We start from the raw sequence: 121,896 nt of genomic DNA on the forward strand, positions 1-121,896 counted from the left end.
TCAGTGAGTCAGTGGCAGAAGCAGGAATAGAACCCAGGTGTCCGGGCTGCTAGGTCAGTGCCCCTCCCTGTTAGCACACCCGGCAAGTTGGGCTAGCGGGCAGGGTGCCAGTGCTCAGGACTTCTGGGTTCTAGTCCCCACTCTGCCAGTGGCCGTGGGTGAGCCCCTTCCCCTCGCTTCGCTTCTGCTTCCTGTCCCTTTAGACTGCGAGTTCCCCCGGGGGCAGGAAGTGGCTCTCGCTGGGCATCTGGGTGCTCCTGGGAGAGGAGAAGGGGGCCCAGTTTGCGGCGCAGCAAAGCTGGGGGCGGGGAGCGAGGGCAGCGGATCGGCCCTGGCGTGGATAACAACAGAGCGCCGTCAGCCTCGCTGCCCCGGGGCAACTACACAGGCCGGTCTGCTGGGCTCAGCAAAGCCCCCTGGGGGGAGGTGGGACCGGGAGAACTAGACCAGTTTCCATCCACACCTTGGTGTAGACCGAACAAAACCTTTCCCCTACAGCCGAGGCCAACCACACCCCGCACGGCAGGGGTGGGCCGGTGCGGAGAGCACTAGCTGGGCTCTTAAGACAGCCAGGTTCAATTCCCGGCTCTACCACAGACTCCTGCGTGCCCTTGCCCATGTCCCTTAGCCTCTCCATGCCTCGTGATAGAACGGGGATGCTAGTCCTGCCTGCCGCAGGGTGGGATTGGGGGGCACTCGGGGGCCCAGACGATACCTGGGATGGAGCAGTGAAGCCCCCCAAGAAGTGAATTCCTCCCCCTTCAGCTCAGACACGACTTGAAACCTGCCAGCCCCTAGGAGCTGCAGCGAGGATTGCCCCAAGGTCCGAGCTGAGAGCAGGGCCCCACCGTGCCGGGCACTGCACAGAGACATGGTCAGAGAAAAGTCCCTGGCCTGGGGACCTCACAATCCAGATGGACAACGAGAGGGAAGGGAAGTCCCTCAGGGGCAGAGCTGGGACGGGGTCTCCTGAGTTCTCGGGCAATGTCCCACCTCCTAGGCCACACTGCCTCTGAATGCTACCGGAGCCACGGCTCAGCAGGGGCCACGCACCCACTGAGGGCCCGTCATGCCCATGTAGCCCTGGCATGGTCTTTAGCGCCAGCGCCTCAGATTCCGCCCTGGGGACCGAGAGCTGTGCTGGGTCTGCCCGCTCACACACCACCCCCGGCAAGAGAGGCCCTAGGGCTGTTCTGGGGTCTAGCCATCAGGAGGGTGGGGGGACACAGGCCCCCAGAGCACGGTCCCCCCGTCCCAAGAGCTGCTTTTCCCTATCACCCTGCTTCCAGACCCATTGCACCCCAGCAGCAGTTTGGCTTGGGCCCTGTGGAACCCATCAGACCCGCGACTCGGCCATGCTCCATAACGCTGGGCACTAGCACAGGTCCATGGGGATCTCCCGTCCCAGGTGCTGACTGTGCAGCTGCTCGGACCCTCCCAGCAACAGCAGGGCTCGAACTCACACCCTTCTGCTCCAACCGCCACCTGAGTGAAGGAAGAATCCCCCTCTGCTGTTAACAATATAGGGGCTATGACACATAGCGGACGCACTGTGATTTCCGCCAGTAGAGGGCAATGGCGGGCATGCATGCAGGCTCATGCGCACACATACCACTCATAGCCACGCCTCCTTCTGTCTACTTTCCCTAGTATATCTGCACCTCTGCTAAGAAATAAAGCTGATTGTTTGGCCCGCTTGAGTCACCTGGCCAAACTCCCCTTGGGTGAGTCCATTCTGCCTCCCTAAATTTCCCTTGTTATTTCCATCAGATACAGGAGTTTCCTTCACGCCTGGTCCTAAATCCTCCTGCAGCGTTAAATGGCTGCCGTGCCCCACCCCAGAGGTGGCTGCATCTCCGGGCCTGGTGCGATGCTGGCCTGCCAAGCCCATTGGGATCCCAGGGGTGTTCCACATGAGGGTGAGCTAGGCTCGTGCTCAGATGCTGGGGCACAGAAGGAGCAGGAGGTTGGGTAGGATTAAGCACTGTTTCAGCTGAATGGCTGCTTGGGCCTCCAGTCGGGGGAGGGGGCTGTGAGTGGGGTAGGGGGCGGGGTTGTAGGTAATTGTCCCCAGTAATAACCCTGCCCCCCAGTAATAACAATGCTTTGTTCCTCCTACAGCCCTCAGCTCCGGCAGGGAGCTTCCCAAGTGGCCTCTTTGGCCTCCCGGCTGGGTACAGGCTATCAGCCCCATTTTACAGAAGGGGGGAAACTGAGGCACACAGAGGAATCAGGCGACTGACCCAAGATCACCCGGTAGGTCGTTGGCAGAGCTGGGGACAGAAGCCAGGTGCCCGGAGTCCGGATCGTCCAGCTCTAACCTCTCCCAGAGCTGGGAACAGAACCAGGGAATCCTGGAGTCTGAGCCCCCCCTGCTCCAACCCACTAGCCCCCCACTCCCCTCCCAGGGCCGGCGACAGAACCCAGGAGTCCTGGTCCCCAGACCCGCTGCTCTAACCCACTCAACCTTTTGGGGCTCAGGACCCATTTGTAAATGTTGATGGCCTGTCGCGACCCAGTACATAGGCTGGGGGTGGAGACCTGCCGGGCTCTCACCCCACAGCGGAGGCTCCTGCGCTATGGGGCTGGCTGGGCTTGGCTCTCCAGCCCCCCTGACTGGACCAAATTGGGGGAGAGTGGAGTTGTGACCTGGGTCATGGAGGCACAAATGTAGTCTTGGCCCCCGGGCGCCAGAGACCCTTGGTACAGCACGACCCTCAGAGCCTCCTGCACCCCCTGCCTGTTGCGAAGGGACGGCCCGGCGCGCCCCCGCATGCCGGCGCCCGGAGGCCTGGCTTTCCATCAGTACGCCACGGTCCAGGAGCTGCCACACGTCCCTTTGAAACGTTCTGGGGACCCACCTTTGGGTCCTGACCCATGGGTTGAGAAACCCTGCACTAGACCCCACTCCCCTCTGGGGACAGAACCCAGGAGTCCTGGGTTCTAGGCTCCCCTGCTCTAACTACTAGGCCAAACTCCCTCCCAGAGCCTGGGATGGAACCCAGGTGTCCCACTTCCCCCTGTCCTAAACAGGTCCCCGCCCTCTTCCTAGCACACTTTGCCTTTTCTAAAGACCCGCACCGTGAGAAAGGCAGCGGGGTTTGAGGGATCATCTGTGTCCCAGCCCCTCTGCCGAATGCCCCTAGACTGACACCAAATGTCACCCTGCTGACCCCACACAACCCCTGCTCCTTGGGGTTTGTTTTGGGGGGGGGGGCCCTACGGATCCTCCCGCAGAAGGGGACTCCGCAGAGTCTCTGGGACGCTGCTCAGCCCAGCCTCTGACTCCCTTAGGCCAGCACCTCGGACCCTGCCCTGGGATCTGAGAGTCGTGCTGGGTATTTCCTGCCCCAGAGAGAAAGATTCTGCAGCGGGGACTTGGCTCCGGGGTCTGACGCCGATGTGGGAGCCGGGCTGGACCCCAGCTCACTTGCCCGCATGGGCCAGAGCTCATGGGACAGACGATTTCTCCAAAGGGATTCCGGCCAGCAAAGGGAGCAGGCGAGGCTGGGGACAGGGCCCGGGAGCGGCCCGGAGCCCGTGGAGACACACAGCCCTTTCGGAGCAAGAACAGCCCTTGGGAGCCAAGGAGAGAGGCCAGAGCAAATGGGAGAGCTGCCGCTTGGAACTAGCGGTTTTTCTCTCCCCCACAGCCCCAGCCCCACCCGGTCCCCCCAGAACATCGTCCACGGACAGCAAAGTGACTTTGCAAACTAACGGATTGAGCCTTATGCCCTCCCTCGGGAGCCAGTGTACAGAGGGGGAAACTGAGGCACGCAGGGCCCTGGCTCAAAGTCATGCACGGAGTTAGGGGCAGAACCAGAACCTGAGTGTCCTGCCTCCTAGCCTAACCTCTCGGATTACACTCCCTTCCAGAGCTGGGGAGAGAACCCAGGCGTCCTGACACCCTCCCCTCACTGAGAAGGGAACCCAGGATCCTGCTGCCCAGGCCTGTGCTCTAACCACTAGACCAACTCGCTGCCAGAGCCGGGGAGAGAACCCAGGCACCCGGGAAATGTCACTCAGGCCTGCCCAGGGGCTCTGGAGTCTGCCCCCACCTCAGCGCCAGCCCCTGGCCGCGAAGGGAGCCCAAGCCGCTCTCCAGCCCCTTGCCGCACGGCAGCTCCGAGCCCCGGCCTCAACAGCCGGGCGCCCTCTTTGCAAAAGCCACCCCGCAGCCGGGCTCTCGCTGCGTCATGCCGACGGACCGGCCGAGGAATGGCTGCCACGGAGCCGGGGGGCGCCCCTCCTGGCCCAAGGGGCGCCCCGCTCTGCAGACAGGCTGTGGGGGCAGCATTACCGGGGGCTTGCCCTGAGCTCTTGAGTAGCAGGGGCATCCGGAGCCGAGAAATGAGCATCTAAATCCCCTAATCAGCCTGGCCGGCTCAGCTGGCTCTCCAAGGCAACCCGCTCAGCCCCCAGACAGACACACTCGACAGCTGGATCGTGCCCTGCCTCCCCCGCCCCCCACAAGCACCCAGACACCGCCCCTTGGCAGACGAGCGCCGCCCCCCCAGCCATGCCCTGGATGCGAGACCCACCCTCATAGTCTTGGCCTGTCGCCCGGGCAGAGCCTCACCCGGTCTGTGCCTTTACATGCCCCTCATCTCCCGGGGGGGCAGATCCCCAGCTGGTTCCTGTCTGGGTTCTGGGGGGCAGCGCCCACGGGCACCGGCTGGAAACAGGCCCCGAGGTTGGGACAGGTTCCTAGGCAGGCACCTCGCTCGGGGCACGACGGCCACGCACGCACCGGAGAGCGGATGGGCAGACAAGGCAGAGATGCACGTACAGCACCTAGCGCCATGGGGAGCCCAGCCAGACCTGGGCCTCCGGCTGCTACCGTAGCACATGTGATAGCAGCTAGAAAGAAACGCCCCAAAAGAGAGGGGTGTAGAGGGACGGACGGACAGACAGACAGACCCCCTTCTCACCCTGGACATTGGGAGGTTAATGGGGCCCGAGGGAGCTGTGAGGGTACAGGGAAGATGGTCCGTTCCCTGGGGGCTGAGGGTGGGGGGAGCAGTGTCAGGGGAAAAGGCCCAGCTACACAGCCCTCCCCCACCCCCCGCTGCTTCTGGGCCAGTGCAGCGAGAGCCACCCCCCGCCTCCCTCACAGGGGCCCCCCCTCCACTCCCAGCCCCCTGCGTCAGGTGGAGTCACCCGGAGCTCCAGGGGTCGGAGTAGGACTGGGGCAGGAAGGAGGCCCTCCCCGAATCCCCCCCCCCTCAACAGCCTGTGTCCCCCTGTGGAGTCTGCACCCCGACCCAAACAGCTCAGCTCTGGGACTCGGCCACAAGCCCCATGGCATGCCCTGCCACCCCATCGCGTGCCCCCATGAGGGCCTGGGGAATTGGCCGAGGGAAAGCTGCACAAGGAGGGACCCTCCTCAAATGCACCCAGCGAATTTCCCCCTCTCCCGCAAGGCAGGATGGCTGGAAAATGCCTCTTCCTCCCCCCCCGGCAGCCCCTGCATCCCTGCCCCCCAGCTCTGATCTAGCAGACAGGGGGTCAAATGAAGAACTAACTCCACGGTCTAAGGACCCCCCCCCACACACACACACACACTTCACCAGCCACCGCCTGCCCCATCCCACAGCACTGACTGTCTCTGAACTCGCCGCCCCCCGCTGGGGGCACAAAACCTGCTCAGACCCCCCCGGCACTCCCCATCAGCTCTGCACGTAGCTCCCGGAGCAGTAGATGGGGGGGGGGGAAATAGAGGGGGCAGGGCTGGCACAAGGAGCTCCGGGAGCTCCCCAATCAAGGCGAGGAGTCAGCACCCCCCCCCAAAAAAAAAGGACCAGCGATGGGGGGAGACCAGCTTTGAGATTTAGCACGGAGCCTGCCTGAGCCGGTCCGGGGTGACGAGGGTGTGTCTTGATCCCATCCCCGGACACACACTCCAATGCACACCCCCAGCCCGTGGACACCCCTTCACTTCATCCCCCCTCCTGCCCACCCCACCAAAGCCCTTCCAAGGCGTCTCCGAGGCCCCCCAAAGAGCCCCCGCGCCCCGGCAGGGACAGGGCCACCACAAATCACAGCTCCCGGCCTCCCCGTCCCGTCCCCCCCCCCCCCTCCCGGCCACCAACCCCGCCGCGTGAACCAGCCTCACCTGGGAGCCAGGGGTGGGGGCGGGCGGGGGTCACACCTGGAGCGGAGGAAACTTTCCAAGTCCCGTCTGGCTGCGTCCGTCCGTCCCCGGGTGCGTGCGGGTCCGTCTCTCCCTTCACCTCGGTTGTGTGTGTGTGTGTGTGTGTGGTTTTTTTTCCGAACGTTCACTAAGAAATCATTATACTCGGCTATTCATAACCCCGGCCGGTCACGTGACACAGCCCTGAAAACATACAGCACATTTTTTCAGAAACCACAGAATGACTTCAGGCAAAGACACGGAAAATATTTTCACTGCGCTCCCCGCTCCTCCTCCTCCCGCCGCCGCGCTCTCCTGCCAGCGGCACCGCTCCCCGGCAGGCCAGCCCCTCGCCCGCCCCGGGCCCTGCCACCGAGCCCCGAGTTCAGGACGCGCGGCAGCGGAGCCAGCCGGGACGGGATGGGGGAGCTGCTTGTGCACACGCTCGCTCAGACCCGCACCGGGGTCAGTGTGATGCACAAACACACCCGAACAAATATCACACACACTCCCCAGATTCAGTGAGACACACCCCAGATCTAATCTCTCACACACACACTAGATCTAATGACTGATGCACATACACACAGGCACACAAAATCCAGTATCACACACACACACCCCAACAGATCCATTAATCACACACTCACATAGATCCATTACTCACACACACACACACACACACACACACACACAATCCAATATGACTGACACACACACACACACACCCCAACAGATCTAATCTAGCACACTCACCTAGATCCATTACTCACACACACACACACACACACACACACACAATCCAATATGACTGACACACACACACACACACCCCAACAGATCTAATCTCGCACACTCACCTAGATCCATTACTCACACACACACACACACACACACACACAAAATCCAATATGACTGACACACACACACACACACACCCCAACAGATCTAATCTAGCACACTCACCTAGATCCATTACTCACACACACACACACGATCCAACATGACTGACACACACACCCCAAATCTAATCTCTCTATCACACACACCCACGCACCAGCTCTACTATGACTGATGTGCGCGCGCACAACGCAGATCTAATATCGCACACTCACACCCCAGATCTGACTGACACACACAGGCAGCGACACCAGATTTAACAGGACTAACACACACACACACACACACACACACACACACACACACACACACACACACACACAGGCAACCCCCTGGATCTAATGTGAGCGGGGAATCATTCACACTCTGCCTAACACTGGGTTCCCAAGCGGGCTCGTCCGCGGTGCCCCTTTCTCTCAAAGGGAGGCACCAGCCTCCTCTCTGCCCACGGGCTCGCTGATGGGACGCTTGGCTTCTCGGACCCATCCGCTGTTTGCGTGCCAGCCGCGAGACGCGCCGGCCGCAGAAGAATGGCAAAGTGGGGGCGGGGAGTCGGGCCGTCATGGCTAGCGCCAGCCGCCCAGCCACCCCTCGTGCCCAGCGTCGATGGTGCAAACCGCCAGCTTGCTACCCACAGACGGTGGGGACTGAAGAGCCACGACTCACGCCAAGCCCTGGCCTCCCACCGGCCAACGCCAGCCGCTGGCCACGCGAACTACACGGCTCCAGCCGGGGCGGAGGACGCCGCCGGGAAGCCGTTCTGTCGGGACGCAGGGCTCACGGCGCAGGCTGTGAATTTCACACTTCCCTGGTCGAAGCTAAGCCACCCCAGAGCTGGCAGTGCCCGTGTCGGCCCCCAACCCGCCCTGCCCCACGCCTCAGAGCAGGAGAGCGCAGCGCCGTCTCTCCCAGCCCTCGGCGGCCCTGGAACTAGACGGACGCCCTCCGAACTCAGCCGCCACTGGGCAGAGTCCAGCTGGTCCCTGTTACCGTTTACTCAGGGTGCATGGCTGAGCCCAGACCCCATGTACACACGACCCTGCACCGGAGCGGTTAAACCAGATTAGTTTAAACCTCCACCCGCTCCACCCCCCTCCAAGGATGCTCTGATTCCAGTTTAAATCTGGCATATTTCACTTTCGTTTTCCCTGCTGGAGCGGAACCCCTGCTAGCCTGATTTGAGCTGGAGCAAGTGCGTCCACTTGGCTCCTCGCTCTGGATTAACTGAGGCTGTCGAACACCCGCCTCTACTTCCAGCGCGCTCACCCTGCATGCAGCCAGGCCCCGCTCCGGGCAGCAACCCAGGCGGGTGGCCTGGTCCTGCTGCCCCGGATTAGGCGCTGAGTGAATCTGACTCCACCGCCAAAGAGTTTTCCAGGACAAGGCCCCCACCACCCAGCGCTCCCCTGCATCAGCCTCCTCCCCCACCCCCAGATCCTGGCACAGAACCCAGGAGTCCTGGTTTCCACCCCTCCTCCTCCGCCCAGCACTAACCGCTCATCACCCTCCCGCCACGAACCCAGGAGCCCTGACGGCCAGACTCCTGGTTCTGATCACTTTCTCCACAGCACCTTATGGGGGTATTGGCTCGGCCCTGAGTGCGAGGGGAGCGCGCCCCCGCCTGAGTCATCCCCCTTGCAGCACAGCGCCCCCTAGTGTAGCACCGGGGCATTGGGGCCAGCCCTGAGTGCGAGGGGAGAGCGCTGCCTACCCGCTCCCTGCAGTTCAGGGCCCCCCCGAGTGCTGCGATGGCGTTGGAGGGGAGAGCGCCCCCTACTGGTAACCACAATCACGGGTCCCACATGATGCCCAGGGGTGGCAGCCCAGGGCCTGTCCTCTCCCTTCCCGCTGGGCTGGCAGCGGGTAGCAAGCAACAGCCTGAAGACGGGTGCCCCTGGAGCGCCCAGGGCCGACCACCCCTCCCTGTGTGCCTGTGGGTGCTGGGTACCACGTGTGGGCACCCCGGCCATGCCACACCCCTTCCAGGGCACGGGTGCCAGGGGAGACAGCCTGCCCCACGGCAGCCTAATGACACACAGCTGTACCGGCTTCTCTTTGAACTTGCTGCCTGTGGGGGCGCCCGACTCCCCTAGGGCGCCCTTTGGAAATGGCTTGTTTGGCATTTGGACTGAGGGGGTGGGCTCCTGTCTTGGCCCCTTTTCCCTCCCCAGAACGAAGGGCCGGGGACAATGCAAAGCAAAGACTAAAGGAGGGAGCGAGGGGAAAGGGGGGTCACGGAGAAGGACGGACGGACGGACAGAGAGAGAAAGGCCGAGGCAAAGAAGAGGAGACAGAGATAAAACCAAGCGGTGAGGGAGAGCTGGGCACAGCGGGGGAGGGGTCCATGCCCGCGGCCCTGGCCCTGCAGAAGCCCCTTGCCCCCGTGGAGAGAAGCGGGCACCGGGCATTGCCGGCTGCGGTTGCTATTGGTCTAGCTGAGCGGGTTCCCGCGGGGCGGCCCCACACGGGGCTTGCTCCAGGCCTCCGTCCCTAGCCCGCCGGGACTCCCCCACGGGCAGCCTCCGAGCCGGGAATGGAACCCAGGAGTCCTGCTGCCCCCTCTGCTCAGCGGACCCAGCCCCACTGCTGGGGGTCACTCCCTGCTACTACGAGGGCTGCAGATGCCTTAGGGGGCAGCCCCAATACCCTGTCACTGACTGGCATCAGCTCTTGTGCCGATCCTGCTCCCCTGCCTGCATCCCTTTGAACCCCCCCCAGGCAGACTCAAGGCCAGGGCAGCCCCCCATAATTAACCCCCACCCCCTCCACCAGAGTCACTCCTCCTCAGCCAGCTCCTCGGGGAGATATCCCCTCCAGGGTGGGGGGCTAACGGCCTTCCCTGGGGCGTGCCACCCCCCAGTCCCCGCCATTCTCCTGCTAGCCACGCCGGGGGCAGGGATCGAACCCCTGCCCTCTGGAGCAGACATCGCCAGAGTCCCAGCAGCGATAACAGCCCCACGGAGGAGGCGTGATCCCCCCCCGAGCAGCACGAGGTGGGGGATGGCGCTGGGATCTCCCGTAGTTCAGAGGCACAGCCAGGGCAGGGTCTCAGGGGATGTGGCAGCCGTGTCGTCCCCCCCCCCCCATTGCCTGACCCTGTTGGGTGCCGCGCCCCGGCTGGAGCCGGCAAGACCCGAGCGACTGGCAGATTCATCTGCCCCCCCCCCCCCCACTGGAGAAGTGAAGATCGAAGACAGGCGGACGGGGGACCTGCCCGGCACGGGGAGGGGGGGACGAAGGCAGGAGAAAGCCAGCACCAGGCAGACAGGGTGGGGGGATCTGGGCCAGGTATGGCAGAGCCTGGGTAGGCATCGAACCCCCCCAGCCCCACACTTCGGGGTGGGTGCAGGGGGCCCATTACGCCATCGCTGCCCTTGCCGGGTTCTCACGCCCGCCGCCGGAGCACTGAGGCTGGACGGCCCCGCAGGCTGCTCCAGGCTGGCACCGCCTGCAGGGGAGATGCCCGTAGCCCCCCCTCAATTAGCTCCTGGCCGACTTTGCACCCAGGCCTGGTGGTGACCAGGGGGGCGACAGGGCCCTCGGTGCGCTGGCATGGGGGGGGCCCGGCTCTGCGGGAGGAGGTCTCAGGACCCTGGGGCCCATTGTGGGCAGCGTCCCCCCGCCCCAGCGAAGGGTTAAAGCGGAGCTGCCCCCCCCACCCCCCCGGGGGCCCCTGTGCGTCAGGGAAGGGCCTGACAATGGGCCCCCACATGAGCCCACGCTCAGATCGGCCGGGCCCCCCAGGGCAGGCGCCACGGCAACAAAAGGGGCTTTGACGCAGTAAATCAGCCGCCTGGCAGCAAGGCGCCCAGCCTGCCACCCGGCCACGCGCCCTCCCCGAACCCCACGGCCCTCCAGGCCTTCTGCCATGGGGCTGGGGGCCAGCTGCACATGCATTAGGCCTAGGTGTGGGCTGATGGCTAGCGCAGGAGGCACTGGGAGCTAGGACTCCTGGGTTCTATTCCTGCCTGGCCAGGGAGGGGAGCTGCTTGGGCCCCTCTCATTTCTGCAGCTGCCACCTTCCCCAGTTCCCACTGGCAGCAGAAGGTGCCACGAAAGGTCCCGGCTGGAGCCAGGCGGTTCTGGACCCATTTGCAGGGCGGCACGACGTCTCAGGCACAGCAGCTGTGCCCTGTTCGGCTCGGCCCTGCCCTGCGATGCAGCCAGCTCTGGGGAGGAGGGTGGCGGTGGCGGCACACAGCAACAGCAGTTCAGGATGGCAACATGCAGCTTCTCCGGAGAGGAAGGGGCCACGATCACAGCTTGACGTGGGGAAGCTCCTCAGGGACCAGCATCCAGGGTTTGTGTCTCATCTGAAAGGCAGCCCTCCCCCACCCCCACACAACCTGGGGGGACCAGCCCCCCTGCTCCAGCACTGACTGGGGGGGGGGACCAGACCCCCCCCCACATCCTGGCCCCTAGCCCCACGCTAGCTCCTGCTGCCCGCCTCCATCGCCTTGTATGGCCGGGCCCAGCCCCACTCAGCACAGGGCCCGTGTGGGGCTGGCTCTGGGGCAGGCGCCGCCTGAGGAGGCAAAGGAAACCTCCGCCCTCGGAAGAGACACATGTTTTCAGTTAAAACCAGCAAGGCAAAGCCGCGGGGCCGGGGAGCGGGGATGGGTCTCCGCCAGGAGCTGCATTTAACCCAATTTATGGAGTTCTGGGCTGGGAAACGCGCTCCCGAATTTACCCTCCCCCCCTCACGACATGGCGGCGGGCTGGTGGGGCTGGGGGGGGGGGGGGAAATCTCTTCACAGGCTCCCCATGAGGAGAAATCAGTTCATTGCCGGGCAGTGAGCAGAGAAATTTCCTGCAGTTCCCGGGGCCGGCCAGCCGGCGGGCACAGCTGCAGTCAATGCCCAGTGGGGAGGGAGGGGCAGTTAGAGACCAGAAACACCCCCTCCCCCCCCACACCTCCCTCCCCCACCTCCAACATCCTGGGGGGGTGAGAAGGGGCTGGGCAAGGACCCTGTTTCCAGAGCACGTGCACAGAGAACGTGAGAAGGGCAGGGATCTCCAGCCACCCATAACCAGGATCTAATCTCGATCTACCGACCCTCCCTCCAACCGGGACAGGGCATGTGTCTCCCACTGCTACCCCTCTGCAGTGGGTCTGACCCCCACCTACTTCAGGCCCGATGCCACACCGATTACCATGCCAGCTAGATAACAAGAGAGCTCTCGATAAAAGCAATGACTGGATCCTTCCAGATGCCCACTCACTCAGCACTCTCCCGCCCACGGGAACCTGCACCCCATTGCCCTCTGCTTGCTACGAATCCTAACCCGAGGAGGCAGCCTGGGGGAGCAGCAGCAGGGGGGCTGCGGGGAGGCGGCACGCAGGGGGCAGCGGGTTCTCGGCCTGGTCATCGAAAGGATGGTGTCAAAAGTTGTTTAGAAAAAATAATCAACTGGGGAGACCAACAGTTCGTCCCTGCCCCGCCCGGAGCAGTCTCGACACCGCCAGCGGCATCAATCTGGAGTAACTCCCGTGGAACTAGGAGAGGGGAAAGCCCTGGGGCTGGTTTCTGCTCCCACCAGCGTAAATCAGGAATAACTCCAGTCCAGAGCACCAGCAGGGAAATCAGAGGAGTGTCGTCCCCCCCCCCCCCACCACCACCCTCCTGACTTCCCTTCCAACGCTGCGGGGTCAGACCAGAATTGGGCCCCCGCCCCATGGAGGAGCGGGTCCTTGTCTCCCTCTCTCCGCTCCCTGGCATTGGCGCTGGGAGAGGCCCTAATTGCAAACAGGTTTAACTGGCATGCAATAACCCGGCCCAGCCCAGGGAGTGGCCGCCAGTCTGCGGAGAAACACATGCCATGGGGTGAGGGGGCAGATGAGCCCAGAGTCGGGGGTGCCCGCCTGGGGACCCCGGGATACTTGTGCCAGGGGGGTTGGTACCAAGCCACCTTCTGGTGCAAAAACCTGGGGATGCATTTCCCAAGTGTGTGTGTGTGTGTGTGTGTGTGTGGGGGGGGGGGGGGGGGGGGGCAGGTTTGCACATGTAAAACCCGGGGCTGGATTGCTCATGGCCACGGTAAAACCCGGAGCTGGGTTCCCCCCTGGAAGGAAGGAGGTTGCAGCAGGCGTGCGCCTGCCGCTTCGGCCTGGCTGGGCGGCTGCTGGCTCCGCGCTCCGGCTGAATCATAACTGCCTGCGCTCGCTGCGTCCCCATTCATTGCGAAACCAGCCCCGGCCCTCGTGTGTGACTGGCAGCGCCGGCGTGGGAGGCTGGGTGGGGAAGAGCAAGCGGGAGTGGCAGAGCCGGGTGCCCTGAGGGGCTGCAGGGCGGGTTTGGGGGGCACCAGCAGAGCCCAGGGCTGGGACAGCGGGTTGAGAGCGAGGTGTTGAGGGGGGATCCGCCCTAACAGCGCCGGCTGATCGCTCAGCACGCCTCGCTCAGCACGGCCAACGGGCCGTCGCGAAGCACTGAGAGCAGCGTAGCTAGTAACAAATAAAACCCGCCCCTCCACTGGCGGGAATCACAGGGGGGTTTGCTCCCGCGCTCCCCCCCGCACGCAGAACAAACTGTTCCTTTTTTCCCCAAAGAAACCTGTACATTAGAAATATATATTCCCCCCCCCCCCCCACCATTGCAGGGAAGCACCAAACCATGTGACCCCAGTCAGGGCCCCCACATGGGGGGGAAGGAAAGGGTACACTTTACCGGGGCCTGGCCCAGGCTGCAACCCCCATGGGTATGTGGGTGGGAGGGGGCCCGTGTTACAAGTTCGTACTGGGCCTGACAAAAGGATGCCTGGGCCCTGCCCGCGGTGGCTGGTCAGACCTGGGGAGGCGGCAGCACAAACGAATGGACAAAAATAAAGATTTTGGTCAATTTGGAGTGTGTGTGGGGGGGGGAAGAGAATCAAAAAGGGTCAGATCTGGGCAAAAATATTTCTCCCGGCGGGTCAGTCGCTGGGAGCGCTTGGCCCCGGGGACAGTCCAGGGCTGCCTGTAGCCGTGACCCCCCCACCCCCCGTGTTCTCCTGGATCAGTGGGGGACATGGCCACCCCCCAGTCTCACATCCACCTCCAGCCCCGAAAAACCCATACGATCCTCCACCTTATGGACGCGCCGTGACCTCGCCACCCTTGTGCCGGCCCAGCCCCTCTCGGGGGAGCCCCTCTCCGGCCCAGGGACAAGGCCCGTGCTTCTGGGTTCCCCCCCTTTCGTCGCTGGGGAGGGGAAGTGGGGGCGGGGGTTTAAAAAAAAAAAAAAAAGTTTGAAACAAGCCCAAACTCCCCTAGCGCCGAGAACAAACGCGTCCCCTCCCAGCCACGCCCCGTGCAGCTGCTGGCACGGTCACGGCCAGATGCAATTTCAAAGGCCGGGCTCGGACCTCCCAGCAAGTGACTGTCAGACCCTGAATGCTGCATCCATGATTAATGATGGGGGGGGGGGGGGATTCTTCCCCTGGCTATTCCCCCTCCCACGGAAACAGTGGCATTCACCTGCCCCCCGCCCCCATCTTTCGGCCCCCGCAGTCGCTGATCCCAGCTTGCCCACGGGCGGGAGAGGAATGCCAGCCGGGCGCGGCCTGTGGGATGGCCCCCAGCTCACCGGGCTGGGGGGGGGACTTTCAGTCTAGGGGGGGCCTGCCCTGGGGTGGTGGCGGGCTAGGCCGAGCCAGGCTCCTGCAGCTAGGATGGCATTGCAGGCCCTGGTGCGGGCTGGGACAGGCCCCCCGCTGTACGAAGCCTCCCTCAAGCAATCGGGGCTGCAGCACCGGGGCCCCGGCCCACGCGGGAATGTGGCTCTGCGCCCCCCTGCGGCCCGGGATGAGCAGCCCCCGCGTGGGCAGAAGAGACTGTGCAGCCGGGACCATCAGCCTAGAGACGTCCTCTCCGCAGCCCCGTTGCTGGCCGGGGGGGGAGCAGCTGCTGGGCGTCCCATAGCACCGGTGGTGCCCCGCAGGCATGGCCAGCCCCCAGCACACCTTGGGGAGGGTCCGAACACCCCCAGGGGCATTTTTGTTCCCCCACGTCCTGAGACGAATTTGGCCCCAGCTCCTAGGGGTGGCCTGGCGCGTCCCAGGGAGCAGAGGGAGCGTGGGCTAATGGTCAGAGCAGGGGGGCTGCAGGGAGTCAGGACGCCCAGCTACCGTCTAGCTTGGCTGTGCATCCCAGGCAAGTCCCCATCCCCTGCCCAAACGCCGTGCCTCAGTTTCCCTCCCATGTGCCATGGGGATAATAGAGGGGGGGTGAGGAACAGGACAGTGGGATGGGGGAGGGCAGTAAAGGCGGGAGCAACCCGCTAAGTCAGCCGTAAGCTGCGCAGGGAGATGGGGCGGCACAGAATATTGACAGGCAGCGTGAGTGTAAAGAGACGGCGCGGTCCGGCCAGGCCTCTAAGGGCAGGAGGGAGGGAGGAGCTCTGTGTGTGTGTGTGTGTGTGTCACTGTGGGATGGGCTGTGTTGTGTGTGCGCACGCACGTGTCAGGGGCTGTGTTGTGTGTGCACACACGTGTCACTGTGGGATGGGCTGTGGTGTGTGTGGGGGGGCTGTGTCGTGTTTGCGTGGGGGGGGCTGTGTCCAGGGGGTGCTGTGGGGGGAATCAGGTGCTCTGCAGGTCAGCACAGACTGGTGCGCTCGCGGTGGGGCAGGGGGAGGGCCGCGTGCGCCGTGGTGGCAGCTCTGGGGCACGGCGAGGGACAGCTGGTCAGGACCCCACCGCCGGGCTCTCCCCCGGCTGACAATCGCTGGCAGGGCCCGGGGGCAGGCAGGTGACCTCACCCCACAGAACCAGGAACCCCAGCCCCGGACCCTGCCGGCCACCGCCTCTTGACTCAGGCTGCCCCCCAGCACCCAGAGGTGCCCCTTTCCGGTCCCCTCCCCCACTGGGGATTGGTACCAACAACCCCCCCTCTGCCCCCCACTGACAGGACAACACACACAGCTTCTCCCCTGGGGCACCCGGCCCATCCCAGCCTTCCCTAGTGCCCTGCTGGGCCGGGGGGGGCAGCCAGACGTGGGGCGGGGGGGGGGGGGTGAGAAATCCCCTTTCTCCAGGCTTGCCCCCCCCGGCTGCTCATTACCATCACAGCTCATCACACGAGTGAGGGGGACACCCCCCTCCCGGCTGGGGGGGGGGGGGGGAGAAAGCAGATAGCAAGTGTGAAAAATCAGGACGGGGGGGGGGGGGGGTGGAGTGTCATCAGCACCTCTAAGAAAAAGCCCCGACTAGCGGGACTGTCCCTAGAAAAATCAGGGCTGCTGGTCACCCTGCTTCCGCCCTACCGCTCCTTGACTCAGTTTCCCTCCCGCTGGCTCGGTTCCTTTCTCTCTGCTCCGGGAGCTGCACCCCCTTCGGTCTTTCCAGCCACCCCATCCAGCTCGACCCTTTTCCATCCCCTCCAGCGCTCTCTTTTCTCATGCTTCCCCCATTTCTGCAAGGCGGTTTCTGGAGGGGACGGGGGGGGGGGGAGGGAATGTGTCATAGCGCGAAAGCCCGCGGCCCTTTCTCGCTATTACCAACACCCCGCAAGTTCTGTCTCAGGAGGCCCCGGCCCCGTCATTACCGTAGCGGGCTGGGCTCCAGGCGGGTGGCAGATTGGCATGTGGCAGGAGGAAGTGGTGAGTCCGAGGGCCTGGGAACCAACCCGAGTCTGTTACGCCCGCAAGCAAGAAATGACACAGCCTGGAGGCAATTTGTTCCGGGGGGGGGGGTTCTCTCCAAGACTTGTTTGTGGCACAGCTCAGCTCAGGCCCCCCTTTATGCAAGGTACCACTCAGAGGCTCAGGCTGCCCCCCCCCGGACCCTTGCACTGCTTCTGGGGCCAGCTTGAATCCAGACCCGTTGGCTGTAGGGGTGCCAGGCCGGGGGGGGGAAGCCTTTCCCACTGAACCCCCTTTTTGCAGGCTGTCTCTGCAGGGAGGTGAGAATCCAGGGGGGGTCACAGGGCCCCATCTCCCAGGGGGAGTCAGTGTTGGTGCATTAGGCCACAGAGTGGGGGAGCCCTTGCCAAGGAGGTGGGACCACAAGACTGGCAAAGCAGCCCTGAATCCCCTGCATGGATGGGCAAACTTGCCCCACTGCCAGACCCCAGGGCCAGCTCCTGCTCCCTCGGGCCAGATTCGCCATCGCGCCGCACCCCACGCCTCTTTCACAACCTGGCCTTTCCCGCTGGCGCAAATGGCAACATATGTCTGGAGGTGATGGAGAAGTGGGCCTACCCGAACAGGACCAGGTCAGGGCCCCTGCTCTGTGTGGCATGCCTGAGCTAAAGAGGGGAAATCTCCACGTGCTAATAGCAATATAGGGCTCCTGACACACAGACGGGTGGTTCCGATTCCATCCACCAGTCAGCAAGGAGCAAGTCCGGGTGCGCGTGCGCAGGCTCGTTGCAAGGTTCCGGGCACCATAATGGAACTCGACACTCGAAAAACACGCAGGAAGTATAGGTGTCACAAACCCCCTGCAACATTTCACCCTCAAGCAGACCACAAGGTGGGGGCCAGGGAACGGGATTTCACACGCAGCGGCTCTTCGATCCAGATCCCCCCCTCCCCCCCAATGGATCAGTTCACCCAGGCCCGCCCCAATTAAAACAAAACAAAAAAAACCCACATCGGACCCGGCAGCCACGTGACCCGGTGACTCAGACCAGCCACCGTTGTGCTTTGCTCTGAAAGCGAAGTGCTGCGGGCGAGTCCTGTCCCCGCCTCGTTACTCTATTCTGGGCATCGGCCGCCCCTCCCGTTCGGTGCCCCAGCGGACGCCCCCCTTCACTGGCTCTCCTCCACACCACAGCCCCGGTGCCACCCGTCAGCCCCCGGGGCAAACGTTGCACCGTCCCCCACCTCTTTCTACCCCCACTGGAGCTTCTGGTGTTGGCTGGAAAGGAAGGCGACACAGGAGTTCTTGGGGAACCGGTGCGCCCAGGCCATGCATCCGGCCACTCCCCGGGAGCCCTGGGGGGAGGGGGGGGATATGATGATCTCAGACAGGACCAGTAAAGGGGCAGAGGCTGGTGCTGCCCCTACTCTGTGGGCCCTGGGCCTCCTGGTCAGGACTCAACCATGAGCCACGGCACAGAGGCGACCACCCAGGCCACGGCACGGCCCAGCCGCCTGGGTGGACAAAGCCGGACCCTGCCACGTGGGAGGAGAGTGGAGCGGCAGTCCCTCCTCCCAGAGGAGACACCCCAGTATCTCTGCCCGGGGTGCAAGGCCATGCCCCTGTCCCGGGAAGGAGCAGGTGCCAACAACATGGAATCCATGGGAATTATGGAAGGGAAAGGCAGGCATCCCCCCAGTCCACCAGAATCTGGGCCTAGGGGTAGGAGGCCGCTCCATAGACACCCTTAACGAGGCCCTGCCGCCAGCCCCAGTTACAGGACCTTGGAGCGACAGACGAGCCGAGCTGCAGAGTTCTCAGCCAGGTTTTGAACCCCGTCCCTCAGGCGCCGGGTTCCAGTTTGGGGCTGGTGAGTCCAACTGAAACAGGGAATGAGCCACCGGGCTGAGCTGGGTCCCAGCCGATGAGATGGCACCAGAAGCCAGCGAAGCACGCCAGCTGCTAGCGCTGCACGGCACGGGCTTGCCGAGGTCCCCCCATCCCCAAGGAGTGAGTGAAGGGTGGCATGGGGGGGGGGGGGGGAGGCTTCTCTCACTAGAGAGGCTCAAAGCAGCCCTGGTGTCTCTGTATAAGCCGCCCACCCAGCCCACCAAAACCACAATCTAGCAGGGTTCTCCCCCTCTGCCGACAGCAGGGCGGGTCTCCCATGCTCCCTCCCGCGCAGGAGGAGTTCCCCTTTCTGCAGCCAAAGGCGGCCCGGAGCGGCCCTGCTGCATCGGCATGGCGGCGCCATTCCTGGCCCAGCCGCCCTCGCCCAGCCCAGCCTCTGCCCCAACCCGCTTCCACTCTGGCGAGATATGGGAGGGAAACAGAGGCATGGGCCGGGCGCCCGACTGGCTCGAGGTCACCCACGGAGCCTGCGCTGGGAACTGAACCCAGCTTGCTCAGCTCCTGGGTTCACACTTCGCCACAGCCTTCCCCTCCCTGCCAACGCCTGGGGAAAAGGTGCACCCGGCCCCATTTCTGCTGCCCCTTCACCCAAGGGAGACCAGATGGGCCCAGCGCAGCTCAACCCTCGCATGGACAGAGGGTTTCCAGGGTTAGAGCAGGGGCCGCTGGGAGCCGAGACTCCTGGGACCTAGGCTGACATTCCCAGTGCGACCTTGGGCCGGTCTTGCCTGGCAGCTGGAGCAGGTGAGGGGATGAAGTCAGGACTCCTGGGTCCTTGACACGTGGAGGCTGCTCCCGAGGGGCAGGAGCTGCAGAGGGGAAGGTTCTCGCACCCGCTTTGCCGAGACAGGCAACCGGGTCCATGTGGCTGGCTCCTAAATGGAGCCTTTGACCTGGACCCTGAGAGGAAGGGGGGGGGGGGGCGCATGTGAGGCTATCAGCAGCCCCCTTGAGAGGCAGCATGGCCTAGTGGATGGGGCCTGGGCACCAGGATGCCTGGGTTCTCTTCCCAGTTCAACTCAGCAGGGCATTACTGAAACAGGGCCCATCATGCCTATTGGCGTCAATTTCATTGTGCCATTGGTTCATTTCCTAAAGGGGGGGCTTAGTCCTTGTTTGCCCCTCCCTCCCCAGCCCTGGGTCAGCAATTGAAGCTGTAGCTGGCCTCCTCGGTCACCCCTCCCAACTCAGCTCACAGCACAGATCCAGACCCCCCCGGGGGGGGGGCTGGCATGCCTGGCCAGAAGCAGTGGGCGGGTGGAGTGGGGATCCGGGCATGGTAAATATTTTCCCCCCTCCCCCTCCATAATGGACAGAGCGCTTGGCACTCCAGGCTGAGCAGGGGTCCTGCATGCCAGCCGCCCCCCCCCTTCCCCCCAGCCCAGCAACAGGAAGCAGCTGGGTGGCTGCTCAGAGCGCACACCTGGGGGTGGGGGGGTAGCCGGGCGTGGGTTCCCCCACATGCACCCTGGCTGTGCTTTGTAGTACAGATCGGGGGGGGCGGGGGGAAGGAAGGGGGGCCCCAGCTGCAACAAATAAAAGCAGCTGGGAAGCCAGCGGGAGGATTGTGCAAGACGCAAACCACACGCCCCCGCCCCACCGCGCGGATGTCGCAAGGGACGGGCGTGGTCCCTGGGTCCCAGCACAGAAGGACGAGCCCAGGAGCCCCAAGTTCTGCCCTCAACTCACAGTGCGGCCTCAGGGCAGTCACTTCTTCCTCCTGTGCCTCAGTTTCCTCCTCTGACACTCCGGCTCCGTGGAGGGTGGGGACTGAACGCTAACGAACCCGGGAGGGTAGGTGCTAGCAGCAGGTGCTTCGGGCGGCTGCGGTGTGGGTCCCTCTGCCGGAGGGCCTCAGAACATCTCCGCTACATGCACTAGACCCTACACTGCTAAGAACAAAGGAGGAGTCTCCGTCAGCTCATGGGGCAGGGGCAGGAGGGCTTTAGTTTTAGACCGGCTGCTGTCATGACATGGCTGCATGGAGAGCCACCAAGCTCCCAGCCGGCTGCAGGGCTGACACAGTATTTGAGGGAGCAGCTGGGCTGGGTGAGGGATCCCTGTATCAACTACCCCTGCACCTCACCCCAGAGGTGGCTGCATCTCAGCACCAGACAAGGGATCCCTGTACCACCATCCTCCCGGCCCACCCCAGAGGTGGCTGCATCTCAGCCAGGCGGGGAGACGACCCTTCTGCGGAGAATCTGTGCAGTGGGGTTGCTATGGAAACACAAATTGCCAGGGACGGTGGCGTGGAGAGGGGAGAAACGGAGTGCTCCGGAGAGGGGCCGGGGAGCGAGACCGGCCGCCCAAAGGCCAGGCCTTTTAACCAGCCATCCATCTCCATCAGGGCCGGGATCTCCCTCCTTTAATGGGGCATCATAAATCCTGGGGCTGTCACAGGCACACGGCCACCCCCCACGGAAAGACAAACACAGCCACCACCTTTAACCCTTGACACTCCATCTCACCCAATGAGCCGAGGCTCGCCCCGCACGGGGGCTGGTGGCCAAGAACGCCCTGGTGCACCCAGAGCCTGCGGGAAGGGGGATCCTGGACAAACTGGGGGGGGCCTTGGATGGGCTGAGAAGGGGGTGGCGCACAGGGAACGGCCAGCCTGGATCGGCCCAGTGGGCCCATCTAGCCCGGTATCCTGCCTGGAGGATCTCACAGGAGGCAGTGATGAGACAACTCCCCCCGGGAACTTTGCCCCTAACTCCCCTAGTCAGAACTTGGCACCATCCACCACACCCATTGAGAGCAACGAACTGCTTCCCCCCCCCCCCCACACACACACCCACCCCAGCCTCATGTGACCCTGCTAAGGCCAGGTGGCTGGCTGGGACTGGAGGGCTCCCCGTGCTTGCCCCACTAGGCCGCGCTGCCTCAGCTAGGGGACCCAGAGCTCCCTGGCCTGGGGCGTGATTCCTGATTAGCCACGGCCCAGCAGCTGACCCTAGCGCGCTGGCCCGTAGTCGGGCAAGGAAGGGCAGATGCACCGGTGGTGAAAGCGTGGGCCTCTGCCGCTGACTCCGTGCCCTGCTGCGTGCCTCAGTTTCCCTCACCATCTGTACGGTGGGGGAGGCATAGGTACCTGCCTCCTAGGAAAGCAATGAGACATCCCCCTTTTCCCCAAGACAAAGGGCTAGAGTGCGAGTTCTGACGCTCATGCCCGGGAGCGTGGCTCCTGGTGGGCTAGGCTGGGCTCGTGAACCCACACGCTAGTGCCCTGGCACCTGGGCCACGCTGGAGGATCCTAAGCACAACGGGACCCCGAGACCCCACCCCACAGGCAGTCCCTGCAGTGCCCCCCGCTTCCACGGGTGCAGACCCCAGGCCAGGACTCAGGGAGGTGCTGTACAAAGACAGCTAACAGCCCAGCCCGGGAGCTAGGGAGGACAGAGGGCACCACACCAGCGTCCCCCCACCGCCCCCACAGCCAGCAGCTCCAGCACACCCCGCTTGCACCTGCTCCCTGCAACTAGGGGGTGCTATAGCCAGGGCCAGTTTGGGGTCCCTGCAACCGGACGGGACCCCCACCCGACACATTGCGCAAGGGCTCTTCGTCGTGATGCCGGCCTGTGCGTCAATGCGCCTCACATGCAGCCGGGAGATTCCCCTTCAGCCCCACAGCCGCCGGCCCCACAGGCCCGTTAACCCTTTCCCAGCCTGCTAGGAGGGGAGAAACCCAGCCACTCAAGGGGAGATGGGGATAAGCAGGAGGCGGAGATCGAACAACCCCTCACCCGCTATTCTGGCGCCCAGAATTAGCCCCCCTTGGGTCTGTCCTCAGGCTGCACCGGCTCGAGAGCACCAGCATGCAGAAGCCACGCAGCAAACAACCTACTATAGCTACCGGCTGGTGGAGCTGCTCTAACAGGCTCAGGATGTGCGTGGAAAGCGAGGGGAGGGGAGCCAAGGAGGAGAAAGACCCAGATATGAGGCTAAAGTAGCCACCGGTCCAACGTGCTGTGGAAAACCCAGCCTGTGTCTGTTCACCCACCCTGTCTCCCCACCGCCGCATGGGCCAATCCAGCGTCCCTATTACCCACACAAGGCGACCACCCAGCACTAGGACACACACACCCCAGTGCCAACAGCAGCATCGCCATCCGAGCACCAGTCCGGGGCCGCTCAGCCTTTGCCCGGAAAGTGCCCCCAGCGACTCTCAGAGCCGCTCCGCTTTCGTTGGGAAAGGAAAAAGCTGTTTCTAGCCCCCCCGTCTGCAGAGAACTAGAGAAACTGCGACCCAAATGCACCTGAACGGCTCCCAGACCAGAACCCAACCCTGATTGTATTGCGTTAAAAGCCCTGTGACTTCCAGCCGGCCACGGCTGCCCATGCTATTACAGTAGGACCCACCCAAATCCCCAGCTTACCTCACTGTAGAGGAGCCTGCCAGGATACAAGGCCTCCAAATGCTGCACAACCCCCAGCCCCTTAGGAGCAGGTGAGGCCGGTTTATATAGAGGGAGGCGGAGCTAGGGGACTCCAGGCCCCGCCCACTCCTGGAGAGCCGATATAAAATGACCAGCTCCCCTCACCTCCCTGGACGTGGGGGTGGGTAAGGTGGAGGCATGGGCGTGGGGCTGCTCTGGGTGGGTGCTCGGGGCGTGTTACCAGCAAGAAAAGGCTCTTCGTGAAGGGTTTGGGTAGTGAAGGAGACAGATGATGCTGGGCAGGAGAATGGGGGAAGAAGGGCAATAAAGGGGTGGCTGTGGGGTGTGATGGGTCACACACACACACACACACACTCTCTCTCTCTCCCCCCCCCTCCCTCCCTCCCTTGTCTGCCTCCCCCCCAACCCCCCGAGCCTGTTCAGTCTCCGGCCGTTATTGCAGCCTGGCCGGCGCTCAGGTTAGCCCACGGATGCCGGGTCAGAGACTTTAGGGCCAGCCAGGACCATCACGGCCATCCCGTCTGTCCTTCCAGGCAGGGCAGGCCCCCGAGCGCTGCGTTAGCACCTGTGCAACCTCTGGGGCCGGGAGGTTTCCTGGGGGGGGCCCTGATGCCTGGTAACGCCTCCTTAAAGTGCTGCTGGGTGAATGTCTGGTGCAGCCCCCCCAGCCAGCTCTGCATGGGGGTGCCACCGGCCCCCTGCTGTCGTACAGCACCCGTGCCTCCCTCCTCCCACAGCGTCGGCGGGGAGGGATTGATCGCCCGGCTGCTGGCCACGCTGTGCGAGGCAGGAAGCCTTCCCAGGTAATGGGTAATAGGATTACCTGGCAGCTCCTGGGGGAGGCACCTGCCTATTTATATCCATTAGCCCCCCCGTTCAGCCAGCGTTCGGGTCGCCCTGGGGTCACGGGCCCAAACCTAACCCAATCACTGCTGCTTTTCAGAAGGGAACAGGGCTGGAGGGGGGCAGCCACTCTCTGTATTAATACCCCCCCACACACACGCACCGGAGGCAAAAAGGGGGGGGGGGAAGGAATCTCAGTCCCTGCCTGATTCAGGCAGGAGGGGATTGTGTCTAGGGCTTTGTAAGTCGTGGCCTGGCCCCTCATGTTGGTGGCTTCCTTTCCCCCCCCTCCTCCCGGCAAGCTGACAGGTAGGGTGGGTTGTGGAAGGACAAAGGGGATCGGGGTGTGTTGTGCTGGCAAGATGGGGAGGGTTGTGGGGACCGGCCTGCTGGTGCCTGAGAATCAGAGCGGCTCTGCTATGTGTCCTATCCCCCCTACTGCTGAGCACTAAGGGGGATTCTCCTGTACTTGGGCAGCTGGGCTCAGGTGGCAGTTGGAGTTTGAATCCCCACCAGGGTCCTGAGCGCCCCCTGCGGATGCCCCTGAACTGGGCACGAGCTGCAGCAGGGCGGGGGGCAGACACTCTGGGGTTTGGATCAGGTGTTTGGCCTGTTACAAACAGCCGGGCCCCTTTGCCAAATGGATTCCAAACACCTCCCCACGCAGCGCCCCCCCCCAGGCGGAGCAGGGATGGCACTGGGCGGGGGGGGGAGGGGGCAGAGAAAGGGGTCAGTGTGGGGGGGGGGTTTAGCCCCAGTGGCCCTACTGGAGTTACTCTGGATTTACCAGGGTGAGCGAGAGAGGAATTGGAGAAGCTGCTCATCTGGCCAGCAACCCGGCAGTGTCGGTCGTGTCCCCCCCCCCCCATCCTCCCCTGAGCTGGCACGAGCCCCCCCCCCATCGGTAACTGGCTGGGCCCCCTTCCCAGAAGCCAGCCGCAGCTCAGAAGAGCTCCCCTCCGACTTCCTTCATTTCTCCCAATTGAATTGATTTCAGGCGCGCGTGAAGTCATTGGGCCGCCTCCTGATTTCATTAGCCGGCCCCATGGCCCGCGGGGCGGCTGGGGCTGTCGGCTGGATGGAGATCTATAGGGCAATATCGGGCGCAGGAACGATCCAGGCCGGTTCCCAGCAGACACATTACAGACAGGACAATCGCCTCGCGGCCTCCGCGCGCCTGACGGATTAGCGTATAAATCCTCCGACAGGCCGCTCTGTGTGTGTGTGTGTGTGTGTGTGTGTGTGTGTGTGTGTGTGTGTGTGTGTGTGTGTGGGGTGGGGGTGGGGGGGTTCCTCTGGGGCAGGGAAGGAGGCATGAAGCAACTGGGTCTGGAGTGCCCAGGCCTGGCCGCCAAGCGGGGTTGCTGGTTCAGCTGCAAACGCGTCACGCAGGGCCTGATCCTGTCCCCGGGGGGAGCCGACGACCCCACGGCCTCAATGCCCAACCCCACCATGCTGCCTGAATCGACCGTGCCCTCCCCCCCACTTCTGTGCGTGGGGAGATGACAAGTTAGACAGCAGGTAGGAGGGGAAACTGAGGCCCGTGCCCTACTCACAAGACAACGCTGCCTCTGCCTAGTCCCCCTTTATCTGGGTACGGCCCATGTCCTGTCAGTGCCCTCAAGTCCCTCAGGCCCGGAAGAGGTGGCATCTCTGTGGGTGAGGGCAGGCACGGGAGCACCCCCAGAGCCGGGCAGCCGGGCTGGGCACACCTGGGCGGTGCAGGGAGGGGCCGGCAGGCGGGAAAAACCAAGCAGAGGGAGCGTGGTCCAGGAGGGGCTCGCTGTCAGGACTCCTGGGTTTCATTTGCGGACCCAGGAGGCGGTGGGGTGGGGTGGGTAGGGCAGGGAGTCAGGACTCCTGGCTTCTCTTCCCAGCGTAGGGGGAGAAGTGGGGTCTAGTGGTTAGGGCAGGTCCTGGCACTAGGACCCCTGTGTCCGCTGGGTCGTGTGGTCTTAGCTAAATTGGGGCCTGGCTGCCAGGGCGTCTGGGTCCCATCCCCGGCTCAGCGGGGCCACGATCCAGGAGGCCCTGGAGGCTGAGGGCTGACTCACCCCAAGAAAGGAAGAAGCTGGGTCCACTTTCCTCCAAACAAATCCCTGGATCCCACGGCTTAGATCTGGCCGGGTCCGTCTGTCTGTCCCATCCTCCCTAGCCTTGGAGAGGCGAAGTGCCCCCCGGGAAGCCCCGTCCCCACCCTCACTGGGCCGCTCCCCCCACCCCCCCTTGGGGCCATCTCTCTCCCTGGCCTCGGTTCCCCAGCGCCAGCCCTTCAAGCTGGGGCAGGGCATGGTCTGGAGTGGTCAGATGCCATGTCGTGGGAGGGGGAGATGGCATGACTTCGTTCCTGAGCCGCAGTGCTCTGGGGCCAGCCTGGGGAACTGTGGGTGCCTCAGGCCCACCTTCAAAGAGGAGGCTCCCCCCTTTTCCCATAGGAGCTCTCTGCGCAGTCTGGAGCATTATCCCTGATTGGCATCTGGGGAAACCGAGGCACGCACGCAGTGTGTCAACGAAGGAGCTGGGGACAGAACTCAGGCGTCCTGGCTCCCAACTCCCCCCGCCCCCCGCTCTAAGCACTAGACCCCACTCCCCTCCCAAAGCTGGGGATAGAACCCAGATGTCCTGACTCTTGCCCTGCCGCCTTTCCCCAGTGTGGACACAGGGTCACACTTTTCATTGGGGTTTAGCTGGCCGCGACCTAGCCTGGGCAGGAGTCGAGAACCCTGGGCTTGGGCAAAGTGGTGGATGGGCAGGGGGTTGGATGTGCTGGACAAACCGCCTGCGCCAGCGGCTGCTGCTCCATGCCCCACACGGGTCTGACTCCAATCTCCCTGGCTGTCACCCCCAGAAGGGATCCCCCTCAAAGAGGAACTAGAACAGCCCAGTTCACACTTCCTGGTTTTTAACTGTGGTGGCTCCGAGATTGGGACCCCGTCGCGCCGGGCGCGGCACAGGATGAAACCAGGGCCCTGTTGCGCTAGGCGCTGTACGTATGTAACCCACACTGGTCCCCGGTTAAGGGAGGAGAGTCCACCCAGCTATCGGTGCTCCTGCTTTCAGCGTTATCTGGCTCCGGTTCAATCCCCCGGCTGGTCATCACCACAAGAGCCAGCCATGCCCTGAAGAACTCAGTCTGGGGACAGCCAGGGTGGGAGGGGAAACTGAGGTGGAGGGAAGGGAAGTGACTTGCTGAAGGTCACCCGCCAGGCCAGTGTCAGAGCCAGGAAAAGAACCCAGGTGTCCGGAGCGCCAGCCCCAGGGCCATTTCCCACCTGGGGGGGCCTTATCTAGACTCCATTCTATTCCCCCAGCAGGGGACCGGCCTGTTCCAGACCCCAGCTCGCCTTCTCCCCATGAAGTGGGCCGTCCCAGAGAACTGCCCCCCAACACGGGGGTGAGAAAACCCCCTAGCAGCCCCTTGCACCTGTCCACTTCACTCACAGCCCGTCGAGATACAGGCTGGGAGAGCAGGGGGCTGCGGTCGGGATGGAGGGGCACCGGCAGAGCTGTGGCTCTGGATGATGGGGGGTGAAGGGGGAGCCCAGGGCTGAGATAGCAGGAGGGGGCTGTGGGGCGGGGAGGCGGGGCCCGGTTTCCTGCGGAGCATGAGGGAGCCCCCGCTCCCTGCCCCATCGCCATCCAGCCCTGCCAGACGCTGAGCCGTCCCCAGCTCCGCAACACATCTGCAATCGGTTTAGAGTGAAAAAAGCATCTATGCAGAGCTGACACCCCGGCTCCCCCCCTCCTTTCCACTTCGCCCCCCCCCGGCTCCCATCCACAGCGAGGGGCTTCCAAACAGTTAAGTAAACAGAGTCCTCCGGCTCCGGGGAAGCCGGGTCCGTGTCCCGCGGCCTGGTTCTCCGTGGCAGTGCCTGGCTGGGGGGGGGGGGGGGAGCAACCCAAGCACGTTCCCTGCGCGGGGGCTTTCTCCCGGCTTGCCAAGCGCCCGGGGCTTTGATTCATGCCAGGCACGCTCGGCCCAGGCCCCACACGGACACCGGGCCCCAGGCGGGGCAGTGACGATCATAACGTCCCCTCTGGAAAATAAACCCAGCCTGCAGGCCACGGCCGGGCCCCAGCCCGGAAACGGGGGGCGGACCGGACGCCGGGACGCTAGCCCCAGCTCTGGGCCCAGCCCCCCCGTGCTCCCACCCCCAGGCACAGGGATTCCCACTTCTCGGACCCTCCCATGGCAGCCAGAGCCTCTCCCCTGAGCGCCCAGTTGCTGGGGGAGCGCTGGGCTCCTTTGGTTGGTGCCCTGGGCTGAGCCCGGGCAGGGACCTCTGGGCTCTGCCCATCCACGCGCATTCGCCTAGGTCCCAGCCGGCCCCTTCCTCCCAGGGGATGTGGTTTGTGGGGTGCAGGAGGGGCGTTCTCCAGGGAGCTCACACCAGCTCTCCACACTCCAGCCCTGGGCTGCCAGCATCAGAGGCGGAGAGGGGCATTCGATCCCTGCTTCGGCTGCTTGCGGGGGTTGTACTGAAGGGGAAGGATCCCTCGTTGCTAGGGAACAGGCTGAGACCTGCCAGCTCATCCCAGGTCCCGCGATGGGAACTTCCAGCCGCTGCCACCGGGGGGCGCCCTGGAGCTCAGAGGCTCCCTTACTCTGCCCCTGTTTGCCCCACGACTGGTCAGCGAGCCCAGGGGCCGGGAGCCAGGATCAGGCCCGGGCAGCTGCAGACCCCAGAGACCTGCTCCTCCCCAGCCCTGGCGCAGCGCCCCCCAGCTGGGTGCAAGGCAGGAGAGAGGGAGGGTGCAAGCGGCCACGGAGGGCTGTAGGAGGAGTGGCTGCTGCCGCCCCAGGCCCTGCTTGCCCAGGAGGGGGCTGGGGTCTCTCTGGGTTGGGAACAAACAGCCCCGTTAACACCGGCCCTTTGCTGGGAATGAATCAATATTTTTTCTGCTCCCCCATCGCCAGGCCTGGAGCCCAGCCCAGCTGCCTCTGGGCTGAAATCACCACTTCAGAGCCCGCTGGCTGGGGGGGGCTTTCCATGAAATGAAACCCAGGCCGGGTTTGTGCTGCCATGAGCTCACCCCAGCTCACGGCGACCGGCCTGGCGGCTAATTACAGCAAACCAGGCAGGGGAGGGGCCCGCGGCATGTTTGGGCCACATGTGATGGGGGGGGGAGCGAGAGAGAACATGTGTGGGGGGGGACCTGGCAGGGTAAGAGCCTGCAGAGGGGAGTCTGAACTCACACTGGAGTCAATCCGGAGTCACTCCACTGAGCTGGGTGGATGTGTGTGTGTGTGTGTGTGTTTATGTGTGTGTGTGAAAGGAGCGTGTGTGTGTGAGAGAGAGAAGGAGCATGTGTGTGTGTGTTTGTGTCTATGTGCAAGAGGGGAGGAGTGTGTGTGTCTGTGTGTGTATGAGGGAGAGGAGTGTGCGAGAGAGAAGGCGCATGTGTGTCTGTCGGTGTGTGTTAGTGTATGTCCATGAGAGAGGAGAGTGTGTGTGTGTGTATGTGTATGTGTGTGAGAGAAGGAATGTGTGTCTGTACACGTGTGTGTCTGTGCGTGTGTGTATCTGTGTGGGAGGCAGTATGAAGGTTCGGGGGGTGGGCTGAGGCAGTTGTGGGGTGCCCAGGCGTGGCTGGGAGCGAGGGGGGATGGGGCTGGCTGTATCCGCAGACCCATGTGCAGGAGAGTGCGGGGGGGGGGGGCAGTGGGGGCGAGGGGCACATGGCGGTGCGCAGTGCGTGTGCACCAGTGGCCATGCATGGCCAGGTGCGTTAGAGGGCTGCATTTCGGGGCAGGCCAGCTGAGTCCCCCACCCGCCCAGCTCCCCTATCGCAGTCTCCCCCAGGTGGCCGGCCCAAGAGCCCCCCCACCCCACGTCCTGGGGCAGGGCAGGCCCTGGGCAGGCGGGGGTTAATGCTCACATCCCAGCACTGGCACCCTCCCTGGGACTTTCCATTCCAATTAACTTCTCCTTTAAAGAAGCTCCCGGAGGGCCAGAGATCTCCTGCCTAGGGACCCTTCCCCCACTCCCAGCCCAGCTGGGGGGCCAGGAGGGGGGGGGTTACAAGTCAGACTGGTGCCTCCACCATGGGATGTGCGGGGAGTCTGCCACCGAGACCCGGGCCCCTGAGGAGTCAGATCTGTGCATTGACCAGGCATTGGCAGGGGAATCCCCATAAGCCGTTAGCAGTGTGGAGACTAGGACATGCAGACGCGCTGTTCTCACTCAGCCCAGCAGAAGGCAGTGGTGCACGCGCCCACACGGAAGCCCAGCAGGGCATGTGCACGGGCTCGTGAACGCACGTGAGCCCGCACAAATGCACGCGCACAGGCAGCCACACACACTGACCGACCGTGTGCGTGCAGCGACGCGTGCGACGGCACACACGTGCACGCTCACAAAGGCAAACGCACCCACACGCAGGGGAGGCAACTCACCTTTCGGACGAGGTGGTTGGAAGCAGCCCCAGCCCAGCGCTGGTGCACTATTGACACAGGGCAATGCCGGCAGGCGGCCCCCAGGGGTGCAGTGAAGATGGGGGGGGGGGGGTCAGTCTGCACCGTGCAAGGAAATGTCTGGCTTCTTTTTAGAGCAAGAGGCTCCTGGATGCCCAGGGTGACCCCGCTCTGCCCAGCCAGTCCCGGGACACAGAGGGGCTCGGCATTCATGAATCTGCATTCTGGTCCCACATGGGAGGGGGTTAAATCCCACCCCTCACCGCTCTCCTGGTGCCCCTCAATCCCGACCTACAGCCCCTGCTACCCCACCCCTGGGTCAGCCCCCCCCCCTCAGGATTTGAGGTTTCATGACCTGGGCAAACATCCTATGGCCACCCCCTGCCTCAGTGCCCCCCCTCCCCCAGTGACACACGCAGGGGAGTTTTGGATGAAGGTGGCATTTATAAACCAATCTGGGCTGAGATCAGCCCCAGATCCCCCCCCACCGGAGCACGTAGGAGACGCTGTGATGGTCACTGCTGCTTTAGATCCCCCCATGGGAATAGTCCTTCTGCAGAGAGCCCCCTGCTCCAAATGCCCAGGGTGGCGGGGGGCACGTGCCAGGGTGAAACCGCCCCCCATGATTCTGCCCCCCAGCTGTCTCTGTGCCAGACCCTGCCGGCATGCACCAACCCCGTCACGCAGACACAGACACGGGGTGAAGCAGGACTGGAACCCGGCCCCTCCGGCTCCGGAGACACCCGCCCCAGCCCCATCACTGGGGCAGCTTCGCTCCCACTGAAAGCTGGCATGCTGTAGGGGGCGTGGCTGTGAGTCTATCTGGTCAGGGCAGGATCAGAGAGGAACGGGGAGAACCTGATTCCGCGGGGCTGGTTTGGGGAGGGGGTGGAGGCGCCAGACCCACCAACCCGCCCCGTCGGGCCCGGCTCTTGGATCCAGTTTGTTGCACGGTGATGGTGGGCAGCGCCCCTTTGCCGTGGGATGCAAACCCCCCCTGCTCTAACCCACTAGACCCCAGAGCTGGGCACAGAACCCAGGCGTCCTGACACCCAGCCCCCCCCATGCTCTAACCACTAGACCCCACACCCCCACACAGAGCAGGGAATAGAACCCAGGCGTCCTGACTCTCAGCCCCCCCTGCCAACCAAAGGCTCCCTCTTTCGAGCACCAGGGGCACAGCTGAGGATTGGGGTCGGGTGGCTGGGGGCCCCCCCCAAATCCAGCACTGATGGGGAAAGCACCCCCGCCTCCCGCCCCTCCCTCCGGAGACCGCCGCGCCCCAGACAGCAGCGCTCGGCTACCGACTCGGGAGCCGGCTACAATCCTGGTCTTGTGCTGCTCCCTTGGCCCGGGCCCAAGCCAAACACCAGGGCTGATTTGTTGCCGTCCGTGGCGGAGGGGGGCGGAAAGGGGCGCACAGATCTGAGGAGTCGCGGCCGCCGCTCTGGGGCAGCGCGGGAACAAGGGGGGCTTTGAGGGGAGAGGTGGTTCTCCCCCCTCCCCCCCACCCCCGGCTGTTTCCTGGCAATCTCTCCCCGTCTGGAGATTGTGGGGGGGGGGGTTCAGTAGTACCCCCTGCAGGGTGCGACGCTGGCACTGCCCAGGCTGGCGGAGGAGGCGGCGGCTGAGGCTGGTCTCCTGGTGCCCGCCGGGACGCCCTGTCTTGGTGTCCTGACCACATGCCAGCTTGTGCCCCTCCAGACCCTCAAGGAGGGGTTTGCTCCCCCCCACTACTCACTACTGGCCCCTGGTGGTGAGTTGTGGCTCTATAGATGCCCCACGTTAATCCCCCAGAGACACCCCCAGTTCTCCTGCCCCAAAGCCGGGATGCAGCTGCAGGGGCACGGGCACCTCTACGCGACGGGCGCTCCGATGGCATCGCCACGACGCCATCGCCTCCACCTGCATGGCCGGCTCCGTCGCTGCCATGAATCCTCCTCCCCGAGGGGCGGCCGCTCGGTCGACAGGAGAGTTTTTCAGCCACGTCTAGGCCGGGGGCTGAGGCCGGCCTCCCGCCGGCGCTCGGACGGGGCCATTTCTCACAGCCCTGAGCACCGGAGCTGAGCCGATCACGTCTGCCCGTGTAGACGAGGCCTGCGAACGTCCGTCTCCAAGGGCCCTTCCCGGGCAGCCCCCGCCGAAGTTCCAGATCCCTCCCGTCCGGCTCTTTTAGCCCTAACACAGCCCAGCGGGCCGGCAGCTCCCCTCGCTGGCCGGCCTGCAGCACTCAGGGGCGGACTGGCGCTTGCCACCATAAAGCGAGTGAATCTGGGGAGCGTCTCTGCCCCACCACCACGGCCCATGAGGATGCAAAAGGCTTCTCCTGCCGGAGGGGTCCCACTAGCCACCCCTCACCCGCACAGTTTGCCTCCAGCGTGGGGCGATTAGCAGCTCCTGTCTCCCTGCTCCCACCCCACTCCCAGCTCTGTTGTTCCCCCACTTGCTTCTGTGCAGCAGACTCCCAGCCCAGAGTGTTACTGACTAGGGGGGGGCTGGGGCGTGGGGGCAGTGGCGTGGAGCCCGGGGGAAGCATTGGAAAGGAAAGGAGGCCAGGACTCCTGGGTTCTCTGCCCAGCTCCGGCGACAGCGATCCGAACTCTGGAGCAGGAAGATTGGGAGCCAGGGCTCGGTGGTTCTCTTGCCGCCTGCGTGTGGTCTAGTGTAAGTCAGGACGCCCAGGTTTCAATTCCTGGCTCTGGGAGGCAGGATGGCCCAGTGGTTTGAGCAGGGTGTGGGTTCTGTCCCTGGCCCGGGGCAGGAGTGGGGTCGAGGGGTTAGAGCAGGTGGGCTGGAGTCAGTACTCCGGGGTTCTATTCCTCACTCCAAGAAGGGCATGCAGGATGCCTCTGCGCCCCAGGACCTTGGGCGAGTCCCTTTCCCGCTTGGTGCCTCAGTTTCCCCATCTGTACCACCCATGCCCAAAGTGGAGGAAGGGGCTACAGAAGAGCCCAAGGTTCCCCCGGAGCCCCAAGTCCCAGCGACTGCACCTCACTGCCAGGCAGCCCCACACCTGCGCAGGTGAGCAGAGAGGGGCTGCGTGGCTGGAGCAGCCCCCAGGGTGCGTCCCAGAGAAACAGGAGGCCGTGGGTTCCAGCCCCACCTTCCCCACTGAAGGGCGTGAAATCCCAGTTCCTTATGGAGACGTGGGGCAGCCTCTAGTGGAGCGTAGAGTAAACAGCAGCGCTCCCAGCTACCATCCCGAGCGAGCTCCCAGCTCTAGGATTGGGCTGTTGATGCAGCTCTAACACAGGATCAGGGCTCAGGCTCGGAGAGGTAGCGTCCTCTAGTGGGCAGGGCAATGGACCAGTAGTCAGGACACCTGGGTTCCACCCCCAGATCTAGACAGGAGTGTGGCTTAGCACGGGGACAGGGGATCAGGACTCCTGGATCCTGCTGACACCCTGTTTGACCATCGGCAAGTCACAGCCCGTGCCTCTGCCTCGGTTTCCCCGCTTGCAAAATGGGGAAAATAAAAAAGGCCAAATGGGGCAAATGGTCAGGGATGCACGGAGGGCGGTGGGGGCGTGCCAGCGAGAGGGAGATGTCTGCACCCTGTGAAGCCCCTTGAGCCCCAGGTTTCCTGTGGGACGGGCTCTGAGAGTCAGTGCTACCCCTCCGTGGCAGCAGGCCAATATCTCTGCAGGCTTGGTGCACGGGGACGCTGTGAGCGCCTGGCGTGCGGGGATCAGAGATTTCCTGTCTCTAGGCCTCAGCAGTGGCAGCCGCAGACCAGCAAAGCTTCCGACGGCTTAAAATACCCTCGCCAACAACAGCGCTTTCTGCCTCTCGCCCGCCCGATGCAGCGGCAGCCGGGGCCTGGCTCTGGGCGGAGGCAGGGGAAGGGGCTCGAGCAGCAGCCCCCCCGTTATCCTCGCTTGGCGGGGATCCCCCTCCCACTGGGGACAGAAGGGAGCGCCCCACATTGCTCAGTAGCAACCCCTCCAGCCAAGGCTGGGTGGCACTGACCCATCCCCAAGGGGTCCCGACGAGGCTGACAAGGAGGGAATGACAACGGGTGGGATGAGCGGGGGGTTCCCAGGGGTCTTTCTGGGATGCAGAGAAACCCCCAAGCATGGGGGACGGGGACTGTAGATAACCACCCCACTCCAGAACCAGGGAGAGCCCCCGCCACAGCCCTCTGTCGCTTCTGGTCTCTGTGGGTCAAAGCCCCAATCTGCTCCAGACAGCCCCACACCAGGGCAAAGCCCCCTGGCCTTCCTGCCAAGGGCTGGTACCAGCAGGATGGGCCTGGGGTGCGGGCGTAGGAGAGAAAGCTGGTAAGGGAGGCAAAGAGAAGGAAAGTGTGGCAGATGGAAGGGGGATATGCATGGGGCTAGATAGATAGATACATAGATAGATCTCTATGGGGATGGATGGATGGATGGATGGAGGGGTCTGTATGGGGGTGGTGGATGGATGGATGGATAGCGCACACCCCCATGAGCCCTTGCTCAGTCCGTCTCTCCTTGACCTCATCACCGGGGGGTGTTCAGCCATGGGTAACCTGTGGGGTGTCTCCAGGCCTGGCGCTGGCTCTAACGGGGCGGGCGAGGGAGGAGGGCAGTGGCAGCACACCTCCCTTCTGTGCTGGGCTGCTCTGCCCGGGGGCGGTGGGATTTGGAGTGGGCCATGCCCCACGTGCTCACAGCACAGCCTGGGGGGCAGTGGAGAGCCAGGCCGTGATGGGTAGCCAGGGGACGCCACTGAGGGCGCGGGCACAAGGAGGACCCTATGGTTTGCCAGCTGCCAGCCGGCACAGCCCGCTGTCAGCGGGTGGGGTCTCTCTAGGCGCCAGCCCAAAGATGACGCCATGTTTCGTATCGCCCTCCCCACAGGGGGCAGAGACCCACGGGCTCTGGGCACCAGCTCAGGGAGACACAGAGGGAGCTGGCACCCATTAGGGCAAGAACCCGCCCTGCCCATCTCCCCGCCGGGCCCTGAGGTGTGGTCTCTGCCCGTCTGTCCCCTGTGAGCGCACCCACGTCTCTACGTCTGCTGCCGTGTGTCTGTGTCCCCCCGTGTGTCTGTGCCTCACGCTGCCACTGCGCACGTCTGTGTGTGGCTCTGCATGTGTCTCTGTGTGCACATCTGTGTGTCTGTGTGTGTGTCTACAGCTGCCTGTCTCTGTGTGTGTATCTCTGGGTATCTGCATGTTTCTGTGTGTGTTCGCGTGTCTGTGTGTGCGTCTGCATGTCTGTGCGCGCGCGCGTCTATTTCTGCGCGTCTGTGTATCTCTGCATGTGTGTGTCTCTGAATGTGTGCACATCTGTGTGCATCTCTGTGTCCACGTGTGTCTGTGTGTATCTGCGTGTGTGTCTATATCTGCCTGTCTCTGTGTGTATCTGCGTGTGTGTCTCTGTGTGTCTGCATGTTTCTGTGTGTCTCTCAGTGTCTGTGTGTGTCCCTGCATCTCTGCACGTCTGTGTGTGTCCACGTGTCTGTGTGTGTGTCTATATCTGCCTGTCTCTGTGTGTGTCTGCGTGTGTGTGTCTCTGTGTGTCTGCATGTTTCTGTGTGTCTCTCAGTGTCTGTGTGTGTCCCTGCAGCTCTGCACGTCTGTGTGTGTCCACGTGTCTGTGTGTGTGTCTACATCTGCCTGTCTCTGTGTGTCTCTGCGTGTGTGTGTCTCTGTGGGTCTGCATGTTTCTGTGTGTCTCTCAGTGTCTGTGTGTGTCCACGTGTCTGTGTCTGTGTCTGTGTCCACGTGTCTGTGTGTGTCCACGTGTCTGTCTACATCTGCCTGTCTCTGTGTGTCTCTGCGTGTGAGTCTCTGCGTGTGTGTGTCTCTGTGTGTGTATCTCTGTGTGTCTGTGTCTGCCTGTCTCTGTGTGTGTGTCTATATTTTCGATGTGCCCCTAGTTGCCACAGCAACCCTTTGGCGAGTGACAAGCCCGGCACTGATGTAATTCACCAGGGATGCTGCAGCCTGCGGCCGCGGTGCCAAGAAGCTACTCGATCCCTGCAACGCTTCCTCCCCCAGCACCCCCCAGAGAGCGTGCCCCACGCCAGGGCAGCCATTGCCAGGCTGGGGGAGGGGGGCCTCAGGGCTCTGCCCAGCTCCATCACCTCCCCCTGCCACTCTGCCGGCAGAGACAGCGGGGGGTTGGCACTGGGACCAGAGCCCTTGGACTGGGCCTGTGGGGCTGGCTGAGGCTGCTGGCTCTAGCAGAGAGAGGGGCCAGGGCCAAGTGTGGCCCATTTCTCCCATAAGCCACGTCATCTTCCTCCCCAGGTCACGCAGCCTGGCACCCTCACACCCGGCCACGGTCCCCATTTTACTGGCAGGGAAACTGAGGCACAAAGAAGGGAATGGACACAGAGCTGGGAATAGAACCCAGGAGTCCTGACTCCCAGCCCTAACCACTAGACCCCGCACCCCTCCCAGAGCCAGGAACAGAACCCAGGAGTCCTGACTCCCAGCCCTTCCCTGCGCTAACCACTAGACCCCACTCTCTCAGCATAGACATTTCCCAGAAACGAGGGCCCGTTCCTTGCAGTTGTCTCCTGTACTGCCCAAGACACCCCCCCCCCGCAGCGCCAACTCTCGACTTTTCCAGAGCCCGCCGGTATTCCCCACACCCCGGCGCTGTACCTGCTGCTCCCTGCTGCATCACTCGGTTTCTCAGCCAGGCATTGGCAAGTGCATTCAATGAGCGTATGAAGGGTTAGGGCGTTAGGTGAGATTCCTGCCATGCCATCATACAAAGGCCAGGGGCGCCCCGTGACACAGAAAGGCAGGGGCGCCTGATTCTCATGGACAGTAGGGCTCATCTGCATCACCCAACCTGTAGCTAGGGGCATCGACGCGGGGTAAATATCTGATGAAGGCCCCTTCGCGCTGCTAGAATGGTTCAAAGGGGCCTCAGTGCGACTCTGAACCAGGCCCAGGGCGCGCCGAATGGGCGCTGCATCTCAAACGCAGTGTTAACCTGTGGAACTCACTGCCACAGGGGTATGAGCCACGCAAATGGCTCTGCTAAATTAGACCACGGCGCCTCTCGCTAACAGGGATTCTCCAGGGGCGTCAGAGCAGGTGGTTGTGGGTTCTGGCCCGCCTGGTGCCAGCTGGGAAGTCTCTGTCTGGAGCCCTTTCCTTTGATGGCGCTATGGCTCTTGTGCTTTAGCAATGAGCGGCTAAAGGTCCAACCTCCAGCCGGCCCTGCCTGGCCTGGTAGGGAAGGGTTGGCAGCAGAGGAGTGGCAGCCAAGATCTGTCCCGCCCCTTCCCTAAACACAAACCATGCCAGGCCGGCGGCTCGACTGCTGGGGGGGGGGTTGATGCCGTGGGGCGGGTCAGAACTCCTGCCCCACTGAGGGCAGCTCATGCGCTACCAGCTCCTACCGTGAGCAAATCACCCCACATATAGCCCCACAGCTGTCCAGAGCCGGTTGGAAAGGGAGGGAGTGTCCCCTGCCGGCAATTCCAGGCGGGAGCAGATTGCCCATCTCGTAATATTACGGAGGGTGAAGGGGACCATATCGATCCTTCACCCCACCCTACCGGGAGCCGAGACCCCCCGCCCCGCTCTTTCCATTTAAACCATAGGGCATGAATAAATAACTCCTCCCCCCCATTGCCTGGATTTAGGGTGCCCAGTTGGACACCCCAGGGCCTGCTATTTGCAAAACCCTTGCATGCCCCCAGCTGGAGCCAGTGGAACTGCAGGGCCTTGGGGCTTGCTAACCTGGGCAGGTGGGGTAGCCAGAACCAGCGGCTGCTTCTTCCGAGCCTTGGGCGCGCCAGCCCCATGCCCGTCACGGCCTCCGTCCCTGTGAAATTCTGCTCCACTGGAGTTGTATTTGTTCCAGCCAGGAGAGCAAACTCCGGGTGTTTCTGTGAACTCCTGGGGACAAGGGGGGCTGGCTTTCTGGATGGTGTTTGTACAGCTCCGAGCACAATGGGGGCCTGGGCCACGCCAGGGGTTCCTAACCACGATGGCAAGACAAATACAATGCAGACTTTGGCCCTGGGCTCGGCCACCCAGAGCCACCCAGAAAAACCCGTCAGCGACATCAGCTGGGATTTGCAAAGGGACCAAGGGGCTCCGGCAGTGGGAGCTGGGTGTTTTGGTGCCATTTCGACAGTCCCTGCCTGCAGACAGGGAGAAGGAGCCGGGGAAGACACCGGCTTTCCCTCCCACCCCTGTTTAACCGAGAACTTTCTCACAGCAGAACTGGGAAGAAAACACGGCAGGACGAGCGACTGGCTGACTCCGGGACCTGATCCTGGGTGACAGAGCCGTGACTGGGAGCTGGTGGCATCTCCTCTCCGGCTGGCATGCAATGAGTTGGCTGGGCCTCGGCTAGCCGGCATCCTCCGTAGTGAGCTTCAAGATGTCAAGTCATTTTCTCTGCACTAGGTGGCAGCAGGAGGACGCGGACTCAGCCCCTGCAATGCCGCCTCTTCTCCCAGCTCTGGGCCCACAGGAGGGGGAGGCGGCGGGATGCCCTAGAATTGGGATTAGCTTGAACCCCGTCATAGCAGGGTGGGCTCCAAGAGCACAGCCTGCATGGGACCGGGAACCTCCCTCCTCCGCCAAGGTTTGGTGGAAGACACGTTCTCGGGGAATCCGATTCGTCAGCTCCTGGAGCCCGGTCCTGAGCGTTGCCCCCCCCCCCCCGCCCGACACTCCCAGCCCACCCCGCAGGGAGAGTCGCTGCAAAGTGGGAGCTAGGGCTGCGTGTCTAGTGGAAAGAGCAGTGGCCTGGGCGTCAGGACTCCTGGGTTCTGGCCCTGGTCCTGCTGTGTGACCTTGGGCAAGTCAGCACCCCCCCTCAAACGACTCCTCTGTGCCTCAGTTTCCCCTCCTACTCTTCGTGTGTTTAGCCTGTGAGTTCTTCAGGGCAGGGGCTGGCTCTCTCCCTCTCCCTGGATGTTTGGACAGCGCCTGGAGCCATAACACAGACACTAATCAAGGGGGGGCTGAGTGACAGGGGGTGTGAGGGGGAATCCAGGAGTGTTCTGCCCCCATGAGGGATCCTGCATCACAAGAAGTTAAGGGGCACTGCAGGGGGGGAAGGGGGACAGTGCCTCCTGCTTTTGCCTTGAACCGGGCCAAGGGGAGCAGATGGGCTGGTCTCTGCAGCCTGTTGGGTGAGATAAGTTGTGGGGAGGTCTCAGCCCAGATCCTAGGGGTTGTGGGGGGCTCCTTGCTTACAACGTTCCTACCCTGTGTCAGCATTCAGCAGTCAGGCTGTGAGCTCCACTCTGCCCCCGGCTGGGGCATGCCGGCAGGGGGCAGGCGTGCCCGGGCAGCGCCGCTTTCAGAGATGGATGGAGGCTGCCTGGGCCCATCGAGGCGCAGCTCACAACAGACAAGGCAGGAAGGGGTTAGGTTCCCACCACAGCCGGCTTCGCCGCCGCCTCTCCTGCCTGACCCAGATTCAGGCTCTGCCCCAGATATATTTAGACTCCTCCAGAGGAACGTGGTGCACGTGCCAAGCCCAGACTCCCACGGTGCCCGCAGCAGGAGTCCCTCACACTCCACTGACTCGGTGCTGGCTCCCGGGGGAGCTTGGTGCTGCCTGAACTGTGCTGGCACAGAGGCCCCAGTGGAGATGCACCCCTGTTGGTGCAACACGGGGTGTGCGATGGTGTACCAGGGGGGCACAATGGTGCAAGCCCCGGTTTGCACCAGTGTCATGTGGTTGCACGCCAGCATACTGGCAGCCAGCCCACAGAACCCTCCCTCCCCGACACAGGAGTCTTAGAGCTGCTCTGTCCTACAGCCCTGACTGATGGGTGGGAATCACCCGTCACTGGTGCCACCCCCCCTCAACCCTGCCGTGCATGGGGCCCTCGGCATGTCACCCCGCAGCAGAGAGCTGCCTTTGAAGACCGTTTCATAGGCCAGGTTCATCCTAGGGCTGCTCTCGGCTGCAAGAGACAGACAGCGAACGGGTTGGGAGTCAGGACTCCTGGGTTCTAGTCTCATTCCAGAGAGGAGAGCGAGGTCTAATGGTTAGAGCAAGGAGGGCTTGGGAGTCAGGACTCCTCGGTTCTATTCCCAGTCCTGTTGCACGCTCACCGTGTGACCTTGGGCAAGTTGTCCCCCTCCTTTCTCCATGTCTCGGTTTCCCTGGGGAGGGTGAGGTTTAATTAATTCCAGGTTGTAAAGTGCTTTGAGATCTTCGGCTGGCAGGTTCTAGAACCGGGCAGTCGCGGCAGGAATCCCCAGGCGCTGGCCCTGCCGCACATCACAGCCATGCGCCGTTGACGGCGCGAGGCAGCCGCAGGGCTGGAACTTACATCCTCCGGCTCCAACAGCCCAGCCCCGCCGCCCACTTGAGCTAAACCTCCACCAGCTTGTGGCAGTAGAAGGGCTATGACACACAGCTGAGCTTCCATTCACTGGCGGCAGCGTTGGGACGGCCACACAGACCAGGGCTCATCCCCTCCAGCTGGGGGGTGGCAGGGACACAGACACAGACGAGGGCAGTACTGGGACACACACATGCACGTACTCTGAGCGTGTCATCTCCTCCAGGGGTGGGCAGCACACACACACACCCACCCAGCCACACACACCCACACACGTCCATTCCAACACTGCCCTAACTCATGTTGGTGGGGGCGGGGGACTTGAGGCTTAATCCAGTTGTGGTGCTAAAGCGCTTGGTGAGTGCAGTGGTGTGTAGCTGTGGCTAGTGCGTGATTGGAGGGGGGGTATTAGCACGTGTCTTTAAATATGCCCCCTCTTATGAGCTCGTGGTTATTTATGAGCTGCTCGGAGGGGAGGGGAAAGGCCCCTGCCTGAAAAGCAGCACAGAGGTGAGACGGGAAACGTGGCAATAAATGATGAACTTTTTAAAAGCGCCCTCCCAGCCACGGCCGGCCACGCTGGTGTCAGCGCGACCCCGGAGCGACCTGCGGCCGTGCCATAAAGCGCTGGCACACCAGGAGCCGGAACTGTAACAAATCCCTGTCGTCTTTTATTTGACGGTGCTTCAGATCCACGCCCAAGGCCTGCTCTGTGTGTGTGTGTGTGTGTGTGCGTGTCACTGTCCCCAGCGCCTCCTACTGGAGGGGACAATCCCACTCCTTGTAGGTTCACACATTCCCTATTGACGGGCTGCAGCCGCGGGGGCATGCTCTGCTCTGGCCAAGTCAGACCCCCTGTGATTCTAGGTTTAGGGTGGCTGCGTGTCCACGCGCCGTGACCCTCCTCAGCGGGTCAGCCTGGGGGGAGATTGGCCCGGTGGACTCGGTGCGGCGCTGTTTGGCCCTCTCTGAGCACGCAGACCTTTGCTGCTCCCCTAGGGATGGTGCCAGCGGGAATCTCAGGCCAGGTCTGACCTAGAAAGGTTTGCCAGCGCAGCGGTTGGGAGGAGGGTTATTTTCGTGGCAGCTGGCCACAGCTCCAGTGTAGACGTGGTCACTCCAGCCAAAGAAGGATCCTCCTGGTGCAGCTTGGGGAGCCGGTATAAGCTATGTCCACACCAGGAGGGTTTGCTGGTGCAGCTATGCTAGAGACGGGAGCCCAGTGTAGACCCCGCCTTTATAACAGAGCCAGGATGATCAGCTGGCACTAGAACCCAGCCCCACCCACTCCAGGAGCCCAGCCCCCTGAGCGAAAGGAGACTCCCCATAGGCTGTTAGTAGCACATGGGGCTATGACACGGAGAAGCCGGTCTAATAAATTCCATCCAGTAGGGAGCAGTGATGGCACAAATGCACAGTCATCACTGGCCAATATCCACTCCCAGGTTACCCCCCCTCCACACACACACACACACACACACACACACACACACACACACACACACACACACCTCTCTCTGGTGTCTTTCTTTCACACCCCTCCCCATCCCGGATCCAATATCACCTGCCTTGGATGCCCCCACCCCCTGGGGGTGAGCAAGGTGCTGGACCAGAGAGCCCCTGCCCGCTGGCCTCTCCTCTGAGGCTGCCTTGAGTGGGGCTGGTTTAGGGGGCAATAGAGGGGGGAGTTTTTGGGACTCAGCCCCCCAGTTTGTTAGTTCCCAGTCCCCTGGCACCCATCACAGCGCTGCATGCTGAGCCCGGACTAGGACTTGCCAGAGCAGTGCATGCTGGGACCTGCCCCCAGCTGTGGGGCTCTGTGGATCCCGGAGGCCTCTGCCCCACCATTGCTCAGGGCCGTGACTGGAAAATTGCACGGAGCCAGTGGGCTCCCCGTAGCAATCCAGCCACTCGCCACGTGAATGCTTGGCCCGGATGTAGCGCTCTGCCTCCAGGGATCTCACCGCACGCTGTAAACGGAAGTAGGTATTGCCGGCCCCGATGGAAGGGGAAACTGAGGCACAGCAGGGCCCAAGCTTAATTTTTTCGGGCCCAGTATAGACTTGTAACCCGGGCCCCCTCCCACCCACATACCACCATCCCTCAGCCCAGACACACCATCTCATGAGCCATGAACTTTTTTTTCCTCAGGGTAATAGGAGTTGCACCCCTGCAGGTCCCAGTAAAGTGTACCCTTCTCTCCACCCCTGTGAAGCAGGGATGTGACTTGCTTAGGGTCAGCCAGCCTGTAACAGAGCTGGGAGTAGAACCCAGGCGTCCTAGCACCTGTGCTGCTGCTGGAATCCACTACCCCACTCTCCTCCCGGGGCTGGCCATAGAATCCAGGAGTCCTGTCTTCCAGACCGACCCTGCTCTAACCATTGGTCCAAACTCCCTTTCCAGACCCTGGGTGACCTATGTCCTTCCAAAGCATCCGGCTCATAGGCTGCGATCCAGCTCCCCCAAGTTCCCATGGGGGGGGGGGCCGGGTGTCTATGTGCCGCGCCCTTGGGCCGGGGTCTGCCGGGCAGGGGCTTTCCCCAGCTCGGCGGCTGGGTCCCACTCCCTGGCAGGCTGAGTGTGAACACAAAGCGAGCCGGTGCGCACAGGCCCCGTGCAAGGCTCAGCCGGCTTTACGGAGCTATAAATACAGCCAAGGCCACTTTGCCGTGGGGCCCGTGACTTGGGATACGGTGAGAGGGGGCAGGGCCCACGAGCCGCGGGGCTTTCTCGCCGGGTGTGGCAATCCGGCTGCAGAGAGCGGCTGGGCAGCCCGAGAGCATCTTCCCCCCCCCGGGCTCTCTGCATCCTCGGCCGACCTCCCCTCCCCTGCGACTACCCCGGGAGCGATTGTGCCCCCTGCCCTCCTTGCCCCATGTGCAACGCGGCCTGTGCCCCCCTCCCTGCCCCATGTGCTGCCCCGCCTCTTACCGCTGCCCCTGCCCCACCTGCTGCCCGCCCCCTTGCTGCCCCGCCTGCTGCCACCCCTGCTGCCCCTCCCCCTGCCCCCCCTATTGCCGTGCCCCTTGCTGCTTGGGCTGTTGCCGCCCTCCCCACCCCCCTTGCTGCTACCCTCGCCCCTTCTGTGGGTGCCTGGCCTGTTACCCCCCTCCCTGCCACGGCTGCCACCCCTCTTCCTGCTCCGCTTGTCGGAGGCCCGGAGCCCGGCTCACCACCAAGTGACCCAGCCAGGCCCCGGCGCTCGGGTCTCTCCGGACGCTGCCGGATCCCCACCCCATCTCTGCTGCCACTGCGGTAAGTAACTGGGGTCCCCCCCCACCCCACCCACCGGGCCTTCATGGCCCAAGGGGTCACCCAGGCTGCTCCAAGCGCGTTGGACCCGTCCCCGGGATCTGGCTGGCCTGTCGCCCTGCTCCCACCAGCTGACGCTCCCACAGCGCTGTGGGACGTTCCAGTGGGGGGCGGGGGTCACGGAGGCGCATGCCAAGGCCTAAGACAAGGGAAAGCGAGGGAGCCGTGTCCCAGAAATCCCCAGCAGCTGTCAGCCGGACGCAACCCAGTGAGTTCCAGAGGCTTCAGTGGCCTTGCTGCCCCTGGAATGAGGACGGTGGTGATGTCTAGTGGTTAAAGCACAGGCCTGGGTGTCAGTTCTGGGCTCTTTTCCTAGCCTGGCCAGCTTTTAAGCCTTGTCACCCAACCCCCTCAGCCCGTGTGAGGTGGGCCCGCATCGTTATTCCCATTATACAGCCCAGGAAAGCAAGGGGCAGAGAGGGGACATCATGGGAACTGAACCCAGGGGCCCCAACTCCCGTCACGCAGGCGCCCAGAGCAGCTAAGCACTGGAGTAAGGAGCTGGGGCCCCAGCCCTAGAGGCTGGACGTAGGCCTGGCCTAGGACAAGGCCTTCCCACCCGTGTGGCTGGGGTGGAGGGTAAGCGGGGCGTCTAATTTCCATTCTCTGCTGCCTGCTGAGGCTCCCAAACAGGAGCCAGGGCTGGGGGCTGCGCCAAAGATGCCGGCACAGGAGAAGGGAGGATGGGGAGCAGGGAGCTGCATCAGGGCAGGTGGCGCAGGGGTGCTTGGCTAGTGCGTGTGCTGCTGGAGCTGATTCCCAGAGCACCAGGGTATTTGCACGGAGGCTGGGTATTTGCACGGAGCTGGGGTAGTTGCACAGGGATAGAGGCATATTCTTGAGCACAGGTGTAGTCACACAGGGGTGGGGTATTTGCACATGTGGACGGGTATTTGCATGGGAGCATAGGCATATCCTTGAGCACAGGGGCTAGGGTATCTGCACGAGCAGAGGGGCATTTGCACACGTGGGAGGGTATTTGCATGACCACAGGGGTATCTGTACATGGGCTGGGGCATTTGCCCAGGCGGAGGCGGAGTTGCACGAGCACAGAGGTAGTTACACGGGGGCTGGCTCCCTCTCTTCCCCCGGCATGGTGAAACACCCCCGGTCCCAGCAGGCTCTGCTAGAACTGGTCTTGGGGGTTTCTCCCTCCCTCTTTTCCCTGCTTCCCTCTATGTGTTGTGTCCCACTTGGCTGGGCTCCAGCCGATGCCGTGTGTGTGTGTGTGTGTGTGTGTGTGTGTGTGAATCATGAACTCTGGGGGGGGGCATTGTTGGGAGATCCCCCCACCACCTGCCATTCCCCCCTCAAATGGAGCAGCCAATCCCAGCAGCTACCCCTCTTTATCCCCTAGCCACACCCCCACTCACCAGTCCCCGTCCCCCCCGCTTTATCCTGGGGTGAGCCGTGCTCACATTATCCCGGCCCATGTGCTACCGGGAAGTCACGCTGTGCCCCTCCCCCTCCGCACATGCCTTAATCTCGTTAATCTTCGCCTCGCAGAACCATGCCAGGGCCTGAAGGAATTAGCAGGGGCCGGGGTTGTCTCAAGGGGCTGGAACAGCTGGCGGCCGGATCCTGTCGCTGGGTCGAGCCATCCCACGAGGAGGCCGGGCAGCTGGGGCTCCGGCGCGCTTCACGTGCCGCTCCGAAGGGCGCAGGAGGTCGATTCGGATTCGGGCAGCGAAGGTGCGGGAGGGTGAACGGCGATGCTGAGCACCCAGAACTCAGGCCCGAGCTGGGGATTCCATGGGGCGGTTGGGAAAGGAGGGGGCATGCACCTGAGCTTGGGGAGAAGGGCCCCCTGGCACCGCCTTGTCCCCGTCTCACCTGCTGGAAGAGGGGCTGGCGGCCAGCAGAGTAACAGATCAGGGCGAGGATCTGGGTCAGCGTGGGCCGGCCAGCGGGAGCGGCTCACCCACCCTGCCGGGGCTGATTAGGGATGGATTTCCCAGGATGGATCGGATCAGCACCTGTCTGGCAGCCCCACACCTCACGTGGCAGGAAGGGGGGGGCCCCACCGGACACACGTCTGTTGCCCAGGCCACATCTATTCGATATTGATCTGTAACGATACTCGATGGATCTGTGTCTGTCACGGGACAGCTGGAGTGTTCCGCTCTGTGTGTGGGAGGGGGACAGGGCTGAGGAGACGGGGGCGGGCTCAGGGACCTCAAACTCAGGGGGCCCCCCCTTTAATGTCTGTAACTGAGGTGAAACGGATGGAGCCCCAGGGAACAAGATGTATCGACACCCCGAATTTCTCTCGACGGGCCCGGGAAGAGAACTGGAGTTGGGGGAATCCCCCAGTTGCCCTCTGCTGTGCCTGGGCAGGATTCAGGGGGGTCCCACGGTGTAGGAGGCAGGGATCTGGATTTTGGGGACCTCCCCTTTTGCCCCCCCGCCATGCCAAGGATCACATCTCCGTGGGGCTCGCTGACCCCTGGCTGGGATCAGTGCGGCACAGTGCGGGAGGGTTAGTTGAGCAAGATCCCCAGCTGTTCTTTGCCACAGAAGGGGAGTTCCCAGGGCTACTGTGGCTTGGAGGATAGTAGCCGCAGTGGCCCTGCTGGTTCCACGCAGCTTTAGGGGGAGGAATTCCCCACCCCCGAGCATTGAGAGCAGGAGTTAGCCCTAAGTGACTCAGCCCCACACTCTGCCCTTCTTCCCGGGGAGCTCGCACATGGGTCTTGTTGCTGCAGTGCTGGACAGGCAGGGGTTAAAGCAGATTAAGCTGGTGGGGGGAGCCACTCAGCAGACACCCCTCTACTGTGCCACAGCATTGCAGGACCAGGGGGATTTCCACTGGGCACAGAGACCAGCCCTGCCTCCTGAGTTACCCTATAGCGTAGGGAGTATGCACTGAGCTGGGAACCAGGTGCTGATTAGGTCTACGCTCTCGTCTTCCTCTCCAGCGCTGCCTTCAGCTGTGTGCCCCCAAGCCCTTCCCACAGAGCAAGGCCTCAGACCCCCTAAGTTAGGGGAAAAGCAAGTATAATTCCCCACCCTTCTGCCTAAGGATCGGTGAACCGAGCACGCTTGAATAGAACTCCGGTCCCTAATACAAGACAGCCACTCTGCCTTTACGAAGGGATGGGCCAAATTTCTGCCGCGGGCTTCTCTGTAACCACTAGCCCCCATTCTCCCTCCTAGAGGCAGGGATAAGTCCTGACATTCTGGTGCCACAAACAAGAGGAAGGTACTTTTTTTCCACGCAATGCACAATTAACTTGTGGAACTCATTGCTAGGGGATGCTGTGATGGCCCAAAGTATGACTGGGGTCCATCAGTGGCTGTTAGCCAAGATGATCAGGGATGTAACCCCACGCTCGACGTGACCCTACATTTCCGACTGCCAGAAGCCGGGGGGAGGGGAGGCAAGGCAGGGGTGGATTGCTCCAAAATTGCCCTGTCCTGTGCGCTCCCCCTGATGCTCTGGCCACTGTTGGCAGACAGGATACGGGGCTGGATGGACCATTGGTCTGACCCCGTACGGCCGTTCTTATGTTCAGAATCAGGGCCCAGTCCCTCCCGGTGCAGACTGAGAAATCCAGGGCTGGCCTGCCTGATTCCCAGCAGGCGTAGGACACTGCCTGCCTTGGTTTACACTTCCCGCCTGGGACGGGAAAGGGTTAGAGCAGCCGGAGATGAGGAAATCCTATTAGCCCATCAGGCAAGAACTGACCGAGCATTAGCTCAATCTTCAGCACCAACAAGGGGCAGCTACGCCGTGCAAACAAGCCCAGCCCCCTTGCCCTCCTACTAACCCTCTGCGCCTAGACAGCCCCCTCCCTCCCTAGAGCTCCCTTTGCTAGCCGGGGGCGGGGGGGCCGGGGTTGCTACTTTAACTCAAGTGCTTCAATGCCGAATAGGGTCCTGGGTTCGAGTCAGGCTCTGGGCGGGTCCATTTGGCACCTGCAACCTGAGGCCACTTTACAAACAATCGTGGTCAATTGTCTTGCTGAGAGGCGGCGTTCTGCAGCTTCCTGGCCACAGGGCACGTGGCTCGTTGGGGTCTCTAGCCCCGCCCCTCCTGTCCCGTCTTTGTTGGGGTCTCTAAGCCCCGCCCCTCGTGTCCTGTTTTTGTTGAGGTCTCTAAGCCCCGCCCCTCGTGTCCCATCTTTGTTGGGGTCTCTAAGCCCCGCCCCTCGTGTCCTATCTTCGCTGGCGTCTGTAGGCCCCGCCCCTGGTGTCCTGTCTTGGCTGGGGTGTTCATCCCTTCACAGAGGCTGGGACGGGGGGCAGAGGGGAGGGAAGAGAAGAGACGCTTTCCCCCCACATCATCGGGCCTGGCGCCCCCCGATTCAGTCCCGGGTCTGCTCCCGCGCGTCTGTCCATCACTTTCCCACTTCCGAAACACTCCCCCTCCCCCGCAGCCAGTCACCCCTTTCTGTTCCGACTGCCCCCTCCCCCGCCCTATGCTTCCCCCCCACTCATTTCCAGCCCTCCTGCCCCCCACCCTCCTCCTCCTCTTCATCTCTGCCTCCCTCCCTTTCTCCTGCCTTCTCTCCCCACCCCACCCCCCGGGGGCGCTCCTGCCCCTTCCTGAAAATGCATGGGTGAGATGCCAAAGGGGGGAGAGGGGAGAATAGAGAGGAGAGGTGAATAGGCAGGGGGAGGGGAGAATGGCGGGGGAGGGTGAATTGGCAGGGGGAGGGGGTAAATAGGTGGGGGGAGAGGAGTCACTCAGCGGGGAAGGGGGATGAACTGGGGAGGGGGTGAATCGGCAGGAGGAGGGGGATGGATTAGGGGGGACAGGTGAATGGGTGGGGGAGGGGAGAACAGAGGGAAGGGTCAATCGGCAGGCAACAGGGGTGAATTGATGGGGGAGGGGTGAATTGGTAGGAGGAGGGGGATGGATTGGGGGGAGGGTGAATAGGTGGGGGAGGGGGGTGGATTGGGGGAGGGTGAATAGGTGGGGGAGGGGGGGGGATTGGGGGAGGGGTGAATAGGTGGGGGAGGGGGATGGATTGGGGAGGGTGAATAGGTGGGGGAGGGGGATGGATTGGGGAGGGTGAATAGGTGGGGGAGGGGGATGGATTGGGGGAGGGGTGAATAGGTGGGGGAGGGGTGAATTGGCAGGAGGGGGAGGGGTGAATAGGTGGGGGAGGGGTGAATTGGCAGGAGGGGGGGGTGAATGGGTGGGGGAGGGGAGAACAGCGGGAGGGGTTCACCTTGTGGGCTAGTTGAGGGCTTTGGGTTGGTGTGGTCCCAATGGGGCTGGGCGGGTGGCAGGAGGACGGTGGGGCGCAGCCTATAGACACCCAGCTGGAAACTTTGCAGAGAGGGGGGAGCGTGGGGCGGGGCACGGGGGGGCTAATCCCCTCCCCCAGCCACCGTTGCTTGCGATTTGGAAGCAAAGCGTCCGGGGCAGCCGGGCCGGGGCAGGGCGGATTCGCCGCCCCGTGCAGACTTGCAATCCAAGCTTCCCCTCCGGCTCCCCCGGACGTTTGGGGCTGCAGGCAGGGCTGGCTAGAGAGCCTCCCCGGCCCGGAACGGCCCCTTCGGGCCTTGAAATCGAGAAATCCCAGGCACCCTCCCGCGAGCCCTGACCCGCCCGGCCCCCTGGCTCTGGGAGGCGACCCGGGCCGGGGTGTGGGGGGGCTGGCCCGGGGGAAGGCTGGCTCTCCGGCTCCGCGCCCCAGCTGGGTCCGTGCCAACGAGGCCAGCGAGCGAGCCTGGCGCGGGGCTGCTGCGGGCGTGAACTAGGCAGCGCTCCAAGGAGGCATGTTTACTCGCCCCCAGCTCCTCCCCCTCCCCATGTGCGCTGCGGAGCTGAGCTCACCCTTTTCTCCTTGTCTGAAATGTGTGTCAGTGGGGCACGGGGAGAGCTGTGTCACATGCCGTCAACACACGAGCCATCTGCTCGAGCGTGCCAGCCTCCCGCTCCCGGCTGGGAAACCAGCGCTCGCTAAGCCCTGAGCGAGCGAGCCGCCCTCGCCCACGTAGCAATCGCCAACCTGAGCAGCCCCAGATAGGAGCACGTGGAAGCGGCGTTCGGCAACCGGGGCTGCCTTCTGGGATCTAAAGGCATTCGGGTAGCGGGCAGCTAAGCGAGCGCACCCGGAGGAGCGGCAGAGGAGAAAGCTGGGTGGCCACAGACCAACCCCCCCCCCCAGCCCCATTGCCTCCAACACTCCTGCCTGCCTTCCCCAGAAAGGGGCCCAGCCAGGTGAAATTAAGGACGAGCCAGAAAGAGATCAGCATGGATAACAGTCCCGGTAAGAGAACAGCTGCAAACTGGGAAGCGGCAGGGCCATGGCTCGCTGGAGGGAGCCGGGGCTGGCGTGGGATTTGGTTGGCACGGGGAGATTGCAGATAAATAGCTGACGCACCTACGGAGCTCAGCCGGGCTGGATTGATTTCAAGGATTCTCGCTTGCAGCTTCCAGAAGGGGCTAGCTGACCAGCTACTTTATCTCCGCTGCGGCTCAGGGGTGAAGAGCGGGAGGGACAAATAATTCAGGACCCCCCCCCCCTCCCCATCCCCTTTTGCTTTATTTCCCTTTGGTCGCTTTCAGGCAGGTGGAGTTGTCAGAGGCTGGAATTTGTAAACTGTCGATCTTCCCCCTCCCCAAAGACTTCTGATTTCTTTGCATGGCTGAAAAGCACAAAAGGGTTAAACCTTGGAGGGGGATTTGTTTGGGGGGGAGGGCGCTGGGGGTGGGCTCCAGGGGAGGTGCTGAGCCTGGGGCGAAGGGTACCGCAGATGGGCAGAGGCAGGATGTGAATTGTTGGTGCATTCTCTTCGATGGCAGAGACAGCCTGCAGTTTTCTCTCTCTCCGTCTCTAACCTGTCCCCAGCCATTTACCCCCGCGGGACTGGCGCAAACCGACGGGCGTGAAACCGCATCCCTGCAGACGCAGGCGGGCTGCCGGCAGGGCGGCGGGACGAGCTGCCTGGGTGGGTAAGCTGGGAGGCAAGGCAGAGAGCTGTTCGTGGGGAGTTTGGGATTGACGGAGGTTTGAGTTGGCATTTGAGATGGTGGGGCCAAGGGCAGCCCGGGGGCAAAAGCTGCTGCCCTGTGGCGTGTAACCAGAGCTTGCCCCTCTCCGTGTGCCAGGGGCATGGTCACCCCCTCCCCTATGGGGCTGGGCACCCTTCTTCCTGCATTTGATCCTCCCGCGTCAATCGCTTCTGAGCAGCGTGCGGCACTTGAGGGGAAGCCGCTGGCGGCCTTTGGCCGCGGCGTCACCTTGGGGCGGTGCCGCGCTGTCACCGGGCTGGGTGGGTCACGTTGGCATCTCGATGATGTCACGCCCGGGCGTGCGGGCTCCTGAGGATGTCACCGCGCTCCCCGGCGAGGTCGGGCTTAGGCCGCGTCGGTGTCAGGCCAGCGCTTCGGGGGTGCCGTCCCGCCGGGTCGGGCTGGCGGCTTGATGTCACCAGCCTGCGCTCCGACGTCACGGTTGGGTCGCGTCGGGCCCCTGAGGGGCCAGCGCGCGGTGCGGCGACATCGTGCTGGGTCGCGCCGGCGTTTCGGCACCGCCTCAGTGGCGGTGCCCGTCCTGGCGCCCGCGGCGAGGTCACTCTGCCCCGGAAGGGGTGGAGTTTCTTGGGGCTGTGTTTTCGATCATGCACCGTGGGCCCTGCAGGGTGGGGGGGCTGGGGTGTCTTCACCCTGGTTACTCAGCTGGGAGGCTGGCCTGTCCCTCTTCGCCATACCACCCCACGGCCCCGGAGAAGACTCGGATGCTACCGCTCCTGTGCAGAGGGGAGAAGGCAAGAGGCATACAGGTGCAGGTCAACCCTGCGGGCTGGGCCAGGGGGAAAGGAGGGCAGTAAGGCTGGGGGAGCTAATTCCCCCCCCCCGCTCCCTCCATTGCAATCCAACGTCCCAGCGCGGCACCACCGGTTCTCCTTATACTCGGCAGGGGCAGATTCATGGCGGTGGCACAGGTCAAGTCGCAGTTTTCCCGGGATACACAGGGAATTGCGCACACCCAGCTGCTGAGTGGGCTGCAGGGGAGCCAGCTGGGCGGGCGGGCGGGTGGGCACCAGGTGGGAGAAAGGAGGAGAGGGAAGAAAAAGTCTGCAGCCCCCGGAGTAAATCGCAATAGCGCAAGGGGAGGAGGCGGCCAGTTTTATGCGCAGGAATGCGGCAGTGACCTTTCGCTGACCATGCCTCGCGGAGTCCAGGGGACCTGCGACGTTACCCGACGCAGCCGTGAATGTTCAAAAACAGCACCATTTTCTCAGGGCTCTCCCCATAGCTGTCTGTCCATCCGTCATCCCGTCCATCCATCCCCCTATCCATCCATCTATCCCTCCCTCCCCATACTTGTCTGTCCATCCGTCATCCCGTCCATCCATCCATCTCTCTTTCCCCATATCTGTCTGTCCATCCATCGTCCCGTCCATCCATCCCCTTGTCCATCCATCCATCCCTCCCCATACCTGTCTGTCCATCTGTCATCCTGTCCATCCATCCCCTTATCCATCCCTCCCCCCCCATGTCTGTCTGTCCATCCGTCGTCCCATCCATCCGTCCCCTTATCCATCCATCCATCCCTCCGTCCCCATATCTGTCTGTCCATCTGTCATCTCATCCATCCATCCCCTTATCCATCCCTCCATCCATCCATCCATCCCCTTAACCATCCATCTATCCCTTCCCATTTCTATCTGTCCATCCATCCCCTTATCCACCCTTGCCTCCCTCCCAATATCTATCTATCTATCTATCTATCTAATCAGGCACCCTCTGTCCCCATAGGATCCTAGCTGTCTCCTTTTGCTGTCCACTCGTGGTTCTGTCTGTCTGTCCAGGGCAATGGGACTGACAGCACAAGGGCCACTGCTTTGCCCTTTCCAGTGGCCACCTGGGCCATGGGGCAGCTCCCAAACATGCCGGTGTGCTAATCCTGCCCCCTGCCCCCTTGCGGCCAGAGCGCAGCGCTAGCTGGCCGTGTGTTCTCCTGACTGCACTTCACTCCAAGTGAGCCGCACATGCCTGAGCCGAGGCTTTCCCGGTAAATCGCGCTCCGGGGAAGATTGCCGGTGACTCAGAGGATGTCGAGCAGGAGGTGGCCGTGAGTTGTGTGCGTGCAGGCAGGCAGCGCCCAGCCACGTCCTTCAACCCTGGAGAGCTGGAATGTGAGTGTTGAACTCCCCAGCCTGCCTTAGGCGGATCTCCTTGAGTCAGCTAAGGTCAGGGTGGGAAGCAACCAATCTTCTCCTGGGGGTCACGTGAAGTTCAAGGTGTTGGACACATTCCACAGCAGCCTGGGAGGTGGTTCTCCGACTGGTCGCAACTGCTACGCCCGCTGAGGTCATGCTCAGTGGTGTCCCAGAAGGCTCAGCTTGCCAGGGGTGGAGTGGCACTCAGGAGAGTTGAGGGCTATTCCCGGCTCTGCCACCGCTTTGCTGGGCGACCTTGGGCATGTCACTTAATCCCCCCCCATGTGACCCAATTTCCCCGTCTGTAGAACAGGGATGGCCCAGTCCTTCTTTGGGAGGGGCATTACATGCGTTAATGAGTGTAAGGTGCTTAGACCCATACGGTGGGGACAGTACAATGATGGGGATGTAGAAAAGGTGGGAGATGCCCATTCGCCCGCTGGCGGCGGAAGCTCATGGAAGATGGGAGCTGAAATCTGCTGACATACCTGGCCGTGCCTGGCACGCTGTAAACAAGACAGAGAGACCCGGCCCCAAATCTAAACAGGCCAAGAATGGGAGGGGAAAACAAGGCACAGAGAAAGGAAGAGACTTGCCCAGGGCATGGCCTGCTCTACGTTCAGTAGGACCAGACTTTTGATTGGCCCTTCATAAGAGCAGGGATTGTTTATCGGGGCAGTTGGTTTGTGGTGGATCAGGACAGCTGGGGTTTGTACTGGTACCAGATGTCTTGGTGATGGGCACCACTCTCCACTGCTCAGTAAAATCCCAGGGCCCTGCTCATTGCCGGAGAGACGGCATCCCGCACTCTGCCGCAAGTGCAAACCGGGAGCAGAATCTGCCCTCCCCCCCCCCCCAATGTTCTGAGCGCCCCCTAGAGGCAGTCCTCATTACAGGCCCGCTCTGTGCAAGATGTGCTCATTGGAACGCACTGCTCTGCGTCCCGGAGGGGGAGCTGGGTTCGGCCAGGAGAAAAAGTGCAGCCTGGAGGTCAGCTGCAAGCGCCCCTTGCTCCCTGTCTCTAGCCTGCGCCGCCCTCCCAGGAACGGCTCACACGGTGCCGTGTGGGCTGTTAGCCTTGGAGTTTGAAGGAAGGATCGGAACAGGCCCTCTGACAATTCAGAGGCGAGTGGACGTGCCCAGGGCCCAGAGATGCTGGAATCAAGGGTGCGGGAGGTGCAGTTTCCATCATATACAGGGTTTAGTTTGGCTCACTGGCTCTCAGCACCCCCGCTATACAAATGGTTCCAGCCCCCCTGCCCATACCCATGACAAGGTGGGTGGGTGGCAGGAAAAGGAGCCCAAAAAGGGAGCCCAAAAAGCATATTCCTCTCCCAGAATCTGGGGTTTGGGATTCTTACAGGGCCCATTTGAGGATGAATCCTGGTGCTTTGATTATTTAACTTGGACAGCTCTCCTCTTCCCCCAGGTCTGCTGCGACCTGTTGTGGTACATCACATGACAGCGCTCGGGGTGCGTGCAGGTATTTTTTTTTTGGGGGGGGGGGGGGTGATATCACAGGCATGCCTGAGCAGGCCTCTGGAAGAACCAAAGCGACAGCTTCTGTGTTGTCCATCCAATACCATTTGCTGAAGCCGCTGGGAGCCTGGGCTGGGATTCTTAGAAGTGCCTAAGGGAGTTAGGCACCTTCATCCAGTGGCACGTGGGATGGATTGCAGGATCAGGGCCAAATGCATCCCCGGACATGATTAAAAAAGACCCGTTTCTGTTCCCCAGTAGCCAGGCATTTATGGTGCGTGATGCACTCTCCGCTCAGCTCTGTGTTATTATTATGGGCGGCTCCCCAGGTAAGTGGCTTTTTCCTTTGTCCAGCATCTAGAGAAGGTCAGTGGGAGATGCCCATTTGGCTGCTGGTGGTGGAAACTCCCAAAAGACTGAAATCTACTGACATACCTGTTCATACCTGGCACACTCTAAACAGAGAGACCCTGCCCCAGATCTAAATAGACAAAGGGGGGTGGGGGGGAAACTGAGGCACAGAGCAAGGAAGTGACTTGCCCAGGGCAGTGGCAAAGCGGGGACTAGAAGCCAGCTCCCCTTAGCACTGATGAATTACATGTTGCGACCTTAAACCCAACCCTTTTGCCACCCCGCCAGGTAGACACTAAGAACCGACTTGAATGTAGAGGTGCCTGATCCTCCCAGACACAGACACGGAACCCGAGTAGGTTGGAAATTTTTGCTTGGAGCACCCGGAACGTTCTCCTCGTTCACTAATCAGCACGTTAATTGGGGGGGGGGGGGGCAGTGCTAGAAACAAATATCTCCAGGGGGACACTAATGTTGCCTGAGCGGCAGAGCGATTTTTTTCCCCAGGCTGAACTGAGCCTGGAGGAAAGCAGATGGTTCAATTGTTATCTCAGCCAGGATTTCTGCACACTCTCTTTTTCGTGGTGGTGGGGGCGGGGGGGTCTTGCCTTCCTTCCGGGAACTATCCAGCTAGTGGGGAGTTTTGTGTGTGTGTGCGTACACGTGCAGGGGGTGGGTTCGTTCTGGGCTGCCATCTGCCCTCCCCCCTTCCCCCGCAGGCTGCGTCACCTCATTATATTTCTTCCACCGTCGCGGTGACACTGACCTAATTTGCTCTCTCTGCTACTTGTCTGCAGGCGTCAGCGGGGCACTCAGGTGCCAGGGAGACTGAAACCGGGTTGAAAATGAATTGCGGCGGGGCAGGGAAGCTGGCTCTAGAGAAAAAGGGGGGAAGGGGGGGCGCTTGCAGCTCGTTAGGCTGTCTCGTTTGCATGGCAACTGGAAAAGCCCTCTTGTCTCCAAGGCGAAGGGGCGGTGTTGCCTCTTGCCTGCTTCCTGCAGGCCAAGGAGACGCACCTGGCTCTGGCTGGGGGCATCAGAACAGACGCCCTAGCTCACCCCCAAGATATGGGCTGGATGCAGGCGTCACGGGGGGAGGGTCTCCAGCCGTGGCCATGCAGAGGTTGCTGGGCTACGCAGGGGATCAGATTCGATGAACAAAGTGGTGCCTTCTGACCTCAAAATCTGCACCTTTGAAAACAGCTTTTGCTGGGAACCAAATACCAGAGACGGAGGGAATCTGTCTCCCCCGGGGGAGCTGTCCGGGTCTCTATTGCTCCCATGCCTTCCCCTCTGAGCCTAGCAGGCTTTAAAACAGCCCCTCGGACCATCTTTTTCTTTTGACGTTATGACCACAAACCACAAACTCTAGAGAAGCAGCAGAGTCATTGCACAGCGCACCGGACTGGGATCCTGGATCCTCTTGCCAGCTTTGCTCGTGGCGCCGTCTGTGCCTCAGTTTCCCTCTCAGTAAAAGCGTGGATAAGGCTACTCGCCTGAGGACCTGGGTGCAGTGCTTTGAGGGCCCCAGTTCAGATTATGTTTGCAGCCCCCTTCCCCAGTGCTTGGGGTGGGAGCAGTGGTAAAGGGGATGGGGTCAGACCCGTCTCTGCTGGAAAGAAGTGTCTTGGCTACAGCTGATGTGTCCACAAGAAGGAGGGAAACCCCGATGGCCTCCCACGCCCTCACGGGGGGTGAGTTTGATACCTGAACCCAGGTCCAAATTTCATCCCCCCCCCCACCTTCATGATGGGCAGAACCAGAATGCGACTCTGGGTCCACAATTGGGAACCCTGCCCCCCACTTAACGTTACCCCACCCACTCACGTGCAAGGGGGGGATCGCTCTGCACAGTGACCCCCCCCCCCACTCAACTCTCCAGAAAGCCCCTCCAACCTGACCCTGTCCCCCCGCACCCACGCGCCATCCTCTCCCACCCCTTTGCAAGTCCCGCCAAAGCAGTCACCCCTACAATATGGGCTCCCCAATTTGCTCTAAGGAAAGGGGCCTTGTCTTTTGTGGCGGGAGGAGGTCAGGGCTCCCCTCTTGGTACGAGGCTAGGTACAAGCAGGGCTTTCCACTCGTCCCTTCTGTCTTGGGAGGAAAATCTCCCCAGCAGCAAGAAATCGACTGGTTAAAATCCACCCGCAGCTCAGCCGGGAGCAAGAGGATGCAGGCTGCTTTGAGGCTTCCCTGAACCTTAGGATTTCATGCAGCACCCTGGGATATGTACACCGAGGGGGGGTGGAGGAAGCCCCCCAGCATCAGGCAAGCCAGGGGCTAGGAGGCCCAAATTTCAGCTCCGGTTTAGGCGCCGATGCAAGTGGCTGCATCTTGGGCGTGTTGGATGCTGAGCCCTTGGGAGAATCTGGCCTTGATTTTGTCCCAATGGGAGCTGCTGGGGGCGGGGCTCTCTGGAAAAACTGAGTGCCCCAGTGGGAACGGAGCCCTTGGGGACCCTGGCTTTGAGCTGTCTTGGAAATGCCGGTTGGTGATTGGGCTGTGCGAGAAGTTAAACTCAGGAGGGAGAGTCATGGAAACACGGTGCAGATGTGCCCAAGAGCCCCAGGGACAGAGCAGGACCCTGTCCAAAGAGAACAAAAAGACAACGCTCTCCCACTGCTGAGATGCAGCCACCTCTGGGCTGGAGCATGGCAGCTGTTTATAGAGGGATTCCTTCACCCAGATCTAAGACAGCCCCAGCCCCTGAGAGCTGACAATCAGTGCTGCATGCCCTGCTCCCCTGACCCTGCTACAGCCGCCTACCCCCTTTGCTGAGCTCTGCAGGGCTCGCTCGCCCTGCTGTCTGTTGCTCCCAAACTCATGCCTGTTCAGAACCTCCAGCCAGCCCACAGATGCACGCCGATTTGTTTAACCTACTTAAGCCAAAAAAAGCGAGAGGCAGCTTCCTCCCCTCCGCCCCTCGCTCCACTGGTGAAGGAACGTGCTGGAAGATTAAAGCCTGCACGAGTAGCTAGTGTCTCCTGGCAGCGCAGCTAAGTCCTTTACTAGACGCGTGTTCCCTTTATGGGTAATCTCATTTAGTTACGCTTTGCCATATGCAGGGAGGCAGCATCCTGGCTTCCCCCGAGGCCCCAGCTTGTCCCCTTTCTGCAGGAAGCTGCTCGGAGCTCGAGCGCCTGAGATGGTCGCAAACGGAGGCTTGATGCCAGCCAAAAAATTTGGAGCTGGATTTTCAATGCCCTGAAACTCAGGGGTGTTCAGATCTGGGGTTCTGGGCTGGACCCAATGACCACTGGGGGTGTTGTGCAGCCTCCCAGCACGGTGGGGCTCTGAATTGGCAGCAGCTTCTGGACACTCCCCCAGTGTAAAGGTTAAGCAACCAGCTATACAAGCTAAGGAAGTATTCTGTGTGCTCTAGGCTGCAGAAGGCTGAGGAAAGTCACCTGCATCAGCACACGGGGGAAGGAGTGGGAGGGGGGCCAGATTTCATTGAAAAACCAGGTTGTGTCTTGGCTTCTGTTGGAGTCAGGAACCCCAGATCCAACCCCGCTGAACTCCAGGGCACTGGAGATACAGCTCCAAATGTCCTGGCTTGCTCCAGTGTTCCCTTTAAGCAGAGAGGAGGAGTCCCCAGCTGGGAACCTGAGATCTGACCCTCAGCCGCCTGATGTGACCCATTATTTTACTGTGGGTGAAACGGATCCACTTTCTTGATCCAAATCAGTGGCAGACATCAGGATCTCCCCGAGTCGCGGCCATGTGGGGAACCCCACATGCTGGCATGAAAAGAGACCTCTACGAATATAACAATCGAAAGCTTCCAGCATGGAAAACACACAGGCAGAAGGGACACTTGGAAGGGAGGGAGGCGCTGATTTGCAGATCTGCCCCCCCCCCCCCCCCTTGCCTTCAACTGCAATTGCAGGGTGCTTAGCACCCCTGAAAACTCAGGCTGCCTGCAACATTGGGGCACCCAGAATCAGTGGGGCCAGGGTCAGAATGGGGTCAGAAATGGGTCAGAATGACCTCTTCCCCTTTTGTTTCCCCATGAACCTAAATTTGTTTCGGAGTCTTTTTTGTTGTTGTTGTTGTTATTTGGCGGCAGTTCTGGACAGATTGCAGGGGGAGGCAGGGAGTGTTTAAGAGACACGTGTGGGACTGTAAAGGCCGGCGTGGAGTCAGCCTCTACATAACTCCGAAAGCCGAGCAAAAAATTAAAAAAAAAATGTCTTCCCATGTCTGGAAGAGAGGATGATGAGGTTTAACGGCTGAAAACGGATGGCGGGGAGCTGGCCTGGACTGTGAAATGTACAAAGACTCCCCTGGCAGCTGGGGAAGCTGCAGCGTGCGACATGCCTTATAAATATGTGTGAGAGCGCAATGGAATTTGCCTTTGTCAGGAGAATTCAGGTCACCAGGTACAGGAGGCAGCAGCTGCTTCCAGCGCAGCGCCGGGCAGAAGGTGTCTTTATGATTGATTTTTTTTCCTCCCCCAGTGCTGGTGAAACATGCTGCAGTGTCTTCCCCTCCGCTGCCTTCCCTGCTCCGGTAGCTCAGCTGAAATCTGTCCCCTGCTTGTGACGGGCTTTTTTGTTTTCCACGATGCCCCTTTTCCACAAGCAGCAGGTTTCCAGTGTCAGATTGTAAAGTAAGCCGTGCGGAGGCTGGGACGCCCTGTCGTGCTAATCGCTGTTCTGGGGCGGCAGGTGCCAAGAGTGCTGCAAACGGCTGCAGCAAAACAGAGCTGGGGAAACTCCGAGGCCTGGGTGTCCTTTAGGCAGCGTAGTCTAGTGGCTAGAGTCCTGAACTGGGACTCGGTACAGCTGGGCTCCGCAGTTGCCCTACTTGCTGACCTTGGGCATGTTACTTCTTCGCTTGGCAGCTGTTTTCTCTGCCTCCCCTGGTCTATTTAGACGGGGAGCTTTCGGGGTCTCCACATGCTATTCTAATGGCACATCTATCCAAGAGAAATTGACCAAGGAGTCAGAGGGGAAATGGACCTAAATCTCATGAGGAAACCTGCCATTCAGGGCTTCCCCTGCATTCCCGGCCCTTGAAATCAACAGGAGCGGTGAGTTGCAGGACTGGGTAGTGTCTGGTTTGGGATCCCACCCTGTAAGGGCCTGCAGTTGAACAGGGGCCTGGGCTGTGGTCTGATGGTGATGCAGTATTGTGAGCTGCCTGCCTGAAGACTGTGCCGAACAGGAAAACAGGCCCAGCTCCCTCTCGGACCCACATCATTGGGGTGAGTTCAGATCCAGGGGTGCTGAATGCAGACCACACCTTCAAGGGGATCCAGAGCCGGGGTGCAAGAGGAGAGAGAGCTGAGATATAGCCTGGGGTGCCAGCCACCCCCTGGGGCTTTCACCCCCTTTTGGAAAGGGCCACGATGGGGAAGCAGGAAGCACCAGGCCTGGGCTGATGTGTCCATCTGTCTGCACCAGCAAGGCCCTCTCAGGAGGAGAGTGGGGGAGGGGGCTAGCAGCCAGGACTCCTGGGTTCTGGTCCCGTCCCTTCCCCTCCATGTGCAAGGGAGGGAGCGTGGGAAAGAGAAGATGGGGGGCTCTGAGATGCAGGGTCGGTCTGTCGGTCTGTCTGTCCCAGCCGATCCCCCCCCCCCCTTTGCACGCGGGCACTTTAGCTGCGATCCCCGCCCCGCGTGTTTAGGGGCGTCAGAGGCCGCTTCAGGGGACCCCCCATTTGCACCGAGCCATCGCACCCCAGCCCCTTCCTCCTCCTCCCCCCCTGCCCGGGCCTGCTCGCTCCCCGCCCCGCCCCGCCCGAGCGGCGCCGCAGCCAGGCCCATGTGAGCGGCGGGTCAGGTGTCCCCGGGGCTGGCGGCGCGCGCCCGCCCGCTGCTGTTCCCGGCCCCGCGCCCCGGGCGGACACGTGCGCTGCGAGCCTGAGCCGTGACCTGATTCCAGGGCGGGGGGAGGGGCGCTGCTGTATCCTCTCCTGCCCCCGCCTTTGCCGGATCAGCTGCTGCCCCCCCCCCACGCCGTGCCCCCGCCTAGCCCTGACCCCCACCATCGTGCCCCCTTCTGCCCCCCAACCCCTGCCCCCCGTTGTGCCCCCTCCTGCCCCTGCCCCCCAGCATCCTACCCTTGCCCCTCATCCTGCCCCCTTCTGCCCCCTCATCCCTCTGCCCCCAGTTGTGGTCTCTCCCCCTTCCCCCCCCCTTGTGCCCTCCTTTTCTCCCTGCCCCCTCTACAGCACGATCCCTGTTTTAGGGGATCCCCTGCACCCTGAAATAGGGACCCTGGGCACCCCCTGGCTCTGCCCCACCGGGAGGGCTTGCGTGGGGGGTGGATGGAGGGAGCAGAGAGGGGGGTGTTTGAAGAGGGTTTGGGGGGAGGCCGGGTGGGGGGAGATTATATTATATTCTTGGTGGTTAGCTGGGTCCTTAAAATGCAGAAATGCTCCCCCCCCCCTCCCCGCATCCCCAGGGCAGGCCCTTAAGGTGTGTGTGTGGGGGGGGAGGATCTTCTGGGCTGGGGGCCAGGAGCGATGGGGATCCAGTGCCAAGGTCTGGGGGAGCCGGTCCTGCCGCCTTAGAATTAAACCATCTGCAAACTCCAGCATGCAAAGGGGGGGGGGGTACTCGTGTGACTGCGTCCTGGGACAAGGCATCGTCTCTGTCCGTCTGGCTGGCTGTCAGGTAGATAGGGGGTGTTCATCTGCTCAGTTGCTGCTGCCAGCTGGGATCTTAAATCAAAAACACAGGAGGAAAAGGGGGGAGGGAGGGAATTAAACATTGTGCTGGGCTACTCCAGTCCTGGCCTCTCCCAGCGGGGGGCGCTGTGGGGAGTAGGGCAGGAGCGCTGGGTGTGGGGGCCTCTCCCAGCGGGGGGCACTGTGGGGAGTGGGGCAGGAGTGCTGGGTTTGGGGGGGCTCCCGACTACTCCAGTCCTGGCCTCTCCCAGCAGGGGGCGCTGTGGGGAGCAGGGCAGGAGCACAGGGTTTGGGGGGGCTCCCGGCTACTCCAGTCCCGGCCTTTCCCAGCCGGGGGCGCTGTGGGTGTCAGGCTGGGAGATAGGCTGTCACTATTGCCAGACTGCCGGCACTCTCCACCCACCAAGCCCTACGGGCAGAGAATTTGATGGGGCTCCCCGGTCCGGGAGCTGTGGAGCCCGGGGGCGAGGCAGAGCTTGCACCCTGAACACTGCAGAGATGAGCCTTTGGTCTGGGGAACTGCCTAGGAGCGGGGCTGGGTGGAGATGGTGCATGGCACCTGTGCTTGGGTGGGGGCAGGCCTCAGTGGGAGGCAGGGGGCTCTTGCGTGGAGAGGGCAGGGGGCCGTGCCCGCCTGGGTGAGCCCCTCGCCTGGGCAGAGGGCTCATTTAGGAGGCAGGATCTACCTGCTTTAGGATCTAGCGAGGAAGCTCTGGGTCTGGTACCTGGACAGAACCCAGCCGCTGCCTAAAGTACTGGGCTGGAGTCTTGTTTTGCACCGCTGGACGCTGGGGGGGCTGGGCTGGGGGCGGGGGAAGCCCCCGTGGCTGCATTAGCTGGGCATGATGGCACACAGCTCCCCAGGGGCATGGTGAGAGAAGATCCCGACTGCCTCCCCATCTTTCTGCCCCCTAGGTCGAGTGGAGTCAATCGGGGGCTGGGGGGAAGGGGGGAGCATGTTGGGGGCAAATCCCCAGCTGGCTCAGCCTAGCGCCTCCTCCCAACCCATAGGCAACATGCTGTTGTAATGAAAGGCCTCTCTGAGTTTCACCCCTTCATTTTCGGGGAGCAGACAGTGGGAGAGGGGCTTGGCTATAACGATTATTTTGCTTATTTTGGGCACTGGGGGGGGTTAAAAGTCCTGGGCTATTGGGGCGGGGGTGTGTGTGATACTTCATACTGTGGAGGAACCGGTTCTTGCCACTTGCAGATAATAAGAATAAGGAGCTAAGATCTTTGAGTCAGAAAAGCAGCTATTTTCCTGATTTAGGTCAAAAGGAACGTGTATGTGCGTGTGTACACACATGTGCACAAGGGAGCGAGCTGTCCTCCCTGCCGCGCTCTGCTTCCTCCACAATATCCTCACCCCGTTTGCTGGGATGGGGGGCAGAGGGTCTCTGCTGATGGAAAATGCAGAGCTGGGATGTTCAGAGGGGGCTGTGGGTCAGGATTGAGGGGCATTGGCGAGGGTTGGGGGGGGGGCAGACTGGCAGAACCGGGGGCTTGCGGGTCGGATGGAGGGGTATCGACGTAGGTGGGGGAGGAGGGCTGGGTGTACGACCTGGATTTGGCTCAAAGCTCTTGCTAAGAATGGGGCCTGCGGAGAGGTGGAATCTGTACAGCTGGCAACCCTCCAGCCAGGGCAGCTCAACGCGCCAGGAGCAGCGGCAGGCGTCCCTGGGAATCTTGGCACGACCCCTGCCAGACCCTCGAAGCTCCGGGCCGGCTCCCAGCTGGGTGGCCGGGATTTGCATTTTGTCATCTGTTTGTTTGCCCTACTTTCCGCCTCACGTGTCTCACTGCCCCACATTCCCCGCAGCCTTGTCCCAGGGTTACCCGGCGGCTGTGTGTGCGCGAACACTGGCGCTCTGCTCCTCCCCCCACCCCCACGCTGCAGCTCCACGTGAGACACTGGGGCTGGGCCATCTCCGGGGGCTGGGATCACTCCGTCCCCCACCCAGGGGGACCGTAGCCGTTCCCGGGTCCCGTCCCCTCCAGCTATCTGGGAAGGGACCCTGCGCCTGTGCCGGGAAGCTGCATTTGTCAGTTGCGCAGATTTCTCCCTGCTGTGTGTGTCTGTCTTTCGTTGTCATTCCCCCTTTTCCTTTGCCCTGCCCCGTTCTTTCGTTCCCCCCTCTCCCATTACGAGCCCGGACGCTAGCCAGGCAGGAGAACACCCGGGGCCCCCCAGCTCACTCCCCCATCCCCACCCCAAACATCCCGCCCTGCCCTGATCGGGGTTAAATGTTGATAGGCCTGACCCCTGGGAGATGGGTGCCAGGCCTGGATTCCTCACATGCAGCTGCTCTAGCCCTGCAGTCTGCCCTGATCACGCCCTTCCTGCCCAGTGCACGGGATGAGCCAATGTCCGTTTTCCCCTCCCCGTTATAAGGAGGATGCAGAGAACGAATCAAACTCTGGATTTGCCCTGGAACTCCCCCCACCCCCCATCTTTTGCCCCACAGAGGCTGGAGACTCCCAAAATCCTCTAGCCCTGGCCTCAGGGGTCCCCTCCCAGGAGGCTGCGGACCCTGAGTACCCTGTACCCCAGCTGTTGCTTCCAGCTGTTTTCTGCAGCGGGACTCAAGCTGAGATCCCCATCTGACCTCCCCCCTCCCTGCTCTCTCCCCCAGGCGGCGTGATCCTCTACGTGGGCTCCACGGCTGGCTCCAGCCCCACCCCAGGCAGCCCACCCGGAGGGTACCTGGTGCCCTCCCCACAGCACTCCCTGCCCTCGTCGCTGGAGGAGCTGACGCTGACCGAGATCGGGCCCATCAAGCCGCCAGGTTCCAGCTCGCCATCCTCTCCCAAGGTCGCCTTCCAGTTCCCGGAGGGGGTCCGGTACCCTGGCAAGGGCCAGTCGCCCCCCACCCAGAGCAGAGTTGCCACAGCCAAGCAGAACAGCGTGACCAGCACCTTCACTAGTAAGTGACATGGGCGCTCACTGTCGTCATCCTGCTGCTACAGCTGGGGAAACTAAGGCACAGAGCGGGGAAGGGACAGCAACTCAGTAGTAGAACCCAGGAGCCCTGACTCCCTCCCAGCCCCCCTGCTCTAACCACTAGACCCCACTGCCACCGCCCCCTGAAGCCAAAAGGGGCCAAACTGACGCACAGCTGGGACCAGGCACCCTCTCTTTGAGGGGGGTCCCCAGTCCTGTGGGGCTGGCCACCGGCTGGAAACGGGGGCGTCTCCGAGAGGCTAGGTGGGCCCCAGTGGGGAGGGGGTGTCTCTGAGGGACAGAGTGCTGCAGGTGGGAATCTGGGGCTGGGCAGATGGTTGGTGGGAGGGGGTGGGGCTCCCCCATCTTCAGGCCCCTCCCTCCGTGATGGGGAGCGGGCGGGGAGGGGAGAACTGAAGGACTGTGATGCTCACACACCCCCCCTCCCCCTGCAGAGACGGGCGGGATGGTGCTGCTATGCAAAGTGTGTGGGGACATCGCCTCCGGCTTCCACTATGGCGTCCACGCCTGCGAGGGCTGCAAGGTGAGGAGGCGGGGCCAGGGGCGGGGCTGAAGGGAAGGGAAGGGGCCCTGGGGTGGCAGGGGACCGCAGCAACCCAGGAGACCTCCTTGGAAGCCATGGCATCCCCATGGCGCCGTCTCCCGGGGTGACCCATCACAGCTCAGCTCCGAGGGGAGCTGGCCCATTGCCCGTGCCCCCCAGACTGAGGGGGGGTGGCTGGAGGATGGGGCGGGACAGGCAGGGGGGCACAGAGGGGCAGGGTTTACCTGGCGCTGACGCCTCACCCGTTTGGCCCCTTCCAGGGCTTCTTCCGGCGCAGCATCCAGCAGAACATCAACTACAAGATGTGCGTGAAGAACGAGAACTGCATGATCATGCGCATGAACCGCAACCGCTGCCAGCACTGCCGCTTCAAGAAGTGCCTGGCCGTCGGCATGTCCCGCGACGGTGAGCGCAGGGATCCTGGGCTCCTGCCCCGCCTGTCCCCCCTCGAGCCCCCTAGCCCCCCGCCACCTCTCCTGACCTCCTCCCCCGGCCTGGTCCGCCCTTGGACACGGCCAGCGTCGCGTCTGCCTCCAGGTCCCCACTTCCCTGCCCGAGATTCTACCCGACCCGCAGCCCCAGCTGCTGTCCCAGCCCAGGGCTCCCCCACGCCCCATCTGCCAGTGCCCCTCAGTCCCGACCCACAGACCCGGGCCCCGCCCTTCTATTCCAGCCCAGGTTCTCCCTTGGGCAGACCCTCTGAACTGTGCTGAGTGCTTCTGATCTGCCCCCAACCTCCCTTTCCCCCTGAGACCCACACAGACGTTTAGCTGGAGGTGGCTGGGGGGCCCTGCTCCCCTCTGCTGGGACCCCACGTCCTTTCAAGGCAGCCATGCTGCCTGCCTCCTTCTCTGCCAAGTCAGCAGCTTCCGCGGCTGATAAATGGGAGCTCTGTGCGGGGGCTGATTTACGGCTCAGAGCGAGGATGGGGGGTGGGGGGCCGAGGCCAGGGTCAGGCTGTGATGAATGGCTCTGGCTTCTCAGGATGGATTCGCGGTCGGGCCCAAGAGCAGGAGGCTCATTTAGGCTTTGAAGTGGCTCCTCAGCGTCAGTGTGCTAAGAAGCAGGGGTAGGGGGCGTGATGGAGAGCCTGCACCAGACCCAGAACCATGGAGAAGGCCCAGGATCAGGACCGGGACCAGAGCCGCAGAGATGGGCCAGGATTAGGGCTGGAACCCAAACCATGGAAGCGGGTCGGTCCTGGGACCTGGGATTCAAACAACCCCCTTTCCCGCCCCGCTGGTTCTGGCACTTTGCTGGTTCGGGCCAGGAACGTGTCCGAACCCGCTCCCTACATCTCAGCACCATCGGCGCCCAAGCACACAGGTCCCGCCTCCCCTCGCTATCCCCCAGGGACAGGCTCCTGGGTACCGCGGCCCGCCTTCGTTGGCATGTTGTGGCCAGGAAATCCGGCTCACCGGCCCATTCAGAGTGCAGGGCGGAGGGGCAAACGAAGGCAAAGCAGATCCTAACGGAGAGCAGACAGCCAGGGGGAATCGGGCTGTAGGGCAGAAAAGGCATTATCCATGCTCACAGCGGCTGTGTTAACAAGGGGGCAGGGGTGCCGAGAGGGGCAGGAGCTGGGGGGGGGGGGATATTAGGGAGAGATGGGGGGTAGAGTTGGGGGAAGGAAGGAGCAGAGATGGGAAAAGGTTTGGGGACGGGAGGAGGGAAAACGCTGGGGGAGGTTGAGGAGGATGGAGGGGGGAAGGGCTGGGGGAGGTTTGGGGAGGGAAGGGAGGGGATCCTGGGGGATCTCTTCCACCCCCGGGAACCCCACCAGGCTGTTCCAGGCCCATCTGGGGCTTTGTGGGGGCAGGGGAGATCCTGCGTGTGGGAAAGGAGGTTTCTAGGTCACAGCCGCCATGGCAGCTCCGGCGTTATAGCAACAGCTCCCACAGCAGGCATAATACCCCACCCACCCCGGACTCTGCCCCCCCCCCCAAAGCCGCAGGTGGGCGTGAGAACCAGGCTCTCTGCTCTGCCGCGCGGGGTCCGGTTAATGAGAGTCAGTGAACCTCCCACACGTGTCCCCTTGCATGAGGCTGCAGATTGGGCCCCGATCCTGCACAGTAACATGTCAACGGAAGCAGGATCGGGGCCTCTTCATGCTACACCTGCCCCAGTCACTGGAGGGGCAGTATGGGGAAAGGCGTATCCCAGGGGCTGCTTCTCCCCCTCCCTGACTCTTTCCACCCCTGTGACACACCCTTTCCCCATCCAGCGCAGGCAGGGCTGGAAATCCACTCCAAGGATCTTGCTGAATCAGAGTTGTTCTGCTATCGGGCCACAGGGGAACGGGGAGGGAGGAATTGGGGGGAAGCTAGGAGAAGTGGGGGCCGAGGATGAGGAAGATACTTGTTACTCATCAGCCACAGGTCTCCCAGCACTTTGCAAAGGTGGAGCAGTGTCCCTTTCCCCAACTTAACAGATGGGGAAACTGAGGCACGGAGCAGGCAAGTCTCTTGCATAGCAAATCAGAGTGGGTATGAGAACCCAGGAGTCCTGGGTCCCCTCCCTTCTTCCCCCAACCACTAGTTCCCCACTCTCTAGGGCTGGGAATAAAACCCTGGAGTCTTGGCTCCCTTTCCTCCCTGCTCTAACCCTCTAGACCCCACTCCCCTCCCAGAGCTGGGGATAGAACCCAGGAGTCCTGAGTCCCTGCTCTAATCACCAGACCCCACTCCCCTCCTCCAACCAGGAACAGAACCCGGGGCTCGGTGGCTGCATGCCAAAGATTCTCCTCTTGCCCTGATCTTACACCAGCGCAGCCGAGTCTCCCCTGATTCACACCTGCCCACGTCACGGCCATCGGGAGCCCTTGGGTGGTGAGACCAGCGGGCCGGGGCAGAGGGAGCTACGGGCTCTGTCTGTCTCAAGCAGGCTTGATAAAATCTCACTCCCCCCCCCCCCATCTCAGCCTCAAGAGGCTCTAGGGGTGAACCCCACAGCTGGGCAGAGAAGGTGTTGGGGGGTCCTACAGCAGGAGGTTGCCCCTGTCCCAGCCCCTCTGTGCATCTCCCATGGGCCGGGGGGCTGGTCCTGACCCACTGGCTTACTTATGGAGAGAAGTGAAGCAGAGATGTGCCAGGCAGGGTATGATCTAGCTGGGGGTCGGCAAAGGTGCCTGTGGGGCCACTGGGCTGGGGGGAGATGTCAGCAAGTGGTGGAGGAGCACACGGGGGGTTATGTAGGGAGTGGGGGTGTAGATGGAGCTGGGAGAGCTGTCAGTCTAGACATACAGACCCCTGGAGGGAAGGGAAACAGCTGCATCGTGGAGGGGCAGTTCTGCGATGCAGCCTGCTCTAGGGTGGAGCGCAGCAGCCCGCGCGGCCGTGTAGGACAGGAAATTATTGTTGCTATCTGCCGCGAGCGGGGCTCTGCTGCACCAGGTGCTGCACGCGCCACGACGGGAACTGCAGGGTGCCAAAGCCCTAGTGCCACCTCCGCCCCCCTGGTCCTGGGGGGCTCTCCTCCCAGTGCCACTGGCTCGCTCCCTCCCTCCCCATTGCTCTCTACCGCTCCTCGTGCTTGCCCAGCTCACGCTGTCCCCCCGCTTGCTCTGCAGCTGTGCGCTTCGGGCGCATCCCCAAGCGGGAGAAGCAGCGCCTGCTGGACGAGATGCAGAGCTACATGAACAGTCTCAACGAGGCCCCCATGGATGTGGGGCTGGGGCCCGAGGGGGAGGCTCCCCCCAGCCCCGACGCCCAGGAAGAGGAGGCCATTGGCGCCATCTCGCGGGCCTACCATGACATCTTCGTCAGCGGGCAGGACCGGCGGGGCAAGCGGGCGGAGCCCTACCCCTCGCTCAGCTACGCCGACCAGCAGCTTAACAACTCCTACGCCTATGGGCCGTACGAATCGGCCCCCCTGCACCTCTCCAGCTACGGCGCCTGCCCCCAGGAGGCTCCCGGCTACATGGATAATGGGCCCCGCCGCTTCGGCAACGACATCTACCAGGCCCAGCAGGCCGGCTACCTGGCCAACGCCGGGCACTACCCCGCCTTCGAGTATGGCTACTCCAAGGGCAGCCCCCAGAGGACATGCCCCTGGCGTTCGGCCACCAGCAGAGGCATTGTGAGTAGCCGGGCAGGGCTGCCGTTGGCAGGGTTTGCGGGGAGGGCCCGGGCTCTCACCTGGGGGCGGAAGTAGGACTGGCTCAGCTGAGCATCCAGAGGGGAAACTGAGGCCTAGAGAGGGAGTGACTGGTCCAGGGTCACTCAGGAGTAGGAATTAGAACCCAGGAGTCCTGGATCCCAGTCATCCTACCCTGCCCTAACTACTAGACCTCACTCCCTTCCCAGAGCTGGGACTAGAACCCTGACACCCAGCCCCTCCCTGCTCTAACCACTAGGCCCACTCCCCTCTCGGAGCCAGGAATCCAGGAGTCCTGACTCCCTCTAATTCCTAGGCTGCTGCCATCTGATTGTATTCAAATCCCTCCAGCTCTCCCTGCCCCGGAGTAACTTCCTCCCCCTTCGGGTTCCCAGTGGGGGTCAAGGGCGCTCTGCCCCCCTCTGGATTGGGCCCCAGCGCCCCAGATCTGGGGCTGGATCGACGCCAAGAAGCAACTTGGCCCTTAAGGGTTGGCTCCCCCTGCTGGGCAGCAGCGACGCTGCAGTGTCTGCCTGCGCTCTAGGGCAGAGTTTGGGCGTGGGTCTGTCTGTGTAAACTCATGTGATGCCCCCAGGGCTCCCGTACCATCTAGTTTGGGGAGGATCCCCCCACAACAGTCTGAGAGGCCAGATCCTGCCAGTGTCAATCCAGAGTCACTGAGGCCCGCAAATGTGGACACCCTTCCAAGCCTGGATCTGATTCCTCCTGCTCTCCCAGATTTAAGTCTGATTCTCTCATCCCCCAAACCTGGATTTGATTCTCCAGGTCCCCCAAAACCTGGCTCTGAGCCCACCCAGATCTGGATCTGATTCCCCTGTCCCCAAAGTTTTCAGGGTGTTTCCGTTCTGGGGTCCCAATCCAGGCCCACCCTGCCCAGGTTAGAAGGCTGGGCTGCTTGGCCTGGGCTATTCTTTTCCCTCCTGGCATCGCTGACCCCCCTCGCTCTCCCCATCCAGGCCTGCCCGCTGAACGCCAGCCCCTACTGCACCAACGGCAAGAGCAGCCAGCAGGTGTGGGAGGAATTCTCCCAGTGCTTCACGCCCGCCGTCAAGGAGGTGGTGGAGTTCGCCAAAAGCATCCCGGGCTTCCAAGCGCTCTGCCAGCAGGACCAGGTCATGCTCCTCAAAGCAGGCACCTTCCAGGTCAGTTATACGCCCCGCCAGCCCGAATCCAGGCCCCTCCTACCTGTAGCATGACCTCGGGTTGCATCTGCAGCTTTGGCCCCTGTGGCTCTGCCACTGACTTGCCCAAGATAACACAGCAGGCCACTTCCCTGCTCAGTGCCTCAGTTTCCCCATCTGTCAGATGGGGGTAACGATACTGACCTCCTTTGTGCTTTGAGATCTACTGATGACAGGCGCTAAGTAGGGCTAGGGACTATTATGATTATCACTGCTTGAGCTAAGAGACTAGGTCATAGGAACATAGGACAGGAAGGGCCTCCTGGGTCGACTCCAGTCCCCTGCTATCGCAGGCAACCTGCCCCTATAATCAGGTAAATCATATAAGGGCCCTTGGCACCCCCAGACTCCTAAATCCTGTACACTAGAGGGGGATATCATCTGGATTCCCCCCCCCCACACCCAGTGCTTGCGTTCAGAGCGCCCCCTGCAGGCTCAGCTCTGACCTTCTCCTCCCCTGTCGCAGGTGCTGATGGTGCGGTTCTCCTCGCTCTTCAACCCCAAGGAGAAGGTGGTGACGTTCCTGAGCGGCGAGACCTACTCGCTCTGCAGCCTGCGCACGATGGGCATGGGCTGCCTGCTGGATGCCATGTTCGAGTTCAGCGAGAAGCTCGGCTCCCTGGGGCTGGATGCCCAGGAGATGGCGCTCTTCATGGCTGTCGTCCTTGTCTCAGCAGGTGGGTGCAAGCCTCGGGGCCGGCAGGGGGACCTCTGACCCCGGCTCTCTCTCTGCAGACCAGAGCGGGGAGAAGGCCAGCCCAGCCACTGCCACGAGCCATGCAGCTGACGTCACTTACAATCCCCTTGCAAAGCCCATCCCCGGTGTATCGGGCCAGGTGTCCTGTTAGAGGTGGGGAAAGACCTAAGGGGCACCACCCAGACACTTCCCCTGGTCTGTTCTCCAGGACTTTGCCCAGCCTGGTTTTAAATGTCCCATCTCATCCCTTCCCTCTGGAGACTTTTCCCCAAGCTGGGATCTGGGCATTAGGAAGCTTCTCCTCGCAGTTTGTGAGCTGTTGTGTGAGTCATAAGCCCTATACTGCTGTCACTGAGGGAGATTCCCCTGCAGTGGGGACCAGGTGCTTTTATTGGGAGCCGGTCGGGTATTAATGTCATGGCTCATCTGGTTCATAGATCGCTCCGGCATCTCAGACGTGGATGCTGTGGAAATCCTTCAGGAGACCCTCATCCGGGCCCTCCGGACTCTGGTGACGAAGAAGCACCCCGACGACTCCACCCTCTTCCCCAAACTCCTCCTGCGCCTTCCCGACCTGCGGACCCTCAACAACCAGCACTCGGAGAAGCTCCTGGCCTTCCGGATCGATCCTTAAACCCACCGGAGACAGCCGCCCTCCGAGCCTAGGGGGAGAAGGATCAAGCATAGTCACCGGACCCAGCGCCTCGGGCTGCATTTAGCTCTTTCGAAGACGAGGAAGGAGGGCTCTGGCACCGACGGGCAGCACGTGGCCTGTCGGAGCCGGGCTCTGCCAGCACGCGTCCCCCACCTGGGGTGATGGGATTCAAGAGGAGAGAGCACACCTCCCGCACGACGCTCTGTGCAGTACTGAAAGGCCTGGAGATCGTAGCAAACATGCATCTGAACTGAGCACACCAACACAGACACGGTGTATTTATATATATTTGTACAGAACTCTCTTTCTGTATTGTGTTGAGGTTCTAGTCTGTATATAAAGAACCTGGATATGTTGTACATACAGCGCGCCGGTAGATCTTGGGGGTATGGCTCACCCCACCCATGCTTTATTGGAAGATCTAGTTCCTTCTTAGGGTGCATGCTGCTTTACCCCCTTCCTCTCCGCCTCCACCGGCCCTCTCCTATGGAGAAAACAGTCCAGGTGGTTTATACACTTGCGCTCTGCAGAAGAGAGAGGACAGACTGGATCAGGAAATGATATGCAAGGAGCCTTTTCGTTGCGGATGGTAGGAACACTCGTCCGGTCCATTTCCACCTGCCGGGGAAGGGTAGGGGCAGATCTCTCTGCCCCCTCCCACCCTTTGCTGGGGTTTTTCCCGTCTGGCATTTTTTTTCAATGTCTCACACCATTGAGGCTTCCAGGGAGTTTTCAGAAGAGGCTAATGCCGTCCCTGCAGCTTGGCGATGGCTCAGCCAGGCGGGGGTGGGATGCGCTGCCTGGGGCGCTGTCTCTCAGAGGAGAGAGGATGAAGGAGGCAGATCTCCAGGGCAAGCAGCTGACTCACCTAGGAGAAAGGGTTTAATCACCACCTCTCCCCCACTGGAACCCAGGCGTGTCTCCGCCTTGGCTAGTCCATAAGAGAAGGGATTAATTCGGCCGTGGGGAAGAGGGGGTTAATGAGACCCTCCTGTTTCTTTCCCCTGCCCATGCATGCTGCTCTTGGACTTTGTATAGTCCTCCCTCCCAAGCCATGATTCCCCTCCCAGAGCCTGGAAGAGAACCCAGAAGTCCTGCCTCCTAGGCTGGCTGTGCTAGCCACTAGGTCACACTTCCACTGAAGAAAAGAACGGCTCCATTTTGTTTTGCTCCCATTCGTCCCTGCCCTGCTCTAACCATTAGACCCCATCCCCTCCCCCCAAGTCAGGAATACTGGCTCCGTTTCCTCACCCCCATGTTCTAACCACTAGACCCCACTCCCCTCCCAGAGCCACAATTAGAACTCAGGTGTCCTGAGTCTCATTTCCCCCCACCCCCGCCACTAGACAACTCTTCCACTGAAGAAGAGAATGGCTCTGTTTTTGTGGGCAGGTGGCACTTTCGAACGTTATAAGGTGGAGACAGGTCCAGGGATCAAAAGTGGGGCGCAAAGCTCCCCGCTTTGCGTTTTGACACATATCAGATCCTACGGATTCACAGGGAGGGGGAACTAACACATGGGAAGGGAGCACTTTATGCTGGATGTTTGGTTCTTTGCCGAGTTCAGAACATCTGCAGGGAGAGGGGGGAGCCAGACCAGGCCTCAGCTCCAGGCCGCTGTTCTTTGTTTGTTTGTTGGCTTTAAAAGAACAACAAAACTTTGCACTTTTCTGAAAAATATAAATGTACAGAAAAAAATAAAATATCCCCTATCCTAACTTGGAGCATATCAGCAAAGGGATGCCCTGCTGGGGCACGGCTGCTATAAGCCCTAGTGCCTGGCTGTGGAAGGAGAGAAAAGGTTTATTTTTTGTCTAACATTGAAGTGCAATAAATAAAATAAAGACATGCTTAATGCTGAGCTGAGTGTCTACAGTTTGGTATTGTTGCTAGTCCAAGTGTACCCCTCACCGAGACCAGCTCCCGCTTCCACTGGGTGTTGTCTATCCATATCCCCAGCTCCTGGAGTCATAGGAATCTGACAATTTCCATTTTCATTCTTCAGAGTTTCTAGCTCTCATGGCTGGGGAAAACATGACCTCCTAAGGGTTCAAATGCCTTACTGGTGAGGGCCTTATTATGTTCCCATGTACATCTGGAGTCACCCCAGATATTCACTGAGGTTGTTCAGATTAGCATCTGGCTTAGAGTGCAATTTTACCCTGTTGGGGTGATTTCTCTTTTCCCCCTTCTGTTAAATCTCTTACTGATTGGCCCACAGAGCCACTTCTTGGCTATCTCGCTAGCTAGCTATCCCACGTCACATATAATCATGGTATGGTATCTCAGCAATTATTCAGCTTTGGGCTCAATGTCTCTCTTTTCCCAGGGGACGGGTTGATGTGAGTGAAGCCCCATTTTAAGAAAAGGCGATCAGTCTCACAGCAGTGTGAATCTGGAGTAACTCTGGCAGTGTGACCAACCCCAACCATTTGAGCATCGTGAGTCAGGGTCCCCGCTCCCCAAAGCATGCAATTAGCTTAAAAATCATGAGGTTTTGAAAAATAATAATTTGGAGATTCTTTAGTTACTTTCAGGTTTTTTAGCCTTCAGGGATTGTGTTTTCCATCTTTTCTCCTCAGCCACAACAGATAGAACCTCAGCACATCCATTTATTGGAATTTCAAAAGCCTTCACGATCCATCCCTAACTTTTAGCACTCAGTAGCTGACTTTCCACTGATCTTCCGCAGGTCATCCATTCATCCATCGTCTCCTGGTCGTCCCCTGCTGCGATGACCTTCCACCACTCTTTCCATAATAATTTTCTCAAGATTATTTCCATCTCTATGCCTAAGGTAACCAAAGTACGTAAGTCTCCATCTCTTGATTTCTGACATCAGGGTCTGCTGCTCTCCAGTGATATTTCCAATACAGGCATTTGCCCTTATTTTCATCCAGGAGATATGCAAAAGTCTTTGCCAGCACCACATTTCAAAAGCTTCAATTTTCTTCTTGTCAGGAGCATTAACGTCCCATGATTCACACCCAGAAATTGCTCTGGAAAAATTAGGCTTTTCACCAGTTGCACCTTCCTACATTTCAAGATCTCCCAGTTTTTCCCTACTATCTTAAGGGAGCCCATAGCTAAGCGAGCCAGCCTTACAATTCTACTGATTTCTTTGGAACAGCCTCTTTGCCTGGGAAAATGTCTAGGTTAGATAACGTGCCTGCAGAATTGTTAAAAGCAATTGGCGAACGCAGTATTGATCTTATGTGGCAAATTTGTAATGAGGTAGGGTACTAAAGATTGGCTGGAGGACGAGATGAAGGGTTTTTTTGTTACCTTTACCAAAGTAGGGAGACACAACAGAGTGTAGTAACTATCATACCATCCTCATATTGCATGTGAGCAAAGTTCAGCTCTATGTAATCCAGCGTCGCATGAAAAAAAGCAGAATTACCATCACAACAAGTTGGTTTCAGAGAAGGATGAGACACATGAACAAATCACAAATATCTGTCACATCACTGAAAAATGCAGCATGCATTCACCCATTGATTGTGTGCTTCACTGACTACTCAAAAGTGTAGGATAGGCTCTGACACCCCCATCTTTGGAGGATATCAGCAGACGTGGGGATCCCAAAGCCTCTCATTGAACTCATCACAAGTCTCTGCCACCAACAGGCCAAAGTGCAAACAGCAGGTTTTCCACCGGGCGGGGTGTGAGGCAAGGGTGTATTTTGTCCCCAAGACCCTTTAATATACATGCAGAATTTATGATGAGAGAAATGTACATTTTTTTAAACGCAGGCTGAGATTCTCTTGTATTCGCATGACTTCAGAAGCTGGGACTTTAAGAAAACACTCCAACTCACAACAGATGGTAACACTGCTTCAAGAAGTCAGGGGAGTTACCTAGTATCAAACCAGCATTGGTGTGAACAGAATCAGGAGAAGAGATGAGCCAAAACCAGACCCTCAAAGCTGGATCCCTCTGAATTTTGAGGGGAGAGGGGGAGGTTACTAATTCCAACCCCTTCATTTGACCGCCCCTTTATGGCTTTGGTTCCAGGATGGGAATACTCCCAGTGCAGGAGCAGCCTAGGACTGGTGTTGGCCGCATTCTTTTGCAAGTTGAAATCCTGGAGACACAAGGGTGGTGAAATACACCTTGTTACCTCTCTTCTGCCTCCTGTCATGCACCTCTCATGCTGCACAGCATGCAGTCCAACCCTCCAGCTCTGCAAAGTCTCCTTGTCCAGCACCCAATCTGGGACCCTCAGTTCCAAAAGCCTGAAACCTTCACTGTCCTACTGTAGCATCACATTCTGCTGAGGACAAAAGCCAGCTGGCTTGGGAACATCTGTTCAGCTGTAGCTATTGCCCAGGAAGTGACTATCTGGTGAGAGTTCGTAAGTCCTGCTGGAGCACACCTTGCAGATAAACCCAGCAGCAGCATCTGACACACAGAGCCAAATTCTGCTCTCACACTGGTGTAAATCTAGATTAACTGGGCAAATCCAGGCTCACAAAGAGGTAAGCAGGGGGCTCTGCTTTCTGGAAACATGCCCCTTAATCTCTTTAGCAGGTTTTAGCCTGGTTTCGTGTGCCATTGCTGCCCACCCACGTACTAAAATGTGCCGCCACCCTCCCCCCATTTCTTGTGATTCTTAATGACATCCCATTTCCTGGCTTCAAATACTGGAGCATGACTCACCCTCTGGCTTGCAACATCTGACCCCACCAGGGCAGAGAGGCAGGCCGCAGTAGCATAGGGCCTGGCTCACTTGCTGGTGGATTATCTGTACCTTAAAGTCTTTAAACCATGATTTGAGGACTTTAATAACTTAGTCCTAGGTTAGAGGTTTATTACAGGAGTGGGTGGGTGAGGTTCTGTGACCTGCATTGTGCGGGAGCTTAGACTAGATAATCATATTGGTCCCTTCTGACCTTAGAGTCTATGAGTCTATGAGACCAGTGCCCTGACACCCAGCAGCCGAATGAGGCTGTGTTTGGGGAAAAGCACTTCCAAAGAACAAAGAGGAAGGACACCATGTGGGCCAGCAGGAGAGCAGAGCAGGGATGGTGGGCCAGGGGAGTCGATGTTCACTGTGTGTATGAAGATGGCTGAGCTGTTTGGATCCTAGGCATCTGCGCTACTCCCAGGGGAGAGGAATGGATGGGACATTATTGCGTGAAATCTATTTCTTTACAAACGTGCTGGGTGAAGCTCTGGTGTCATGCAGGGATCCTGATCTCTGCAGCCCTGGGCTAGCAAGGGCTGGAAGCGCTGTGGAAATGATGCCTTCAGCCCGAGGAAGAGCAAAGGACAGGCCTTGTGATAGGCTGGGGAAGGAAAGGGATGAATGGTGAGGTCCAGGGGTTATGGCACTAGCCTTGGTGATTCAGGTTCAAGTACTGGCTGTGTCGCTGATTTCCTGTGTGACCTCGGGCAACGCACATAGGGCATGTCTCTGCGAAGACACACCGCACCACAAGGTGAGGTATAAATCTACAGTGTTCTAGTCTTTCTAGCCTCTGTGTCCCATCTTTAAAACAGGAGTACTAATGCTTCTCAGCCTCACGAACAGGAGGTGGTTGTGAAGATAAATCCATTAGTGATTGTGATGTGCGGGAACGGGAGACACACAAGTACCTCAGAGAGATACAAGGGGAACACTCCGGCGGATATTCCTGCAGACAAAATGCCGGTTTTGTTGCTATGTATTAGTGGGTGGCGCCATGACCCCGGGAGGCCGTGTGCTGTGCTGTGAGCTGGTGTTTCGCCCACAGCCACTTATTTGCACCACACTGGCCTTTTGAGGCCTCCCCACCCTGCCACTTTGCCGGGTTGCATCCCATGGTGACTTCTCTGTGCCATGTCACGTGGCCCCATTTTGGGGTCATGTGTCCACGTTGCCAGCAGTGGTGCCAGATCCGCATCCCGCTTGGCCCCTTCCCCCAGCGTCCGGTGGCCACATTTTGACAGGGCCACGTAGTGATGTCATGCGCCAGCACCATGGTGAGGCTGGGATGCCATGTGCCATCACCATGGCGACGCTGGGATGTCATGTGCCATCACCATGGTGAAGCCGGGATGTCGTGTGCCATCACCATGGTGACGCAGGGATGTCGTGTGCCATCATCACAGTGAGGCAAGGATGCTGTGCACCATCACCACGGCGACACCAGGATGTCATTCACCAGCACCATGGCAACGCTCGGCCGGCCTCATGTACCCAACCCCGATTCAGGCCCTGCTAGTGGGGGGAAGGGGCTCCTTGGGAAGGGGTCAAGGGTCACGGAGAAGGTTCAAGGACACAGGGCGGGTCCCAGCTGGAAGCAGCACGAGCCTTGGAGGCGGGGCCAAAGAGTCTCCCCCATCACGTGACCCCCCAATATGGCGGCGCCCTGCGTTGCCTCAGACGGAGGCCAGCTGGGATGTCGCGGAAGCGGGTCGGTCCGGGCGGCTGGGGTGGTTGACTGGGGTGCGTGCGAGTGAGGCGGGCGGGCGCTGGCGAGGAGCCCCCCCCCCACCAGAGCGAGCGGGGCAGGTGAGGGCCTGAGCGGGGAGGCGGAGTCATGGGGGCCGGAGGGGGGAGCTGCGCCTGGAGGGAGGGGCTGCGGGGGGGGACTAGATCGCGGGAGGCTCGGAGGGGGCTGGGGGTGTGAGGGAGGGGGAGGCTCGAAGGGGAGCGAAGTGAGGGTGGGGGAGGGGCTCTGGGGTGGGGGAGTGGAGGGGGGTACTTTTTTGTGGGGGGATGGAGAGTTCGCGGGGGGAAGGGGCTCAGAGGTGAATCCCTGTGGGGCGATCTGGGGGGGCTGTGAGTGTAGGGGTTGGAATGGGAGGGCTATGCTGTGAGGGGCCCTGGGGGCTGCCTCTGAGCTGGGTGGAGCTGCCTGCCAATGGGGGGCTGTAGCCCCACAAGTGCTCTTGATGGGACTGAGGCCCTAAGATCCCATAGTTTCACGGCTCAGCTCTGCCCCTTTCCCGGGGCACGGGGAGATGCTGAGGTGACTCATCATCTCCCTTCCCCAGCCTGTGGTGTAAAAGGCTCTCAAAATGTTCCCTGCCGCTCCGTGCGTTTGCAGCAGACTGGGTGTCTGTTCTAGTGAGTTTCTCCAGCACTCAGGAGTCAATGTGGTGGTGATCCCAGTAGCTCTTACTGAACACACCGGCCCCCTAACAACATCACAGGCTCTTTCACATTTGACTTGGCCTGTGGCTTATCTTTGAGCTGAGGTGGGAGAGTGTTGGTCAGAGGAAAGTTTTGATGTCCTGTATGTGTTTGCAGGAGGCTCTCAGACCAGAGGACAGACGTCCTCATCACAAATTGCAGGTCTCAGCCCATAGGCCTGAAATTGAATGGAGTATGTAGGCTAACCTGCTCTTTCACTCCGGGAACAGAAGGATCCCTCCAGGTCAGGTTAGAGGCATGTGGGCAGGGCAACGCAGGTGATGCTGGCTGTGGCCCAACCTATGCTATTCTCCCTCTGTGACTAAATAGACTAAACAGGATGTTTGCCTCCAGAGTTTTCAGTCTGGTACATTTACCCTGCGCCCCCTACTCCACGTGTCTCTCCTCCTCCTCCCCCCCCAAAAAAAAAAAAAAAAAAATTTGGGCTACAGAGAAACTCAACAAGAGCATTAGAAGCGCAGTTTAGGATGACGTGAAGGAAGACACAGAGGCAATGGGAGGCTTTATTATGCCAAACCCAGATTAATGGAAGAGACGGTTCCAGGCACTTTTTGGCAATCTTATAACTTCCTAAAGGAAGCCACTCCATGGGAATCTCTGTGGGGTTTGTCTGTAAAACTGGTGGCACGTCTGTTTGCAATTTTTCTTTAAAAACGTACCACGTTGGGAGTTAAAATCTCTGAAAAGTGCCCAGTGGATCTTTCTTTCAGGAACACAACTATAGATCCACAAATATCACATAGCAGATTAAATGCTTTTTTTCACGGTAACTGTTATCTTCCCATGACTTGAGGCTAGGAAAACAGGATGTGAATTTTCCTGGCATTGATTTCTTGCTTTAGCTACTCTGTCCAACAGTCCATTGGTACCAAAACCTTTACATCCATTCACAGTTAAGAAGTATCAAAGATCATGAAATCAACTATATTGTCTGGGGCCTTGTTTTCACTACCACATGTTATTGTGTTACTACACAATTGTGTAGACTCAAGTTAGCTGACATGATACACTGACTGCAAAGCTATGGGGTGTAGATAAGGATGAGTTGGAGTCAGTGTCGTTGCTAGTTGTGGTTAAACCCTGGTGGAATAAAGGGAAAGGGGCATAGGTCTTTATCACACAGGGTGGGAAGGATGCTCTAGTGTGCTGAAGCCACTGGACTGTGATTCAGGAGACCTGACTTCAATTCCAGCTCAGGCACAATCTTCCTGTCAGACTTTGGGCAAGTCACTTAACTTAGATCAGAGAGATCTGAACTGCTGTTGGGATTTGAGGTCACTTATTGAGAGGGGGGTGGCAGAATGCGGCTAGTTCAGCTGAGAGTTCAGGTTTTGAATATTTGCAAACACAGGGTTGGAGGGGAGGCAGATGAAACAGCTGGAGGGAATCCTAGGAATTACTCCTGTAGGCTGGTCTAAGGGCCTAAATCACTTTGTCAATATCTCTCAGCCCTTGGCTCATGCAGGATAGCTCCCTGCACTATCTTCTCCAATACTTGATCCTGTCCAGTTCTAAACCTCTAAGCAAGAGGACTTCCCTTGGGGAGAGGCTTTCATAGCCTGAGAGAGCTCAGCCCCAGGAAGTTTTCTGTAATTGTCAGCCCAAGTTTCCTTTTGCTTAGCTTCGTCCCATGACTCCTAATTCTACACCTCTTCCCCTTCCCTTGGGCCACCCTGAATGAACATTCCCTGGCTGCAGTTCTCATCTACCCTGTGGCACTCAACTTGGGGGTCAAGTGGGCTCATGACGCTGATGTTTCAGAGGGAGGCCTCATACCCAGCCAAGAACAGAAGGGCCATAGCACTCTAGGAAGGAGAGGGCATCCTCTGGGGCAGGCTTGCCCACACCAGCTCCCCTGTGCATGGCAGCCTGAGGTTAAGTCTCCAAGCAAAGGCAGTTTGACAGCAGTGCAGTGCGACACAAACGGCCATGCGCTCCAGGTTGCTGCCCCTGCTGACTGCCATAACTCCAGTAAAGGTGGCTCTCCCATCCATGTCTCACTGCACGATCTTCTCTGCTTTCAGGTGCTTTGGCGTAGACCCCAGGGGAAGCACATGATGTTGTGAGGCACCATGCTGTTCACTGCATATGTTGCCTTTGCTGTCCTGCTGGCGGTATGCATGGGTTTGGAATTCTCTGCCTGCCGCGCCAAGCTCACTGGCAACGCCTGTACCAACCCTGCCTTCCTGCGGTTCCAGCTGGACTACTACCAAGTGTATTTCCTGGCTCTGGCGGCTGATTGGCTACAGGGCCCCTACCTCTATAAACTCTACCAGCACTACCACTTCCTGGAGGGCCAGATCGCCATAATTTATGTCTGCGGCTTTGCCTCCAGTGTGCTCTTTGGACTGGTCTCCACCTCCTTGGTTGACTGGCTGGGCCGCAAGAAATCCTGCATCCTCTTCTCCCTGACATACTCAGTCTGCTGCCTCACCAAGCTCTCTTGGGATTACTTTGTGCTGGTAGTGGGGAGGATATTAGGGGGGTTGTCCACAGCCCTGCTGTTCTCTGCCTTCGAGGCGTGGTACGTGCACGAGCATGTGGAACGACATGACTTCCCGGCGGAGTGGATCCCGGCCACTTTCTCGAGGGCCACCTTCTGGAACAACGTCATCGCGATCGGCGCAGGGGTGACGGCCAATTTCTTCGCTGAGTGGCTTGGCTTGGGCCCCGTGGCCCCATTCATGGTCTCCATCCCCTTCCTCATGCTGACCGGCATCTTTGCCATGAAGAATTGGGATGAGAACTACGGCAAGAAGCGGGCACTGACCAAGACTTGTGTTGATGGTTTGAAGTGTCTCCTGTCTGACCGGCGCGTCCTGCTCTTGGGGACTATCCAGGCCTTGTTTGAAAGCGTTATCTACATCTTCATCTTCCTCTGGACGCCCGTCCTCGATCCCCACAACCCACCTCTGGGCATTGTCTTCTCCAGTTTCATGGCTGCCAGCATGATGGGGTCATCGCTGTACCGTATTGCTACCTCCAAGAGATACCACCTCCAGCCCATGCACATCCTCTCTCTCTCTGTCTTGATGGTATTCTTCTCCCTCTTCATGCTGACTTTCTCCACCAACCCTGGGCAGGAGAACCCTTCTGAGTCCTTCTTGGCCTTCTTGCTCATCGAACTCTCCTGTGGGCTGTATTTCCCTGCCATGGGCTTCCTGCGGCGGAAGGTGATCCCAAAGAAGGACCAAGTGGGTGTGATGAACTGGTTCCGGATCCCCCTGAACCTGCTGGCTTGCCTTGGCATGCTCATCCTTCATGACAGCGACTACAAGACAGGTACCAGGAACATGTTCACCATATGCTCTGTGATGATGGTGATGGCGTTGCTGGCTGTCGTTAGCCTCTTCACCGTGGTCCGGAACAATGCAGAGCTCAGGGTGCCAAGCCCGCAGGGCCAGAATGAGCTGTCTTCCCCGGAACTCTGATCACATGCCTGGCATGACTGAGCCCCATTGGTGCAGTCTCCAAAAGCTTAACACTTCGAACACCTTGGGGAGGACTCTGTAAGTGGGAGAGAGACTGTGGAAAAGACAGTGGCTCTGAGGACTGGCCCTCTGGGTGTTGAGACCAGTTCTGTATGTTCTAACTTTCCCTTGGAAAAACATATTGTTTCAAACAAAACTTGTACAAATCACAATCAGCCTGGTAAGCCCCCAGCAAGCAACATTTGTTCCACCCCACCCTGGAGATCTTGTTTCCCAAAACTTCCTAACTAGGGCCTTCAAACCCTGGGAGCTCCCCTCCTTGCCCCCTCTGCATCCTCTGTTCTGTCGCTGCCAAGTTTGGAGGTGGTGGGGAGAGGTCAGGCAGTGGGAGCACATGTCACAGCTGCTTGGCTCCTAGCTTTAGCTGGCGGGAGGATGAGGAAAGAGACCCTCTTCACATGTTGGAGGTATTGACCCCAGTTACTGCATGAGCCAAACTCCTCACCCATCCACTCTATTTTTTTAAAGAAAAAAGAATAAAACTCTTACCTTGGAGAAAAATTCCCCCCCTAGTTTTATTCCTTTGAGTCCAGAACTCTTTCACCGTACATGGGAATTTAATTAATCTTGTTGGTTCAAGGGCTGCAGATCCAAGTGAAGCAAAGGTGGATTTGTTGCAGCCAGGAGATGACTCGGGGGGGCTGCCATTGATTAGGATTTTAATTCAGGCAGATCTTAACCCCCTTTCCCAACACCCCATTAGACAAGAATTGAAAACTGAATTTGCTGATGCCCAAACTCCATGTGCAGCTGGCTGTCATGGAGCACCTGGCTGAGGAAGCATCTGGCTCTCTGCCACTGTATGAATATTGAATAGAGAGTTCATCCCAGCAACTGCAACCTCCAGCCCGATCTGGAGTCCTGAGTCCTGTCTACACTACAGCTTATAATAGAGTTTGACTAGTTTGGTGGCACGGTTGTCTCTAAACATGGCTGTGTCCACACACAATGTGATTAATACTTGGTTAGGAATCATGGCAGCTGACAACAATATTTTGCCTTTGCCAGTCATGCAGGCGTAGGCTTGTTCTTCCTGAATCCTGCTTAGCAGTTTCAGATGAAACTAGTTTGGCCAGTTCTCCTTCATCCCTGAGTGCATTGTCCCACCTGTTCTTTGCCGGTTCTCTGGGCACTCTACCCCCTTCTCAGTTAGTTTGGGATAGCTGCCCAGCTATTCTCAGGGTAGGCTAATGCAAATAGGTTTAGGCAGGGTGGTAGGTGTTGCCGACTAAACTGGATTGAGGTGGTGGGTTGAGGACGTGGGGGGAGGAGGGGAGGGAAAGCTGCCAGGTCTCTCAATTAAACCATGTTTGTAATTGGGATGGAGGAGTGTCAGGAACTGATTACAGAAACATGACTGTACTTCGGGCCTTAAGGGCACAGGATGCTGGTTGGGAAACTCTTGTAACGAACGTCTTAAAGGGGCACTGTAGTTTTGGGTCTATAGAGAGTAAAAACTGAAGCCTTGTTCCAGCAGCTTGCATTACTCTAGAGAAAGCACCCCCTTCTGTTTCATGGTGAGAAACAAGGTAATGCTCTGTGTCACCCTGAAGCGCTGTGCACGGAAAGATTCTTGCTAACTTAAAACTTCCATTGCAACTCCCCACCCTCCAGGGATGCCTCAGCTGGCTCTGTTCTGCAGTGCCCTCTCTGCCTCTGAAGGCGACCCCTGTGGAGTGGAGGGGAAGGTTGGTTAGGGGAGTAGCCTGGGACCTGCACCCCCTGGAAAGCAATGCAGAGTACATAGGGAAACTGAGGCACACATAGGCATCATAAAAAAATTACAGAAAATTCCCATTGTGTCACAGGAGGATAAACACATTAAAGACTGTGAGGCCCTCAGATGCTGCGGTGAAGGGGACCAGATAATTACCAGTTTTGGGAAGAACAAGAGATATTTGGATAAGCAGAGGGGAGTTGTTGGATGATGGGCCAGTCCTGCAGGGTACTCAGCACCTTCAGCTCCCATTGTACTAGATGCTTAGCATCATGCAGAATTGGGCCCTGTCATTCACGCCATGGGCCTTCACTAGGAGTGGTACAAAAGGCAATTGTGTATTTGGATAATCAGTTGTAATAAACTGAGACTTTTGCTCTGGTTGCAATGCTAGCTGGGTTTCCATCCACAGATCCCAAGAAGAGGCATCATTCTAGATTCTGATACTACTCCTACCTCTGCAGCCCTTTTCAGCCAAGGCTCTGTACGCTTTACAACGCCTGGTAAGCATTCCGGCCAGCCTACACGCAGGGAAACTGAAGCAGAAAGTGAGAGGAATTATTTTCTCTGGCCTGTGTTACGCTGGAGGTCAGATGATCACAGTGGACTCTTCTGGCCTTAGAATCTATTAATCTAATGTGTCTTGAACAAGGCTGTACAGCAAGTCAGTGCCGGGACTGGGAACTAGACCACAGTTGTCCTGCTCTGATGGACCGCCTTCCTTCCCTGGAGAGGAACGATGGGGGCTGGAGAGGAATGAATCAATGACACCAGAGTAAGGCGCAACCTTCTAAGGCCGCAACAGCTTGCCTGGCTTGGTTGTGGTGGGGGGGAAGGGAGGTCGCTCTGACTGCTGTTTCTCTTATTAACCGTGACCGTTGGGCCTGGTTTAGCAATCTTTAATCAGCAAAGCTCTGGTGGTGCAAAGGGAACAACTCCCTGTATCTCCCCAAGGGCCACGGGAGAGTCCCCAGCAGACAAAGCGCCAGCATATCTGTTTGCTCTGCCTCCCTCCTTGCTGCCCCCAGCACAGGGAACAGTTGGGGCCTGGGACCAGTGATGCTTGGAGAAGACAATCCCTTTGTGGGATAATTGCTAGCTGCTGTCAATTGGGGCACCTCCCAGGTTGCTCTAAACTGTACAGGGGTCAGGGCTGGGGCAGAGAATCAGGGTTCTGGAACAACTCCTGCTCTGTGCAGGAAAGAATGTTAGGGACCATTAGGAAAGAGAGAGGTAATAAGACAAAATATAATAGACCCATGGTACGCCCACCCTTTGAATACTGTATGCAGTTCTGGCTACTGCGTCTCAAACAAGATGTATTAGAATTGGAAAAGGTACAGAGAAGGGGGCAACAAGAATGATGAAGGGTATGGAACAGATTGCATAGGAGGAGAGATTAAAAAGGCTGGGACTGTTCTGCTTGGAAAAGAGATGACTAAGTGGGGGATATGAGAGACGTGAACAGCGTGGAGAAAGTGAATACAGAAGTGGAGGTTTCCCATATAACAGATGTAGCCCAGCCCTGGTTAGTTTGGGAGATTGTGGTGCAAAACGCGAGGGGCTGCTACAGAATATCATCTTTTTCCTGAACAACCAGGAAGAAAGCCATAAAGAAACCCAGCAGACACTTGTCTCGACATTTAGCTTCCTCCTAACCAGTAAGTTGCCCTGCCCCATCTATCCTTTTCTCTCCACTCTCTCTCTCCCCTTTTCTTTTCCAAGATAAGCACTATGTGTTGAGCCAGTTCAGACTGGCTCTTTCCCGGCAGCACTGACCCTGTTGATGGAGTGAGGAGCACAACCCCAGTCTATTTGTACTATTGGAAGGAAACCGTCCCAGTTCATTCCTCCTCCAGCTTTCCTGGCCACTAGGAAAAGCCTCAGCGGAGGCTCTGGACATGTAGCATCCCTCAGCAGGAAGACATTTCATCCCCGTGTAAGGTGCATCTGACAAGTGGGCTAACGATTTGTTCATCCCAGCCAGTAAGTGTGCTTGCTGGGCACCTCCTATTTCACCCTCCCAGTAAAACCATGAATACTGCCTGCACAACATCTTGCCCCTCCTGACTGGTCCTCAGATCTCCAGTTCTCTGTCTTCTTATGGTTCACTTGCTGTCATCTCAAACTCTCCCATCCCAACCTCTGCTTATCATCTGAATTCCTAACCCCTCTCCTCTGTCTCCATGCCTCATCATCACTGACAGCTGCACCATGCTCCCCCAAGCTCTGCATCTTCCTCCCACCACATCCAGGATCTTCTGTCTTCCATGATAATGGCTCTAAACTCTGTTCTTTCTCTTCCAATCCACATGCTACAAACCCTGCCCCACGCCTTCGTGCTCATCTCATTCCACCTCAGCACCTCCGTGATTCTGCTGCTATTCAGTCATTCCCTCCTGCTGCTCCGCACACATCTCCCCATCTGAAATACCTTAGCTAGCTTCCAACCTCCCCTGGCATCACAGCCAAGCTACTTGCCTTGGCTGACAAAAGGTTTTCACAACTGTTTCCCCTGCCTACATCTCAGCTGCCGATTCCACCTGCTCCCTGCATTCCACCCACATGTGTGTGATGGCCTGTGAAGGAAAATTTCTCAGTGGGTGATTTTGTTGGGCTGTGGAATGATTTCCCAAGGGCAGCTTTGAGAACTTCATCCTGTGGAATATTTGAAGGTAGACTGGAGCGAGTGCTGAAACGTACACTGGGGAACAATCGTGCATTGTCCAGGCCTAGGAAGAATGGATGAGGTGACCTTTTAAGGTCCTTTCCATTTCTCATTCCTGTCCTCTCCCAGCTGTTCAATTCCACTCCCTTTTTTGCAGCCACAAACTTGACCAACCCGGATTCAGGCACTATTTATCAAACTGAGTCATGTTGTTCAGTGGAGCTGCTCCCAAAACAAGGCCTGACTCAGAATCTGGCGGTAATAATACGACTGGCTGCTGTCAGTTTAATAACCATGGGACCAAAACTTCAGCCAGCATACATCAACATAGATAGCTCCATTGACATCAGTGGAACTGTGCGGGTTAGCACCTCCTGAACCCCAAGCATTCACAAATCACCAGTTAGACCCCACAAAAGCATGACTGGCTTAAACAGCTTGAGATTTAAAAAATAATATTTTGTGTGTGTTTTTAAATTTGTTTGCTGGGTTTCTGAGCTTTTTAGGTCACGCGGGGGTCACGTTTTCAGGCTTTTCACTGCAATCCTGGGGGCCAGAAATGTATTGTGTTGTGAGTGGGCAGCATGGGGATCTGGCAGGATTGTTAACCAGCTAATGTCCTTAGTTATGTTAACAACACCACGTCTCCCTGCTAATCGTTCTGGTTTTACACTCTGGCTTTCCTTGCCTTTGAAAATATGTTTTCTCTCTGCTGCTTTGCGTATGAAAGGCCCAAGGAAAAGTGAATTTTCCGGGCAGGAGTGAAACTGACCCGCAAAGAGCTGTCCAATGCACACCAGCAAAAAACAAAGTGTCTTTCCCCTCCGGGTCGGTGTTACTGTCTATGTTATGGGTCTGCTCTAGGGCGGAGGCCCCCGGGTGTTGGTCAGACATAGAAGAAAGCCGGTCCCTGCCCCTGAGAACTCACAATCGCGATGTCAGCAGAGGAGAGCGGGGGGGTAACGGGGGACAGTGCGATGATGGAAACCGGGCTCAGATCACAGCAGCCGAGGAGCCCTGCGCATCCTCCCAGGGCAGGTTCAAACGCGGACCCCGGCATGATCCAGCCCCGGATAGACAAAGCAATGTGGGGGACGGGAGGATTAAAAGGGGGGTGCGGACAGTGCCCTGGCGTGGGGGGAATGGAGGGTCACGGCGCCCCCGGCACGGGGGAGGAGGGATTTAATTGCAAAACGCCCCACCCCGCCCGGGCCCGCCCCCGGCTGTCACAACTCCTCCCCTGAGTCCCCGCCGGAGCGACCCTGAAACTACAATCCCCGGCATGCCGCGAGGCAGGAAGGGGCGGGGCGTGGGGCGCCGCGGGCTGCTGATTGGCTGGGGCGGAGATTTGAACCGGCCCGGGCGCGGGGTGGGGAGGATTGTCGCCGCTGCCGCCGGCTTTCGGTTGCTGCTGCTGGCCGCTGCTGTGAGTGGGGGGCAGGGACTGTAGAGAGAGGGGGAGGGGAGCTGGCGGGGGAGTGAGGGGCCTTGGGGGTGGGGTGATTAGGGGTAGGTGGGGGAGGGAAGTGGGGAAGAGGGAGGGGCTGAGTGTATGGGGGTGTGGGGAGGAGGTGTGGGGCGAGGAAGACCCCCCTGAGCGCATGGTGCTAGGGGGGTGCTGGGGGTGGGGGTGACATGCCCCTGCTGCTGGGGGTGCTCCCCGCGGGCAGTGGGATGCCAGGCAGGGTTTAGCTCCAGCCCACAGATAACCAGGCCGTGGGTGCCTTACCCAGGCTCAGCATGGCGGGGGTCTCCCTGGGCTGACACAGAAGTGGGTCCCCCGGGGGTGAGGTTGGGGACAGGCTGGTGCCTAGCAGAGTTAGTGCTAGGGCCTGGCGAGATGAGCCTCGAATGCCGGCCGGAGTTGTGAGCTGGCTTGTGTCCTGTGGGGTGGAAGGATTGGGGGGCACCGAGGGACAAGCACCTTTTAGTACAGAGAAGAGGGTTGGATGTGGTGCTTTGACCCCCGTAAGGCCAGCGTCGGCGTCTCTGTGCTGTGTGTTTTTATGTGGCTCACAGAGTTTAAAGCCAGCAAGCACCGCCAGATCCACAAAACACCCTCCATTTACTCCTGTATCGTGTTCATTCGCCCTTGCTCCAGACCAGGAGCAGAATGAAGCGCCTAAAAGGAACTGATTTTATGGCCCGGACCAGCAATTGGCAGAAGAGTGGGGAGCTGCTGTTGGAGCTGAAGGTGAGCTTGCAGGAGAAGACTTCTGAATGTCTAGCTCCTCTCCAGATCGGACCCTTGGTGGGAAGTGTTGGCCGGGAAAAAGTTTGGCATTCCCCATCAGTAACAGAGGAAGCTCTGTACGTAGGTATACAGTTGAGGAATTAGGGCATATTCCAGTCCCTCCTGTGACCCCTAAGCAGTCCTGCAGCTGGGGAGGGACTATGGGGGTCAGGACTCCTGGGTGTTATCCCCAGCTCTACTGCTGACTCAGTGTAACTTCTCAAGGGAAGCTGTTTTCTTTCTGTGCCCCAGTCATCTGAAGAACAGAACCAGTACTGCCCCATGAGGGAATTGTGAGGCTGAATCTGAAAATACTCAGAGAGCCTCGGACAAAAGCTGTATATCGGTTGCACTAACCATCTCGTTTCCTTTCAGGAAAGCCTTGCCTGTGCCCCAGAAGACTCAGCCAGCACGAGCAAGCTCTCCTGGCAGAGCACAGCATGTGATAAAATTCTGCGAGCTTGCATCCACTGGCTGGGACTAGGCAGAAACTGCCAGGCACACTTTGAAAGCCTCTTGGACCTGGCTGAGCTGGCATGCCAGGGTTATATAGCCGCCAGGCCCCAGCGGGTTCCCCTTTACCTGGAGAAAATCCTCTACCACCTGATGAGGAACGTTGCCGCCCAGGGATCCTATGATGCCTGCTTGAGGTTTGCTGATCTACTCTCTGCCAACCTGGCGAGTTGCCAGCCCCCAGAGGTGCCTGCTGAAGACTTTGAGGCCATCGCAAAGAGCAGCTTCGGTGTGCTGTGGAAGGGTGCGGATGCCCTGGCTAAATCGGGCCAGGCGCCAGGGGAAAGCAGAGTGGTGCTTTCAGGCCGGCTGCAGGCCGTGCGCTTTCTGGTCTTCCTGGAGGAAGACTGCTCAGCCCAGCTGCCCTTGGAGCCGCCGTTCTTTACCTCTCAAGTCGCTCGTCAAGCTGCAGCTGCTGCTGTGATGTTTGAGGCCCGAAGGACCCCCCTGAGCAAAGAGGATGCCTGCTTCTTCAGCCAGCAGCTTGCTGGCCACCTGATCACAGCCCTATTGGATGGGAGGCGTGCAACGGAGCCCCTGCCGCTGCAGCTGTCCCTATGTCTGTTTGAGCTCAGCTTGGAGCGGTGCCGGCGTCTCTGCAAGAGTGGCTGCTTTGAGGAAGCCGAGGAAGCGATAGACCAAGCCCAGGGCTACCTGGAAGGAGCTGATGACACCAGGAGGGGCTTTGGTGCTGCTCTGGGCCTCCTTCGTGCCGGAGTCCAGCTGAACCGGGTGTTAGCGCTGGGGAAGAATCAGGCAGGGCTGCCCCTCTCCCAAGCTGCTGCAGCTCTGAGCTGTGCGGCCGAAGTCCCTGAGCCCCTGCCCAGGGTGCTGGGTGAAAGCTGCCAGTTCATTGTCTCCTCCCTGAACGGGTATGTGAAGAAGAGCGAAAGGCGGCTGTTTGGGCTGGAGGATATTCTTGGCCTTTCCACCTTCATCGAGGGTTATTCCTGGCTTCTCCGTAGCCTGCTGGATAGTGTGAGTAAAGCTTCTGCTGTAGGGGCTTCTCTTCCCCTAGGCAGGGTGGGGCCTGAGACCCCATGGGTTGTACCAGGGTTTTGTCTGGTCTACGTACGCATCCCAGGAGTGCGGCAAGGGATCAGGCCTATTGATAGCTGGGATCTTTCGAGCCCCAGGATGATTCAGTCTTGCAACTAGGCCCTGCATCTCCTTCTTGAACTGCTTACACTTGACACATTTTCCCTTTTTACCCAGGGAAGGCATTTCTTCAAAATATTCCCCGCTAGGGTCTCTTACACCCAGAAGCCATGACAGTGTTTCTGTGGCAAAAGTGTGGGAGACTATAAAAAGCTGTGTGTGTACTGAATAATGTCTTCCCTTTTACTTTCCAGTCCACTCCACTGTTCCTTTCTACTCTGCCTCTGTTCTTTGTCTCTGTCTTTAAGACAGTGTCTTAACTAACTCCTCTGCCTTGCTTGGCCCAGCTCCTCCACCACATAAACAAAGAACAACAACAATCCTGTCCAGCCTGTGTCTGTCTTTGCACATGTGACTTTAGTCTGCACAAACTAAAACAAACTGAAAGCCCAGAACTTTCAAGAAGCAAGATCTGGTAGTTCGGCTGGACAGACTAGAGCCATTAATTCATTTTTGAGACTGTAAGTGTAGGGTTAGCATGTTTGTGACGAGATTTCATTGCAACTTATTTTTTAAGAGAAAGAAATTTAGTATTTTATTGACTTAAAAAAATAAAAAAAGATCGGATTTTTTTTTAGAAAACTCATTGATTTTTATCCACCCTGGATGCATCACAGGTGACGGGGGTGGGCCTGTATTTACATATAAGCCAGTTGCTCCTGCGTCTGCCAACTAAATGGCAGAGTGACCTTTTGTATTGTTTCCACGAGGCCTGATCCACATGTGTTGAGCTGGTACACAGAGGTGCCGTGTGGTTGTCAGAGTGAGTTCTCTGTGCTGATCTGGCTGTTGCATTTTTCTTTTCCCTCTTCAGGTTCCTCCTGACAACATGAAACAGCAGCAAGCTGTGAAACAACTACACTATTACAGCCTCCAGCTCTACACCACAGTGGCATACGATGCCTTCGTGGGTTCCCAGGTACCGGCAGTGGAAGGAATAGCAAACACCATTAGGGGTTGGGAGTGGGCAAGGGAGATCTGCAAGAAGCGTGGGTGCAAAAAACCATGAAACTCCTCATTGTTGGACTGGTCCCATTCAGAGGACACTGACCTCTCCTGTGGGGGCTGTAGAGCTCTGAGATCTTGGCTCAGCAGGACTCTGACTGTAATGGCACCACTCCTGCGCTCTGAGATTGCTCCGTCTCATCCAGCCTACCCCAGCACAATATGATGGATGCCATATGCAGCCTTCCTTGGCTGGAAGGTCTCAGACTAGATTGGGCTGAATGTGCCGCAGAGCACCACTGAGTGGTCAGCAGGACAGCTGGAGATGTCCTCTAGGAGCCATGGCACTTGCAGGTCGCCATTAGCATAAACTACCTTTATTACACCAGGGTTCCCTCTCGCCAATTACATTCTGCTCCCATCCAAGTGGAGGAAGTGGGGTCATCTGGTTAGTGTTGGGAAATCTGGATTCTATTCCTGAATCTGCCCTTGATTCCCTGTAACCTTAAGCCATTGACTTTGGGCTACAATATTAGAGTGGCCTAGTGGCTAGGGCACTGGACTGGGATTCGGGAGACCTGGGTTCAATTCCTGGCTCTGTCACTGCTTTGGCTGTGTGACCTTGGGCAAGTCGCTTTGCCTCCCTGTGCCTCAGTTTTCTCAGTGGTAAAATGGAGAGATTGACCTTTGTAAAATGCTGTGAGATTTATGGATGAAAAGTATTATGCAAGACTAGGTGGTGGTAGTTCTCATCTCTGTGGTGTGAGACTTTAACCCTTTTGAGAGACCAGTACTTTGTGTGTTTCATCTGGAGGGCATACAGTGCTTTGCAAAGGCAAGTAAAGTATCACAATCCCCACTCGAGTGCTGGTCAGTGCTATAGAAACTTCAGGTGTGTTGTTGGCCTTCTTTATCTGCCAGTTGTGCTCAGTACTAAGGCTGCACAATAGTGGAAGAATGCCGTTAATCCCTGATTATTTTTTCCCCATGCAGCTGCTCAAATGTTCTAGCATTCCGTTGCATCTCTCTCCCCAAATCTCTGACTTTCCCCAGGTGGCAGGGTCGGCTGGACTGGAGCAACTGGTGGCCACTTGCCAAAGTGTCATTACTTGGATGCTTGATGCACTAGAGGGGCTCCCCGAGCAAGAGCAGGTGGAGTACCTCGATGTCACAGGTCAGTCCCTGAGCCTCCGAGCCGGGTCACGCTCCATCGTGGGTTACACGGCTTGCTGTCTGTGGGGAGGGAATAGCCTCCCTAATATGGAACTGCTCTGTGAGGCTCTGCAAGAGGATCTTGTCCTTTACCATGAATGCAGAATAAAACTGAAGAAAGTTGCAACGTATTCGCTAATGCCCCACAAATATCCCAAGCCCCACTGGGCTGCCAGGGAGGGAACTGACCACTTCCTCCGCTGACAGCCTTCTGCCAAATTTGCCGGAGACCTTTTCCTTCTAAGCAGGGAAGTGTTGCTATCGCTCTCGTGCTCCTCCCTATGCAGCAAAAGCTTTAACCTGCCACTTGATGGTGCCAAGACTCGCAAGTGACACGAACAAGAGCGTCTAGATTGATGCTGCTCCTCCTTTCTCTTGTCCACAGCCTCAAGAGTTCTGCTTCTGGGCTCTTTCTTGTCCTTGCAATCACTGCGACTAAAGAGCTGTGGCTTCCCTGCAGGGTCTTTCTTGATGAGACCCTAAAGAAAAGTCTCTTCCTAGACCCTGTGAGCCAGCGTATAAAAGCCTCCAGTCCTAGTGAAGAGGGGATGGTGTCCAACCTTAATAACTCAACGCCTGGGGCCTGATCTTGTTACTTGTGCACATCTTCAGCAATTCTACTGAAGTTAGTGGAATTGCACTGGTGCAAGTGAGAGGAGATCTGGATGTACTCTGGTACTGACTGGTGGATCTCCTCCCGCCAGTGCTCCACTTCCTCTGTAGACTGATGTGTTCTTCTGATGGGGTGGCTGTGGGGAGTTTGCAAGCTTAGCTCTCCAACAGGTGTCCAAGGCAAGCCCTTTCTTTTGAGACCAAATGTGGTGCTTCCATGATCAGCTCTCCTTGCTGGAGTATCTGGCAGGGTCTGTAAGTATCTACACATGGCTGGCATTAGGCTAGTGAGATCCTTGATGCTCTCTCAGAAAATCCAGATCTTTCCATATGAGCTCTTTGCCATTGCGTCCACAGCCCATCGAGACAGAGCAGGCAGATTCTCTTGCAAAGGTATTGGTAGCAGAATTAGGGCAGTGGGTGCCTATCCTCCACAGGGGAGAAGAGAGGGGGAGAGTAGTGCAATCCCCTTATGAGGCTTTTCTTTACTGTGGCAGCATCGTGTGCATTCAAGCTGGCCTATGGCTTCTACAGCCAGAAGCTGTATGTGGAGGCCGGCTCTGTGACTGAGCTGTTCTGCAGGAGGCTGGGGATGGCAGAGTCAGCTAAATATCCAGAGATGCCCACAGAAAGGGTGAGTAGCTGTCTGAGATTCTGGGTAGCGCACTGGGGTTCAGGGTCTGGTGTAAGGGAGCCATTAACCTAAGTACCTGGGCTGTAGGGACTAGATTTCCAGGAAGGCAGTATGCTCAGACCCTGTGACAGGAGCTGTAAGGCATTTCCTCTCTGTCCTGATGTGGAGTCCTGACTGCCTTCCATCTGGATGGGGGTTGCAACATGGGGCTTGGTCCTCTAGCGTGCAGGAAATGGGGAAGCTTTTGCCAATGACACCCCCTTGCAGGGATTAGGTGGAAGTGAATCTTGTCTGTCCGATTCCAAACTGCTCCTTCAAGTCACACGTTCTATCTCTGCAGTTGCACAAGTGCTTTAAGCTGCAGGTGGAAAGCTACAGGAAGCTGTCCTGGTTTGAGAAGGGCCTCGAATCTGTGGCACTCTGGCTGGCCGCGCTGCATGGCAGGATCACAGAGCAGATGGCGGAGCCGGTCTTGCTCTGGACCAGAGTCAAAATGGATGCAGCAAAAAATGGGGATGAAGACCTGAGACTAAAGTAAGGAGGGGGGCTGAAATTGGGGTGGGAGCATTTCTTTTGGCCTGTCATTTTCATGGAGCAGGGGACTGGGAGTTAGGATTCCTGGGGTCTATGCTGTTTGGCCACTTATCTTGTGGCCAAGCTGCTCTCTGCCTCAGTTTCCCCATCTGCAAAATGGAGGGCATACTTCTCCCAGCACCCCAAGACACATTTGCTGTCACACACAACCTAGTCACTATCGTAGCATAGACAAGCTGTGTAATTAATAATCAAAGCTACTGAAATGCCTAAAGAATAACCTGCCACTTGCCAGAAGAAATGCTACTTCGGCTGGAAAGTTGGGTCACCGCTGTAGCCTCGCCCAGAGCCATGCACTGTCAGGAGCCCTTGCAGCCGTCTTGAGTGGCCCAGCTCTGCTCCTGTCTGAACTGTGTGTTTGCTGCAGGACCCTGAAGGATGGCTTGGAGGGGCATGGCCTGGATGCAGGAACCCTGGTGTCTGTGCTTTCTGAAGAACTGAAGGCCTATAAGGCTATACGGGCTGACACGGGGCAGGAGCGCTTCAATGTGATCTGCGACCTGCTGGAGATCTGCTCGGAGGAGAGCGGCCGCCAGCACGAGCGGGCAGTGAACCTGGTGGAGCTGGCCCAGGTGCTGTGTTATCATGACTACACGGAGCAGACGGCCTGGTGAGTGGCTGCTGTGGGGGGTGTGGGGCGGGCCTCATCACCCTCACGTCTGCCTGTCCCCCCTACTCGACCTGCTTCCTTCAGCTCTTCTGATTAGCTGCTCTTCCCCAGGAGGCAGCCACGTGAGGGGGAAAACAGCCAGTTGGGGGGAGTTCACCAAGCAGTTCTGAAAACACGGGCCCCTTAGTGACCCAGCTTGCTTCTTATATGTGTTATTTCCAGGTCTGCAGCCCCTTGTGATCCAGCACCCTGTAAGCACTGGGGATTACTCCAGGCATGTGTAGGACAGGAGCAGTCTCCATTACGCTAATGATCCCTAGAGGAGAGCTACTGAATAATAGGGGCCATATCTTTTCTGTTGTGCCTACCATCTAGGAGTTTCATGTTCCCCTTGCCCTGCAGGGCAGTCCATGGAATTCCTCTAAAAGGCTAGAGGTGCTATGACGCCAGGACTCTCGGGCTGCCCTGGGGGGAGCTGTAGATCTCTCATGGGTTTTAGCCACACCAAACGCCTATTCCCTGGTCTGAATCTCCTGGTTCTGGATGATAGCCCTGGGAACTGAAGGCGTCTCTGTACAGCACCTGACTTATGGTGACAGCAATGATGAGAAGGGACAGGAACAGGGGCAACCTGGATTCTGTTCTCAGCTCTGTCAATTAATCCCTGACCTGTGTCCATTTCCCTTCTGTCAAATGGGAGATACCTGCCCCCCCCCTTCTGTGAAGTGCTAGGAGATCTTTGGTGGTGAGATGCTGAGAACCGGTCTGCTCTCCTGTAGCTCCTCCCTGGACTCGGTACAGGAGGCGCTGCGACTGTTGGACGCTGTACCTGTGAGCGCCGTGAACCAGGAGCAGCTGCTGGATGACAGAGCACAGGCCTTGCTCTGGCTTTATATCTGCACCCTCGAATCCAAAATGCAGGAGGTAGGTGGCGGCGGCAGAAGGGAGAGTGATGTGATGCTGGTGATTCTGCTCCACGCTGCCACATGGGAGATACAGGCTCTGGAGCCACCATGGCATTGTACTGGAGTGAGGACAGCTGTTCTGGGTGGCAAGGGTAGGTCAGAGGTGGTGGCACAGCAATCGGGTGCTGTGTTTGGGGAGTTGTGCTGGGGCACGTGAAAAGCTCTCTAGCTGCCTGATACCTAGCACCTCTCATCGTGGCCGCCATGTGTGCCAGCTACACCTGGTTAAACTGGATCTACCAGGTGTCTTTCTAGTAGAACATCAATGGCCCATCTGCAGAGAGTGGCGGCAAAGCACCAGCACCTAAAGCAGTCAAATGGCTGGGCAAGGTAGGACATAGACATGCCTGTGCCGTTCCCATGCAGTTGTCTGGGATGCTGTCCTGGGGCACCTTCCCTGTGCCTGGCCCATCAGACTGGCTGCCCTTCCCCCAGTGGTGATGCAGCAGAGACAAACTCTCTTCCCATCAGACGTCCCATCCACAATGTGCTGTAACTGCCTTGGCTTCTCTCCACCTGCTGCAGAGCATTGAGAGGGACCAGAGAGCCAGAGACCAGGGGCAAAAGAACCTGGAGGACTTTGAACCCAATGACCTCAACTACGAAGACAAGCTGCAAGATGACAAGTTCCTGTACGCTGGCATCTCCTTCAACCTGCTGGCAGATTCTGGTGAGGACACTCTTGGGGGTGGCGATCGGACAATTAAACGCCACCAACATCTTGGAGCAACGCCTAACTCTTCTGGTCTGGGTTAAACCGATCTGTTGGGCCAGGAAAGAGAATCCCCTAGCTGGGAATGATACCAGCAGGGACCCAGGCAGGGGTAGGAGTGAGGCACATGGTCTCCCATTCAGTCTTCTAGGGTGAGGGGCTGGGGGATGCTCCCATTGGCATGTATCCCCCCTGAGTTCTGCCACTGACAACACCCCTGCGTATGTGTGGTGGGAGTTGTTGAATCGTTCCCTCTGCCTTCTCTCAAGAACCTTTTGGTCATTGCTGCTATAGAGGTGGGTTCTCTCCAGGGTCTGATGCTCTGGCCCTGGAGGAGATGGATCAGACCCCTGGTGGCTGAGTGACCGCTTATGCCTTTCGTTTGCAGCACAGTCCAAGTGCCTGGATGATGCCCTCGCCTTGTGGAAGAAGCTTTTGGCCAAGAAGGGAGTCCCGGCAGTGCGCAGTGCTGAGCAGACTGTGGTCTCCCTGCACATCGTGGCAGCGCTCTACAGAATGATGGCAAAGGTAGCTGGAGCCTTGGGCTCTGACGGGCTTGGGGAGGTGACTTCTTCATAGCCCTCTTAACGCCACAAGGCTATTCAGTGTGAGCATCTAAGTGCATGACCGCTTCAGACTAGTGCTAACTCCAGGTCATCTTTCTAACCAGCCGTGCTAAAGCAATTTGTATCCGACCCGCTGGCTGAAAGTGACCCTACACATTGTAACTGAACGCCTGTGCTGCTCTAGCCAAGGAAAAACGTGTGGGCACTGCAGCCCCAGCATTTCATGCTCCAGGACATGAGCTGGGATCACCTTCTGTTGATCATTCATCCTCCCTCTATTAAGACATAGGAAGCACTGCTCTGGGTTAGGCTATTAGGATACCCAGCAACATGCCCCATCTCCAACAATAGCCTGTTCCGTATGCACCGTTACGGACATCTCTTTAGTACTTGGCCATGGGGGTTTCCTTCCTGACCTGTGTGTGTCAGCGGTTAGCTTATGCCCTGAAGCATGAGGATATATATCTTACACTTGTATGCTGTAACTGAGGGGTGTGTGTGTGGAAGGGTGTTTTGCATAAACTTTCAGCACTTGAAGCCTATTAAAATCTTATCTTCACTACTTTGCGGCAGGGAGTTCACAGGCTAATTATATGATGTCAGTTTCCTGTGTCGCCTTTTCTAATCTCATTGTGAGGGTTAATAGGAGCCTCCTGGGTGACCTTCTCTGTAACAATCACTGTTTGTATTTAGCTCTCGTGTCTCCTCTTCCGCTGGGACTTCTTTCTATTTGGGTACCTGCACAGCCCTCGTTGCTGTAGAAGTGTTTTGTCTTCCTCCTAGTTGCTGCCCTGAAGGGTCAAGTAACTATTAAATGGCTGCAATACCTCATCCTGAGGTGGGTGAAGTGATGGCTTTTAAGTATATGTGGCTTGTCTAGGATGAGACTCTAGAAATGATTGGTTTTTTTTTTCCCTGTCCCACAGCCCCTGCAGTCCGTGGAGACCTATCTCCTGATCAGAACCCTCTCCAGTGCCCTTGGTGACTGGCTTGGGACAGCCAACGCCTTGTGTCAAGTGACTAAACTATTCTTCCTGCTGGAGTGTCCCAGTGATGCTAAGGTAAGTATCAGGGTTGGCTTGGTGGGAATAAGGTGACATAACAGTGGTTCCCAAAGTGGGGTCCTCTAGGGGTTGCGTGGGGGTCTGTTCCTTGACCAAGGCCCAGTCTGGAACAGCATTCGAACACTCCTGCTACATGGAGGATGCCATTTTGTTCTCCGTGGCATCCTTCACACAGCATGACCTCGCTGGCGGGGTTCGTTCTGGTACTACTGGAAATGAAACGGGTCTGGGACAATTAGGCAGGCTCCAGAAGGGTCCTTGGTGGAAAGAAGTTTGGGAACCACTGACACACAGTCCTTGGTGGAAAGAAGTTTGGGAACCACTGACACACAGGCCGATTGGTGCCATTGTCTAGTAGCCTGAGGACACTGACACAACTTCTGTGGTCTGAACTGTCAAGCCTGGAGGGTCGTACACCTGCTAGGTCCGACTTTGTTTTTCTGTGTAGGACTGTGCAGGGGAGGTGAAGAAAAGCTAGCTGGTCAGTACATTGTAGTTCCATGGAGAAACTGGCTTCTAGCTTGATCCTAATCTTCTTCCAGCTTTCATGGCGCTTTGTGCCTCTAAGATTCTAACATGACCATGGTTGAGCTGAATTCAGCTATCCCTCTGAAGCAATCCCTGGACTGCACATATTCATTTTGGCTTCTCCTTTCAGATCTTCCTGGAAGAAGCCGAGTCCTGCTTGCAAAATGCTGACTGCAGCAGCGACTCCTATCTGCTGCTGAAGCAAACGTGCCTTATGCTCCGTAGCCAGCTGAGCTACGCAAACCATAAGGTAACCAACCCTTTGAGCTGTCGCTCCTGTTCCCTATCAGAGGGACTGGGCTCTGCAGAAATTACTGCTGTTAATGTGACCTTTCAATACGGATCTACTAGAGCAAGTTGAACAATAGGGCTTCCCACCTGCAGAAAATCCTGTGTTTTTGGATAGAACACAGGGGTTCCCAACCTTTTGAAGGCCACAAATATCAGTTTTATAACCCTGATGAGCCCCCAGTCTATCAACTCATAACACATATCTGGCCATGTACACCCTTAAGGACTACAAAGCACTACATGTTTAACGTGAACAGTTTGATGCTACTGGGCTCATTGTTACATTCACAATTTGACACTTACAGATGACTCCGTATGTCGCAGACGAAGCACTAGTATAGATAAGTCACTGTCACTACACATTGAAGCACATGGCCTGCTAAGTGCAGGCCAAACCGGAAGGCACTGATTTTTAGAGTCCTGCCCCTCCTCAAGCATAGTAGGTCCTGGCTGCCCCACCAGCAGGCCCCCCACCCCACTGCAGCCAGATGGAAGTCCCTGGTGCCTAGGGACCCAGGCAGAGCACTTTACCAGGCTCCCTGTAACAGCCAGGGGGAGGGAATCGCTGATCTCCCGTCACCTTGGCTGTAGCAAGGAGCCTGCACTGGTCCTGTAGCCCCGCGGCAACACGCTCTGAGTCCTTAAGTGACAGCTCCCTTCTGCAGCCAACGGGAGGGGAGCGGTGGGCCACTTTGAAAGCCCCTGCGGGCCACTTTTGGCCCCCGGGCCACAGGCTGGGAACCACTGAGATAACACTTTGATTCTGAAATACAGCTGCTGTGCCTCATGGGACTTGTAGTCTGGGTACCCTGAGCTCCCATTCTCTTACAGACTGGGCTCTCTGGTTGGACTCCTCTCCCATGATGCACCTTCACGATGCCCCTTCCCTCTCCATCCCTTCTGTACATGGTAGTCACATGGCCATGGTGCATCATGGGAGATGGAGTCTGGCCAGTAGAAGAATGAAGTGCCTGAACTGCAACTCCCAGGAGGCACCGCAGTGAAGTTTCAGGATTGACAGACTTCAGTTTTCAGGCAGAAAGTTTCTTTGACCAAAAAGCAAAACTCGCCGTGGAATGCAGATACTCTTATGAAAAACTCCATTTAGTTGAAACCCTTACATTTTTCATAGAAAACATTTTGATTAGCCCCTACATCCACCTTGTTTGGGGTGTGGTGGGTACCTGACTCAAATCGTAGACTATTGTTGCTATCCAAAGCCAATCGTGGCACCACTGGGGAAAAGAATCTTTGAAGATCAGATGCTAGCATGGAAACCTTTCTGTGCAGCTGCAAGAAAACTTAGAATAATGAGTCCTCTGCAAGCTAGGCTGTTGGCTTATCTGTTCCTGGGGAAGGTGCCAGGTGGAGATGCCTGGAAAGGGGAAATCCAGAAAAGGGTCAGCAGAGGCAGCGTAAATGCCTTGCACGCTGCCCCCTGCCAGCCTGTTGAGGTTTTTCCATAGTGTTTCTGACTAGCAGGGTCTTAAACCCATTCTGCTGTGTCTGTCAACGGATCTTGGATGGAGGAAATCCTGTCCTCAAAAGGGGTGGAAGAAGTGGCTGTTTCAATGACCCTGTTATTCTCAAAACCTCTCCCTTATGTTTCTGGTTCTCCCCTCCGGTCTCTTCCATGGATTACAGCCACTTGAATTAAGCTGTAAGGCTGAACTGATAGGTCTTGGTTCATATGGAGACCTGTTTTCTGGGTTACTGTACTCTCTGTCCTCCTCGCTCTCTCATACAGGTTGAAGAAGGTGTCACTCTGTTGCTAGAGGTCCTCCAACACCCAGCCCTGCAGAAGATCGCGAAGGTTTGGTACCTGCTCCGAGCCGATGTCCTCCAGTTGACGGCATCTTATCTCAGCCTTCCTTCAACCAGCCTCTCGCCTGAGCTCAGGCAACAGCTCTGGGCTCAAGGTGAACATGGGGCCATGGGAAAGCCCTGGCTGCAGTCCAGAGTCTCAGCAGCATGGGAGATGTTCTGATGGCGGTAGGGTTGTGGGTATATGTTGGGTGGCATATGCCACCTTGGCAGACTCTGGGGTGGCTTGAGAGTCTGCAGATACCTAGATCTGGCTTTCTCCTGGTCTGCCACTGATGGCTGTCTGGCCCACAATTCTAGTGACCTTCTAAACTTGGGTACCTTCAATCTCTCTTACCACAAATGTGGCAAATGCCTTTTCTCCACTCCTCCTGTGTGGGCAGAAGTAGAGCAGCTTACCGATCCAGGGCTGTCCTCCAGAGCTCTGCGAGAGAACGTGGATTCGAGCGTACCAGTGGTGGACTTAGTCCTGTGTCCATCTGCAATGGCAACTAATGCCAAATACGTTCGAGGTAGAGTGCTCCCATAGCATGCTTCATTGTCGAATGCTAGACAGGGAGGGATTGCTTCCTGACCCATGACCTGAGGCAGGACGACACTGGTCCGTGTAACTTCTATCCGAGCATCCTTGCAGATGGTTCTGTTCCTAAAAATGCCCCTCACTCGACAGAGAGGTGCCTGCTTTGATCTCCCAGTCTTGTGTGCCACCGCCCTTCAAAATGAGACGGGCGGTGAGTGAATACTGGAACCTGCATGCTTTGTAAGACCTGCAGAAACTCCAACAGAAATCTGGTGTCACTCCAAGCACTCAGAGTTAACTGCTGTCTGCTTAGTTAGGCAGATGGTGCTAATGTTCATATGTTCCCTCGTACAGGATGGAAGACCCCTGAAACTGCTCTCGCTGATTCCCACAAACTCTTCCGCAGCATCATCCTTCTCCTGATGGGCGGTCATTTGCTGTTCTCTCTTAAAACTGTCACAGAGACTCAGTTTGTGGATCATGGTAAGCTGCCATATGCATAGACCATGTCCCTAACAGCTCTGTTTAAGGGGACTTCGCTGTCTTAAATGGCTCTTGCTTTTGTGCGTAGAAGGAAATGCAAAGAGGCTGGTTCCCAAATTGTGCTTCTCAAAGTCTGCCCAGGGATCAGATGTAGCATGGAAAACTTCAGGTTGATCTGGATTTAGGTGGATGAAAAGCATCTTCCTATTTTAATTCTAACTTCATCCTTGATGGTTTAGAGGGGTAGCCATGTTGGTCTGTTTTCAGCAAAACAACGAGGAAGGATTTTCATGGGGCTGGTAGATTTCCATTTCATTCGGCTGAATTCAGTGCCTTGCATGTTGAAAAATGCATCTGACGAAGTGGGTTTCTGCCCACGAAAGCTTATGCCTAAATAAATTTTAGTCTTTAAAGTGCCACAGAACTCATGTTGTCTTGATGGTTTAGTGTCTCCCCGTAGACTGAGAAGAGTCTTTAAGCCTCCATTTACAACAGTCTGACTTCCATGATCAAGTGTCCACGGAGATCACTGAAGTGACTGACTAAAGGGGCAGAGGGCAAAATACCAGAGAACACGGAGTTGGGGGGATTCTAGCCGTTGTGCTGGGGTACAGAGCCCACCACCGTGGTTTCTGGCTGGCTACCTGCTGATGCCCCTGGTCCCTTCAAGATCACCTAGCATGCCTTTATGTAGGAGCATAAGCCCCCATGTGACCCACCCTGATCAGCCTCTCCTGCAAAGAACTGGATGATGATGGTCTGGAATGGTGCAGAGAGTCTTAGACCTTCATTGCCACGTGGCTTCCCTTGAGCTTTGTAGACACAGTGCTCTCTTCTCATGCAGGGGAAAATCTCCTGCAGAAATGGCAGGTGCTGGCTGACATGCTGGTCTGCACGGAGAAGCTCGTTGCTCTCTTCAGCCAAGTGGAGACGGTGTGTGAAGCCAAAGCCTTTTGCTTGGAAGCCCTCAAACTCACCATGAAGCTGCAGACCATTCGGTGGTAAGGGGCTCACTGGGAATGACTCCGTCATGGGACAGAGCAGGCTCATCTCCGTGGAGAGGCATTGCTTGCATGGTGGCGAGCACCTCCTTCAGGGGAGAGGGCCAGGGAGACTGAACGCCAGTCAGATCACTCTCCTCTTGTTCTCTCTGCATCCCCCTCAATACCCGGGGGGGGGGGGGGGGCTTCATGCACATGACTGGGCAGCTCACGTGCACATTTGACCTCTGGCCTCGTGCAGATAGCACAGTGCAGATTTCTGGCTTCATCCTTGCATACCCAGGGTTCTCCCTGCCACCAAAGCTGGGATTCTTCTGTCTGCTATTCCCTTGGGGCTCTCCCACAGCTAGATACGCGCACTAAAATGCTGATCCTGCCTGTGAAGCAACTCCATGGTTCTGGAAGCTGTTCAGCTCTGCTTTCAGCCCAGCCCTGGGGGATAACTTCCTCCTCCTAAAGAGGGAGGCCAGGTGTCTGGTCTTGTCCAAACTGCTGCCAGTGCAGGAAGCAGCCTTGGCGATGGGGTTTGCTGATTGTTCTCGGTCTTATTTCAATGAGCAGCTGCTTGCCCAAGTTTGAATCGTCGCACGCTAAACTCTCCTAGGAGGAAATTTGGTTCCGGGGCCCAGCCAAATGAGCATCGTTCTGTAGCTCGGTGTCTCTAGCCTTCATTAATGGTTCTGAGGTGGGGGGGAGAGGAGACCTTGGTTGGTCTTTGTGGCCTGCTAATCAAGCTGCCGTCTTGGGATCCAGGCTGTTGATGGGTTTCTCTTCCTAGGTGTGCCCGGTTTCTGGTATTGAAGGCCAAGCTGGAGCTGCAGCGAAGTGAGCTGGAGCTGTGTCACTCAGACCTCCAACAAGCCCTCTTCCTGCTGGAATCTGGCACTGGTGAGTTTGGGGGTTTTTCTGATTAAAGGAGGGAAGAGGACTTTGTCCCCCGAGAAGGAAATGTGACCAGCCTTTTAAGTGGCACTGTCCATTGGTGGTAGCGGCTGCAAAACTCGTGCATCAGAGGTGATGATGGGGGCAGAGAAGGTTGTACAGACACCAGAGTTCTGCTTTTCCTGCTGTGCGGGGTCTCTTCAGTGACACAACTGAGGACTACCCTGGGACCCACAAACTAGAGGGGTTGGAGGTGGGTGAGGTCTTGAGACTCAGCACTCAATTGCAAACCACACCAAGCTGAGCTTGCTGAGAGCAACTCCTACTAGCCAGTAGAGGAGTGTGCCTAGAAGCGGTTTCCTGGAAAGAGAGGAAGTATTAACACAGCAATAAAACTCAAAGCTGGGGTCCCATGGTTACAAATCTGGCTTGGAAACCCAAGCTCAGTGTCATGTCCTGAGGCTACAGATCTACTTTATCCTGCTTAGGGCTTGTGGGGGTGGTGAGAAGCACTCCCTCCTAGTGAGGGGGAAAGGCCCCCTACAAAGGGTGGTAATAGATTGTCTTGAGTCTACCATGTGTTAAGTAGAGCCCGGCACTGGTTGACTGCGAGTGGTGACACTAAAATAACTTCTCCCACTCACTCTCCTCCACCTTCAGACTTTGAAACTAAAGAGAAGCAGAAAAGCGAAGTGAAGATCAAACCAAAGAAGGGCAGGGCCAAGGGCAGAAAGCACCAAGGCCCCCATGCCGAGCCTGCTGGGGAAGAGGACGGCTTCCTGAAGGGCCCGTCGCTAGAGTTCGTGGACACGGTGAGCAGGCAGGAGAAGGAGAGTGCCCTGACCACTTCTCCAGTGCTGAAACCCAAGAAAAAGAGATGTCTGAGCTTCTTGAGCCACTCCGCCACGTGCCCCTGCTCCCTCTGCTCCGATGTGATCCTCTCGACCATCTGCCTCCGCTGGGTGGTCTCCTTCGCCCAGGGGGAGCTGGCGTCAGAGAACCGAGCAGAAGGATTAGGCCTCCTGTGGACTAGTCTGGAGCGCTGTTCTGTCGCCACCTCTCGCTTCTCCACCCTGGTGTGGGAGGCATCCCAAGGCAATGGCAAGAAGGCTGCTGCTCGGGACCGATCTGTGCCCGGGCTGCTGGATGATCTGGTCGCCAACATCTACGCCACCCTGGCTGCTCAAAGCATGGATGGCCACCGACCCGAGAAGAGACTGTGGGAGCTCCTGGAGGCCGGCCTGACGTTCCTGTCTTCCAGAGCCCCCCACCTGCCAAGTCTGGAGTGCCACAAAGCCAGTCTGCTGCTCACCAAAGCCGTGGCTACCATCTACAGCCTGGCCTCCAAGCACAGTGGCTGCATGGCCCACATGTTCTCCAGTGCCTGGGCCTGGAAACCTCCATCTCCCTCCTCGAAGACCAAAAGATCAGCCGTGACCAAGGCACTCAAGATGGAGAAGAATCTGCCCCTGAAGAGCAGAAGCAAGAAGGTTCCGGTGGCAGCGTCTTGCCCAAAACCCAAAGCCAAGATAGGCCAGGGAGTCAAATCCCTGCCTTCGACAGACTCCAGCGATGTCTTTGCCCTGGGCGACTCAGATGGAGAGGTGCCCCCGATCGTTATTAGACCTGTGATGGATCCCTGCACCCCAGTGCAGAAATCCTTCCCTTTCACCAAGGGTTGCTCTCATACCAAGCCAACCCCTGGCCCCAAGGCTTCATTCATGGTGTTCAATGAGTCCTCCCCTCCAGGGGCAAAGTCCCAGCTGCTGAAGGCTCCCAAAGCATCCAAGAGAGTCCGATCTCGCCTGAAGGTAAGTGGGTGGTACCAGCACTCATTGATGGATTGTGTCATTGGCGCAGAAGGGATGTTGAGGGTCCAGGGATGATGATGTGCCTGTGTAACTTTCAGAGCACCACCTGCTGGTCAGACCTGAACAGTTTGTGCTTCTTTTCATTTGGGATAGGGAGATGATCTACTGGGTGATGTCCAGTCCATCGATCCTCTCTCCCACTCCTCTGATCAGTGCCCTAGAGCACAGTCTGCGCTGTCCTGACTAGTTCTGCAGTGTCCCCCGCGATGGGCTTTAGGTTGGATGACAGGAGGAGTCCCTAATTTGTGTCCCTTTGCTCTAGTTCATCCCCCTGCTGCGTGCTCCATGAGTTAAATACAAGCAGCTGGCTATCCTCTGCTCCAGGAAGCTGATCCCTTCACGAGGACTCTGGTCTCCCCACCTCTTTGCAGGGAGGGGAAGGGGTTAAGAGTACCCCAAAGCTGAAATTATCCCAAGGCCAGGGGATACTCATCCAGATTTGCAGGCTGTTAACCCTTCCATTGGTAGTTTTTTCCCCTGCATCTGTGAGGTGCCCCTGGAACTCCTGGTGGCTCCCAAGATGCCCGGAGCCTTTTACTTCTAGGTCAGTTGGGGAGCAAAGGCCAGTTCTAATGGGGATGTCAGTCCCCCGAGGGCTCTCAGCAGAGAGTGCCATCGACAGGATACAGGAATTCGCCTCTCACACCTACTCCCCTTGGGCAAGGCGCAGGAGCTTGGGACAGAGTGGAGGAGAAGCTGAAATTGATGCTGCTGGTGTTAGAGAGAAACACAGGCCTTCAGATTCCAGGGCTACTGATCCTCTGCTTTTAAAAAATGGGTGCTCCATCCAGCCCCATTCTGGTGCCAAGAAGGGCTCGATAAATCTCTCTGCACATACATTCTGAGCACTGGCCAGAGGGGGTCACTAGACTAGCCGGGAGAGCCAGAGGCCAGGACCCACCCTGGAGAAAACTGATTGTGTCCCCGTTCCCAGGTGACCTTCAGCGATGAGAGTGATGTGGAGGATCCTGCTGCAGCAGCACAGGGGCCAGAGGACAAGGGGCTGGCTGCTCACAAAGAGCTGGGGCCTGCCAGTCACAAGGCAACGCGGGCATCGGCCCATGGCAGGAAGGCTTCACGGCCAAAGGCCTTGGTTGCTGACGCAGACGGGGCCCAAGCCAGCTCTTCGGATAACTCCTCTCAGAGCAGCAAAGCCAAGCCTGGGAGAGGGCGACCTGGCAGTAGGAAAGCTGCTGGACAAGAAGAAAAGGCAGGAGCAGCCCGGAGAGGCCCCTGTGGGCAGTGGGAGGAGGAGGAAAGGGAGCTCCTGAGAACTATCAAGGAAGAGGAGGCGGTGAAAGAGGGATTTGAGATCAGCTTTGAGGTCTTGCGAGGATCTGATGAGGAAGAGCCAGCCGCAGGTAGGCCTGGCTTTCTGGACTACCCAGAAATGGGGGAGCGGGCAGGGAGGGTTTGACTACTCGACAGCCTTGTCCTGTGTCACATCTCTCCGGCAAGCTGTATCCTGGATCACATTAGATCAAGAGTGGTGGAGGGGCGCAGAAACTGAGGAGGTCTCAGACTGAGATCAGAGGCAAAGGAGAAGGCTCTTGCTAGCCGAGGTCTGCTCTGAGCCCAGGTTTGGGAACCGTCCAAGGTCTAACCTTGACTTGCCCTTGGTTTGCAGCTGCAAGTGCCTTCCGGTTGTCTCCTCCCTGTCTGTAAAGTTGGGGGGGACTGGCCTTGCTGCCAGAGCAGATGAGTGAAAGCTCTCCAGGGTTCTCTAGCCTTGTGTCTTGGTTGGCTGGCACAAGCCCATAGAGGGCCTTGCAGATAAGGGAAGCCCCGTGGAGCTGGGTCCGGAAATGGACAGGGAAGCCTCTGGGGGTTAGCGGAGGCAAGTGGGAGGCCTGAGCTGAGGAAGGGGGTGGGGTGGGGTGGATCTGAGGATGCTGCTCTTGCCCTAGCGCTGAACAAGGGAGAACTGAATCCTGCCACGTTCTACAGAAGCGCATCCTGCTGAGTCCTGACTGCCAAGCGTGGGGCTTGGGGTGACCCCGGTGGAAACCAGAGCCCTGGAAAGGTCTGAGGGAAGGGTCTGCTCTTCTGTCTGCAGGAAGGAACAGGCCCTCCGTCTCCGGGCAGGACGGTGTTGAGGGGGAGCACGAGGTTCTCCGGCGAGATGCCGGTGCTGATCTGGAGGAAACCTTCCTGGCGGCAGAGAGGAAAAGGAGCCGTGACCCCTTCAGCCTGCAGAGTCTCTCCTCCTCCCTGGCTGCTGCTGTTGGTAAGTGACACAATACCTGGGTCTCAGCTGTTCTCTGTTTCTTTCCCTGCTCCACTGAAATATCAGGGCCTAGTGGCAGGGACCAGACCTGCGGGCTGAGAGAGGGGAGCTCCTGTGGGAATCCAGGGACAGTTGGATAATTAAGATGTAGTTGCACCCTGTGCTTTGTCTGTCCCTAACCCTGTTGTTCCAGCAAGCCACAACTGCAGCATGGTGGGCTTGGATCAGATGCTGGCAGTGCTCCTGTCTCCGCTATAATACATCAGCAGCTAATCCTGTGGGAGGCTGCCTCTGCTCTGCCATAGTTCAGCCAAGACACTCCCATGCTGCCTTGCCTGCTGGCTCCTCTGGTTGCCACTCCAACCCCCTTCACACCCCACCACCGCTCCCCTCTGCTCCGATCTCCACCTTGCACTGTGCAGCGGGGAAAAGGTAAATGAAGATGCTCGTCAGACCCCGGCTGACAACACAGTTATCTGCTCTGACCATTCCAGATGCGTCCTCACTGGACTCCGCCTATGACTCCCTGAAAGCTGCCTTCCAGGCCATCAGCCACTGCCCTCCGAGCGCACTCTACTGCCAGCTCTGCCGGCTCCTGGCGCTCTGCACTGGCAGTCGGGACCCTGTCACTACTGCCTACCTGGTTTCGGAGTCTGTCTCCATCACTGCCCGCCATCAGCTGATGAGCAACGTTCACAGGAGACTGTAGTAAGAGCTGCCACTCCCTGGGCCAGCGGGTTCATCCAGTGAAGGAAAACCCTCCTAGATCCACTACTTCCCTGCCTGCAACGTTTGCCTTTAAATCCTCTGTTTACTTGGGGTATAACTACCCGCGGAACTCACTGCCGCAAGCTGAGACAGAGCATTAAAGCTGTTCCTTAGCTGTACAAAGCCTCCTAAAGTGGGGACAGGCAAAATAACTTGGTAACATTGAATCGGGGGCAGGAGGGGAAGATGGGCTGGTGGCTGATTGACCAGGATGGCAGCCAACTCTGCCCCCACTCCTGGTGCTGCAACAAGACCCATGTTGGGCCGCTTGCCAAGTCTATAATGTGGGGATAATGCCTATGTCATGGGGGCGGGGGGTGGCTTAGGCGCTCCTGAGATGGAAGCTACCGTGAGTGTGAGATTGGAAGGCGCGCTCGTTGAGTCGGGACACTCGTCCTGGTTTAAAAACTGCTCGCTCCGAACTCCAGCTCTCTTATTTGCTACTGTGCCGTAGCGTCCTGCCTTGCTCTTCGTGAGTGCTGGAGCTAGACCAGTTCATTTCACTTCCTGGATTCTGCCTCCTGGCACTCTGCCCCCTGCTCCGGGCATCACGATGCTGTGGTGACTTGTGTGTCCCATAAGCCTTGGTTCAGAACAGCCTTTCTGAACCCACCCACCCCTACCCCTCTTCTTCCCGGATCCCGTGGGTCTCTGCTGTACTGACCTTCCCTGCACGCTGCTTCCATCTCCAGCAAAATGAAGAAGGCGGCGGTGGCCGACGTTGCTGACCAGCTGCAGGCGCTCACCCTGCAGGGAGCGGGTGCTAGTTTGCAGCTCCAGCACCTCTTGCAGCTCCAGAGTTTGTTTGAATTCAGCTCGGTGGGGCTGGGCCAGCGGGAAATGGAGAGCTTCAGGGAGCAGCTGCAGCAAATCCCCAGTGGTATGTGCTGGGGGGTCCCCTTCAGCTGGTGGTAGAGGGGGATCTCTCTGGGAAAGGGCCAATCGCAGCCAGGTGCCCAGTCTGGACCCAGCTGGTCTGTGGTGGCTGAATGTTGCTACGCCACATGGCCATAGAGCAGTGCTGTTGCTAACTGAGTTGTCCTTGGTCCAGTTGCTAGTGGGCAGGAGTCCCCATGGCAAACAGCCAGCCAAGCTGTTTGCGACCTGAGGCCCCAGACAAGGAGTGACTGGGCCTGGAGAATCAAATTCTCCCCCTCCTCCTCCCGCTAGAGGGGTAGGGCAGTGCTGTCGGCACGTGGGAGGCTTTCCCTGTCCTCTGTCCCAGCTACACACAGGCAGGGGCTCTCCTGCAGGCTGCCTGTTCCCTTCCACTGGGGGGGATGCGGAATGCATGATCTGTGCCACCGAAGAAGAGTTCTTGACGTGTTCGCCGACCTCCCCAACTGCTCCGTTGATGTGCTCATCCCAGGTGTAACCGTGTGCGTGCTGACCCTGGTGAGTCTTCAGCCCGGCACCGTTGGGGACACCTTGCTGCTAACGCGGCTGGAGAAGGACGGCAGCCCCGTGACCATCCACATCCCAACCGCCCACAGCCAGGTGAGGGGCAGGGTCGATGGGGCACCTGGCTAGCGGCAGCTGTGTGCGCTCGGGGCGGGCTGACCGATGCTGTTTCTCTCGCAGGCGCCCCTGAGCTCGGTGCTGGGTGAGTTCGACGCCATCCAAAAGGAGCAGAAGGAATTCAGCAGCTGTACGGACAAGAGGGACTGGTGGTTGGGCCGGACGGAGCTGGACAGGAGGATGAAGGTGGGGAGGGACGTGGGGACTGGTGCTGGCTCAGTGGAGCTGGAGACTTGGCCTTCCCACGCTTCCACCCCACTCTGCCAACATGCCTCCCCGGCCCTACGCGGCTGCCCGTGGTGGCCAGATTTCCAGTGCCTGGGGGCTTCAGACTCCCTCTTCCCTCCTGCAGGTCCTGACCGAGACCCTGGAGGAGCAGGTGCTGAGCTGTTGGAAGGGGGCCTTGCTGCCAGCCAACCAGGATCCCGACGTGGCCAAGGAGGCCTCCAGCCTGCAGGAACGTCTCAAGGAGCATGGCTGGGAAGATTCGGATCCGGCACTGCTGAAAGTGAGAGGGGTGGTCCCAGGAGAGCCAGCTGAGAAGCCCGTAGCCCATCTAGGCTTTTGGCAGAGCCTGGGCGGGATAGAGATGGATGGTCTAGCCTCAGGCTGCTGAGCTGTTGCTGTGACTGTGGTGGGAGGGGAGCCAGGTCCCACCTAATGTGATCTCATGGGGTCAGGAGGCTCTCCAGCAGAGACAGTCCCTTGTACACATGCAGGGGAGGCGTCCCAGTTGAAGCCGTTCCCAGCCACGCCCCAGTGGGATTCGCTGTGCCCATCCCATCGCTGGTCCCTGCACGGAGAAGCTGGTGTAATTGCTCCTGCCTCAGTCTTCCTCTCTCCCCTCAGCTTGTGCTGAACAGCGCTCACCTCCTCACCGCTCAAGATGTGCAGTGCCTGGCGTCCGGGCTGTGCCCAGTGCGGCCTGACGCTGCCCAGGCTCTCCTGCAGGAGGCGGTGGACAAGCAGAGATCTCGCAGCAAGCAGGCGAGCGGCCACCTGCTTCTTGTGCTGGACAAGGTTAGTGGTCATCTGCCCGGAGCGTGCCCCTGCCAGCCTAGCCTCTGCCTCTGGCTCACCAGATACCTTCTCCTCCAGCATCTGCAGAAGCTGCCCTGGGAGAACATCCCCTGCCTGAGAGCCCTGCCGGTGACCCGGTTACCCTCCCTGCACTTCCTGCTCAGCTACTCCCTTGCTCAAAGGGTAAGTTGGGGGAGGAGGCCCTTCTGAGACGTCTGTGCAGGGTCTTGGGGAAGGATTCCCCTGTCTGCAGGAGCTGGGGCAGTCGGTCGCTCCCATGCTCTGAGATCAGCTGGGCCCTTCCTCCTAGTGGGGAAGGGAACCCGCTTCCCACTGCATGACTCACTTGACTTGCACTGAGCTTGGAAGATCCAGGCAGGAAGTGCTGTTGCCCTGCCTGCTAGCAGGGTGGGGGGCTCTGAGCACCCTGGCCTGGCGTGTGGGTGCAGTGGGGCTGGGTGGGATGATCGCGCAGCCCAGCCAGGGGCTTCCCGAGCAGTAGCGTGAAGCAAGTCAGTTCACATGGCTGGACTGGGTGGTGCCCAGCACCCATCGCTCCCAGTGGGATTGTAGCTGCCCACATGGGTGCCTTCCTAGATCTCTGCCTGCGCCAGTGGCTGCACCCATGGGTGGGAGCAACACGTCTTGTATCCTCGTTTCAGTATCGGCCAGAGTCTGTCCTCACCCACGGGGTGAATTCCAGCAGTGCCTTCTACGTCCTCAACCCACACGCCAACCTCCCCGGGACGGAGGAGCGCTTCCGAGCCTGGTTTGAGAGGTGAGTGCCTCTCCCGGTCCCTACCTGCCTGCTGTGGGGGGATTTGCAGGGCCTGGCTTGTCCCCTTGAGACCTCCACAGAGGCTGCCTCCTGTCTGCACCAGTAGGGGGCATTGCGGAGCAATGCTTTGCCCTCCATGGTGGGGGCGGTGGGCTGGGCTTCCGGGGGCTCTGTCCTCACCCAGTGTCCTCCCACAGGGAACCCGGCTGGACTGGGGTAACAGCTGCAGTCCCAAGCCAGGAGCAGATGCAGTCGGCTCTCACGGAGCGTGATCTCTACATGTAAGTGTTGCCGGCCTAGGCCAGCCACAAGCCAGCTGGGCAGGAAGGGACTAGTATTTCTGAGGGTGGGTGGAGTTAGGGTGCAGGACTGACCATGTCTCTGTGGCAGATGGGCACCTTGGACTCCTGGGTTCTATTCCCAGCTCTCTGCCTGACTGGGGTGTGACCTTGGACAAGCCGCCTCCCCTTCTCCCTGCTTCATTTTCTGTACAGGGAGGATACCTGTCTTGCTAGGAGACCCCTCTCCACGGGATGCTGATACATTCAGGTTTCTGTATCCGTCCGGTCCGTGGCAGGTGGCTTTCCTGTGCGTAAAGGGCGATCCTGGGGTGAACTGAGATTTCCACTGCTCAGGGATGGGGATGTAAATCTATACAAGTGCAGGGACTGGGGGGGGCGGCAATGGCAAGATATCAGATCAGTCCATGGAAGTGCAGTGTTTGCCCTGTAAATACGTCAGGGTTGGGGGGGGGGGGGGGGCAGTGACCCCAAGATAGCTGCAGCCACCCATCAGCCGTCACCAGGTCCCCTGCAGTGCCATGAGCTCACCCACCAATTCTGCCTTAGCTACTCCGGGCATGGAGCCGGTGCTCGCTTCCTGGATGGACAGTCAATCCTAAAGCTGGACTGCCGTGCTGTGGCCCTGCTCTTTGGCTGCAGCAGCGCCGCCCTGGCTGTGCGCGGCAACCTGGAGGGAGCCGGTATCGTCCTCAAGTACATCATGGCAGGATGGTGAGTATGCCAGGGGTGCGCTGCGGGGGTGGGAAATCTCTGCTCTGATGGCTGCTGTCAACCCACTGGCCCATGCCCCCCCCCCCCCCCCTTCTGCTTTAGGGAAAGGTATAAACTGGGGAGATGCAAGGATTGTAGGATTCCTTCCTGACCCCTTTAGAGGCTCAGTTTGTGCCCTGAAGCATGAAGTCTGGTCATCCCTTGCTTAGTCCATAGAGCTTCAAATGCTAATGGCCACAAATCAAAGTCTCCTCATATCCCAGCCACAGCATTTGATTCTGCTGCGGAGAAGCCTGATGCCAACGCAGCCAGAGCTTTATGGCTCCTGTACTTCCCTGACGCCAGTCCAAGCTATCCACCATTTCTCAACCAGACCTAATTATAGCGGGGGGGGGGGGGAACTGAACCTGTCCTTGTACCCAGGCTTGATCCAGACATGGCTGTGCTGCGTTAAGGTATTGGCTACAGCCCCGGGTCTACTGGAGGGGTGACGTGTCTCTTCCCTTTGCAGCCCCCTCGTGTTGGGGAACCTCTGGGACGTGACTGATCGAGACATCGACCGCTATACGGAGGCGCTGCTCCAGAGCTGGCTGAAGGCAGGGTCAGGTGGTCCTCTCCTCCAGCATGTCATCCAGTCCCGCCAGGCTCCTAGACTCAAGTACCTTATCGGTGCGGCCCCCATAGCCTATGGCTTACCTGTGTCTCTGCAGTGAGACCTCTGCCCACTGGGCTCCCAGGGGTCATGGAGCATGAATGGGTTTCAGTGCCTTATCCCTCCAGGCTCCTGTATGAAACACTTGACCTGAAAACTGCCTCCTAGCCAAACTTGCCTCCGGACCAAAGCTTCTCTGACGGTGCCTTCCCCTCAGTCGCTGGTTTCAGCCTTGCGTGTCTGACTCTCAGCAGACGGTCCCTGGGTGGCGTCCCATAAGGACCCAGGGATGGAGGGATGATGTTTTAGCGTCACTGTGGCATGTTTAAACAGCCGCGGTGACTTGCAGAAGGGCTGGTCTGGGGGAAGAATCTTATAAATGTAAATTGTCAAATTTCTATGAATGTAAGTTATTTTAATTAAAGCCTCTGAATTTTTATATTGCAAATGGTTGCTGCATGTGTAACGCTTGTACAACCAAAATAAAGCTGGTGGAGCCATAGACTGACCATTTCGTAGGGCCCCAGAGGGAGAGGACAATCCCTTTCTTAACCCTCTTACTACCTTCTCTGCTAGGCCTGCTTTCTTGGGCCCTGCCCCTCTGACTTGTGCCTGTTTGCCTAGGCTGGAGTGCGTAGCGTGAACCCCCCGCCATACCAGTCTGTGCTGGGTAAACAGAGGCATTGATTATTTGGGCAACCGTGGCCCTAACCTTCCCCTTATCAAAGGGCCATCTTCCCCCAACTCCATGTGCTGCAGGGGTCTGCACTGGACAAAATACCCTACAACCCTGGGCTTTTGTTCCTTCAGTCACTGCCATTCTATCCTTGGTTGGGGGGTGGTGTGGCTCTTCCCCCCCCCCCCCCCCCCAGTCAGTCACCCCAATGGGACATGAGAGGGAAGGACCTCTTACTCCTGGGTGCAGTTTTGCTGGTAAGAGGGGGAGAGCTGTTTTTGGTATTAAACGTCACCTTGGGGCTCAGACCTGGTTTATACTTACCAGTGCTACAGGTACCTCGCTTGGGGGAGGAGGTGGGGGTTTAGACAGCTGTGCTGCTATAACAACCAAATGTGGAGGCAGTTACAGTCCTGCTAGTGTAACACGGGCACAACTCGCCTGCTGTAGAACCACAGGAAGTGTAGGGCTAGAAGGGACTGCACGAGGTCATCTAGCCCATTCCCCATCCCTTGTGCTAGGACAGGCTGACCTGTCTGACGGGTGGTTGGAGGCTTCCGAGATCAGGTTACACAACGGTGGGGATTATCTGAGTAGACCAGGCCAAAGCCCAGCCTGTGTAGGAACCAAACCCAAGAAGGCCTCAGAGGTGTGGGGGGCAGGGTCCTAGAGAGAAACATTCCCCTGCATGCAGTGGCTTGGCGCACTCCGAGGGCTGGACGAGGCTGCTGATCCAGAAGGCGTGAGGCTGTTGTAGTATTTAACAGCAGCATTGTTGCCCTAGATGTGCAGAGGCCCCACTGCTTCGCTGGTCTCAGGGGCGGCTCTGGCAGTGTGACTTGCCACGCCACCTGCGTGGTTCAGCCAGGAGCGTTTTCTGGTGATCTCACTTGCAGAGCTGTCAACAGTGGCTCAGATTTCACGCTGTGTGTGCTAGGTTGGATTGTGTCAATACACACAGTCAAGGAGGGTGTGTAACATGAAGGAGTGCCCGCAGGAGAGTAGGTAGTGGATCTAGAAACTGCTGTAAACACTTCCAGCAACAACATGTGCATGGGTGGGTGAGGAGGGAGTTCTCCCTAGAGAACTTTGTAGGGCTGTAGGATGCCTAATGCTTCATAAAGGGATGCCATAATCTCACTTTGTCTAGAAAGGAAACTGAGTCAAGGCACAGAGTCGAGGTACCTCTTCCTTCTAACCTTCACCTAAGCAACCATCCCTTCACTCCAGCTGTCTCCTGTGTGTGTGTGTGTGTGTGTGTGTGTGTGTGTGTGTGTGTGTGTTGCTTTAGTAGGTAGTGATATCACTGAAGCCACAGATGCAGTTGTGTTGTTTACCATCTTTGCATATGGCGGATAGGATGCAGCTCCAAATGTTTGTATCCACACAGGACTCTAGAAACAATGGTTCTCAAGTGGCAGGGTCCACAGCCCCGTGGGGGGCCATAAAACTGTTTCAGGAGGTCCAGGGGGCTGAAGCCTTGAGCCCCGGCTCCCCCTACTGCAGGGCAGAAGCCCTGAGCTCCCCCAGCTTCAGAACACAGGCCTAGAGGTTGCTGGTGTAGATGTCGATATGCATAAAATGTGGAGGGCAGATCCTGGGTCAGAGCCAAGATAATTCTCAGCTGGGGATCTAAATTTTCCATGCAGGGCTCTCGCTAATGCCTCAGTGATTCCTGCCTGTGTGGTTGCACATCCCTAGTGTAAAGCCCGTTGCCTCTGTGAGAAGCATCCCGCTGAGGTCCTGTAAGCACTCTAAGCGCCTTAGATGTACAATGAGCACCGCTGGAGCTGAGCTGAGGCTGTCTCTGACGACGTGGTCTTTCTCCAACTTGCTGTCATGGACTGTGGTGTGCGTCAGTGGGGCTAGAGGGACTAGCGTCTTTATTTGTGGCATAGTGCCCAGGCCTGGAGCAGGTCCCAGCGACGGTACAAACAGAATGAAGACAGCCCTGTCCTGAAAAGCTTCCCATTGATGTTTGTTTTAAAAAGGAGAGTTTCTGAAAGGTGCTGGCCTCTCTCGGGGACCGGGCTGCAGGTAGAACGGAGCTCGGGTGCCTCTGGGCTAGGCTAGGCTCAAGTTTCCTTCTGTCTTCCTGGAGCTCCCAGGCCCTGTGTAAACTTAGTGGCCCTGAGCACCTTGGCTCAGTGCTACAGGACCGTGTGAGCACAGCCGGAGGGGAGCGGTGGTAGACCTGCCCTGTTTGCAGGGCCTGTAACGGGCTGGGCCTGAACCCAGCTTGGCTCTCATGGCCTTGGCCTTAATTCCCCTGCAGAGACAGGCTCTGTCACACGGCCAGGCCCAACTACATGTCAAAGCTGAGCAAAGCCTCAGTGCTGAACTCCAGAGCATAGGCTCCAATCAGGGGTTAGCCCCACACAGCAATGGCGGCCGGAAGTGGAGGGGTAGGTGTTTACCCCCACACAGCAATGGCGGCCGGAAGTAGGGAGAGTTAGTCCCCCGGAGCAAGGGGGCGTCCCAAGGAAAGCGTCGCTGGAGGTCTCGACGCCGGAGGAGGCGTCGCGCGCGCACCATAGAGTGGGGGCTGTGACTGTGTCCGGCCTAGAGCGTCTCCCCGGCCCGCTCGCTCCGCGCCTGCCTCTCCCCCAAGATGGCGCAGCAGGTGAACATCACGGAGCTGGCGCTGCCGCAGCTCGAGGTGCTGAAGAGCCAGCTGGACCAGGTCAGAGCCCGGGCCCGGGCCCGCCCGGGGGCCTCTGGGAGCCAGCCCCCGCCTCGCCCCCAGCGAGAACCCCCCCCATCCCCGTCTGAGGGGCCCCGCCCCCCAGCGACGCCCCCACTCCGTCTGAGGGGCCCCGCCCCCCCGCGAGACTCCCCCCACCCCCGTCTGAGGGGCCCCGCCCCCCAGCGAGACCCCCCCCGTCTGAGGGCCCCCCCGCGAGACACGCCCCCCCCCCCGCAGCCAGCTCCCCAAACTCTCCCTCCACCGAGGACACCCCCATCCCGCCCATGCGCCCTGCCCCCCATCCCCTGGGGAGTCCCGACCCCCCCTCCGCCCTGACCGCTGCGCTCTGCCCCCAGGACGTGGAGTTCCTCTCCTCCTCCATCGCCCAGCTCAAGGTGGTGCAGACCAAGTATGTGGAAGCCAAGGACTGTCTCAACGTGCTCAACAAAAGCAACAAAGGTGAGTGGAGACACCCCCTCCCCCACGGCCCCTGTGCCCATCTGCCCCGGCCCCCTGTGGCGTGGGGCAGTGGCAGAGGGCACGTTCACACGCGATCGGTTCAGGCCCCGAGCGGCTGCTGGAGAATCCCTGTCCTCCAGCACTCAGCTTCGTGCATGGCTTGGCTCTGGGCCACCTGCAATGGCCTATCTTCCCGCCGACCAGGGAGTTTGTGCCACCGCCCTGCGGGGTGGCCTTGGGCAGACCATCGCTCTGGTTGGTGCCTCAGTTTCCTTACGGGGCGGGTGTAATTAATTAAAGAGCTCTGAGACGTGGATGAAAGAGGTTATGGAGGGGCCGAGCATTGCTGTTAACCTGCCCCCAACTTTGTAAAGCCTCTGAATGCTGATGAGCGTGAGAAGCCCATAGTCATGGGTGTCCCAGGTAGCTTGGGTACCCCCCACTCCCATGCTGCTGTTTGGAGGGTCCTCCCCCCCCGGCCATCCCCATACTGCAGGGTGGGAGAAGGAGTGTCTGGGTAATAACAACAGGTATTTGTTTCTGTCTCCAGGGAAGGAGCTGCTAGTCCCGCTCACCAGCTCTGTATCCTTTACCCACTGTCACAGACACGCTGCAGACACTGTGCTCTGGTTCCTTGCTACCCTGGCATTTTGATTCTCATCCCAAGAGGGAACTTAATCCTTTGGGCTCCAGGATGCAGCTTGCTCCACCTTTTATGCAGCTGGCAGCTAGCAGGCTAGTGTCAGGGGACTGGAGGCTGGGAACAGTCATAGGGACCCTTTTCCCTGTATGTCGCCAGTCTAAATCTTGCCTGGATTGTTGGTGGCTGAAGCTTCTCCCATTGGACAGCTGCTCCTGTGACCTGTCTGTTAAATGATCTTTGCTGTTCCAGGTGGCCTGCCAGCCACATCCCAAACCCACACCCCAGCTGGCCCTAGTTAGCCCCCTCATTGCCAGAGGGACAAAGAACCGAGGAGACTGGTCGAGCACGAACTCCCCTCTAACTCCATGGTAGGGCTGAGGCTTGTTGGCCAAGATGCAGTGGGGACACTTGCCCTGCTGGTGCTGGGCTTGTGCCTGCTCCGGGAATAAATGGGCTTCCAGTTCCATGCTCGATCTCTGCAGCCTCCTCCCGTTAATTCTGGCATGGCTTTCTGCTCTGGCCAAGTCTCACATCGTGTCTTGGGGCTGGTCTGATCTTTAGATGATGATTCCTGTTGAAATCCGTGCCAGTCGTTCTCCAGGGGCCTGCCCAGTACATACCAATCAACATGGTCCAGTGGTTAGGGCGCTGGCCTGGGTTCTATTCCCAGCTGTACCTCTGACCTGCTGTGTGACCTTGGATGAGTCACTTCCTTTCCCTGCACCTGTCTCCCATCCCACCTTCTGCATCTTGTCTGTTTAAACTCTGAGTGCTCCAGGACAGACACTCTCTATGCATGTTTGTGCAGCACCTGGCACTGCAGGGCCCTGAGTTTGGTCGAGGTGTCAACCTGCCACCATAATATAAAGAATCTAGTAAAACGCTGCTTTATTAAACTGAGGTCCTGGGCCAAATTGCACACTCAGATCTGCCCCTGTTGAATTCAGAGAAGCTTTGCTGATTTATACCAGCTCAGGATCTGGCCCCTTGCACGAGATGTGGAGCTAAGATGCTTTGCTCAGGACCTGTCACTGAAAAATGGTGGTTCTCTTGCGGTTCCCCTGCTGGTCCTGTGTTTTCCCTTGACCTCCCTGGCAGATGTACGTCCCCGGGAAGCTCTCCGACGTTGGCCACGTGCTGGTAGACGTGGGGACAGGTTACTACGTAGAAAAGGTAGGAGGCATTCATGGGCCAATCCACTGTGAGAGCGGCATTAGACTTGGTGTGTTCCAGGGAGTGGCAGGATGTGCTTTACCTGCACATACATGGTTAGAGCCATATCTTCCCCATCCCTAACCTCTGTACAAAACACACTTACAGTTTGAGTGTAGAATTCCTGCTCTGCACCCTGCAAGTTCTGCACTGGGGCTGGAGGGGTGTGTCTGACAGCAGGCTAGATAAATGGCCGGTGAGGTTAGTGCACTGGAATTTCCTGCCAGGGGATTGGGTTGCCTTCCCTTAGCCAGCCAAAGCTTCTTGGTCTATGATACAGTCAGGTCTTGCAAGTAAGCAGAGGCTGAGCAGGTCAGCTCTTCAATGAGAAACCTTCACAAACCAAGCAGGTACTGCAGGAAATGGTCATGCTCTTCCCCTTGAAGCAGCGCCTCAGCCTGCTGGACGACTCTGCTGCTGCCTGTCAGGGCAGAGGTAAAATCAACCTGCTGACCGTTAATGTTCCTATGACCCTTTCCTCAAGTGTCAGGGTTTTAGCCCTGGTTCCCTGGCCAAATGTGCATGGTTACATGCTGTCTCCTCTTGCAGCTTCAGTCTGAGCCGGTGCCATCACTTTCTATCTTGTTTTGTGGCATTGTGGAGCGCTGTTGGACAGCTGTCATGTTCTGCCCCAGAGGTGGCTGCATTTCATTGGCAGATGAGGTGATATATAGATACACCTACAACTAAGGGGTGCTGTGAGGCTTCATTACTTAATGGTTTGAGCTTCTCTGATCAAAGGTGCCATAGAAAGGCTATGCATGTTACTGCCTGAGCAGCCAAATCTTGGAGTGATTCAAGTGCTTACCCTCGGTCCTGTGAAACACTTCACTGCCACTGCACTTCAGGCAGGGGTGAGCTCTTCCCAAGCTGCCCACCCCTCCTTGGGGTGGGCATATCATGCCACCTTTCCTTTTGCAGACAGCAGACGATGCCCGCGATTTCTTCAAGAGGAAGATTGACTTCCTGACCAAACAGATGGAGAAAATTCAGCCGGCGCTGCAGGAAAAACATGCCGTGAAACAAGGTAGGGACGTGTTGGCCTGGCTCTGGGGCTGTGCCTGCAGCCGGCACTCACTCGACTGCTAGAGTGGCCCCCAGCCAAGTCCCTTGACCACGTGTGTGTTCTCTCCCTTGCAGCTGTGATGGAAATGATGAGCCAGAAGATCCAGCAGCTAACGGCCATGGGGGCTTCACAGGCAGCAGCAACGAAGGCATAGCCTTTGCCATCGGTTCCCCAGTCCTCTAGGGCCCCTGCACGCTAAGGCTCTGCGCTTTGACTGAGGCATTTTGTTTTATTTATGGGCAGAGTCTTAAAATCATCAAGGAAGCTGCCGGGGCCAAAACCATCAAGTCTCTCCCGGCCGTCGGGAGGCATCTGCCATTTGTGCTGGTAACTGGTACGTGTGCACAGCGTCTTAAATGCAAACCTGGTGGAAGCTGTTCCCCTTTTGTATGCGGCAGGGGACATCAACATGTGAGCTAAATTAAAGAATTGTAGAACAGTATCTGGCAGCCTCTGGTGAGAAATACGTGCGTGGTGGGGCTATGGAGACTTCCAGCTGCCGGTGTGGCCCCTTGGCATCCAGTGGAAGTTGGTGCCAGCTGATGTGTGGGGTGGATCTGCCTAGCTAGAGGTTCTTTGCTGCTGTCCATCACCCTGGCCGCTGAGCCCCTTCCACACAATAGCAAAGACCCCACTGGAATTGTGGCTTAGGCACAACTCGCACCTCCAGCTCTGGCTGTGGAAGGGGAGGGGGGCAGCGTGTGTGTTGGGGTGGGAGGGGGATGTTGTGTGGCTGTTGCCTCTCCAGGGAGAACTCTAGTCTCTAACTGGCATGCCTGTGCTGGAGTGATACAGGGAAACAAGGTGGTTCCTGTGGGAGATGCAACAGAGCAGCAGCCTCCTAGCAGGGAGATGCCATGAGGGTGTCTAGTGAGCACCCCAGGCAAATCACTGGCGCCTACCAGGGCCCCTCCCTGCCAGCTGGATTTCAAGCTGTGGGTGCGTCTCTTGTCAGTTCCTGCTGCTTCTACCCATGGCACCAGCCTGCCCCTCTCAGCTGCCTGCTCCAGCCACTCAGAGCTACCAGCAGAAACCCAGCTTCCAGCCAGGAAGGGCTCTGAGGAGCAGTGGCCATTGCCCCTTGCCATTTCAAAGGGCAGCAGGGGCCAGGGGTTGATGTGATGGCTTTTGACTGGCTGGTTGGGGAGGGGTAATACTGGCCAGGCTTCCAGCCGCACGTGGGCCTTGTGCAGAGGGTTGCCAGAGATTAAGCCCATGCTGGAAGCAGGCCTCTCTGGTCAGCATATCACGCCAGTGGCTCTCACCCTAGGACACAGTACGAGGAGGGAGATTTCCCCCCCTCTTTGCCTACAACTGCTAGGAGAGGCAGGAAGGGGGAGATTGGTTCAGCTCTGTTGCCCCTGACAGATCTCCCTGCATGCAGTCCTTCCAGCTAAGGTTTTTAAAGCTCCACGGCGGATTCAGGCACCTGGATTTCCTTTTATGGGTGTCCAAATC

At 58.9% G+C, this 121,896-nt stretch overlaps 4 protein-coding genes across 5 annotated transcripts; all 4 read left to right on the forward strand.

Moving 5' to 3' along the window:
* Positions 1-54,566: 54,566 nt before the first annotated feature.
* Positions 54,567-73,337, forward strand: LOC137140889 (nuclear receptor subfamily 1 group D member 1-like). The gene is made up of 8 exons (XM_067529577.1): positions 54,567-54,669; positions 63,961-64,251; positions 64,724-64,812; positions 65,094-65,238; positions 68,402-68,910; positions 69,906-70,091; positions 70,597-70,807; positions 71,265-73,337. Exons 1-8 carry the CDS (start codon positions 54,567-54,569, stop codon positions 71,459-71,461), a joined length of 1,731 nt encoding a protein of 576 aa, XP_067385678.1. The 3' UTR covers positions 71,462-73,337.
* A 4,465-nt stretch (positions 73,338-77,802) lies between these two features.
* Positions 77,803-83,368, forward strand: MFSD5 (major facilitator superfamily domain containing 5). 2 transcript variants are annotated; one of them, XM_067529488.1, is made up of 2 exons: positions 77,803-77,883; positions 80,651-83,368. In XM_067529488.1, the coding sequence occupies exon 2, from the start codon at positions 80,699-80,701 to the stop codon at positions 82,055-82,057; it is 1,359 nt and encodes a 452-aa protein (XP_067385589.1). In that variant the 5' UTR covers positions 77,803-77,883; positions 80,651-80,698; the 3' UTR covers positions 82,058-83,368. The 2 variants fall into 2 exon arrangements, with proteins under 2 accessions (XP_067385589.1, XP_067385588.1); XM_067529487.1 differs by having other exon boundaries at positions 77,870-77,981.
* A 4,537-nt stretch (positions 83,369-87,905) lies between these two features.
* Positions 87,906-114,524, forward strand: ESPL1 (extra spindle pole bodies like 1, separase). Its single transcript, XM_067529530.1, has 31 exons — positions 87,906-87,928; positions 88,604-88,696; positions 89,111-90,226; positions 91,221-91,325; positions 92,405-92,525; positions 93,673-93,809; positions 94,150-94,343; positions 94,771-95,013; positions 95,793-95,937; positions 96,504-96,648; positions 97,079-97,218; positions 98,183-98,317; positions 98,979-99,098; positions 100,887-101,058; positions 101,838-101,966; positions 102,811-102,967; positions 103,746-103,855; positions 104,510-105,660; positions 106,655-107,081; positions 107,777-107,947; positions 108,442-108,655; positions 109,408-109,595; positions 110,085-110,212; positions 110,297-110,419; positions 110,586-110,741; positions 111,083-111,253; positions 111,332-111,436; positions 111,916-112,031; positions 112,229-112,312; positions 112,880-113,044; positions 113,556-114,524. Exons 2-31 carry the CDS (start codon positions 88,616-88,618, stop codon positions 113,755-113,757), a joined length of 6,651 nt encoding a protein of 2,216 aa, XP_067385631.1. The 5' UTR covers positions 87,906-87,928; positions 88,604-88,615; the 3' UTR covers positions 113,758-114,524.
* Positions 114,525-116,895: 2,371 nt separating this feature from the next.
* Positions 116,896-120,880, forward strand: PFDN5 (prefoldin subunit 5). The gene is made up of 6 exons (XM_067529729.1): positions 116,896-117,055; positions 117,415-117,517; positions 118,068-118,099; positions 119,259-119,333; positions 120,294-120,399; positions 120,513-120,880. The coding sequence occupies exons 1-6, from the start codon at positions 116,984-116,986 to the stop codon at positions 120,590-120,592; spliced, it is 468 nt and encodes a 155-aa protein (XP_067385830.1). The 5' UTR covers positions 116,896-116,983; the 3' UTR covers positions 120,593-120,880.
* Positions 120,881-121,896: the final 1,016 nt, after the last annotated feature.

The sequence above is a fragment of the Emydura macquarii genome, unplaced genomic scaffold (assembly GCF_026122565.2).
Source record: "Emydura macquarii macquarii isolate MOO-44397 ecotype Brisbane River unplaced genomic scaffold, CSIRO-AGI_Emac_v2 contig_2994, whole genome shotgun sequence".
NCBI lineage: Eukaryota > Metazoa > Chordata > Testudines > Chelidae > Emydura > Emydura macquarii.

Excerpts from the sequence above, each read along its gene's own strand:
- LOC137140889 (XM_067529577.1), top strand. The coding sequence starts at position 54,567 with ATGATTAAAAAAGACCCGTTTCTGTTCCCCAGTAGCCAGGCATTTATG. Across the intron at positions 64,813-65,093 it reads ACGCCTGCGAGGGCTGCAAG|GGCTTCTTCCGGCGCAGCAT; the intron begins GTGAGGAGGCGG and ends GGCCCCTTCCAG. Across the intron at positions 70,808-71,264 it reads TGTCGTCCTTGTCTCAGCAG|ATCGCTCCGGCATCTCAGAC; the intron begins GTGGGTGCAAGC and ends TCTGGTTCATAG.
- MFSD5 (XM_067529488.1), top strand. The coding sequence starts at position 80,699 with ATGCTGTTCACTGCATATGTTGCCTTTGCTGTCCTGCTGGCGGTATGC.
- ESPL1 (XM_067529530.1), top strand. The coding sequence starts at position 88,616 with ATGAAGCGCCTAAAAGGAACTGATTTTATGGCCCGGACCAGCAATTGG. Across the intron at positions 102,968-103,745 it reads AAGCTGCAGACCATTCGGTG|GTGTGCCCGGTTTCTGGTAT; the intron begins GTAAGGGGCTCA and ends TTCTCTTCCTAG. Across the intron at positions 113,045-113,555 it reads AAGTACATCATGGCAGGATG|CCCCCTCGTGTTGGGGAACC; the intron begins GTGAGTATGCCA and ends TTCCCTTTGCAG.
- PFDN5 (XM_067529729.1), top strand. The coding sequence starts at position 116,984 with ATGGCGCAGCAGGTGAACATCACGGAGCTGGCGCTGCCGCAGCTCGAG. Across the intron at positions 117,518-118,067 it reads GCTCAACAAAAGCAACAAAG|GGAAGGAGCTGCTAGTCCCG; the intron begins GTGAGTGGAGAC and ends TTCTGTCTCCAG. Across the intron at positions 118,100-119,258 it reads TAGTCCCGCTCACCAGCTCT|ATGTACGTCCCCGGGAAGCT; the intron begins GTATCCTTTACC and ends CCTCCCTGGCAG.